The sequence below is a fragment of the Apium graveolens genome, chromosome 3, assembly GCF_009905375.1.
Source record: "Apium graveolens cultivar Ventura chromosome 3, ASM990537v1, whole genome shotgun sequence".
In the NCBI taxonomy this organism is placed as follows: domain Eukaryota; kingdom Viridiplantae; phylum Streptophyta; class Magnoliopsida; order Apiales; family Apiaceae; genus Apium; species Apium graveolens.
Window position 1 is genome coordinate 8,872,119 of NC_133649.1, and position 144,179 is coordinate 9,016,297.

At 34.6% G+C, this 144,179-nt stretch overlaps 8 protein-coding genes and 1 long non-coding RNA gene across 9 annotated transcripts in view; 7 read left to right on the top strand and 2 right to left on the bottom strand.

Moving 5' to 3' along the window:
• Window positions 1–10,915, top strand: part of LOC141713829 (uncharacterized) — a 14,688-nt gene extending 3,773 nt beyond the window's left edge. Inside the window, 13 exon segments of the mRNA XM_074517399.1 lie at window positions 2,931–3,154; window positions 3,522–3,588; window positions 3,813–3,871; window positions 3,972–4,047; window positions 4,165–4,239; window positions 4,338–4,425; window positions 4,535–4,787; window positions 4,895–5,010; window positions 5,160–5,412; window positions 5,680–5,782; window positions 6,215–6,323; window positions 6,541–6,736; window positions 10,528–10,915. Of these exon segments, the coding sequence (XP_074373500.1) occupies window positions 2,931–3,154; window positions 3,522–3,588; window positions 3,813–3,871; window positions 3,972–4,047; window positions 4,165–4,239; window positions 4,338–4,425; window positions 4,535–4,787; window positions 4,895–5,010; window positions 5,160–5,412; window positions 5,680–5,782; window positions 6,215–6,323; window positions 6,541–6,736; window positions 10,528–10,770 (1,862 nt within the window). The 3' untranslated portion in view covers window positions 10,771–10,915.
• A 22,948-nt stretch (window positions 10,916–33,863) lies between these two features.
• On the top strand, window positions 33,864–35,489 carry LOC141713830 (beta-glucosidase 18-like). Its single transcript, XM_074517400.1, has 4 exons — window positions 33,864–34,162; window positions 34,430–34,532; window positions 34,965–35,073; window positions 35,291–35,489. Exons 1-4 carry the CDS (start codon window positions 33,887–33,889, stop codon window positions 35,487–35,489), a joined length of 687 nt encoding a protein of 228 aa, XP_074373501.1. The 5' UTR covers window positions 33,864–33,886.
• Window positions 35,490–40,593: 5,104 nt separating this feature from the next.
• LOC141713831 (putative inactive beta-glucosidase 14) lies at window positions 40,594–41,131 on the top strand. The gene is made up of 2 exons (XM_074517401.1): window positions 40,594–40,715; window positions 40,933–41,131. Exons 1-2 carry the CDS (start codon window positions 40,594–40,596, stop codon window positions 41,129–41,131), a joined length of 321 nt encoding a protein of 106 aa, XP_074373502.1.
• A 19,256-nt stretch (window positions 41,132–60,387) lies between these two features.
• LOC141713832 (putative inactive beta-glucosidase 14) lies at window positions 60,388–61,492 on the top strand. The gene is made up of 4 exons (XM_074517402.1): window positions 60,388–60,515; window positions 60,665–60,761; window positions 61,185–61,287; window positions 61,392–61,492. The coding sequence occupies exons 1-4, from the start codon at window positions 60,388–60,390 to the stop codon at window positions 61,490–61,492; spliced, it is 429 nt and encodes a 142-aa protein (XP_074373503.1).
• A 3,457-nt stretch (window positions 61,493–64,949) lies between these two features.
• LOC141710570 (uncharacterized) lies at window positions 64,950–66,024 on the bottom strand. The gene is made up of 2 exons (XR_012570963.1): window positions 65,486–66,024; window positions 64,950–65,331 (listed from the first exon to the last, which is right to left on the bottom strand). It is a non-coding gene; the product is annotated as an uncharacterized LOC141710570 (long non-coding RNA).
• Window positions 66,025–66,825: 801 nt separating this feature from the next.
• Window positions 66,826–67,775, bottom strand: LOC141713833 (putative 2' cyclic ADP-D-ribose synthase BdTIR). The gene is made up of 2 exons (XM_074517403.1): window positions 67,267–67,775; window positions 66,826–66,946 (listed from the first exon to the last, which is right to left on the bottom strand). Exons 1-2 carry the CDS (start codon window positions 67,773–67,775, stop codon window positions 66,826–66,828), a joined length of 630 nt encoding a protein of 209 aa, XP_074373504.1.
• Window positions 67,776–69,530: 1,755 nt separating this feature from the next.
• LOC141711606 (protochlorophyllide reductase, chloroplastic) lies at window positions 69,531–76,276 on the top strand. Its single transcript, XM_074514182.1, has 6 exons — window positions 69,531–69,701; window positions 69,822–69,914; window positions 70,036–70,264; window positions 75,077–75,382; window positions 75,507–75,865; window positions 75,949–76,276. Exons 1-6 carry the CDS (start codon window positions 69,648–69,650, stop codon window positions 76,102–76,104), a joined length of 1,197 nt encoding a protein of 398 aa, XP_074370283.1. The 5' UTR covers window positions 69,531–69,647; the 3' UTR covers window positions 76,105–76,276.
• A 1,006-nt stretch (window positions 76,277–77,282) lies between these two features.
• LOC141710571 (uncharacterized) lies at window positions 77,283–78,672 on the top strand. The gene has a single exon (XM_074513135.1). It carries the CDS (start codon window positions 77,436–77,438, stop codon window positions 78,417–78,419), a length of 984 nt encoding a protein of 327 aa, XP_074369236.1. The 5' UTR covers window positions 77,283–77,435; the 3' UTR covers window positions 78,420–78,672.
• Window positions 78,673–91,483: 12,811 nt separating this feature from the next.
• LOC141713834 (uncharacterized) lies at window positions 91,484–94,363 on the top strand. The gene is made up of 6 exons (XM_074517404.1): window positions 91,484–91,616; window positions 91,784–92,242; window positions 92,362–92,614; window positions 92,715–93,195; window positions 93,418–93,745; window positions 93,858–94,363. Exons 1-6 carry the CDS (start codon window positions 91,484–91,486, stop codon window positions 94,361–94,363), a joined length of 2,160 nt encoding a protein of 719 aa, XP_074373505.1.
• Window positions 94,364–144,179: the final 49,816 nt, after the last annotated feature.

Genomic DNA, 144,179 nt, shown 5'->3' on the forward strand with positions numbered 1-144,179 from the left:
GATTAAACAAGATATATGTAAAACTTTAGACAAGTTGTTGTGTTGCAAGGAGCATCAAGAGAAATTTAGACAAGTTATAAAGTAAAACAGAGCTGGATATTAATGGATACTGCCCTCAGCCACTGCTCTGCTGCAACATGAGTAAGTCTCACTAACTCATTTTCTCACAGTATATATGACAAGTACAACCTAAAAACCAGCCAAATTTAGATATTACTCCCCTAAGTCCCTTTCAATTGTTTACATTTCTGACGAAGTGTCCGACACGCATTTTAAGGTGCGTAAAAAGTATAGTTATGTAACTTATTTTTACAATTTTCTTTTTCTGAATAAAAGTTGAAGGTTTTAATTTTTAGTCAGAAAAATAAAATTATAAAAAAAATTTACAAAACTATATTTTATATGCACTTTAAAATTCGTATCAAACACCCTCTAAAAAATGTAAACAATTGAAAGGGACGGAGGGATTACTAAAAAGCAAGATTTTGAACACATAACAAAGATGGGGCCTGAGGTAGTAGTATATGGGAGTTTCTGAAAACTTCATGTGCATCGTGCTTATCATGTTGAATTTAATAGTGATAGTTGGTATATTTTGACTAGTATTATATTCATAAAATTTGATTCACAACAAATTTATAAAATTATGTAGTATATGATATGTGATATTTTAATTGAATTGATGATTTGAATACGGAAACAGAGACACATTTCAATCAATGCATATTAAGTATTTATTATGTAAAAAAGTTTATATTTAGTTTTATGAATCTAGCATTATTTGTATATTTAGATCTTATTATATCTATAGATTGGTTTTTAAAATTTGTTTAAGTTCCATTTTGTTATTATTGTAGTTTACAAAAGAAATTGCATTAAAGAAACACGTGGGAGTATAATAATAGTAACAATAATTTTGGCATCTTAAACACCTACTTTTGGTTCTCTCAACTTGATCCAATGACTGAGATGGGTAGCTTCACCCAGTACCATGTGGAGAAGATCTGTGGCATATTTGCAAGATAAAAGAGTACTGCAATATGTATCAACAAATCATAATTTTTTGGGAATTTGTGATGCGCTTGTTGTTTATTCAAGTTGATTGTACTTTAATTTATTTCGGATGCTGAATCGGGACTTGACCCGATTTTCGAAAAATGCTCAAGATTTGACCAGATTATTACATATAATATCAGAATTGATTCTCAAAAGTTTGATGCGTCAAGTTGCCGGAGACGGGGACACAAAAATTGGTGGTACTATCCTACAATGACAAGAGGTCATGAGATGGGACACGAAACCAGTCAATATTTTTCCATAATGGTCAGAGAGAAACAATCCGGATCTATGGATTGTCTGTTCGGGCCTGACAAGGACGCTGGAGTTTAAGTGGGGCCCGGTGACGTCGGGAGTTTAAGTGGTGAAGTTTGTAACATCCAATCCCACGTCGAGAAGATTCGAGACTTCTGTTCAGTTTATAACACAAGGATGTGCACAACAAATCATGATCTTTTGGGGGTTTGTGGTGGTTTTATTGTTTACTTAAGTTGATTGCACCTGAGACAATAGGTTTCGGCTTATTTCAGACTCGAAATTGAGACTTAACTCGATTTGGTTGCACCTGAGACAGTAGGATTCAGATTATTTCAGACTCGGAATCGGGACTTAACTCTATTTTTAAAAAAAGTTCGGGATTTGATCGGGATTATCACAACCATTAGCTTTAAGATCATGTTTATTGGAGTTTGATTCCACTCAATAAAAAATTGTTAAAACTAAATAACTTTTATAGATATATGAACTTACTAACAAAATAGTTTCTCTCACGTTGTACAAAGTTGTCCCTGCATTGTTTTTTTTGTTGTCCCTTTATTGTTTAAAGGGTTTGTCTAGTATGTGTTTAAGGACATATGTTAAATCATAAAATTTATAATTTTGATATATTTTAATTGATATAGTTGTTGATAATGGAAAAAAAGCCCCAAATGTCACTATTTGGGGTCAAATAACCCTCAATGTCACTTTCTAAATAATTAGTTCCAAATGTCACTCCAAAACGGAGTTTCGGTTGAAGTTTATATTTTTAATGAAAAACGCAATTTCGTATTCTGTTTGATTTTTTTTTCAAAAATTAAATTGAAAACGCAACTTCAATTCGTGTTTATGGGGGCAAAACGCAATCTCAGGATGAGTTTTTCATATTAACTCATTTTGGATATGCGTTTTGGTTTTTATTTTTTTTCGCATCCTGAGAAAAACTCGGTTAGAAACTGCATTTTTACGTAAAAATCGATTTGAAACGCCGTTTTTATATCCATAAACTCAAGACGAGACTGCGCTTTTGACCGAAACAATTTCTGAAATTGCGTTTTCATCATAAACACAGTTTGAAACCGCGTTTTTACACAAAACACGAAACGAAATTGCGTTTCCTTTTATTTTAAAAAAAAATTGTTATAGAAAAACTCAGCACGAGACTACGTTTTTCGTTTATTTTGAAAAACTTCATCTGAAACGCTGTTTTGAATTAATATTTGGGGCCAACAATTCAAAAAGTGACATGATCATTTGACTCAAAAAAATGACATTGAGGATCATTTGACTCAAAAAAGTGACATTTGGGGAATGCATAGATGTCCCCGTTATAAAAAATTACAAAACAATTAAAGTAAACTAAATTTATAAAAATTTATGATTAGCATATGCCCATGACCACGTCACATAAAAATAGTTGTTTTAAAAAAGGCTAGTGCTCGGTGCCAAATTTATTTTTCAAAATCATTTAACATGACAAATGACCAATTTTAATTGGTCCCTGCTTTGCACACGGAAGGGGGCTAGTCTCAAATACTTGTTTTCAAGAACAAGACACTCTCTCTCAAGTCTCAGCTGTAATTTGATTGAAAAAAGAGTCCAGAGGAAACAGTGAGCCAGAAGACTTTTACCAAACTTAATCCTAAAAGAATCCAAAAAGATTTTTACCAAACATAACCTGACAAACATGAAAGTAAAGAGTCTCCATCTTCTTCTTATTATTATCTTGCATGCCCATCTTTGCTTAAGCTTCAATGGAGTTGTTGAAGAAGAGGAAGGAATTAAACGATCAGATTTTCCACCTGGTTTTCTTTTTGGAACTGCCACTTCCTCTTATCAGGCTAGCCTTCTTCTTTGACTTTCTCTCCTTTTTTAGTTTTTTAAATATGGCGTTCTATGAATAACACATTTTATGATTAGAATAGTAAACTGTAGAAACAGTATATGAGAAATGTGCATTCCTATGTATTTTTAAACAATTGTTCTCACGTTAAAATATGTTCTCAGCCGAATCACTCCATATATACGGAGTCAGAACCAAGAAAAAATGTTAGTTTTCGAAAGTCAATCAGAGCTTAATCTACAGTTTTTTTTAACTTCAAAACAAGGTTTGGCAAAATAAAACTACTGATTCAGCTGGGCCTGTAGCCTAGGCTAGCCCTCTCTTGTTCCGCCAACAATAAGTTGTATCGTATTTTAATCTGCAGATTGAAGGAGGATATCTTGCAGATGGAAAAGGTCTCAGTAACTGGGATGCTTTCACCCATACAGCTGGTATGCTAACTCTTTTTTTAGAGAAATTCAATATTCAATATCAGACGACTTTGCGAGTCAATTAAACAATTAAGCTATTGTAACTTATATTTCTAGTTTATAAGGAAGAAAAGAAGTTTAAATTTGAAATGGAGTAAGTACTCTCACTGAAGTGATATTAATTGTTTAAAAACCGTAGAAAAATTGTTTTGTGTTTACTTTATGATTTTTTAACTTTGCACCAGGTAACATATTAAATGGAGAAAATGGAGATATATGTGATGATCATTACCATCGGTTTCTGGTACTAGTTATTAACTTTACACTTTATCCTGGCGAAGAAAAGAAATTGCAGTTTGCGAAGAATCTTTAACAAAATTCTATGACTCATGTAATGATTGTAGGAAGACATCCAAATTTTGGATTATCTTGGGGTAAATGCATACAGATTCTCAATATCTTGGTCCAGAGTTCTACCTAGTACGTGTTCTAGAATCTCTTAGTTAATCTGCTTGCCTTATTGCATTTAAATTGTATCAATGGTGCTCATATAAGATCACATAAAATAGATATTTTTTTTAAATATATCGCCTTCAGAGGGAAGATTTGGAGAAGTCAATTTAGCTGGAATCAAGTTCTACAACAAAATTATTGATAACCTATTACTGAAAGGTAAATTCAAGATCCTCATCAACAACTTTCACAATTGTGAGTAATTATGTTAGGGATAGTAATTCTTTGAATGCTTGATTTTAACATATATGATGTAGAGATCGAGCCATTTGTAACGCTTAGTCATCATGATCATCCTCAAGAACTTCAAGATCAGTATGGTGCCTGGCTGAGTCCTCAAATACAGTAAGCTGAATCTGCACAGTACATGGAATAATTTCATTTATAAAGGAAAGAGAATCCTACAAAACTTGAAATTCTAATTAATAATAAAAGTATATATGCTATGTTGCAGAGAGGATTTTGCTCATTTTGCAGAAATTTGTTTCAAAAGTTTTGGTGATCGGGTAAAATATTGGATGACAATCAATGAACCGGACTTATTCATAGTACAGGCCTACATATTAGGCGTTTATCCACCACGTCATTGTTCACCTCCTTTTGGTAACTGCTCTGTTGGAAATTCAGATGTGGAGCCTCTTATTGCGATGCACAACATGGTACTCTGCCATTCCAAGGCTGCCAAACTATACCATGATCATTTTCAGGTGTTCTTAGAATCTAAATCTACAGTGTTGTGGGATTGTATATATATAATTGCCAAAGACAAAGCTGTGTAATTCTTTTATGAAAAATTCAAATTATGTTGTTGCAGGCCGAACAAGGTGGTTCTATAGGGATTGTTGTTAGCGGAACGAATTATGAACCAATGACAGACACAAAGATCGATAATGATGCTGCAAATAGGGCCTTAGCATTCTCTGTTGGTTGGTAAGTCTCTGATTTGAAATTAAATTATTAGAAAGCTTAATATAAATCTGCTTTTAAATGAGGACACGTTTATGATCTGTTGACTAGACATAAATACCTAAAAACACATTAATTTTTGCTCCTGACATGGGTAATCTTTATTCAATCAGGGTTCTGGATCCCTTAGTATTTGGTGACTATCCTGCAGAAATGCGTAGATATCTTGGGAGTGAACTGCCTCAATTTTCCAAAGAGGAGATTGATTATGTAAAAGGCAGTGTTGACTTCATTGGTCTTAACCACTACACAACTCATTACTCTGTGGATTGCATCTATTCTAATTGCACAGAAGGGGCTGACCACGCGATTAAAGGATATCAACAACAGAAAAATGAACAAGATGGCATCCGAATAGGAGAACCGGTATGTGTGGGTGACTCGTAGACAGAAAAACTGAGTAGTGCATTCAAAATTTTATATGAATACACATATTGTAATTTAAGTGCAGTCAGTGATTTCATTAGGAGTTCAAGATTTAAGTCAAATGACCTCAGTCTTACAATGCTGGCTACACCCATGTGTGTGTTACATGCATACTTGTTTCCGTCAACGCTATGTCTGTTTACTTTTTGTTGTAGTCTATAGGTCTCTTTTGTTTGCTTAACATTTTTTCTTTTGGTGCTTTAAAAGACTGGAATTGATGGAATTAGTGTGGTACCAAGAGGCATGGAGGAGATTGTCGACTATGTTAAGGAAAGATATAATAACATACCTATGTTTATAACTGAAAACGGTGAGTTTTTTTCATGCTTTCTGTACTCTCATCACTTACGACTTGTGTTCCTGTTGTTTTGACAAATGGATTTTACAGAACTGGACTTTCTGAAACACAAATTTTTCTACACACACTGACAGACTAGTTGCACCTAATTTTCATGTAAATTTTATACTGAATTGCAAATTTAATAGAATAGCTCTGTTAGAATCAGATGGAGCATATTAATTCCTAATTATCGTCCCTTTTGTTGTTTGAACTGCTTCATGAATGCCTTAGTTCCTACAGAAATTAAATGTCGAGGGACATTTATGCGGGACTCCCTAAAGGATATCATGCAGGCCAATTATCCAAGATTATAAACTGAAGATTGTTTCTTACTATTTTGTGGCATGTCACGAAAATATATGATGCAGATGATGGACTGAATTCTGTAAATGACTACTGCAGGTTATTCTGCACCACATGGGGAAGATGTTACAGTAAAAGACATTCTAAATGACACAAAGCGGATTGAATTTCACAAAGCATACCTTGCTTCTTTGGCACGAGCGATTAGGTGATTACATTACTTTAGATTGTATTCCAACTTCCTCTGTTTGAATCATAGTCCTTGTATTCGCCTCTAAAGAAAACATCTTTACCTGTTCTTTAAACAAAAGACTCCAGCTATTCTACACAATAGCAAGATCTAATGCAAATCAGTAGGTATGAAACTACTATAGGGAAATTTTCTGTTCAACAACATTTTAATTTAATTTCTTGATTTTGTTCAGGAATGGCGCTGATGTGCGTGGATATTTTGCATGGACATTGTTGGATGATTTTGAATGGGTATTTGGATATGATGTGAGATTCGGATTGTACTATGTGGATCTGCACACACTTGATCGTGTCCCCAAGCTTTCTGCCATGTGGTATAACAGTTTCTTGACTAAAAATGATAGCTTCAGTAGGAAAGAAGAAGCATATTGAGATTTATTGCAAGATAAATACACTATAGCTCATGAATCATTGAGAAAGAAAGCAGAATTATAATCATCTTGTAGCATGGCTACGAAATTACTGTTTTACATGAGTACATGCAAGTAGAGGTATATATTGTCTACTTGTACCAGAAATCGCAGTAATTCTGTTGTTTACTAAAAAGAATGTATTTCATTTGCAGAGATGTAAAACCTTGGCGTTTTATACAATTCATTGATGTCTTATTTTCCTCTACTACCGGCCGTCAAGAACAAAAAGAGAAATTTATGTTACGAGTTAATGTTGCAGTAATATGATGTATATACATTTGATATTCCTAGAACTCTATTGGAGTTACTCTTAGAACTCATAATTATAAAAATCTTGAGTTTGAACTTCTAATATTAAAAAAAATTCCAAATATTTATTTGAAATTGAAACAAAAAGTTGAACACGACCGCAAAAGAGAGACTGTCTTGCCATTTTCGGAGATCGGGGGATCTCAAGCACCCTATAGTCCCTCTAGTTCCGATACTATTTATGGAACAGACCAGTGGTTGGGGCTGTGTACAACTTCCATAATGCCCATATATTGTTAAGCAGACTTAACTCTATGTTAGTATAATTTTTTCGCTTTGGATCGAGTCTGTAAGAATTTATTTTCGAGCACATCTAAAAAATCATGTACTAATAAAGTTATTTTAATGATTGTATACTAGCACTCTACCCCTCCCTCGTGCGACAATAAATTCTTACAGACTCGATCCAAAGCGAAAAAATTATACTAACATAGAGTTAAGTCTGCTTAACAATATATGGGCATTATGGAAGTTGTACACAGCCCCAACCACTGGTCTGTTCCATAAATAGTATCGGAACTAGAGGGACTATAGGGTGCTTGAGATCCCCCGATCTCCGAAAATGGCAAGACAGTCTCTCTTTTACGGTCGTGTTCAACTTTTTGTTTCAATTTCAAATAAATATTTGGAATTTTTTTTAATATTAGAAGTTCAAACTCAAGATTTTTATAATTATGAGTTCTAAGAGAAACTCCAATAGAGTTCTAGGAATATCAAATGTATATACATCATATTACTGCAACATTGCTGAAATCAAATAAAGAAGGTACAACAATTCATGCCAGGCTAGTTAAGTCAGTCGTGTGCTGCTACTTTACAAAATAAATATGAATCAATAAAAAGAAAAAACAAATTGAATTGCACACATATATTGTTACAAAGTGATTTCAACTTATCCTAAATCCATATTTTCCAACTAGAAGTGATTTGCTTAAATCAAGCTCACAATCTTTCTTCATCCTCAGCTTCCATCAACCTCTCCAGTACGATATCCGCATCATCTTTAACCCATTGAGAATGTTGATCGCCATATTCTATTGAGCTCAAAAAAATGGAATCAAATTCTTTTCAAGAAAATGATTTATTGCATCCGGCACAACCCGCCCACCAGCCTGCGATTTTTGGTAGCCTGTGCAAATTGGTGAATAGACAAAAATAAAATTTATATATGTAAATGACAGTAGCAATTTCATACAATATAGCTGAATACTTCTGCATAAATAATATATATACAAGATGAGTCTTGATTTAACTAATATCTTTTTTAATTTATGAAATATGATGAAGCACACTTAAATGACTTCAATTTCATCTCCAGCTCTATCATTGGTGATGCGATAGTCGGAACATTTTCTTCATTGTTTACTTCATAAAATTGAAAGATTTCAATTTTTGGCCAATTTTTCTGAAAATAGGTCATATCGACTTAATTGATAGAAATTTGTTTTTTAATTTCATGTACCCGAAAATATAAAGGTAAGATGGTGTAGTAGTTCATTTTTTTGACAAATTATATTAAAAAGGAAAATCGTTGAGCAAAATTTCGGTGTCAAGATCTAAAATCAGATTCTCAAAAAAGATCAATAATAGTTTATGAACAAAAGAAAAATTAAGAGATCGAGAAAATCAGGACTAGGAAAGTAGAGTTTGAGGGGGGGAAATAAAGCATGATAAACACAAGGGCTTCACCAGGACATGACGACTAAGTTTTCAATCTTAGTTCCACAACGCGAACTTTCTAATCCAAGATTGGTTATTTTAACTAGAAATTTAAGAGAGTACACAAATGAGAATAGAGAAACTAAAGTAAGAGAGTAAATTTATATAGATATGAAGGATAGCAACATATTTGTGATTGCAACGCTTGACTTTCATAGTTACAAATATTTTCATCAAAGGAACATTTTAGACACTAAATTGTTATTGAAAAGTACAAAATGCTAACGCATGGATACTTCTTGAATGTTCTTCTTTTTTTCCTTTTTTAGGTAATTCCCGAAGGTTCTTGATTCTTCTTATAGTTGATAATAATGAACACATTTGTGGAAAAAATAAAAAAAAATTCACCCTCTGACGACGTCGTTAGCTGATAAAAAAATCTCACAAATATGTGTTATTAAAAAATTTTCCCCTTATCATCGCGTTAGTATGCCGACTACTCTATTATCTAATTAATTCTACTTTTTATCGATCATGTTACATTACAATATAGATTTTTAAATGAGATTTTTTAAAATTTAAGCTGACAGAGACCGAATATAGTAATCAAACTTAAAGTCAGGTTTGAGTTCCTATTTAATTTACTTAATCTATTTGGTGATAGGCAGGGGGAGGGGGGATTCTAATTTCTATACAACAACACAAATACAGCTTTCTTTGCGCCGCGTAAGGTGGGCTACCGCCGTTTCGGCCTTAATGCGAAAAAAATGGAGGTGTCATTGACTATTTTATTTGTGTATAGTCTTTCCAAATTATAAGTCGTATCGGAATTTAGTAGGAGTTATAAGGCCTTTTGGCGAAGCCAAGTCAATTTCGTTCAACTCTATGTATTCCTCTATCCGTAGAGTACATTGAATGTAAACTCCCAACTAGAGTTGGAATTCAAAATTTCAAACAAAATGTAGCAATTATAGCTTTAAAAACTTGTGAAACTTAAATTATTTTATTAATGAAGAAAGTGAAATAAAATAGCATACATGAGTTTCTAGGAACTTCAGATGTATATACATCATATACTGCAGTATTGCTGGAATCAAATAAAAAAGGTATAACAATTTATTGTCAGGCTAGTTAAGTTAATCTTATGCTGCTACTTTACAAAATGAATATGAATCAATTATAAAAAAAACAAATTGAACTGCACACATATATTATAACAAAGTGATTTCAAACAGTTAACTAATTCAAACAACAACTTTTCCTAAATCTATGTTTTCTGATCAGAAGGGATTTGCTTAAACTGAGCTTGCAACCTTTCTTCATTCTCAGCCTCCATCAATCTCTCCACTATGATATCTGCAACATCTTTAACCCACTAAGAATGTAAATCAGCATGTTCCATTGAGCTCAAGAAATATGCAATCAAATTCTTTTCAAGAAAATGATTTATTGCATCTGGCACGACGGGGTGATCAGCCTGCAAAATAAGATTTTTGGTTGTCAGTGCAAATTGGTGAAAAGGCATAAATAAAATTTATATATGTAAATAATAGTTGCAGTTTCACACAACACAGCTGAATACTTTTGCATAAATAATATATATACAAGATAAGTCTTGATTTAGTCAATACCCTTTTTTTTCACTCTAATTTCATCTTGAGCTCCATCATTGGGGATGTGATAATTGGAGCATCTTCTTCATTGTTTACTTTATAAAATTGAAATATTTTGATTAAACCGTTTTGACCAATTTTTCTGAAAACAAACCATATCGACTTAATTGATGAAAATTTGTTTCTTAATTTCTTGTACCGGAAAAATATAAAGGGAAGATGGTGTAGTAGTGTCATTTTTTTGACAAATTATGTTAAAAAGGAAAATTGTTGGGCAAAAGTTCGGTATCAAGATCTAAAATTAGATTCTGAAAAAAGATCAATAACAGTTTACGAACAAAAGAAAAATTAAGAGATCGAGAAAATCAGGACTAGGAAAGTAGAGTTTGAGGGGAAAAGTAAAGCGTGATAGACATAAGGGCCTCACGAAGACGACCAAGTTTCCAATCTTAGTTTCACAACCTGAACTTTGTAATCCAAGATTGGTTATTTTAACTAAAAATTTAAGAGTACACAAAAGAGACTAGAGATACTAAAGTAAGAGTGTAAATTTGTGTAGAACTCGAGGATGGCAACAAATTTGTTATTGCAACGCTTATATAGCCACAATTTTTCACGAAGGAACATTCTACAGACTAAATAATTATTTTGACAAGTACAAAATGCTAACGTATGGATAACTCTCGAAGGTTCTTAATTCTTCGTATAGAAGATAATGATGAAGATACTTGTGAAAAATATAAAATAAAATTCCCTCACCTTCTAACGACGTCGTTAGATGATAAAAAAAATCCCACAATTATATGTTATTAAAGTTTTTCCCTTATTTTCACAGTAGTATGTCGACTACTCTATTGTCTAATTAATTCTACATTCTATCAGTACGAATTACATAACAATATAAATTATTGAATGAGATTTTTAAAATTTTCAGGTGTTCTTAGAATCTAAATCTACAGTGTTGTGGGATTGTATATTATAATTGCTAAAGACAAAGTTGTGTATTTCTTTTATGAGAAATTCAAATTATGTTGTTGCAGGCCGAACAAGGTGGTTCTATAGGGATTGTTCTTAGCGGAACGAATTATGAACCAATGACAGATACAAAGATTGAAAATGATGCTGCAAATAGGGCATTACCATTCTATGTTGGTTGGTAAGTCTCTGATTTGAAATTAAATTATTAGAAAGCTTAATATAAATCTGCTTTCAAATTAGGACACGTTTATGATCTGTTCACTAGACATAAATACCTAAAAACACATTAATTTCTTCTTTCCTGCATTCTCAATCTTAACCTCATTGATTGGCTACTTGGAAGTTTGATCCATCATGAGCTTCTTCTCAGTTTTAGAATTTGGAGTTGTTTCCATGTATTTTTTTCTCATTATCCTCATCAGCAAGTTCTTGCTTTATCACTAACTCTTCTTCACCGAAATTGACTTCACATGCCTTGAACGAAGGTGAATCAACCTTTCTCAGCATAGCTGGGACATTGTCATTCATAGTTGCTTTTCCTTTGTCACCTTCAATTTTCCTGTTATTGTTCAATACATCATAGTCCAAGCCAATAGTTATGTTAGCACATGGTTTGTTCTTCTCATGGTACTGACCAACTAGATGAGATGCATTTCTAAATGATTTCAGTTTTACCTCATTCTTCTCTAGCTTCTCCCTCAACACAGCTTCTATCTCTGCAACACACTTTAGCTTGTTCTTTAGATATTCATTTTCTTACTTGACAGTTTCAAGCTTAACAAGCTACAGTTCCATATTTTATTTCTCAGTCTCAAACTTCTCATTTACTTTTGACAGCCTACTCACTTCCTCATTTGTGTACTGCGATTCTGTAAATGACTACTGCAGGTTATTCTGCACCACATGGGGAAGATGTTACAGTAAAAGACATTCTAAATGACACAAAGCGGATTGAATTTCACAAAGCATACCTTGCTTCTCTGGCATGAACAATTAGGTGATTACATTACTTTAGGTTGTATTCCAACTTCCTCAGTTTGAATCACGGTCCTTGTTTTCGCCTCTAAAGAAAACATCTTTACTTGTTCTTTAAACAAAAGACTCCAGCTATTCTACACAATAGCAAGATCTAATGAAAATCAGTAGGTATGACACTACTATAGAGAAAATTTCTGTTCAACAACATTTTAATTTAATTTCTTGATTTTGTTCAGGAATGGCGCTGATGTGCATGGATATTTTGCATGGACATTGTTGGATGATTTTGAATGGGTATTTGAATATGATGTGAGATTCGAATTGTACTATGTGGATCCGCACACACTTGATCGTATCCCCAAGCTTTCTGTCATGTGGTATAACAGTTTCTTGACTAAGAATGATAGCTTCAGTAGGAAAGAAGAAGCATATTGAGATATATTGCAAGATAGATACACTACAGCTCGTGAATCATCGGGAAAGAAAGCAAAATTATAATCATCTTGTAGCATGGCTACGAAATTACTGTTTTACATGGTTAATGCAAGTAGAGGTATATATTGTCTACTTTGTACCAGAAATCACAGTAATTCTGTTGTTTACTAAAAAGAATGTATTTCATTTGCAGAGATGTAAAACCTTGGCATTTTATACAATTCATTGATGTCTTATTTTCCTCTACTACTGGCTGTCAAGAACAAAAAGAGAAATTTATGTTAGGAGTTAGTGTCGCACGAGGGAGGGGTAGAGTGCTAGTATACAATTATTAAAATAACTTTATTAGTATATGATTTTTTAGATGTGCTCGAAAATAAATTCTTACGAACTCGATCCAGAGCGAAAAAAATTATACTAACATAGAGTTAAGTCTGCTTAGAAAGCAATATGGGCGCATTATGAAAGTTGTACACAGCCCCGACCACTGGTCTGTTCCACAAATAGTGTCGGAACTAGATGGGCTATAGGGTGCTTGAGATCCCCCAATCTCCGAAAATTGCAAGACAGACTCTCTTTTGCGGTCGTGTTCAACTTTTTGTTTCAATTTTAAATAAATATTTGGATTTTTTTTTAATATTAGAAGTTCGAACTCAAGATTTTTGTAATTATGATTTCTAAGAGCAACTCCAATAGAGTTATAGGAATATCAAATGTATATACACCATATTAATGCAACATTACTGAAATCAAATAAAGAAGGTACAACAATTCATGCCAGGCTAGTTAAGTCAGTCGTATGCTGCTACTTTACAAAATGAATATGAATCAATAAAAAGAAAAAACAAATTGAATTGCACACATATATTGTTACAAAGTGATTTCAACTTATCCTAAATCCATATTTTTTCACTAGAAGTGATTTTCTTAAATCAAGCTCACAATCCTTCTTCATCCTCAGCCTCCATCGACCTGTCCACTACGATATCCACATCATCTTTAACCCATTGAGAATGTTGATCACCATATTCTATTGAGCTCAAGAAAAATGGAATCAAATTCTTTTCAAGAAAATGATTTATTGCATCCGGCACAACCCGCTCACCAGCCTGCAAAATAAGATTTTTGGTAGCCAGTGCGAATTGGTGAATAGACAAGAATAAAATTTATATATGTAAATGACAGTTGCAATTTCATACAACGTAGCTGAATACTTCTGCATAAATAATATATATATACAAGATGAGTCTTGATTTAATTAATATCTTTTTTAATTTATGAATAATGATGAAGCATGCTTAGATGACTTCAATGCGATAGTTGGAACATCTTCTTCATTGTTTACTTCATAAAATTGAAAAAAAATTCAATTTTTGGCCAATTTTTCTGAAAATAGGCCATATCGACTTAATTGATAGAAATTTGTTTTTTAATTTCATGTACTCGAAAATATAAAGGTAAGATGGTGTAGTAGTTCATTTTTTTGACAAATTATATTAAAAAGGAAAATCGTGGGGCAAAATTTCGGTATCAAGATCTAAAATCAAATTCTCAAAAAAGAACAATAATAATTTATGAACAAAAGAAAAATTAAGAGATCGAGAAAATCAGGACTAGGAAAGTAGAGTTTGAGGGGGAAAAATAAAGCGTGATAAACACAATGGCTTCACTAGGATATGACGACTAAGTTTTCAATCTTAGTTCCACAACGTGAACTTTGTAATCCAAGAGCGGTTATTTTAACTAGAAATTTAAGAGAGTACACAAATGAGAATAGAGAAACTAAAGTAAGAGAGTAAATTTCTATAGATATGAAGGATAGCAACATATTTGTGATTGCAACGCTGGACTTTCATAGTTACAAATATTTTCATCAAAGGAACATTTTAGACACTAAATTGTTATTTTGAAAAGTATAAAATGCTAACGCATGGATACTTCTCGAATGTTCTTGTTTTTTTTTCCTTTTTTAGGTGATTCCCGAAGGTTCTTGATTCTTCTTATAGTTGATAATAATGAACATATTTGTGGAAAAAATAAAATTTCTTCACCCTCTAACGACGTCGTTAGCTGATAAAAAAATCTCACAAATATGTGTTATTAAAATTTTTCCCCTTAGCCTCACGTTAGTATGCCGTCTACTCTATTATCTAATTAATTTTACTTTTATCGGTCATGTTACATTATAATATAGATTTTTAAATGAGATTTTTTAAAATTTAAGCTGACAGAGACCGAATATAGGCAGGGGGGATTCTAATTTCTATACAACAACACAAATACAGCTTTCTCTGTGCCGTGTAAGGTGGGCTACCGCCCTTTTGGCCTCAATGGGAAAAAAATGAAGGTGTCATTGACTATATTAGTTGTGTTTAGTCTTTCCCAATTAGAAGTCGTATAGGAATTTAGTAGAAGTTATGAGGCCTTTTGGCGAAGCCAAGTCAATTTCGTTCAACTCTATGTATTCCTCTATCCGTAGAGTACATTGAATGTAAACCCCCAACTAGAGATGGAATTCAAGATTTCAAACAAAATGTAGCAACTACAACTTTAAAAACTGGTGAAACTTGAATTATTTTATTAATGAAGAAAGTGAAATAAAATAGCATACATGAGTTTCTAGGAACTTCAGATGTTTATACATCATATGCTGCAGTATTGCTGGAATCAAATAAAAAAGGTATAACAATTTATTGTCAGGCTAGTTAAGTTAATCTTATGCTGCTACTTTACAAGATGAATATGAATCAATTACAAGAAAAAACAAATTGAACTGCACACATATATTGTAACAAAGTGATTTCAAAAAGTAAACTAATTCAGACAACAACTTTTCCTAAATCTATATTTTCTGATCAGAAGGGATTTGCTTAAACCGAGCTTGCAATCTTTCTTCATTCTCAGCCTCCATCAATCTCTCCACTATGATATCTGCAGCATCTTTAACCCACTGAGAATGTAAATCAACATGTCCCATTGAGCTCAAGAAATATACAATCAAATTCTTTTCAAGAAAATGATTTAATGCATCTGGCACAACGGGGTGATCAGCCTGCAAAATAAGATGTTGTCAGTGCAAATTGGTGAAAAGGCATAAATAAAATTTATATACGTAAATGACAGTTGCAGTTTCACACAATATAGCTGAATACTTTTGCATAAATAATATATATACAAGATAAGTCTTGATTTAGTCAATACCCTTTTAATTTCACTTTAAATCATCTTGAGCTCCATCATTGGGGATGTGATAATTGGAGCATCTTCTTCATTGTTTACTTTATAAAATTGAAATATTTTGATCAATCCGTTTTGACCAATTTTTCTGAAAATAAACCATATCGACTTAATTGATGAAAATTTGTTTCTTAATTTCTTGTACCAGAAAAACATAAAGGGAAGATGGTGTAGTAGTGTCATTTTTTTTGAGAAATTATGTTAAAAAGGAAAATTGTTGGGCAAAATTTCGGTATCAAGATCTAAAATTAGATTCTGAAAAAAGATCAATAACAGTTTACGAGCAAAAGAAAAATTAAGAGATCGAGAAAATCACGAGTAGGAAAGTAGAGTTTGAGGGGGAAAATAAAGTGTGATAGACATAACGACCTCACGAAGACGACGACCAAGTTTCCAATCTTAGTTTCACAACCTGAACTTTATAATCCCAGATTGGTTATTTTAACTAAAAATTTAAGAGTACACAAAAGAGACTAGAGATACTAAAGTAAGAGTGTAAATTTGTGTTGAACTCAAGGATGGCAACAGATTTGTGATTGCAACGCTTATATAGCCACAATTTTTCACGAAGGAACATTCTAGAGACTAAATAATTATTTTGACAAGTACAAAATGCTAACGTATGGATAACTCTCGTAGGTTCTTAATTCTTCGTATAGAAGATAATGATGAAGATACTTGTGAAAAATATAAAATAAAATTCCCTCACCTTCTAACGACGTCGTTAGATGATAAAAAAGATCCCACAAATATATGTTCTTAAAATTTTTCCCTCATTTTCACAGTAGTATGTCGGCTACTCTATTGTATAATTAATTCTACATTCTATCAGTACGGATTACATAACAATATAAATTATTGAATGAGATTTTTAAAAATTTTAGAATCTAAATTTATAGTGTTGTGGGATTGTATATTATAATTGCTAAAGATAAAGCTGTGTATTTATTTTATGAGAAATTCAAATTATGTTTGTTAACTTTAGAGATATAATACGAACGTAAAACATTATTACAATCAACACAGAATTTATAGAATATGTCCGAACTTATATAGAAAAATAATATAAGCTAAATACCGAAAATACCCTAATATATATAATATAATAATAAATATAAATATATATATATATTCTAAGATCCCCCCCTGAAATTCACGATGCTGCAGTAATGAGTATTGAGAGTTTGTGAGACAAGAAACGAAATCGCGAAATAGAGTGAACTTTTGTAAAAATATCAGCACTCTGCAGCGAAGAAGGAACAAAAGGCAATGAGATAGTGACTTGCCGCATATGATGACGACTAAGATGACAATCAATCTCAATATCTTTAGTGCGCTCATGAAATACTGAATTACGTGCAATATGAATTGCACTCTAATTATCACAATATAATGGGGTGGAACTAGGAAGGCTAACACCCAAATCTGCAAGTAAGCGACGTAACCAAACAATTTCATAAGTGCCACGGCATGATAATCAGCTTCTGAAGACGATCTCGAAATAACATCTTGTTTCTTACTCTTCCATGAAATAAGAGAATCACCAAGAAGAATACAAAACCCAGTTATGGATTTACAATCCTGGGGATCACCATCCCAATCAGCATCACTATAAGCACACAACTCTAAAGATGAGTTAGAAGGAAACAAAAGACTCCGAAACTGAGTCCTACGAAGATACCTGAGAATGCGAAGAACTGCAGCCCAATGTACGGTAGTTGGAAAAGTGACAAATTAACTAACTATATGAACATGATGTACAATATCCGGACGAGTAACAGTGAGATAAATAAGACTACCAATAATCGTGCGATATAAAGTAGGATCTGCTAAGGGGAGACCATCAGATGGAGAATATCTAGCATTCATCTCTAAAGGAGTTTCCACGGTCTTGTTATCAGGTAAGACATGCACGGTCAAGCAAATCAGCAATGTACTAAGATTGACACAAAAGACACCCCTTTGGTGAGCTAGCAACTTCAATTCCTAAAAAGTAACGAAGCAAACCCAAATCTTTCATAGCAAAAAAACGAGCCAACTCAGTTTCAATGACTCAATACCATCACAATCATCACCAGTAATAATCATATCATCGACATATAAAGACAATAAGATACGACCAACACTCGTAGATCGTACAAAAAGAACAGAATCTTGATTACTAGGACGAAAACCAAGAGAATAAAGCACCGTAGAAAACTTCTCAAACCAACAACGAGATGATTGACGAAGACCATAAATAGATTTACGAAGTCTGCAGACATAACCTGGTTGATGCGGAAGTCCTGGAGGAGGTGTCATGTAAACTTCCTCGTGGAGATCACCATACAAGAATGCATTCTTAATATCCATCTGAAATATTTTCCAGTTTCGAACAGAAGACACCGCAATCAAAGTACAAACAGTTGTCATCTTTGCAACAGGCGCAAATGTTTCTTTATAGTCCAAGCCATACTCTTGAGAGTAACCTTTAGCAACAAGTCGAGCCTTATAACGCTCAACGGATCCATCAGCTTTTGTCTTAATTTTATATACCCAACGACAACCAATTATATGTTTTCCTGGAGGCAATGGGACTAAATCCCATGTATGAGTTTGATGTAAAGCAGTAAGTTTCTCGGCCATAGCATTCTGCCATAGAGGATCATGAACAACCTCTCTATATGATGCAGGCTCAGAAAAATGGTGAACAGAAGTAATGAATGAAGAAAAATCAGGTAGTTGTGTCGACTTACGTATGCTAGTAGACTGGCAAACTGAAGGAGGAGTTGAACTTTCGGTAGACGATTGAGTGGGAGGAGAATCTTAAATCTCTGGTAACGATTGAATAGTTGTAGAAGCAGGTGAAGACGTCGGAGATGTTGGAGTCCGAGATGTAGATGTTGAAGTTGGTGGAGATGTGGGAGTTTGAGATGTAGATGCCTCCGGAACTGAAGTATTACAATTTGTGGTTGTAGCATCCTCAATATTTGTGTGAAAAAGATCAATTCGAATAAGCTCTTCTTGTGTCATATTATGCGAACTAGCAGGAACAGAGAAAAACGGAATATGCTCCAAAAAGTAAACATGCCGAAAAACATACAATTTTCCACTGACCAGGTCAAAACAACGATATCCTTTCTGGGTAACACCATAGCCCAAAAATATACATAAAGCTGATTTAGCAGACAATTTACTACGCTCAACCTGGGGTTTAAGAACAAAGCAGGTACAACCAAAGACATGCAAGGAAGCATAATCAGGCACTTCATCATATAATTTCTCAAAAGGTGACAAACCAGAATTTTGAGCAGTTGGAATTCGGTTAATCACATAAACAACAGTAAGAAGTGCTTCACACCAAAATACACTTGAAACATCAGCCGACAACAAAAATGAGTGAGTTGTTTCAACAAGATGATGATGTTTTCTCTCAGCAACACCGTTCTGTTGACGAGTGTCAGTACATGAGGTTTGACGTATAGTCCCATCAGAAGCAAGCAAGCGACAAAAAGCATTAGAGCTGTTTCACCTCCCAAATCACAACGAAAATATTTAATGACAGCTTTATGTTGAATTTTTATATGAGCTCTAAAATCATTAAAAATATCCAAAAAATCAGACCTACGCTTCATAAGATAAATCCACGTATAACCAGTGAAATCATCAATAAACGAAACATAATATCTAGATCCTCCTTTTGTGGGCATAGGAGCAGGTCCCCACACATCAGAATGCACAATATCAAACGGAGCAAGAGAATACGTAACACTCTTATGAAAAGGTAAAGCAAAGAATTTTGCTAATTTACAACCGCTGTAGTAAAAAATATCATGAGCTTTTAGTTGTCCCAAGGCTCCAGTTGAAACTAAAAATTGTAAACGAGATTGAGAAACATGACCTAAACGAGCATGCCATATGTAGAAGTCAGAAGACAAATCACTCAAACGAAAGGATGATAAATCAACACTAGGAGTTCCCACAGCAAATACATTGAGTTCATCCAAAACATAAAGTCCTCCCTGCTTACGACCTTTCCCGATTACTTTTTGAGATCTCAGATCCATAACACAACAAATTGTAGAAGAAAAAGAAACCAAGTAACCAGATTCACATAATTGACTAACCGAAACAAGATTTAATTTGAGATCCGGAATATAATAAACATCAAAGAGAGATACCGTTGGGGTAACTACAGAACCAACACCTCATAACGACATAGGAGTGCCATCAACAGTCATGATGGATAAAGATGAATCATCAGAAAACGAAACGAAAGACGGCCAATGAGGAGACATGTGGTGTGTTAGGTATGAATACAACACAGAGGGGGGGGGGGTGAATGTGTTTTGACTTAAGTGTTTGATTTTGATCGACTTTGGCTTTAGCAGTTGGTTGTTAACAATGATTTAGTAGAGTAGATGTTAAACATAAATAACTGTGCAAATATGTAAAACAAAGATCTTCAAAACTTACTTAATTTTATATTAAAAATCAAGCAGCGTTTTGCTACAAAATCTCTAAGTTCTTGTTTTAGAACTTAGCTTCTTTCTTGAGAGAGAACTTATAATTTTCTATCTTGATTGTTCTTCTTAACTAGAGGACCAGTATTAACTTTATAACTCAGTTAACTTCTGGTTTACACAGTGGATAATAAACATGCGATTAGCTTGTCTAAACTGTCACTTGTCATTTCTATTTATAGAAAAACAAATCTTCCATTTCTGGCTTAGCATATCTTTAGCATCCCGTGATTACTTTAATCTCCTCTGTCAGTTAATCTTTGCCATTGATCTTGCACATCTCTCAAGCTGCTTTTTGTAGACTTGTCAATCCAGCTATGTGAATTGTTTGTTGATTTACAACCTTGGATATTGAACTGCTCTGCAATTGTGTACTTAGAGAAATTTCTTCACTTCGAGATCTCCAATTAAGCTGTAGAGAACTCGACATCTCGATAGGCATGTTGGCTTGTCGATATCTCTGAAACTTCATTGTTGACTTGACTTATCGACAACTCTGAGTTCTCTAGTGAATTTTGGTTTATCGATAACTCAGAGTTCTCTAATGGACTTTCGCTTATCGATAACTCAGAGTTCTCTAATGAATGTACACTTGTCGATATCTCTGAGTTCTCGAATGGGTATTTGACTTATCGATATCTCTAATAGCATTTCCTGAGTTCTCAATAGACAATTTCGGAGTTCTCGATAGGTCTTTCTGAGTTCTCGAATGACTTCTCTATAACACTAATTATGTGACTTGTAGAGATCTTGACTTAGAATGTTTTACACCAAACAAATTTATTCAACTCCAAGCTTCTTCATAATTCTTCTGAGGCATGATCTTCTTGATCTTCTTCCAGATAGAATTCTTAGGCTTGACACTGTTTAGAGAAAAATGTTCCAGTCTGCTCCATTTACATTTTCCAGACATTAAGTGTTACAAGTATGAATTACAGATTAAGGTTACAATACAACTAATCTTAGGGTTGTCAGTATGACTTAGTCTTGTTATGATACATGCATGTCTTGCACAACAATCTCCCCCAATTTGTGAGAAGATTGCTTATCACAAATTCATGCCTGTTAACAAGACTAACCCCAAGTTAAAGAATAAAAATAAAATGATACCAAAGTTGATACAACACTTGTGCATTGAACATTTGACAGCTTACAATGATTAAGTAAAGACTGAGCTTTTTTTATTCTTTCTCAAATATGTTCTTAATCTGCACAAGTATTTCTAATTCTTCTAGGATGGGGGTGTCAGTTAGAGCCTTTTTTAGTTTCAGCAAATCTGGCTTAGGATAACTAGCTAACATCCCTATCCTGTATCTTGACAAATAGCCAACTTTTACATTCAGAAATCTTCCATCCTTTGATATTCTGCTCTTGACTGCTGCCTTCAACTCTTCTGATCTTCTGATATACTCAGATCATAAATGTGATATACTCAGATCATAAATGTTGATGATATTATTAGCTCCATTAATCTTTGACATCATCTATTATATATCAACAATCTCCCCCAACTTGTTTATTATGAAATTATGCACAAGTTCTGATTGATGATGTCAAAACTTTATCCAAATGCAGAAACCAAAACCTATCTTCCCATCAGGTCTTCTTTTGTTGAGTTGCATTTAGATTTATTCAACATCCATTAGCTGTTTTGGCATTTGGATATATTCTCCCCCTTTTTGACATTATCTCCAGGAAGAAAGATCCAGCTAAATGCACATTGTTCAAGCTGCTGTCATTGTCCATTTGGACCACTGTCTGCAGCTTCAAACTTCATTGAGATTCATGGTGATAAGTTTTAAAAAAATAGAAGTTTCACTTAGATCTGCAGACAAAGTCTGTTAGTGATAAAAGTCCTAAGCTCTCTGTTCTTTTGAATAAGTAGTCTCAGAAAATCTCACTGCACTAGTCTCATGACTTTTGAGAGTCAGAGTTCCCTCACAAGGATTACTAAATCCATACATTCATCTACCTCTCCTTTTGCCAGGAAGGATCCTGCCTCTCTTATTCTGTGTTTTTCACTCAGTCTTTTCTCTTATCCTCACATGAAAGGCTCAAATGTTGTTTGACCTACAGAAATAAGAGGTGGTTGAGAAGAGGTAATCTGTGATCATATGATTAGAGGAAGACCATTTAGGGCTAATCATACTCATTTCACCAGAAAAATGAGTGCATTAGCATCTATAACTGGGGTCACAGTTTGACTCACAGATTGCTCTGTGGTTGTGACAGTGTGTTGTCCTCCACTTGTAGTGGGAACCTCCATTGGAATTGGAGAGGATTTGACTGGGTTACTGTCATGTACACCAGCCTCAAACCTTTGTGCACCTTGCAGAGCACTGTCATATAAATGTGATAAGATTGCCCTTCTTATGACATTGTCATAGGCAATTGTTCTTCTAGCTTTGACTGCTAAGACAGCCTCTGCTAGAGTTATGAGGGGAGTTGTTCCTTTTTGAGGAACCTCAAATTGAATTGGAGAGGATTTAGATAGCTCCCCCTCAGGAGTACTATCCTCAAACCTTTCAGTCTGTGAAGACTGTTTGTGCACATGAATGTGCAAGAGAAACATTCATGAAATATTCAGTAAACTGATAAACTTTCATGTTTGGTGGATTCTTTTCTCAAACAACTGAATCAATCTGAAGGTCATCAAGAAATTTCTGTCCTTTTATAAAACAAGAGGCTTTTGAGAGTCACTTGAGTGGGATTGTGTTTGAGTTTGTGTTTGTGTTGCTGTGCTTAGGTAAACCACAGTTTGGTTTTGAGGTGATTTGGATGCAGTTTTAGCACTAATACATGTGAATTGATTATTTGAATTCCCTGTTGATGTCTTGTATTAGACCTGAAATGCATTGAACAATTGTATCTCTTTGGAGTTTCATTAGACAAATACATTGTAAGATATTTTAGTTGCAAGCATTATTGCAGAGAAGACAAAATTTAATATAGATATAAGCATATAATAATTATTACACAAACAAGAGATTTCAAAACAAGAATCAGAACTTTCATTAAAAAAAACATAGTACATTAAGACATAGATTTAACAAGTAAATCCTAATCCTAACTACTCTAATTCAGACTCCTTCTTCTCGGCCTCCAACCTCCTTGCCCTGTGCTGGTAAGCTCTGGACATGGAGTGTGCAAGAGAGATGATCCTCTCCTGCAACTCCAAAGCAGCAAGGCGTTGCTGCTCAGCCACCCTGGCTCGTCTCTTCCGCTCGAAAGAGGCTTCCATCTCAAAGAAGAGAATGTCGATTTGATCATCCCACGAGAGTTCGTAAAAGACCTCAAGTGGAATATCAAAGGGGCTGTAAACAACCTCCTTGAGGCGGACACGAAGTCCGAAAGGATCAAAATACACTAGATCATCATCCAAATGATGGACCGGTTGATAAGCTCCATTAATAAGTCTGTAGAAGACTGGGGCATCCATTTGAATAAGAGAGAGAGATGAATAGAAGGTGAGTTTAAAATTTGATGTTTGTTGAGAGTAGGAGAGTGATGAGTGATAAAGAGTGAAGCGTTTTAATTTATAGAGGGAGTAAAGATAGAAACCAAGAGACTCTTGAGTTGCCCGGATAATAGGAGTAATAATCACATAAGCCTACTAGACAGCTAGAAATGACTAGTGACTATTCCCCATGCAAGTACTCAAGAATTTTAGTTTATTTTAAAGAGTAACTATTCCCCATGCAAATAAGCACGTACTCCCTACACAAAAAGTAACTCTCCCTATCAGCAAGCAATCAGATAAAATTATCACTATCAGCATACTCAAAACAACACAAATAATGTACTAGTCTACTAACATTGGACTAACATATTTCCACGTAAGCAAGAAATCATATAAGCATGTAAATGTGTCAATAAGTCAGAGAAATTTTAGAGACAAAGTATGTCAAAAGTATTTTTATGAACAGAATTTATGAATTAAATTTGTTCAGTTTTTCATACTTTTTGCTTCTTTTGATCTGTTATTTATTAAGTTCACATACTGAAGATATGACGTAATAAATATTCAGTTTACTTAGAATTTTGAGAAATTCCAAGTTAAGATTAATGGGGAAGTCTGGGTATTTATAGAAAAAGTCAAATACTTATCGAGAAGTCAAATAAACGTTTGATATTAAACTTATCGAGAAGTAATTTTGAATTTGAAAAAGGTACATTCGATAAGTCATTTTATTAATTCTTTTCGAGAACTAAGAGATGATTTATCGAGCACTCTGATAAATGCCCAGTTTGTCCAAAAAGGACTGAGATAATCCTAATTTATTTAAATTGAATCAAATTGAAATCAAAATAAATTTTCCAAAAGTATTTGACTAAAATAATTCATTGAATTAAATTATTTTAGTTCTGAGTTATTTATAAGTCTCAAAATATCCTTGTCGAGAACTCTGTGAATTAACACTATTAGAGAACTCTACATGGTCTTATCAATAAGTCATAATAGAGCTTATCGAGAAGTCATTCGAGAAGTCTGTAAATAGACTTGTCGAGGACTCACTCGAGGACTCTAAAATGACTTGTCGATAAGGCATTTTGACTTATCGAGAACTCAGTTCTCTATACCTTTGAGTACTGTAATTCTGCCCTGTGTTAATTTTACACATTTAAGATGTAAATTAACAACTGAGCAGTTTACTTAGAATTTTGAAATATTCTAAGTTAATTTTTGAATTTTTAAGATAAATAAATATACAGAGATTCTGAAATATTTATAATTCATATTTCAGTTAATTTCCAATTAAATCAAACTAGGTTGATTTATTAGAAATTAATCTGCTGCAACACATTAGCTGAGTTCTTTGCCTTAAGATGAAGAATTGACATTCCAATTTCACTCACAAGTCTAGTGAAGGTTGCTTCATCAAAAGGTTTAGTAAAAATGTCAGCTAATTGTTTTTCTGTTGGAACAAAAATGAGCTCAATGGTACCATTTGTAGCATGTTCCCTGATAAAATGGTACCTAACATCAATGTGCTTTGTTCTAGAATGATTAACTGGATTAGCTACTATAGATATGGCACTAGTATTGTCACACATAATGGGAATTTTATGTAACACTAGACCATAGTCCATTAGCTGATTTGTAATACAAAGCACCTGAGCACAACAACTTCCAGCAGCTATATATTCAGCTTCAACTGTGGAAGTTGACACAAATTGTTGTTTCTTACTATACCAGGATACAAGTCTTTAACCAAGAAATTGACAGCTTCCACTAGTACTTTTCCTATCAACCCTGCATCCAGCAAAGTCTGCATCTGTGTATCTAACAGCTTCAAAACCAGTTCCCTTAGGATACCATAATCCCAAGTTTGGAGTTCCTTTTAAGTATTTGAAAATCCTTTTTACAGCCATCAAATGTGATTCCTTTGGATTGGCTTGAAATCTGGCACATAGACAAGTAGCAAACATGATGTCTGGTCTACTAGCAGTCAAATAAAGCAATGATCCAATCATCCCTCTGTAGCTTGAAATATCCACACTCTTGCCTTTCTTGTCTTCATCCAACTTGGTTGCAGTAGACATAGGTGTAGATGCAGGTGAGCTATCCACCATACCAAATTTTTTTAATAAGTCATTCACATATTTGGTTTGGATGATGAAAATACCATCACTTCTTTGACTAACTTGAAGGCCAAGGAAGTAACTCAATTCTCCCATCATGCTCATTTCATACTCACTCTGCATTAGCCTAGAGAATCTTTGACACAACTTTTCATTTGTAGATCCAAAGATAATATCATCCACATAGATTTGAACTAGGATCATATCTTCACCATGCTTCTTGTAGAAGAGAGTCTTATCAATAGTACCTCTGGTAAAACCATGTTTGAGTAGAAATTCTGACAGTGTGTCATACCAGGCTCTAGGTGTCTATTTCAATCCATATAGAGCCTTGAGTAATTTGTAAACAAAGTTAGGAAATTTTGGATCTTCAAAGCCAGGTGGCTGTTGCACATAAACTTCTTCTTCTAGTTCACCATTAAGAAAAGCACTCTTGACATCCATTCGATACACCTTGAAATTTGAGTGTGCAGCAAATGCCAGAAAAATTCTTATTGCTTCTAGTCTTGCAATAGGAGCAAAAGTCTCATCATAGTCAATTCCCTCTTCTTGTGAGTAGTCTTTAGCAACCAGCCTTGCTTTGTTTCTAGTAACAATTCCATTTTCATCCATTTTGTTCTTGTACACCCACTTAGTTCCAATTATGCTTCTATTCTTTGGTGCAGGAACTAATTTCTAGACTTTGTTTCTCTCAAACTGATTCAGCTCCTCCTGCATAGCACATATCCAATCAGGATCCAATAGGGCTTCTTCAGTTTTCTTGGGCTCTACTTGAGATAGAAAACATGCATGTATGCATTCATTAGCAGTTGCACTCCTAGTTCTCACACCAGCTGAGGGATCACCAATAATAGCTTCTACTGTATGACTCCTATCCCACTTTCTAGTGTGTGTCTGTTGACTAGTGCCTTCATCATTTTCTTCAGTATTACCATGACTGTCATTTCCATTCTCTTCTTCCCCCCCTGAGTTTGTGCCATTAAATTCAGGTGTCTGAAGAGAGCTTTTATTCCCATGATTTTGTTCAGAGATCTCTTCATTTGTCACTTGTTGTGCCACAACTTCATCTTCCTCATCAGAATCACTATCAATGGTTAGATTTTCAAATGCAAGGGTTTCAACATCATTTACATCAAGGCATTCCAAGCCTGGACACTTGTCATCATCAAAAGTCACATTTGTGCTTTCCATAATTTTCTTTTGATCAATAACATAAATTTTGTAGGCTGTTCTTTCCAATGAATATCCCAGAAAAATTGTTTCAAAAACTTTAGAGTCAAATTTTCCTACATATTCAGAGTTGTCTTTTAGAATATAACGCTTGCTTCCAAACACATGTAGATGCTTCACTGTAGGCTTCCTATAAGACATGATTGAGTAGGGTGATTTGCCATGAGCTTTGTTGATGAGATATCTGTTTTGAGTGTAGCATGCAGTATTAACAGCCTCTTCCCAAAAACTAGTTGGAAATTGAGCATCTTGTAGCAAAGTTCTAGCAGCTTCAACCAATGTTCTATTTTTTCTCTCAACTACTCCATTTTGTTGAGGTGTTCTAGCTGCTGAAAATTCTTGAACAATGCCTTTGCTTTTACAGAATTCACTTAATGTTGAGTTTCTGAATTCTGTTCCATTATCACTTCTCAATCTTTTCACACTAACTTTTCCTTCAGCTTGCTTCTCAATTTTCTTGATGTGCTCAATTATAATGTTTGGAGTTTCATCTTTAGAGTACATGAACTCAACCCAAGTGTATCTTGAAAAATCATCAACCATGACAAGGGCATATTTGTTCCTTGAAATGGACAAGACATTTACTAGCCCAAACAAGTCCATGTGAATAAGTTACAGGGGTGCACTTATGGAATTCACAGTTTTTGACTTGTGACTAGATATTTTCATCTTTCCTTTCTGACAAGCTTCACAAGCTTCCAGTTGAGTAAATTCCAGACTGGGCATGTCTCTCACAAGCTCCTTCTTGACTAAGGTGTTGATTGCTTTGAAATTCAAGTGAGATAGCTTCTTATGCCATAATTTGCTTTGCTCTTCTGATGCCTTGGTGTAGAAACAACACACTCCATCCTTATTTATTGAGTCTAAGTGTGCAACAAACAAGCTTCCCTTTCTTACTCCTTTAAGAGCAATTTCACCAGTCTTTTTGCTAATAAAAGCACAATCTTCTTTGTTGAAAACAACTTGAAAACCTCTGTCTGCAAATTGACTAACACTTAGGAGATTTACTTCTAATCCAGCAACTAGTGCTACATCTTCAATGACAACATTTTCAGAAACAATCTTGCCATATCCCATTGTGAATCCTTTGTTGTTGTCTCCAAAGGTCACCAAAGGGCCAACCATCTCCTCAAATTGTGATAGCAGGGCCTTATCACCTATCATATGCCTGGAACATCCACTATCAATGATCCACATGACCTTCTTTCCTTTGCCCTGCACACAATGAGGATTAATTGTGTTTAGTTACCCAAGCTGTGTTGGGCACCTTCTTCTTGTTGACTGATTTTGCAGAGGTAGAATGAGAATTTTCAGATAAAATGGGATCCATAGACTGTTGAGCATTTTCCCTTTTAGATATAGAACCAACTTTTGATTCTATGAGATTAATTCTCAATTTGTGGCAACTCTTCATCACTTTCATGTTGCAGGGAATGCAATCAAACTTGTCACAGAATGAATAGGGATCATTAGCCTTAGCTTCATTGTACTTGCATACTCCTTCAGGTGGATTGCTAACAATCTTTTTACAAAGATGAGTTAGGTGATTCATTGATTCACAATTCTCACACCTCTTTCTAGGAGCATTTGCAATATAAGCAAAATTATTGCTTTTTTTTATCCCAATCTTTCCATTTCTATTCTTCTTTTTCTTTTTGACCTGTTCAGCTTTAATCTCCTTCATAGACTCCTTAGTTTCTTGATTGGCTTTTGGTGTTTCAACAGAGATGGAAGACTGAGTTGTCTCATCATTTTTCTTTTCCTTGTCCTCATCAGCTATCTCCTGTTTGATGATCAACTCTTCTTCACTGAAGTTCACTTCACATGCTTTGAACAAAGGTGATTCAACTTTCTTCAGAATAATTGAAACATCCTCAGTTTCAGTTGATTTTCCTTTGTCACTGATAGACTTCTTTTTGTTGTTCAAACCCTCATAATCAAGACCAATGGCGATGTTTGTACATGGCTTATTCTTTTCATGATATTGGCCAATCAAATCAGAGGCATTTTTGAAGGATTTCAACTTCACTTCAATCTTCTCCAGCTTTTCTCTCAATACTGCTTCAATTTCACTTGCACACTTTAATTTGTTCTTTAAGTATGAATTTTCTTGCTTAGCAGTATCAAGCTCAACCAGCAATAATTCAGTCTCTTGTTTTTCACTCTCAAGTTTTTCATTGATCTTTTTCAATCTGCTAACTTCCTCATTTGCAGCAACCATGCTTGTATGAATGTGGAACATTTCTGTGCTCATCTTTTCAACAGTTTCCTTATATTGACTCACATTTAAATCAATTGTGGTAAGAGTTGGTACCTGTGATTTAGATGATGAAGAGTCTCCTTGCTCCAAGGCCATGAGTGCATAGTTTCCAACTTCTTTATCTTCATCATTATCTGAATCATCCCAGCTTTTACCCTCAGCAATATAAGCTTTCCCTTGTTGCTTCTTTAGAATAGCATCATACTTTGCTTCCAATTTAAGATAGGCTTTGTCTTTCTTTGCCTTATTGGGTTTCCTACATTCTGTAGCAAAATGGCCCAGCTCATCACAATTAAAGCACCTTATGTTTGATCTATCAACAGATCCAGTTCTGTAGCCATTTTTGCTATCAGGAGTGTACTTCCCTTTTCCTTTCCAGCTGCTGTCTTTGTTGAAGGACTGTCTTTTGCTCTTGAAAAATCTTGGTTTCTTCACTCTAATGTTAGAGAATTTTCTAGCCAAGTAAGCCATTGATTTATCTAGCTCATCAAGCTCATCAAGAGTGTATTACTCATCTTCTTCATCCAATTCCAGTATGACTTGCTCTTTAGTGTCATTGGCTCTTTTCTCACTTGTAGAAACTTCTGGAGTTTGAGATCTTTGCTCATCATTGGAGGTCTGGCCATCATTCACAATTAGTGCACTTGAGCCGTCCAGTACATATCCTTGACCAGCCCTTAATGATTTCTTTTGAATCATTTCAAGTTCATAAGTTTTCAGAATCCCATAAAGCACTTCCAGTGTGATTCTACTCAAATCCCTTCCTTCTCTGATTGCAGAGATCTTTTGTTCCAAATGGTCAGGGAGAGTAAGCAAGAACTTCAAATTCACTTCTTCAACATCATAAAATTTATCATGAAGCTGCAAGTCATTTATCAGCTTATTAAACCTTTCAAACACATCAGTAATACCCTCCTTTGGTTTAGCCATAAAACCCTCATACTGAGAAATCAATATCCTTCTTTGATTTGACCTAACCTCCTCAGTTCCTTCACAAAATATTTCAATCTTTTCCCAGATCTGTTTAGCAGTGTCACAGTTGAAAATGTTATTATACATTACATTGTCAAGTGACTCAATTAGTATCAGTTGCAAAGCACTGTCTAGGGAAACTTTCTCTCTTTCAGGTTCAGTATACTCAGAGGGATCCTTGGGAGCATAATGAGTTGGAATAACCATATCTCCATCTGTGGTTTCCTCAACTCTAACCACAGGAGTGAAGGGCCCATTCTTGAGGATACCAATGTAAAGGTGATTGTCCATTCTTATAAATAACAACATTTTCTTTTTCCATAAAGTGTAGTTGGCCTTATCAAAGGGAAGAATCTTGATACTACTGATTTTCCGTGTATTCATTTTTCCAAGATCTAATCTGTTTACTTTCAGATTTTGCTCTGATACCACTTGTTAGGTATGAATACAACATAGAGGGGGGGGGGGTGAATGTGTTTTGACTTAAATGTTTGATTTTGATCGACTTTGGCTTTAGCAGTTGATTGTTAACAATGATTTAGTAGAGTAGATGTTAAACATAAATAACTGTGCAAATATGTAAAATAAAGATCTTCAAAACTCACTTAATTTTATATTAAAAATCAAGCAGTGTTTTGCTACAAAATCTCTAAGTTCTTGTTTTAGAACTTAACTTCTTTCTTGAGAGAGAACTTACAATTTTCTATCTTGATTGTTCTTCTTAACTAGAGGACCAGTGTTAACTTTATAACTCAGTTAACTTCTGGTTTACACAGTGGATAATAAACATGCTATTAGCTTTTCTAAACTGTCACTTGTCATTTCTATTTATAGAAAAGCAAATCTTCCATTTCTGGCTTAGCATATCTTTAGCATCCCGTGATTACTTTAATCTCCTCTGTCAGTTAATCTTTGCCATTGATCTTGCACATCTCTCAAGCTGCTTTTTATAGACTTGTCAATCCAGCTATGTGAATTGTTTGTTGATTTGCAACCTTGGATATTGAACTGTTCTGCAATTCTGTACTTAGAGAAATTTCTTCACTTCGAGATCTCCAATTAAGCTGTAGAGAACTCGACATCTCGATAGGCATGTTGGCTTATCGATAACTCTGAAACTTCATTGTTGACTTGACTTATCGACACCTCTGAGTTCTCTAGTGAATTTTGATTTATCGATAACTCAGAGTTCTTTAATGGACTTTGGCTTATCGATAACTCAGAGTTCTCTAATGAATGTACACTTGTCGATATCTCTGAGTTCTCGAATGGGTATCTGACTTATCGATATCTCTAATAGCATTTCCTGAGTTCTCGATAGACAATTCCTGAGTTCTCAATAGGTCTTTCTGAGTTCTCGAATGACTTCTCTATAACACTAATTATGTGACTTGTAGAGATCTTGACTTAGAATGTTTTACACCAAACATATTTATTCAACTCCAAGCTTCTTCATAATTCTTCTGAGGCATGATCTTCTTGATCTTCTTCCAGATAGAATTCTTAGGCTTGACACTGTTTAGAGAAAAATGCTCCAGTCTGCTCTATTTACATTTTACAGACATTAAGTGTTACAAGTATGGATTACAGATTAAGGTTACAATGCAACTAATCTTAGGGTTATCGGTATAACTTAGTCTTGTTATGATACAGACATGTCTTGCACAACAATCTCCCCCAATTTGTGAGAAGATTGCTTATCACAAATTCATGCCTGTTAACAAGACTAACCCCAAGTTAAAGAATGAAAATAAAATGATACAAAAGTTGATACAACACTTGTGCATTGAACATTTGATAGCTTACAATGATTAAGTAAAGACTGAGCTTTTTGATTCTTTCTCAAATATGTTCTTAATCTGCACAAGTATTTCTAATTCTTCTAGGATGAGGGTGTCAGTTAGAGCCTCTATTAGTTTCAGCAAATCTGGCTTAGGATAACTAGCTAGCTAACATCCATATCCTGTATCTTGACAAAGAGCCAACTTTTACATTCAGAAATCTTCCATCCTTTGATATTCTGCTCTTGACTGCTGCCTTCAACTCTTCTGATCTTCTGATATACTCAGATCATAAATGTGATATACTCAGATCATAGATGTTGATGATATTATTAGCTCCAGTAATCTTTGACATCATCTATTATATATCAACATGTGGGATGCACCTGAATCCAGAATCCATAGAGAAGAATATAAACTTGAAGTACCAGTTTACAAAAGACCTGTTGATGATGAGACATACATGTCGAGATATTGTTGAAACTAAATTCAAACCAAATCAGAAATAAAGTCGAATACAAATTCAACACCAAATTTAAACTTTATCCAAATTCAATAAAGAAACCAAAACTGAAATCAAATTCAAACTCAAATAACCAATTCACTAAATTTAAACTGTATCCAAATTCAATCAAGAAACCAAACCCGAAATCAAATCCAAACTCAAATAACCAATTCCAATCCAAAATCGAATCCGAAAGTAGATCGAAACCAATTTCAATTCCGATTGCAAATCAAAAACTAATATCAAATCTCAAGCAGATAAATCAACTAATACAATTGCAACATCCCAATAATCGAGTACTACAAAATCCAATCAATCAAATAACCCAAATTACAAGATCAACAACGATGAAAAGAATGAATTAAAAGTAAACAATAACCTATTATAACCATAAAAATAATCGATTTCTGGAGCTCCAAATACGATCTGCACCGTTCAAAATTTAGATACCGATGCAAAGAAGACGTAGTTAAAATTTCAGGATGATCCAACGGCTGAAACTCCGGGAATCGTAAAAACAAATTGGCTGATCTGTGCAGAAATTTTTCTGCAAATTATCAAGAAATTTTTGTTGTTGTAACGTAACTCTATCTATTTAATGATTCAACTAAACTTCCACGATCACTCGAAACCAAGCTCTGATACCATGTTACCTTTAGAGATATAATACGAACGTGAAACATTATTAGAATCAACACAGAATTTATAAAACATGTCCGAACTTATATAGAAAAATAATATAAGCTAAATACCGAAAATAGCCTAATATATATAATATAATATTAAATATATATATATATATATTCTAACAATATTGTTGCATGCCGAACAAGGTGGTTCTTTAGGGATTGTTGTTAGCGGAACGAATTATGAACCAATAACATATACAAAGATCGATAATGATTCTGCAAGCAGGGCCTTAGCATTCACTATTGGTTGGAAAGTCTCTGATTTGAATTAAATTATTAGAAAGCTTATTATAAATCTGCTTTCAAATTAGGACACGTTTTTTATCTGTTGACTAGACATGAATACCTAAAAACACAATAATTTTTGCTCCTGACATGGGTAATCTTTATCCAATCAGGGTTCTGGATCCCTTAGTATTTGGTGACTATCCTGCAGAAATGCGTAGATATCTTGGGAGTGAACTGCCTCAATTTTCCAAAGAGGAGATTGATTATGTAAAAGGCAGTGTTGACTTCATTGGTCTTAACCACTACACAACTCATTACTCTGTGGATTGCATCTATTCCAATTGCACGGAAGGGGCTGACCATGCAATTAAAGGATATCAACAACAGAAAAATGAACAAGATGGCATCCGAATAGGAGAACCGGTATGTGTGGGTGACTCGTAGACAGAAAATCTGAGTAGTGCATTCAAAATTTTATATGAATACACATATTGTAATTTAAGTGCAGTCAGTGATTTCATTAGGAGTTCAAGATTTAAGTCAAATGACCTCAGTCTTACAATGCTGGCTACACCCATGTGTGTGTTACATGCATACTTGTTTCCGTCAACGCTATGTCTGTTTACTTTTTGTTGTAGTCTATAGGTCTCTTTTGTTTGCTTAACATTTTTTCTTTTGGTGCTTTAAAAGACTGGAATTGATGAAATTAGTGTGGTACCAAGAGGCATGGAGGAGATTGTCGACTATGTTAAGGAAATATATAATAACATACCTATGTTTATAACTGAAAACGGTGATTTTTTTTCATGCTTTCTGTACTCTCATCACTTACGACTTGTGTTCCTGTTGTTTTGACAAATGGATTTTACAGAACTGGACTTTCTGAAACACAAATTTTTCTACACACACTGACAGACTAGTTGCACCTAATTTTCATGTAAATTTTATACTGAATTGCAAATTTAATAGAATAGCTCTGTTAGAATCAGATGGAGCATATTAATTCCTAATTATCGTCCCTTTTATTGTTTGAACTGCTTCATGAATGCCTTAGTTCCTACAAAAATTAAATGTTGAGGGACATTTATGCGGGACTCCGTAAAGGTTATCATGCAGGCCAATTATCCAAGATTATAAACTGAAGATTGTTTCTTACTATTTTGTGGCATGTCACGAAATTATATGATGCAGATGATGGACTGAAATCTGTAAATGACTACTGCAGGTTATTCTGCACCACATGGGGAAGATGTTACACTAAAAGACATTCTAAATGACACAAAGCAGATTGAATTTCACAAAGCATACCTTGCTTCTTTGGTACGAGCAATTAGGTGATTACATTACTTTAGATTGTATTCCAACTTCCTCAGTTTGAATCATAGTCCTTGTATTCGCCTCTAAAGAAAACATCTTTACTTGTTCTTTAAACAAAAGACTCCAGCTATTCTACACAATAGCAAGATCTAATGCACTTCAGTAGGTATGAAACTACTATAGGGAAATTTTCTGTTCAACAACATTTTAATTTAATTTCTTGATTTTGTTCAGGAACGGCGCTGATGTGCGTGGATATTTTGTGTGGACATTGTTGGATGATTTTGAATGGGTATTTGGATATGATGTGAGATTCAGATTGTACTATGTGGATCCGCACACACTTGATCGTATCCCCAAGCTTTCTGCCATGTGGTATAACAGTTTTTTGACTGAAAATGATAGCTTCAGTAGGAAAGAAGAAGCATATTGAGATTTATTGCAAGATAAATACATTACAACTCGTGAATCATTGGGAAAGAAAGCAGAATTATAATCATCTTGTAGCATGGCTACGAAATTACTGTTTTACATGAGTACATGCAAGTAGAGGTATATATTGTCTACTTTGTACCAGAAATCGCAGTAATTCTGTTGTTTACTAAAAAGAATGTATTTCATTTGCAGAGATGTAAAACCTTGGCATTTTATACAATTCATTGACGTCTTATTTTCCTTTACTACTGGCTGTCAAGAACAAAAAGAGAAATTTATGTTACGAGTTAGTGTCGCACGAGGGAGGGGTAGAGTGCTAGTATACAATCATTAAAATAACTTTATTAGTATATGATTTTTTGGATGTGCTCGAAAATAAATTCTTACAGACACGATCCAGAGCGAAAAAAATTATACTAACGTAGAGTTAAGTCTGCTTAGCAAGCAATATGGGCATTATGGAAGTTGTACACAGCCCCAGCCAGTTCCACAAATAGTGTCGGAACTAGATGGGCTATAGGGTGCTTGAGATCCCCCAATCTCCGAAAATGGCAAGACAGTCTCTCTTTTGCGGTCGTGTTCAACTTTTTTTTTTCAATTTCAAATAAATATTTGATTTTTTCTTAATATTAGAAGTTCGAACTCAAGATTTTTGTAATTATGAGTTCTAAGATCAACTCCAATAGAGTTTTAGGAATATCAAATGTATATACATCATATTACTGCAACATTGCTGAAATCAAATAAAGAAGGTACAACAATTCATGCCAGGCTAGTTAAGTCAGTCGTATGCTGCTACTTTACAAAATGAATATGAATCAATAAAAAGAAAAAACAAATTGAATTGCACACATATATTGTTACAAAGTGATTTCAACTTATCCTAAATCCATATTTTCTAACTAGAAGTGATTTGTTTAAATCAAGCTCACAATCCTTCTTCATCCTCAGCTTCCATCAACCTCTCCACTACGATATCCGCATCATCTTTAACCCATTGAGAATGTTGATCGCCATATTCTATTGAGCTCAAGAAAAATGGAATTAAATTCTTTTCAAGAAAATGATTTATTGCATCAGGCACAACCCGCCCACCAGCCTGCGATTTTTGGTAGTCAGTGCAAATTGGTGAATAGACAAAAATAAAATTTATATATGTAAATAAAAGTTGCAATTTCATACAACATGGTTGAATACTTCTGCATAAATAATATATATACAAGATGAGTCTTGATTTAATTAATATCTTTTTTAATTTATGAAATATGATGAAGCACGCTTAGATGACTTCAATTTCATCTCCTCTATCATTGGGGATGCAATAGTCGGAACATTTTCTTCATTGTTTACTTCGTAAAATTGAAAGATTTCAATTTTTGGCCAATTTTTCTGAAAATAGGCCATATTGACTTAATTGATAGAAATTTGTTTTTTAATTTCATGTACCCAAAAATATAAAGGTAAGATGGTGTAGTAGTTCATTTTTTTTGACAAATTATATTAAAAAGGAAAATCGTTGAGCAAAATTTCGGTGTCAAGATCTAAAATCAGATTCTCAAAAAAGATCAATAATAGTTTATGAACAAAAGAAAAATTAAGAGATCGAGAAAATCAGGACTAGGAAAGTAGAGTTTGAGGGTGGAAAATAAAGCGTGATAAACACAAGGGCTTCACTAGGACATGACGACTAAGTTTTCAATCTTAGTTCCACAACGTGAACTTTGTAATCCAAGATTGGTTATTTTAACTAGAAATTTAAGAGAGTACACAAATGATAATAGAGAAACTAAAGTAAGAGAGTAAATTTATATAGATATGAAGGATAACAACATATTTGTGATTGCAACGCTTGACTTTCATAGTTACAAATATTTTCATCAAAGGAACATTTTAGACACTAAATTGTTATTTTGAAAAGTACAAAATACTAACGCATGGATACTTCTCGAATGTTCTTTTTTTTTCCTTTTTTAGGTAATTCCCGAAGGTTCTTGATTCTTCTTATAGTTGATAATGATGAACATATTTGTGGAAAAAATAAAAAAATTTCACCCTCTGACGACGTCGTTAGCTGATAAAAAAATCTCACAAATATGTATTATTAAAATTTTTTCCCCTTATCCTCACGTTAGTATGCCGTCTACTCTATTATCTAATTAATTCTACTTTTATCGGTCATGTTACATTACAATATAGATTTTTAAATGAGATTTTTAAAAATTTAAGTTGACAGAGACCAAATATAGTAATCAAACTTAAAGTCAGGTCTGAGTTCCTATTTAATTTACTTAATCTATTTGGTGATAGGCAGGGGGAGGGCGGATTCTAATTTCTATACAACAACACAAATACAGCTTTCTCTGCGCCGCGTAAGGTGGGCTACCGCCCTTTCAGCCTCAATGGAAAAAAATGGAGGTGTCATTGACTATTTTACTTGTGTTTAGTCTTTCCCAATTAGAAGTCGTATAGGAATTTAGTAGAAGTTATGAGGCCTTTTGGCGAAGCAAAGTCAATTTCGTTCAACTCTATGTATTCCTCTATCCGTAGAGTACATTGAATGTAAACTCCCAACTAGAGATGGAATTCAAAATTTCAAACAAAATGTAGCAATTACAGCTTTAAAAACTTGTGAAACTTGAATTATTTTATTAATGAAGAAAGTGAAATAAAATAACATACATGAGTTTCTAGGAACTTCAGATGTATATACATCATATACTGCAATATTGCTGGAATCAAATAAAAAAGGTATAACAATTTAATGTCAAGCTAAGTTAATCTTATGCAGCTACTTTACAAAATGAATATGAATCAATTACAAAAAAACAAATTGAACTGCACACATATATTGTAACAAAGTGATTTCAAACAGTTAACTAATTCATACAACAACTTTTCCTAAATCTATGTTTTCTGATCAGAAGGGATTTGCTTAAACCGAGCTTGCAATCTTTCTTCATTCTCAGCCTCCATCAATCTCTCCACTATGATATCTGCAGCATCTTTAACCCACTGAGAATGTAAATCAGCATGTTCCATTAAGCTCAAGAAATATGCAATCAAATTCTTTTCAAGAAAATGATTTATTGCATCTGGCACGACGGGGTGATCAGCCTGCAAAATAAGATTTTTGGTTGTCAGTGCAAATTGGTGAAAAGGCATAAATAAAATTTATATATGTAAATGACAGTTGCAGTTTCACACAACATAGCTGAATACTTTTGCATAAATAATATATATACAAGATAAGTCTTGATTTAGTCAATACCCTTTTAATTTCACTCTATTTTATCTTGAGCTCCATCATTGGGGATGTGATAATTGGAGCATCTTCTTCATTGTTTACTTTATAAAATTGAAATATTTTGATCAATCCGTTTTGATCAATTTTTCTGAAAACAAACCATATCGGCTTAATTGATGAAAATTTGTTTCTTAATTTCTTGTACCGGAAAAACATAAAGGGAAGATGGTGTAGTAGTGTCATTTTTTTTGAAAATTATGTTAAAAAGGAAAATTGTTGGGCAAAATTTCGGTATCAAGATCTAAAATTAGATTCTGAAAAAAGATCAATAACAGTTTACGAACAAAAGAAAAATTAAGAGATCGAGAAAATCAGGACTAGGAAAGTAGAGTTTGAGGGGGAAAGTAAGCGTGATAGACATAAGGGCCTCACGAAGACGACCAAGTTTCCAATCTTAGTTTCACAACCTGAACTTTGTAATCCAAGATTAGTTATTTTAACTAAAAATTTAAGAGTACACAAAAGAGACTAGAGATACTAAAGTAAGAGTGTAAATTTATGTAGAACTCGAGGATGGCAACAGATTTGTTATTGCAACGCTTATATAGCCACAATTTTTCACGAAGGAACATTCTAGAGACTAAATAATTATTTTGACTAGTACAAAATGCTAACGTATGGATAACTCTCGAAGGTTCTTAATTCTTCGTATAGAAGATAATGATGAAGATATTTGTGAAAAATATAAAATAAAATTCCCTCACCTTCTAACGACGTCGTTAGATGATAAAAAAGATCCCACAAATATATGTTACTAAAGTTTTTCCCTTATTTTCACAGTAGTATGTCGGCTATTCTATTGTCTAATTAATTCTACATTCTACCAGTACGGATTACATAACAATATAAATTATTGAATGAGATTTTTAAAATTTTCAGGTGTTCTTAGAATCTAAATCTATAGTGTTGTGGGATTGTATATTATAATTGCTAAAGATAAAGCTGTGTATTTCTTTTATGAGAAATTCAAATTATGTTGTTGCAGGTCGAACAAGGTGGTTCTATATGGATTGTTGTTATCGGAACGAATTATGAACCAATGACAGATACAAAGATCGATAATGATGCTGCAAATAGGGCCTTACCATTCTTTGTTGGTTGGTAAGTCTCTGATTTGAAATTAAATTATTAGAATGCTTAATATAAATTTGCTTTCAAATTAGGACACGTTTATGATCTGTTGACTAGACATAAATACCTAAAAACACATTAATTTCTTCTTTCCTGCATTCTCAGTCTTAACCTCCTTGATTGACTACTTGGAAGTTTGATCCATCATGAGCTTCTTCTCAGTTTTAGAATTTGGAGTTGTTTCTATCTATTTCTTCTCATTATCCTCATCAGCAAGTTCTTGCTTTATCACTAACTCTTCTTCACTGAAATTGACTTCACATGCCTTGAACGAAGGTGAATCAACCTTTCTCAGCATAGCTGGGATATTGTCATTTATAGTTGCTTTTCCTTTGTCACCTTCAATTTTCCTGTTATTGTTCAATACATCATAGTCCAATCCAATAGTTATGTTAGCACATGGATTGTTCTTCTCATGATACTGACCAACTAGATGAGATGCATTTCTAAATAATTTCACTTTCACCTCATTCTTCTCTAGCTTCTCCCTCAACACAACTTTTATCTCTGCAACACACTTTAGCTTGTTCTTTAGATATTCATTTTCTTGCTTGACAGTTTCAAGCTCAACAAGCTGCAATTCCATATTTTGTTTCTCAATCTCAAACTTCTCATTTACTTTTGACAGCCTACTCACTTCCTCATTTGTGTACTAGAGATTCTGTAAATGACTACTGTAGGTTATTCTGCCCCACGTGGGGAAGATGTTACAGTAAAAGACATTCTAAATGACACAAAGCGGATTGAATTTCATAAAGCATACCTTGCTTCTCTGGCACGCGCAATTAGGTGATTACATTACTTTAGATTGTATTCCAACTTCCTCAGTTTGAATCACGGTCCTTGTTTTTGCCTATAAAGAAAACATCTTTACTTGTTCTTTAAACAAAAGACTCCAGCTATTCTACACAATAGCAAGATCTAATGCAAATCAGTAGGTATGAAACTACTATAGGGAAAATTTATGTTCAACAACATTTTAATTTAATTTATTGCTTTTGTTCAGGAATGGCGCTGATGTGCGTGGATATTTTGCATGGACATTGTTGGATGATTTTGAATGGGTATTTGGATATGATGTGAGATTCGGATTTTACTATGTGGATCCGCACACACTTGATCGTATCCCCAAGCTTTCTGTCATGTGGTATAACAGTTTCTTGACTAAAAATGATAGCTTCAGTAGGAAAGAAGAAGCATATTGAGATTTATTGCAAGATAAATACACAACAGCTCGTTAATCATTGGGAAAGAAAGCAGAATTATAATCATCTTGTAGCATGGCTACGATATTACTGTTTTACATGGGTAATGCAAGTAGAGGTATATATTGTCTACTTTGTACCAGAAATCACAGTAATTATGTTGTTTACTAAAAAGAATGTATTTCATTTGCAGAGATGTAAAATCTTGGCATTTTATACAATTCATTGATGTCTTATTTTCCTCTACTACTGGCTGTCAAGAACAAAAAGAGAAATTTACGTTAAGAGTTAGTGTCGCACGAGGGAGGGGTAGAGTGCTAGTATACAATTATTAAAATAACTTTATTAGTATATATTTTTTAGATGTGCTCGAAAATAAATTCTTACGAACTCGATCTAGAGCGAAAAAAATTATACTAACATAGAGTTAAGTCTGCTTAGCAAGCAATATGGGCGCATTATGGAAGTTGTACACAGCCCCAGCCACTGGTCTGTTCCACAAATAGTGTCGGAACTAGATGGGCTTTAGGGTGTTTGAGATCCCCCAATCTCCGAAAATGGCAAGACAATCTCTCCTTTCCGGCCGTGTTCAACTTTTTGTTTCAATTTCAAATAAATATTTGGAAATTTTTTAATATTAGAAGTTCGAACTCAAGATTTTTGTAATTATGAGTTCTAAGAGCAACTCCAATAGAGTTCTAGGAATATCAAATGTATATACACCATATTACTGCAACATTGCTGAAATCAAATAAAGAAGGTACAACAATTCATGCCAGGCTAGTTAAGTCAGTCGCATGCTGCTACTTTACAAAATGATTATGAATCAATAAAAAGAAAAATCAAATTGAATTGCACTCATATATTGTTACAAAGCGATTTCGACTTATCCTAAATCCATATTTTCTAACTAGAAGTGATTTTCTTAAATCAAGCTCACAATCCTTCTTCATCCTCAACCTCCATCAACCTCTCCACTACGATATCTGCATCATTTTTAACCCATTGAGAATGTTGATCGCCATATTCTATTGAGCTCAAGAAAAATGGAATCAAATTCTTTTCAAGAAAATGATTTATTACATCCGGCACAACCCGCTCACCAGCCTGCAAAATAAGATTTTTGGTAGCCAGTGCAAATTGGTGAATAGACAAGAATAAAATTTATATATGTAAATGACAGTTACAATTTCATACAACATAGCTGAATACTTCTGCATAAATAATATATATACAAGATGAGTCTTGATTTAATTAATATCTTTTTTAATTTATGAAATATGATGAAGCACGCTTAGATGAGTTCAATGCGATAGTTGGAACATCTTATTCATTGTTTACTTCATAAAATTGAAAGATTTCAATTTTTGGCCAATTTTTCTGAAAATAGGCCATATCGACTTAATTGATATGTTATGGATTAAAAACCAGGGTATATGATTGTTGTATTTACTACTAAGGAACGTGAGCTTCAAGGCTCGATTTGACTGCTCTTGTGTTTCGTGACTCAATCTGCCTTAACAAGATGCCTACGTACCTTGCTGATTGCCAAGGATCAAGCCAAAAAACGTAGTTCTGATTTGTGGGGTGAGGCCCCTTATATAGATGTTGGGAGTCCTTGAATTGGACTTGAGTTAGGAGACTTGGTGGTCAAGTCTCTGAATTAGAATGGAATTTGGAGTTCTAGGAAGTAGGAAGCTGATTCCTTATCCCATGAGGTTCCTTGGAGGCCAATCTACAAAGATTTATATCCCCACTAGGACTTATCTTAATAGCTGTTTTTCTCCCTTATTAATTAATTATGAAATTAATTAACATTCAGGGTTTTGGGCCTTCTTTGTTCCATCAGGCCTGATCTGGTCCATCATGCCTGATCAATGTGTTAACCTTTTTGGTCTGAATATCATACATCTTCTTATTGGGCCTTGTAGCCCAAATCATGTATAATTAATACAATATTAACTACGTAATCAGGATTTATTTTCTTCCCTATCATTTGCCCCCCAACTTTTGGGAAACAGTAACTAGGTTTCGCAGAAGTTATGTTCATTTGTTCCCTTACAGGGTATTGTTTTTGCGTAAAGTGTGGAGCGACCTACACATTTACAACAATTTACTTTTTATCCTTATTATTTAGGAATTATCTTAATTTCCAGGAATTTTCCCTGAATTCTAGGATTTTTTCCTTGATTTTCTGGATTTTCCCCTTAATTCTGGGATTTATCCTTAATTTCCAGGAATTTTTCCCTTAATTCTGGGATGTTTCCTTAATTTCCAGGAATTTTTCCCTTTATTCTGGGATTTTCCTTAATTTCCTGGATTTATTCCTAATTTTCTGAAAAATATTTATATTTTCAGAAAATATTTTTAAGGAATTTCCTCTTTTTCAGAATTTTTCTTCCTTTTTTTTTCTTTTTTTTTCTTCTTTTTCCTTCTTTTTCCTTCTTTTTTTCTTCCCCTTTTTTTTTGATACCTGGTTCGACCAAGAATCCTGTTGGACCAGGATCCTGGTCGAATTAGGCTCTACTGTGCCCTGGTCGACAGGATTTTGAGGAGGAGAGGTTCGAGCAGGAATCCTGGTCGAATTTCGTCCAGGATTTTCGTATACATTTTTTTTGGCGCACGAAATTTTTCGTCAGGATTTTGGGTCAGAATTCCTTGTCTTGACCGAATTAACCATCCTTTTAAGCCCTGATCGAAGCTATTTCGACCTCAAGAGTTTCGATCAGGATTTCTATACAATTTTTGGTCGAATAGGTTTAAATCCTGGTCGAAATAACCCTTTTCTTCAGCCCTGGTTGACAGAATTTCGACCTCAACTCATTCGATTAGGAATGTAGTGTAAGTCCTGATCGAATTGGGTCAGGATATCAACCTTTTATTCGTATTTTCCTGGGCCTTTATCTTGGGCCACCCCCTTTATTGGGCCTATTTTCTTGGTATTTATTTCTGGGTCAATCCCTTTTTTGGGCTTGTTTTCAGCAGCCCTCTTTTTTCTGGGCTTCAATAAACAATATTTTGGGCCCATTTTTCTGGGTTTATCTGGGTTTTGCATTTGGGCCCTAATTCTTTAATTAACCGGGCCCTTTTCTGGGCTTAAACTTGGGCCAGACTATATCCTGGCTTGACTTTATTAAACACTTGGCTTTTTCTGAACTGGGCTTTTTGTACCCTTATGCCCAATAGTTCTTGGGCTGGGCCTCCACTTTCTAAGCCAAATTTCCAGAACCTTATGAAATTTTGAGGTTTTTATGGAATTTTTTCAAATGTCTCTGGATTATTCCAGAACATTCTCAAATATGTACTAAAATTCTTCCAATACTTTGTAGAGTATTCCAGAATCTTCCTGACTTTGGGCCCAAGTGGGCTTTTCAAGGCCCAAATTCCCTTTTCTCTTCCTATATAAGGGTGGGAGGAGTGTGTTTTCATTCACACTCACCACTCTCCACTTCACAGTTCTCTTCTAAAACACTCTAACCTTCTCCTCTCTCAACTCTCCTCCCTTAGGAGCTTTTCCGACAACTTCTTTAGCCTTTTCCGGCCTCCTTTTTCATTCAAGGTTTTCAGGTCCTTCCAAGCTTCATCAACGGCTGATAAGAATTCCGAGAGAGCGGCCAAAATAGCCTCGGCTTCAAAACGAGGTAAGGATATCGAGATCCGCTCTTCCTACATGTCTCTGATCGATATGATTAATACTGGGGGGATGAATATCCCTCCACTGCACATCTTGATTCTTTTAATCATTGCAACACTTGGCACAACATAGATTATGATAAGTTAAATGCACGTTATAACGTTCTTTCTCCTCTTAGATTAGTTCCAGTTTCTGGTGGTGACCGTACTTGACGCTGGAAACCCGACACTCTTTTTATTTATACAGATGCCCTCGATGCTGGGCTTAGGTTCCCTTTTCATCCCTTCATTCCTCATCTTCTAGCTGATTTACAAATCAACCCATGTCAGCTTCCTCCAAATGCTTGGAGGAACATTTTATGTTTTATGGTTTGCTGCCTTAGGGAAGGTTTTTCCCTATCCGTGGCTGTTTTTAGGAAAGTTTTTCAATGTTACAACAGTTCTTCTGGTAATTATGGTTGGGTCTATGTTAAACAAAGGCCCAAGTGTAAGCATATCTTTAACAGCGCCTCCATTCCCGATAATAACCAAAATTGGAGGAATAATTTTGTCAGGTTAAGGTGGGAGAATGGCGATTGGGGCACACTCTTCAGATCTTCCTTCGGGAAGGTTAGTGATGGTAGCCTCAAATTCATTCACTTAACCCCCGAGGAAACTATCATTTATAATGAGCTTACTCGGGATGACGGTACTACTACCAGCTGGACTCTTTTAGAGGAATTCTCCCTCATCCATGTGGGGCTATACTCTATTTCTCAACAGAGTATTTTTCTTCCCTTCTCAATTTTATTCCATTTCATGCATTATTGACACCACTTATTTTGTTTTTTATCTTGTTTTGCAGCTGCTAAGGAGATCAACGAGGATAATGTGCCTCCCGTTGAGGAGACTTCCAGGATGAAGAAGGCTCGGCTTGCAGGCCTGGACACTCGAGGAAAGGCCACGGAGCCTATCTTCTTACGGAAACATAAGGAGCCCATGGGGGAGGCTTCAGCTGAGGGAGCCGAAGCCCCTAGTGCTCCTATTACTGTTGCTGCTCCTGCCCCTGCTGCTACGGGCGCCTTTCAGCCCCTCTGGGGATTCCGCCGAGGGTATACCGTGGTTGGATCTACGAAGCATGCTTGGGATTGGTCCTACCATGGCGTGTCTCCCAAAGATTTTACTGATGTGGTTACCACCCCTGACCTGGAGAGGATAAAGCTCATGGGAGCTCAGTCTCTGGCCTCGGTATGACCTTTTCTTGAATTTATTTTTCTTACTTGTAGCATTCACTTGCCTTACACCTTTGTTTATTGTTTCGTTTCAGTCTAACGCCAATTTTCAAGGCGCTGTGAGGCAAGTCGAATCATGGAAGAGGGCTTCTGACAAAGCCGACAATGCCCTCAGGAGGCAACAGAAGAAGTATGCTGCTCTAGAGAAGAAGTTCAAGCGTAAGGAGGAAGAGCTCGGAGAGTCTAACGCCGAGCTGGTGGTGCTTCGGGCCGAGAAAGATAAGGCGATTGATAACTATCTGGACTCGGAGGAGTTCACTCAGTCCATGAGGGTAAGGGACGACTCAGTCTTTCCTGGGTTTTTTAGGACTGGTTGGGACACAACCCTTGGGACCGTGAACGAGGCTTGTCCTGATATTAACCCGGCGGACTATGTCTGCCTAGATGACGAGGCTTTGCTACAGAGGTTTCGTACCCGAGTAGTTGTCTCGGATCGTATCCCTCAGGACCCGCTTCTTCCTCCTCCCGAGTAGTCTTCCAGGCCTACTGAAGATGACAGCTCTTCCTCTTCCGATACGACAGAGACTTCGAGCGAGAGTGGAGGAGATGATGATATGGATGCCGAGGGCACTTCTGCTCCTTAGAGCTTTTCTATCCCTGCGCGGCTTATTTATTTTATCTTATTTTCAAAACTTTGTTTATCAAACTTTGTAATATTTATTTGATCCATTTCTATTTATCTGACTTTATGCTTTTATGCACTTAGTTTACTTGCCTTGCCATAGAGATTCAAACATATTTCGAAAATTTTCTGAACTTCATAAATTATTGGGATTCATCCCTTACATAAGTCTTAATAAACCTCAAAATAAAGCTAAAACATGTAAATCCTAAGCAAGCAAAGCTTCAAGGTGCTTTTTAACCTACTTGTCACCTTGACAAGTGAGAATCATGTTCAATTGCTTCACACATAGTAAACCTTCAGGTTTTGGGCATGCCAAGTTCTCGAGATTTCAAAACCATCCATAGTCTCCAGCTTGTAGGTTCCTCTTCCTTGAACGCTCTTGACCTTGTATGGCCCTTCCCAATTTGGGGCAAGCTTCCCTTTCTGCCCTACGCCAGAGGCTTCCACCTTCCTCAAGACCAAGTCACCCTGTTTGAAGAACCTTTCTTTATCCCTTAGGTTGTAGAAGAACGAAGCCTTTTTCTGATATTCCACTATCTTCGCATGTGCCTCATCTCGCACTTCGTCAATTAGATCCAGGGCTAATCTTTGCCCTTCCTCATTCTCCTCAGCATTGAAAGCTTGAATCCTGGGAGAGGAGTGTTATATCTCTACGAGAACAACTGCTTCTGCCCCATATGCTAACATGAAGGGAGTTGCTCCAGTCGTGACTCTACAGGTAGTCCTGTAAGCCCATAGTATTGGGATTATCTCATCCACCCAATTATTCCTCGACTTCTCGATCCTCTTCTTTAATCCATCCAGGATTATTCGATTTGCCACTTTCGCTTGCCCATTGGCTTGTGGATGAGCCACAGAGGTGAATCGTAATTCAATTTCATTCTCCCCATAATACTTCTTGAATTCTTCATTGTTGAATTGTGTCCCATTGTCAGTGACTAGGATGCGGGGAATTCCAAACCGGCACATGATATTTTCCCACAGGAATTGTGCAACCTGCTTAGTTGTGATTTTGGCCAAGGGTTTGGCTTCAATCCACTTAGTAAAATAATCAATGGCTACAATCAGGAACTTCCTTTTAACCGTGGCCATGGGGAAAGGCCCAAGTATATCCATTCCCCACATAACAAAGGGGATAGGTGAATTGATGGAGGTCAGCATCTCAGGGGGTTGTTTGACGACAGGTGCATGCTTCTGACAGCGGTCACACTTCTTCACATATTCTTTGGCATCGGCCATCATTTCTGGCCAATAGAAGCCTAAACGGGTTACCTTATGAGCTAATCCTCTGCCCCCAAGTGTTGCCCACAAATACCTTCATGTACTTCTTCAAGAGCCAAATGTGCCTCATCGGGCCTGAGACACCTTAAGTAAGGAACCATAAAAGATCTTTTATACAAAATCCCATCTGTCAAAGATATCTTAGCGCTCGAACAGCCAACTTCCGTGCTTCAGTAGCGTTGTTTGGCAACCATCCGATTTGAATATGAGTCTTAATGGGATCTATCCATGAAGTCCCCAGTCCTACAAGAGCTATAAGCTTAACATCAATGCTCCGTGTCTTCAGAATGCGGAAGTATACACTTCCTGAGCTTTCCTCTATCTCGGATGAAGCAAACTTCGATAATGCATCTGCCTTAGCATTTTCCTCCCTTGGAATGTGCTCAATATGGCATTCATCGAATTGGGTCATCACAACCCTTACTAGGCGGACGTATTTAGCCATCGTATCATCCCTTGCCTCAAACTCCCCCCTTCACCTGGGATATAACCAACTTCGAGTCTCCACAGACCTTCAAGTTCTTGACTATAAGTGTCCCTGCTAAGTCGAGGCCAGCTATCAGAGCTTCATATTTTGCCTCATTGTTTGTGGTTGGGAAGTCTAACTTCATGGCATACTCAATCAAGAACCCATCAGGGCTTTGTAAAACCAAACCTGCTCCACTTGAATTTATTTTTGATGCTCCATCAAAATAGAGAACCCAATATTCTTTCTCTTTATCATCCTTTTCTTTGTCCCCTTATCAACTTCCTTGTCTTGAGGTATGGTATCTTCCTGCCCCCGACTTCTTGGTTGGGTATGGTACATTCCACCACGAAGTCAGCCAATGCCTGGGTTTTTATTGCCATTCGTGGCTTATACTTGATGTCGAATTTTCCCAGCTCTATTGCCCATTTGATCAACCTCCCACTAGCCTTGGGACTATGAATGATATTTCTCAGGGGCTGATTTGTTAGCACCTCAATTTGATGAGCCTAAAAGTAAGGACGTAACTTTCTTGAAGCAATCACCAAGGCTAAAGCAAACTTCTCAATAGTTGAATAATTCAACTCAGCTCCATGCAGAATTTTGCTGACATAATATACGGGTTTCCGGATTTTCAGTTCCTCCTTAACCAACACAGCGCTCCAGGCACTCTCTGAAACGGCCAAGTACAAGAATAAGACTTCATTCAAAGCTGGCTTGGCCAACAACGGGGCCTGGGCCATATATTTCTTTAATTCCTCGAATGTCTTCTGGCTTTCCTCACTCCATACAAAATCCTTAACCTTCTTTAAGGACTTGAAGAACGACAAACACTTGTCCCCGGACTTGGAGACGAATCGTCCCAACACAACAATCCTTCCGGTGAGTTTTTGAACATCTTTGATAGTTTTTGGTGGCTCCATGTCCAGGATTGCCTTTATTTTATCGGGGTTGGCCTCGATCCCTCTCTTGGAGACCATCAATCCCAAAAAAAATTCAGATCCTACTCCGAAAGCACACTTCGTAGGATTTAACATCATCTTGTGGTACCTCAGGACCTCGAAAGCTTCCCTCAAATGGGTTATATGATCAGTCTTTACTAGACTCTTGGCTAACATGTCATCAACATAGACTTCCATAGTCTTTCCAATAAGATCCTCAAAAATTTTATTTACCAACTTTTGATAAGTGGCTCCTGCATTCTTGAGACCAAATGCCATTACAAGATAACAATAAACACCGAAGTCAGTGATGAATGATACCTTTGGAATGTCGTCCTTGTGCATCTTGATCTGATTGTATCCACTAAATCTATCCATGAAGCTCAGCATCTCATGCCCAACAGTGGCATCTATCAAAGTATCAATTCTTGGCAACGGAAAACAGTCCTTAGGGCATGCATCATTCAGATCAGTGAAGTCTATACACATCCTCCATTTTTCATTTGCTTTCTTCACTATTACGGGGTTTGCTAACCATTCCGGAAATTGTATCTCCTCAATGAAACCAGCCTCTAAGAGCTTCTCGACCTCCTGTTTTATAGCTTCCTGCCTTTTTGGAGCAAAACTTCTTTTCTTTTATTTCACTGTCTTCCGATTTGGATCCACATTCAGTTTATGAGTGATTAGTTCCGGGTCTATGCCTGGCATATCAGCTGCTGACCATGCAAATACATCATTATTTTCTTGCAAAAATTTCACCAACTTCCTTCTAAGGGGCTCCTCTAGTGTGGCCCCAACGAAAGTCACCTTCTCAGGATCCTCGGGAGCTAAAGGAATTGAAACCAAGTCTTCCGCATGCTTCCCTCTTTTCTCATAATTTTCTCGGATATCCAGATCTTCAATAGGCAGAACTTGCCCCCCAATTCCATCTGCCCTCAAAGAGGCTACATAACAACTTCTAGCCATTTTTTGATCTCCTCTCTCTTCTCCAATCCCATTCCGGGTGGGAAACTTCATAACTGAATGGTAGGAAGAAGGGACTGCCTCGAAGGCATGTATCCCTGTTCTCCCCATGATAGCATTATAAGTTGAACTAGCCTTTACCACCACAAAGTCCAACATCTGTGTTGCTTGCCTTGGTTCCTGACCTATGGTGGTTGGCAACTTGATTATCCCTTCAACGGGGCACTCTACTCCCGCAAATCCATATATCGGCATATCGGTCGGGGTTAGTTGAGAATCATTATTACCCATCCTTAAAAAGGTGTCATGGAGCAAGATATCCACCGAAGCACCATTATCCACTATGACTCTCTTGACCGGGCTATTGCCTATTATCGGTGTTATGGCCAGTGGGCCGTCATGAGAAAATTTCACACCCTCTAGGTCAGAATCATCAAAAGCCAATGTTACTTCTGTCCTGGCCCTCTTCGGGGCTTCTCCAACAATATGCATAACCTCTCTAGTATATGCTTTCCTGGAGTTCCTGGATAATCCAGCAGCAGTTGGTCCTCCAAAGATTGTGTTTATCACAGGCCCTCGAGGTCGCGACCCTCCAAAAATTGCATTTATAACCGGTCCTCTAGGCTGGGGATTCTGCCCCTGATCGTCTTGGTCCCTCCTACGATCTTCAAAGTTCTTCCTTCCATTGTTATTCCTATCCCCTCCTTCTCCAGTGTATTTGTTTAATCTTCCTTTTCGAATGAGGAACTCAATTTCATCTTTCAGTTGTCTACACTCATCGGTGTCATGACCAACATCTTTGTGAAATCTGCAATACTTGCTCTTATCTAGCTTGGAAGGATCAGCCTTCAAGGGCTTAGGCCAACGAATATCTCGATCTTTCTCGATTTCCATCAAGATCTGGCTTCTAGGAGCATTCAACTTAGCGTATTTAGTGAACTTTTGCCCATGCCCTCCTTTCTTGGGAGTTGAATCAGGGTTTTGCTCGGTTCTAGGATACTTGTCCTTAGCGATATATTCCAGGTCAGTTTTCCGCTTCTTGCCTCCAGTGGGCTCATTACTCACTACGGTCCTCCTCATGCTCTCTTCCACCTTGATGTACTTCCCGGCCCTATCTTGGAGCTGCACCATGCTTTCAGGGGGGCGCTTGGACAAGGACATCTTGAAGAACTCATCCCTAGTTCCTTGTTGCAGTGCTAGCATGGCTACCTTGTCATCAAGGTTCGGGACTTTTAAAGCCTCCTTTGTGAAACGATTCAGGTAGTCTCTCAAGGATTCCTTTATTCCCTGCACAATGCTCATGAGGGATGCTGAACTTTTCTCATGCACTCTCCCACTGATGAACTGCTTAATAAAAGCCTGACTTAATTCTCTGAACGACCCAATAGAGTTTGGGGGCAAACGACTATACCACCTTTGAGCCATACCCGACAGGGTTTGAGGAAAGGCCCGACACTTAATAACATCATTCACGGGCTGCAACAACAGTGCATTAGAGAATGTCCTAACATGATTAGCGGGATCTCTCGTGCCATCATAAGCTTTGATAGTTGGCATCTTGAACTTCCTTGAGATATGGGCATTTATTATTTCTTCAGTGAAGGGTGGAGTAGGATCATCAGGATCTCCAAGGGGGAGAAGATTGCTTGGATCAGCCCTTGGGACAACAACCCTTCTCTGTATTGGACCATCCAGGTCTATGATAGGGGGAGGATTTCTCCCCTTAGGAGGTAGTGGGGGTCTGGTGGTCTGGTGCGCCTCCAAGTCGCGCTCAGCCTTTGAATCTCAGCCTCGCGAGCCCTGATCCTTTCCTGCACTTCTTGGGGATTCATCCCTTGGGTGCTCCTAGGACGTTGGCTACCATCAGCCATTGGCCCTTTGCCAGCACGTCTCCTTCTTGGGGCTACTTCATCATCCGAAGATTCAGAGCCTCTCTCAGTGTAAGGACCAGAAAATTCCTGATCCTCGGGGATAGGAGCCAAACCTCGTATGTAGGGGGCGATCGCCCTCGTGCTTCACTCCGTCCAGCATGTCCACTTCCTCCAACATCCGGGTAAAGGGGCATCCCATAGGGGGGGTTAGTAGTCACAACAGTTGAATACTCGTACCCAATGGGTTGAGAATTCACAGGTGCATATAATTGTTGAACTTGGGGATTCGTACCTTGAATAGTCGGGGGAATCGTCCCTTGTGGCTGAGGTTCAGTTACCCCTATCCGGGCTTCTCCTTGGGTGGCTGCATAAGTTGAATGAGGAGGTAACTCCATGGTTGACGAAATCACTTGGGTTGTCCCCGATGGTGTTCCTTCCTCAAGAGCTCTAATTGTTCTCCGTGTTCTCGCCATGGTTGTTGTTGTGCTGTCCCATAGACGGTGCCAAATGTTATGGATTAAAAACCAGGGTATATGATTGCTGTATTTACTACTAAGGAATGTGAGTTTCAAAGCTCGATTTGACTGCTCTTGTGTTTCGTGACTCAATCTGCCTTAACAAGATGCCTACGTACCTTGCTGATTGCCAAGGATCAAGCCAAAAAACGTAGTTCTGATTTGTGGGGTGAGGCTCCTTATATAGATGTTGGGAGTCCTTGAATTGGACTTGGGTTAGGAGACTTGGTGGTCAAGTCTCTGAATTAGAATGGACTTTGGAGCCCTAAGAAGTAGGAAGCTGATTCCTTATCCCATGAGGTTCCTTGGAGGCCAATCTACAAAGATTTATATCCCCACTAGGACTTATCTTAATAGCTATTTTTCTCCCTTATTAATTAATTATGAAATTAATTAACATTCAGGGTTTTAGGCCTTCTTTGTTCCATCAGGCCTGATCTGGTCCATCAGGCCTGATCAATGTGTTAACCTTTTTGGTCTGAATATCATACATCTTCTTATTGGGCCTTGTAGCCCAAATCATGTGTAATTAATGCAATATTAACTACGTAATCAAAATTTATTTTCTTCCCTATCATGATAGAAATTTGTTTTTTTAATTTCATGTACCCGAAAATATAAAGGTAAGATGGTGTAGTAGTTCATTTTTTTGACAAATTATATTAAAAAGGAAAATCGTTGAGCAAAATTTCGGTATCAAGATCTAAAATCAGATTCTCAAAAAAGATCAATAATAGTTTATGAACAAAAGAAAAATTAAGATATCGAGAAAATCAGGACTAGGAAAGTAGAGTTTGAGGGGGGAAAATAAAGCGTGATAAACACAATGGCTTCACTAGGACATGACGACTAAGTTTTCAATCTTAGTTCCACAACGTGAACTTTGTAATCCAAGATTGGTTATTTTAACTAGAAATTTAAGAGAGTACACAAATGAGAATAGAGAAACTAAAGTAAGAGAGTAAATTTCTATAGATACGAAGGATAGCAACATATTTGTGATTGCAATGCTGGACTTTCATAGTTACAAATATTTTCATCAAAGGAACATTTTAGACACTAAATTGTTATTTTGAAAAGTACAAAATGCTAACGCATGGATACTTCTCAAATGTTCTTTTTTTCCCTTTTTAGGTGATTCCCGAAGGTTCTTGATTCTTCTTATAGTTGATAATAATGAACATATTTGTGGAAAAAATAAAATTTCTTCACCCTCTAACGACGTCGTCAGATGATAAAAAAATCTCACAAATATGTGTTATTAAAAAATTTTCCCTTTATCCTCACGTTAGTATGCCGTCTACTCTATTATCTAATTAATTCTACTTTTATCGGGTATGCTACATTATAATATAGATTTTTAAATGAGATTTTTTAAAATTTAAGCTGACAGAGACCGGATATAGTAATCAAACTTAAAGTCAGGCCTAAGTTCCTGTTTAATTTACTTAATCTCTTTGGTGATTGGCAGGGGGAGGGGGGATTCTAATTTCTACACAACAACACAAATACAGCTTTCTCTGCGCCGCGTAAGGTGGGCTACCGCCCTTTCGGCCTCAATGGAAAAAAATGGAGGTGTCATTGACTATTTTACTTGTGTTTAGTCTTTCCCAATTTAGAAGTCGTATAGGAATTTAGTTGAAGTTATGAGGCCTTTTGGCGAAGCCAAGTCAATTTCGTTCAACTCTATGTATTCCTCTATCCGTAGAGTACATTGAATGTAAACTCCCAACTAGAGATGGAATTCAAAATTTCAAACAAAATGTAGCAATTACAGCTTTAAAAACTTGTGAAACTTGAATTATTTTATTAATGAAGAAAGTGAAATAAAATAGCATACATGAGTTTCTAGGAACTTCAGATGTATATACATCATATACTGCAATATTGCTGGAATCAAATAAAAAAGGTATAACAATATATTGTCAAGCTAAGTTAATCTTATGCAGCTACTTTACAAAATGAATATGAATCAATTACAAAAAAACAAATTGAACTGCACACATATATTGTAACAAAGTGATTTCAAACAGTTAACTAATTCAGACAACTTTTCCTAAATCTATGTTTTCTGATCAGAAGGGATTTGCTTAAACCGAGCTTGCAATCTTTCTTCATTCTCAGCCTCCATCAATCTCTCCACTATGATATCTGCAGCATCTTTAACCCACTGAGAATGTAAATCAGCATGTTCCATTGAGCTCAAGAAATATGCAATCAAATTCTTTTCAAGAAAATGATTTATTGCATCTGGCACGACGGGGTGATCAGCCTGCAAAATAAGATTTTTGGTTGTCAATGCAAATTGGTGAAAAGGCATAAATAAAATTTATATATGTAAATGACAGTTGCAGTTTCACACAACATAGCTGAATACTTTTGCATAAATAATATATATACAAGATAAGTCTTGATTTAGTCAATACCCTTTTAATTTCACTCTATTTTCATCTTGAGCTCCATCATTGGGGATGTGATAATTGGAGCATCTTCTTCATTGTTTACTTTATAAAATTGAAATATTTTGATCAATCCGTTTTGACCAATTTTTCTGAAAACAAACCATATCGACTTAATTGATGCAAATTTTTTCTTAATTTATTGTACCGGAAAAACATAAAGGGAAGATGGTGTAGTAGTGTCGTTTTTTTTGACAAATTATGTTAAAAAGTAAAATTGTTGGGCAAAATTTCGATATCAAGATCTAAAATTAGATTCTGAAAAAAGATCAACAATAGTTTACGAACAAAAGAAAAATTAAGAGATCGAGAAAATCAGGAGTAGGAAAGTAGAGTTTGAGGGGGAAAATAAAGCGTGATAGACATAACGGCCTCACGAAGACGACGACCAAGTTTCCAATCTTAGTTTCACAACCTGAACTTTGTAATCCAAGATTGGTTATTTTAACTAAAAATTTAAGAGTACACAAAAGAGACTAGAGATACTAAAGTAAAAGTGTAAATTTGTGTAGAACTCGAGGATGGCAACAGATTTGTGATTGCAACTTTTATATAGCCACAATTTTTCATGAAGGAACATTCTAGAGACTAAATAATTATTTTGACAAGTACAAAATGCTAACGTATGGATAACTCTCGAAGGTTCTTAATTCTTCGTATAGAAGATAATGATGAAGATATTTGTGAAAAATATAAAATAAAATTCCCTCACCTTCTAACGACGTCGTTAGATGATAAAAAAGATCCCACAAATATATGTTATTAAAGTTTTTCCCTTATTTTCACAGTAGTATGTCGGCTACTCTATTGTCTAATTAATTTTACATTCTATCAGTACGGATTATATAACAATATAAATTATTGAATGAGATTTTTAAAATTTTTAGAATCTAAATCTATAGTGTTGTGGGATTGTATATTATAATTGCTAAAGACAAAGCTGTGTATTTCTTTTATGAGAAATTCAAATTATATTTGTTAACTTTAGAGATATAATACGAACGTAAAACATTATTACAATCAACATAGAATTTATAAAACATGTCCGAATTTATATAGAAAAATAATATAAGCTAAATACCGAAAATACCCTAATATATATAATATAATAATAAATATATATATATATATATATTCAAACCTCCCCCCTCAAATTCACGATGCTGCAGCAATGAGCATTTAGAGTTTGTGAGACAAGAAACGAAATCGCGAAATAGAGTGAGCTTTTGCAAAAATATCAGCAATCTGCAGCGAAGAAGGAATAAAAGGCAATGAGATAATGCCTTACAGCAAATGATGACGACTAAGATGACAATCAATCTCAATATGTTTAGTGCGCTCATGAAATACCGAATTACGTGCAATATGAATTACACTCTTATTATCATAATATAATGGGGTGGAACTAGGAAGGCTAACACCCAAATTTGCAAGTAAGCGACGTAACCAAACAATCTCGCAAGTGCCATGGCACGATACTCAGCTTCTGAAGACGATCTCGAAACAACATCTTGTTTCTTACCCTTCCATGAAATAAGAGAATCACCAAGAAAAATACAAAACCCAGTTGTGGATTTACGATCCTGGGGATCACGAGCCCAATCAACATCACTATAAGCACGCAACTCTAAAGATGAGTTAGAAGGAAACAAAAGACTCTGAAACTGAGTCCTACGAAGATACCTGAGAATGCGTAGAACTGCAGCCCAATGTACGGTAGTTGGAAAAGTGACAAATCGACTAACTATATGAACAACATGTGCAATATCTGGACGAGTAACAGTGAGATAAACAAGACTACCAACAATTGTACGATATAAAGTAGGTTCTGTTAAGGGAAGACCATCAGATGGAGAATATCTAGCATTCATCTCTAAAGGAGTTTCCACGGTCTTGTTATCAGGTAAGACGTGCACGATCAAGCAAATCAACAATGTACTTAGATTGACACAAAAGATACCCCTTTGGTGAGCTAGCAACTTCAATTCCCAAAAAGTAACGGAGCAAACCAAAATCTTTCATAGCAAAATAACGAGCCAACTCACGTTTCAATGACTCAATACCATCACAATCATCACCAGTAATAATCATATCATCGACATATAAAAATAATAAGATACGACCAACACTCGTAGATCGTACAAAAAGAGCAGAATCTTGATTACTAGGACGAAAACCAAGTGAATAAAGCACCGTAGAAAAATTCTTAAACCAACAACGAGATGATTGACGAAGACCATAAATAGATTTACGAAGTCTACAGACATAACCTGGTTGATGCGAAAGTCCTGGAGGAGGTGTCATGTAAACTTCCTCGTGGAGATCACTATACAAGAATGCATTCTTAACATCCATCTGAAATATTTTCCACTTTCTAACAGAAGACACCGCAATCAAAGTACGAACAGTTGTCATCTTTGCAACAGGCGCAAATGTTTCTTCATAGTCCAAGCCATACTCTTGAGAGTAACCTTTAGCAACAAGTCGAGCCTTATAACGCTCAACGGATCCATCAGTTTTTGTCTTAATTTTATATACCCAACGACAACCAATTGTATGTTTTCCCGGAGGCAATGGGACTAAATCCCATGTATGAGTTTGATGTAAAGCAGTAAGTTCCTCGACCATAACATTTTGCCATAGAGGATCATGAACAGCCTCTCTATATGATGCAGGCTCAAACAAATGGTGAACAGAAGTAACGAATGAAGCAAAATATGGGGAATAAGATGAATAAGCAAAATCAGGTAGTTGGGTCGACTTACGTATGCAAGTAGACTGGCGAACTGGCGGAGGAGTTGAACTTTCGGTAGACGATTGAGTGGGAGGAGAATCTAAAATCTCTGGTGATGATTGACTGGTTGTAGAAGCAGGTGAAGACGTCGGAGATGTTGGAGTCCGAGATGTAGATGTAGAAGTTGGTAGAGATGTGGGAGTTTGAGATGTAGATGCCTCCGGAACTGAAGTATTAGAATTTGTGGTTGAAGCATCCTCAATATTTGTGTCAAAAGGATCAATTCGAATAAGCTCTTCTTGTGTCATATGATGCGAACTAGCAGGAACAGAGAAAAATGGAATATGCTCCAAAAAGTAAACATGCCGAGAAACATACAATTTTCCACTGACCGGGTCAAAACAACGATATCCTTTCTGGGTAACACCATAGCCCAAAAATACACATAAATCAGATTTAGCAGACAATTTACTACGCTCAAACTGGGGTTTAAGAACAAAGCAGGTATAACCAAAGACACGCAAGGAAGCATAATCAGGCACTTCATCATATAATTTCTCAAAAGGTGACAAACCAGAATTTTGAGCAGTTGGAATTCGGTTAATCACATAAATAGCAGTAAGAAGTGCTTCACCCCAAAATACACTTGAAACATCAGCCGACAACAAAAATGAGCGAGTTGTTTCAACAAGATGACGATGTTTTCTCTCAGCAACACCGTTCTGTTGAGGAGTGTCAGTACATGAGGTTTGACGTATAGTCCCATTAGAAGCAAGCAAGCGACAAAAAACATTAGAGCTGTTTCACCTCCCAAATCACAACAAAAACATTTAATGACAGCTTTATGTTGAGTTTTTATATGAGCTCTAAAATCTTTAAAAATATCCAAAAAATCAGACCTACACTTCATAAGATAAATCCACGTATAACCAGTAAAATCATCAATAAACGAAACATAATATCTAGATCCTCCTTTTGTGGGCATAGGAGCAGGTCCCCACACATCAGAATGCATAATATCAAACGGAGAAAGAGAATACATAACACTCTTATGAAAAGGTAAAGCAGCGAATTTCGCTAATTTACAACCGCTACAGTCAGAAATATCATGAGCTTTTAGTTGTCCCAAGGCTCCGGTTGAAACTAAAAATTGTAAACGAGATTGAGAAACATGACCTAAACGAGCATGCCATATGTAGAAGTCAGAAGACAAATCACTCAAACGAAAGGATGATAAATTAACACTAGGAGTTCCCACAACAAATACATTGAGTTCATCCAAAATATAAAGTCCTCCCTGCTTACGACCTTTCCCGATTACTTATTGAGATCTCGGATCCATAACACAAAAAGTTGTAGAAGAAAAAGAAACCAAGTAACCCGATTCACATAATTGACTAACCGAAACAAGATTTAATTTGAGATCCGGAATATAATAAACATCAAAGAGAGATACGGTTGGGGTAACTATAGAACCAACACCTCGTAACGATATAGGAGTGCCATCAGCAGTCATGATGGATAAAGATGAATCATCAGAAAACGAAACGAAAGACGGCCAATGAGGAGACATGTGGTGGGATGTACCTGAATTTAGAATCCATAGAGAAGAATATAAACTTGAAGTACCAGTTGACAAAAGACATGTTGATGATGAGACATACATGTCGAGATATTGATGAAACTAAATTCAAACCAAATCGGAAATAAAGTCGAATCCAAATTCAACACCAAATTTAAACTGTATCCAAATTCAATCAAGAAACCAAAAATGAAATCAAATCCAAACTCAAATAACCAATTCACCAAATTTAAACTGTATCCAAATTCAATCAAGAAACCAAACCCGAAATCAAATAACCAATTCCAATCTAAAATCGAATCTGAAAGTAGATCGAAACTAATTTCAATTCCGATTGCAAATCCAAAACTAATATCAAATCTCAAGAAAATAAATCAATTAATACAATTGTATTATTCCAATAATCGAGTACTACAAAATCCAATCAATCAAATAACCCAAATTACAAGATCAACAACGATGAAAAGAATGAATTAAAAGTAAACAGTAACCTATTGTAACCATAAAAAAATCGATTTCTGGAGCTCTAAATACGATCTTCACCGTTCAAAATTTAGATACCTATGCAAAGAAGACGTAGTTAAAATTTTAGGATGATCCAACGGTTGAAACTCCGGGAATCGTAAAAACAAGTTGGCTGATCTGTGCAGAAATTTTTCTGCGAATTTTCAAGAAACTTTTGTTGTTGTAACGTAACTCTATCTATTTAATGATTCAACTAAACTTCCACGATCACTTGAAACCAAGCTCTGATACCATATTAACTTTAGAGATATAATACGAACGTAAAACATTATTAGAATCAACACAGAATTTATAAAATATGTCCGAACTTATATAGAAAAACAATATAAGCTAAATACCGAAAATACCCTAATATATATAATATTATATATATATATATATATTCTAACAATGTTGTTGCATGCCGAACAAGGTGGTTCTTTAGGGATTGTTGTTAGCGGAACGAATCATGAACCAATGGCAGATACAAAGATCGATAATGATTCTGCAAGTAGGGCCTTAGCATTCACTATTGGTTGGTAAGTCTCTGATTTGAAAATAAATTATTATAAAGCTTATTATAAATCTGCTTTCAAATTAGGACACGTTTTTTATCTGTTGACTAGACATGAATACCTAAAAACACAATAATTTTTGCTCCTGGCATGGGTAATCTTTATCCAATTAGGGTTCTGGATCCCTTAGTATTTGGTGACTATCCTGCAGAAATCCACAGATATCTTGGGAGTGAACTGCCTCAATTTTCCAAAGAGGAGATTGATTATGTAAAAGGCAGTGTTGACTTCATTGCTCTTAACCACTACACAACTCATTATTCTGAGGATTGCATCTATTCCAATTGCACAGAAGGGGCTGACCATGCAATTAAAGGATATCAACAACAGAAAAATGAACGAGATGGAATCTGAATAGGAGAACCGGTATGTGTGGGCGACACGTAGACAGAAAAACTGAGTAGTGCATTCAAAATTTTATATGAATACACATATTGTAATTTAAGTGTAGTCAGTGATTTCATTAGGAGTTCAAGATTTAAGTCAAATGACCTCAGTCTTACAATGCTGGCTACACCCATGTGTGTGTTACATGCATACTTGTTTCTGTCAACGCTTTGTCTGTTTACTTTTTGTTGTAGTCTATAGGTCTCTTTTGTTTGCTTAATATTTTTTCTTTTGGTGCTTTAAAAGACTGGAATGGATGGAATTAGTGTGGTACCAAGAGGCATGGAGGAGATTGTCGACTATGTTAAGGAAAGATATAATAACATACCTATGTTTATAACTGAAAATGGTGAGTTTTTTTCATGCTTTCTGTACTCTCATCACTTACGACTTGTGTTCATGTTGTTTTGACAAATGGATCTTATAACTGAATTTTGTAAATGACTACTGCAGATTATTCTGCACCACATGGGGAAGATGTTACAGTAAAAGACATTCTAAATGACACAAAGCGGATTGAATTTCACAAAGCATACCTTGCTTTTTTGGCATGAGCAATTAGGTGATTACATTACTTTAGATTGTATTCCAACTTCCTCAGTTTGAATCACGGTCCTTGTTTTCGCCTCTAAAGAAAATATCTTAACTTGTTCTTCAAACAAAAGACTCCAGCTATATATACTACACAATAGCAAGATCTAAAGCAAATCAATAGGTATGAAAATACTATAGGGGAAATTTCTGTTCAACAACATTTTAATTTGATATCTTAATTTGGTTCAGGAACGACGCTGATGTCCGTGGATATTTTGCATGGACATTTTTGGATGATTTTGAATGGGTATTTGGATATGATGTGAGATTCGGATTGTACTATGTGGATCCGCACACACTTGATCGTATCCCCAAGCTTTCTGCCATGTGGTATAACAGTTTCTTGACTAAAAATGATAGCTTCAGTAGGAAAGAAGAAGCATATTGAGATTTATTGCAAGATAAATACACTATAGCTCGTGAATCATTGGGAAAGAAAGCAGAATTATAATCATCTTGTAGCATGGCTACGAAATTACTGTTTTATATGAGTTCATGTAAGTAGAGGTATATATTGTCTACTTTGTACCAGAAATCGCAGTACTCCTGTTGTTTACTAAAAAGAATGTATTTCATTTGCAGAGATGTAAAACCTGGGCGTTTTATACAATTCATTGATGTTTTATTTTCCTCTGCTACTGGCTGTCAAGAACAAAAAGAGAAATTTATGTTAGGAGTTAGTGTCGCACGAGGGAGGAGTAGAGTGCTAGTATACAATCATTAAAATAACTTTATTAGTATATGATTTTTTAGATGTGCTCGAAAATAAATTCTTACGGACGCGATGTAGAGTGAAAAAAATTATACTAACATGAGGTTAAGTATGCTTAGCAAGCTAACAATATAGACATTATGGAAGTTGTACACAGCCCCAGCCTCCACGAACAGTGTTGGAACTAGATGGGTTATAGGGTGCTTGAGATCCCCCAATCTCCGAAAAATGGCGGGACGGTCTCTCTTTTGCGGCCGTGTTCAACTTTTTGTTTCAATTTCAAATAAATATTTGGAATTGTTTTTAAAATTAGAAGTCCGGACTCAAGATTTTTATAATTATGAGTTCTAAGAGCAACTACAATAGAGTTCTAGCATGTTTTTCAAAAATATTATTATAAAAATGAATCATAGTGTTTTAGGATATTTTATTGTAATTCAACTCCAACAATATTCCTTATAAGTGTATCCTCATAATATTTTATTATTATATTTAAACTCTAGTTATGCATTTGAAATGTAGAAAGAGAGAGAAATGAATTTTTTATTATTAAAAGCAAGATAAGGAATCACTAGTGGTTTATTATAAATAAGGTATGAATGAAGGATACTAACTTTTTTAAGGAATCACTAATATGTTGTTGTGGCTTTATTTTATACAAAATTTCTTAAATTTTTAGTTCGGATTCCAAATAAATAACATGTTGGAGTTGCACTAAGCTGACAAAGACTCAATACCATGACGTCTGGTAGTGGGAGGGGAATTTTAATTTCTATACAACAACATAAATACATTTTCAAACAAAATGTAGCAATTACAAGTTGTAAAAAATTGTGAAACTTAAAGTATTTTATTAATGAAGAAAGTGAAATAAAATAGCATACATGAGTTTTTGGGAATTTCATATGTATATATATCATATATTGCAACATTGCTGAAATCAAATAAAGAAGGTACAACAATTCATGCCAGGCTAGTTAAGTCAATCGTATGCTGCTACTTTACAAAATAAATATGAATCAATAAAAAAAAACAAATTAAATTGCACACATATATTGTTACAAACTGATTTCAACTTATCCTAAATCCATGTTTTCTAACCAGAAGTGATTTGTTTAAATCGATCTCGCAATCCTTCTTCATCCTCAGCCTCCATCAACCTCTCCACCACGATATCCGCTTCATCTTTAACCCACTGAGAATGTAGATCGCCATATTCCATGGAGTTCAAGAAAAATTTCAAGAAAATGATTTATTGCATCTGGCACAACCCGTTCATCAGCCTGCAAAATAAGTTTTTTGGTAGCCAGTGCAAATTGGTGAATAGACATAAATAAAATTTATATATGTAAATGACAATTGCAATTTCACACAACATAATTGAATATTTCTGCATAAATAATATATATACAAGATGAGTCTTGATTTAATTAATATCTTTTTAATTTATGAAATATGATGAAGCTCGCTGAGATGACTTCAATTTCATCTCCAGCTCCATCATTGGGGATGCGATAGTTGGAACATCTTTTTCATTGTTTACTTCATAAAATTGAAAGATTTCAATTTTTGGCCAATTTTTCTGAAAATAGGCCATATCGACTTATTTGATGGAAATTTGTTTTTTAATTTCATGTACCCGAAAAATATAAAGGTAAGATGGTGTAGTAGTTCATTTTTTTTTGACAAATTATATTAAAAAGGAAAATTGTTGGGTAAAATTTCGTATCAAGATCTAAAATCAGATTCTCAAAAAAGATCAATAATAATTTATGAACAAAAGAAAAATTAAGAGATTGAGAAAATCAGGACTAGGAAAGTAGAGTTTGAGTGGGGGAAATAAAGCGTGATAGACACAAGGGGCTCACTAAGATATGACGACTAAGTTTTCAATCTTAATTCCACAATGTGAACTTTGTAATCCAAGATTGGCTATTTTAACTAGAAATTTAAGAGAGTACACAAAAGAGACTAGAGAAACTAAAGTAAGAGAGTAAATTTCTATAGATATCAAAGATAACAACATATTTGTGGTTGCAACGCTTAACTTACATAGTTACAAATATTTTCATCAAAGGAACATTCTAGAGACTAAATTGTTTTCTGACAAGTACAAAATGTTAACGCATGTATACTTCTCGAATGTTCCTTTTTTCCTTATTTAGGTAATTCGCGAAGGTTCTTGATTCTTCTTATAGTTGATAATAATGAAAATATTTGTGAAAAAATAAAATTTTTTCACCCTCTAACGACGTCGCTAGCTGATAAAAAAATCTCACAAATATGTGTTATTAAATTTTTTCCCCCTTATCCTCACGGCAGTATGTCGTCTACTCTGTTATCTAATTACTTCTACTTTTATCAGTCATGTTACATTACAATATAGATTTTTTAATGAGATTTTTTTTAAAAAAAATTTAAGCTGAGAGCGACCAAATATTGTAATCAAACATAAAGTCAAAGTTAGGTCTGAACTCCTGTTTAATTTACTTAATCTCTTTTGGTGATTGGCCGGGGAGGGGGATTCTAATTTTTATACAACAACACAAATAAATTTTCAAACAAAATATAGCAATTACAACTTTAAAAAATTTTGAAATTTGAATTATTTTATTAATGAAGAAAGTGAAATAAAATAGCATACATGAGTTTTCAGGAACTTCAGATGTACATACATCATATACTGCAGTATTGCTGGAATCAAATAAAAAAGGTATAACAATTTATTGTCGGGCAATTGTTAAGTTACTCTTATGCTGCTACTTTACAAAATGAATATGAATCAATTACAAGAAAAAATAAATTGAACTGCACACATATATTGTAACAAAGTGATTTCAAACAGTTAACTAATTTAGACAGTAACTTTTCCTAAATCTAGATTTTCTGATCAGAAGGGATTTGCTTAAACCGAGCTCGTAATCTTTCTTCATCCTCAGCCTCCATCAAATTCCCCGCTATGATATCTGCAACATCTTTAACCCACTGAGAATGTAAATCAGCATGTTCCATTGAGCTCAAGAAATATGCAATCAAATTCTTTTTAAGAAAATGATTTATTGCATCTGGCACGACGGGGTGATCAGCCTGCAAAATAAGATTTTTGGTTGTCAGTGCAAATTGGTGAAAAGGCATAAATAAAATTTTTATATGTAAATGACAGTTGCAGTTTCACACAACACAGTTGAATACTTTTGCATAAATAATATATATACAAGATAAGTCTTGATTTAGTTAATACCCTTTTAATTTCACTTTAATTTCATCTTGAGCTCCATCATTGGGGATGTGATAATTGGAGCATTTTCTTCATTATTTACTTTATAAAATTGAAATATTCCGATCAATCCGTTTTGACCAATTTTTCGGAAAACAACCCATATCAACTTAATTGATGAAAATTTGTTTTTTAATTTCTTGTACCGGAAAAACATAAAGGGAAGATGGTGTAGTAGTGTCGTTTTTTTTTGGCAAATTATGTTAAAAAAGGAAAATTGTTGGCCAAAATTTCGGTATCAAGATCTAAAATTAGATTATGAAAAAAGATCAATAAGAATTTATGAACAAAAGAAAAATTAAGAGATCGAGAAAATCAGGACTAGGAAAGTAGAGTTTGAGGGGGGAAATAAAGCGTGATAGACATGAGAGCCTCACGAAGACGACGACCAAGTTTTCAATCTTAGTTCCACAACCTAAACTTTGTAATCCAAGATTGGTTATTTTAACTAAAAATTTAAGAGTACACAAAAGAGATTAGAGATACTAAAGTAAGAGTATAAATTTCTGTAGAACTCGAGGATGGCAATGGATTTGTGATTGCAACGCTTATATAGCCACAATTTTTCACGAAGGAACATTCTAGAGACTAATAATTATTTTGACAAGTACAAAATGCTAACATATGGATAACTCTCGAATGTTCTTAATTCTTCGTATAGAAGATAATGATGAAGATACTTGTGAAAAAAATAAAATAAAATTCCCTCACCTTATAACGACGTCGTTAGATGATAAAAAAGATCCCATAAATATTTGTTATTAAAAATTTTTCCTTATTTTCAAAGTAGTATGTCCGCTATTCTTTGTCTAATTAATTCTACATTCTATCAGTACAGGTTACATAACAATATTAATTATTGAATGAGATTTTTAAAATTTAAGCTGCGAGAGACTCGAAATTAATCAGATATAAAGTCATGTCTGAGTTTGGTTAATGTGAGAGGAGGGGAGGATTGTAATTTCCATACATCACAAATTTATTTTCAAACAAAATGTAGCAGTTACAACTGGAAAATAGCACAATTCGCATTGCTTTATTAATGAAGTTAGATAGCATACATGAGTTTCTGGGAACTTTCACATATATATATCATATACCGCAGCATTGCTGAAAAGTGAAAACAAATAAACAAATAAAGAAGGATCAACAATTTTTATGTCAGGCTAGTTAGTCGATCATATGCTGCTAGTCTGCTACTTTACAAATTGAATATGAATTAACAAAAAGAAATAACAAATTGAACTGCACACAGATATGGAAACAATGTGATTTCAAACAGTTAGTTTGTTTCAAGCAGCAACTTATGTTTTCTGACCAGAAGGGATTTGTTTAAACCGATCTTGCAATCCTTCTTCATCCTCAGCCTCCATCAACCTCTCCACTACAATGTCCGCAGCATCTTTAACCACATCAGACCAGTTTCTATGAATAATTGCCAAAAAAAACACACATGTTAGGCTTTGAATGAAATACGTGTGTGTGTGTCGAGGAACATTTTGTATAAATTTTAAAATGTAATTCAGTTACTTGTCTTCGCGCAACACACACATTGACACATACATGCACAAAGATTCTAAAAACTAAAGAAAGCTAGTACATGCATCATGCATGAAACAAGCTTGTTTATTGAACTGATACTATGTGCATTCGTGTGGTTTGATCGTATATGGTGCTATATTGAACATGTCATAGCTTTCAATTTAGAATGTATCAAGGGAACACAAAATTGATACTGATCTTACCCTTTTAAAGAATCAAATGTGATTCCTACAGTGTACTTAGCCTCCTCAAGCGAAGAATTGAACCTCTGCATCTCGGTCTGTGAACAACTTCCAGTGTCTACAACACGAAGTTCTGATGGCTTAACATCGCAAAAAATTGGAATAATTTTCTTTCTAGACTCCATCAGTAAGGCAAGTTCATGCAGACAGAAATACGAGTTGCAATAAGTTGGCGAAAACACCAACACACCAACTTTACAACTCATAATCCCACCATTTATCTTCTCAAACAGCTTATCACCTGGCTTCATATTCTTGTTATCCAAGAAAGCACGAATCCCTAGCCAACGCAGATGATCGTACAACAACGATGAGATAGATCTCTTCGTGTCAACGCTTCTATGGTTAATAAACACATCACAAGATTCTTTTTGAGGCCATGTAGTTGCAACCTTTTGTGTCACTTGAGTTCTCAGTTTTTGGCTAAGAAACTGGCGTTGTAACATCTTCATGGCTTGTGATCGATGCATGCTTCGAGTTTTTTTTGAATTATTTTTTAAAAATATTACGCTTCGCTCAATCAACGTTTTCGATGATCAAAAAGTATATAGTATGTTGAAAATTGAAAAAAATGAAGGAATGTTTGATGGTTTATTTGGATGGTGATGCTGCAGGCTCTGGTATTTATACACATTGCATTAAAAGCACTTACTAAGACTACTACATATTGAAATTTCTCTAATTCAGAGTCTTCTGGAGAATGTTGATTTGAATTCACCATTGCTGCAAAATGCCAAAATATTACGTTCTGCGTTGATTTTCAAGGGACAGAGAAGAATTCAAGATTTAGTTTTAACTTAAAGGAAACAAATGGAACAATCAAAGTAAAAAAAGCTGATGCATGTGAGCTGTGACTTGATCGTCTCTATTAAAAACGTGTGACTTGATGGAACTAAATCAGACATAATTATTGTATTATGGAAGAATTTTAGAAGCAAATGTTGGTATTAAAATTTATATTGTTGTTAAATAACAGACAAGTTTGTAAAACCTTCCGGGACGTTAGCTGACTGTTTCAACCTTCTCTTGTATGTGGCGCATGTTAATTTATCTCGTGTGCTCAAATATTTATTTATTTTTCTGAACCAAATTCTGGGATGAAAATTGAATAGTATTACATAGTATTACATTTTGACTATATGTGTACTTGGGTAGCAATTAACATTCCTTAAAAAACTAGTATTTAAATTTTGGGGAAAAAGCCCATATACAAAATTGAGCATGATAGAGCAAGTTGAATAACATATGGTAGCTCTAACGGCCGACATCCCTTCGGACACGGCTGATCCCGAAAATAGTCTTAATAAGAGTGTCACGCCACATTATGTGACGACGTTGATATTTTGTTAAAATATTATTTTTAATATTTTTTTTTGTCGCATCATTTTTTATACTATTTTTTCAGAAAACACTTGAATAGTTGGTTTCAAGTTTATGTAATTAAATTGTTTTAAAAACTGTTAAATGTTAAATACACACATGCATTGCCAAATAAAAGTTTTGTTATATAAAAAACCGAAGCAAACAGCAAAAATGGAGTCTTGGGCTTTGGCGTGGTCATTCGATCCTTGTTCATCGAAATTTGTTACTCCTTCCGTCCTTTCTGATTATTTATATTTTTTAAAAAGTGTGACGTATTTTAAGATATATATAAATTATAATTATGTGAAAAAAATTAAATAAAATTTAAATATTTATCTTTTATTTAAAAAAAATTATAAAAATAAATTACATCTTAAAACGCTGTCAAATACTATTACAAAAACGTTAACAATTAAAAAGGAGCCGGAGAGTAACATGGTGGTACATTGTGTACACTCGTATGCATGAACAATGTTCACGGTAAAGCTATAACTAAAACCGAAACTCATGTGACCAAACTGCAGTATACTAGTAGCAGTACATTTATATCGTATCCGCATGATCCATGTAGCTAGTGTGCCCTTAATATTCCAATGGCATTTCAAAGCCCATACCTACAGGCATGGTCTATTTGGATATATGTGCCCACAACAAGGCCCACTTCTTGATAATAAAGGTTTTGTAAATACACCATTCCTATCATTTAGGAAATCCAAACTATGAAATTTGATTGGCTAGCTAGGATTTATATGTCACATTTGTAGCAATATACTTATCATATCCAGTCTCTGCAACCATTTTATCTTTTATCTAGCAGCAGACAATTATACAAACAGTTCCAAATGACCCAGCATTCAACCAGGCCACCACTTTTCATATATAAATACAATTGCACAAACATCACTTAAAATATCCAAGTCCTCCAAGTTCTTTATCTTTGCTGTAAAAAGAAGTGAAATTTCTTTGAAACCTATCCCAGAATGGCTCTTCAGGCAGCTTCTTTCCTTCCTTCTTCTTTCTCCATCAACAAAGAGGTATGTCCACACACATAGTCACATACAGTAGAATCTCGATAAATAAAAATACGATAAATGAATAACCTCGTTAAATGAATAATTTTTTACTAACATTCATTTACTTGTGTAAATGTGCAGGGCAAGGCCAATGTTTCTTTGAAGGACACTAGTCTTTTTGGAGTTTCATTCACTGACAGTCTCAAAACTGACTTCAGCTCCTTGAGGACCAAGGTAATCAACTCAACCAGAACCATCAAAATATCGAAATTGTTTGTTCTATTAAAATTACAAGAAGGTTTAAGAATTTTGATCAGGGTGATAAAGTTATGGACTAACATGGTTTTTTCTGCAGAGAGGTTGTAGTCAAATATCACAGGCTGGAGCTATAAGATCTCAAGCAGTTGTTACGACTCCTTCGATTAACCGGGCAGCAGGTGAAGGAAAGAAAACCTTAAGGAAGGGAAGTGTGATCATTACTGGAGCCTCTTCAGGGTTGGGTTTGGCCACAGCCAAGGCACTAGCAGAAACAGGCAAATGGCATGTGATTATGGCCTGCAGGGATTTTCTCAAGGCAGAAAGAGCAGCCAATGTAGGAATTTAAGTGTATAACAATGTTGGAGATTAAAGAGAAGAAACTTGTTCTCAATAATCCACACAACTTACTCACACAAAAGAAATATAATAAACTCACAAAAGTATTTCACTCAAATGATTTGATAAACTTTTTGATGATAACAAAGCTTGGAAGATTGTCCTATTTATAGGACTACATGGAACCTCCTAGAAAGTTTCTAGTACATGCACCTTAATAAATTTAGTAACTCTCTAGGAACATGAAAAGCAAAGAGACATGAACTCAAAAGACAAGAGCTCAAAGGACTTGAACTCAAAAGACTAAAGTAGATATTTCAAGAACATTCTAGATAATTAATATTATAAAATAAGTTTAGCTTATATTATTTTAACAGCCCCCCTTAAGCTAAACTTTGCACATGCCAAGTTTCTTCTTCAACTTCTTGAAAATGTCGGGCCTCAAAGGTTTAGTGAAAATATCACCAATTTGGTCTTGTGTCTTGCAATGTTCGACCACGACTTCTCCTTTCTTCACCAAGTCTCGAATAAAATGATATTTGATTCTAATATGCTTGCTCTTCCCATGAAACACCGGATTTTCCGTGAGTGCTATAGCGGACTTGTTATCACAATATATGATCGGACTTTCTTTTGTGGCATGCTTGAGGTCCTCTAACACCCATGTTATCCATAAAGCTTGACAACTAGCTAATGATAAAGAAATATATTCCGCCTCCGCCGTCGAGAGAGCCACAACTTGTTGCTTCTTTGACATCCATGTGATGGCACTAGAGCCAGTGAAGAAAACATTTCCCGAAGTGCTTTTACTATCATCAATACTTCCGGCCCAATCACTATCGCAATATCCAATCACCTTGGTATCATTTCCCTTTTGATAATAAATTCCATCTCCAAGTGTTCCACGAACATACCTCAAGATTCTTTTTCCGGCCTCCCAATGTGTCTTCTTTGGTTGCTCCATGAATCTACTAATCAAACTAACACCATATGTTATATCCGGTCGAGTGGCGGTCAAGTACATCAAACTTCCAACAAGACTTCTATATAATGTAGGATCAACAAACTTAGAATCATCATTCATGCTCAATTTCAAGCCAACTTCAACGGGAGTACTACTTGGTTTTGCATCTTCCATTCTAAACTTCTTCATCAAATCTCTTGCATACTTTTCTTGAGAGATAAAAATGCCATTCTCATCTTGCTTTACTTCAATACCAAGAAAGTAATGAAGTAGTCCCAAATCAGTCATCTCAAATTCTTGCATCATATTATTCTTGAATTCTTCAATATCATCATTATTATTTCCCGTAAAAATCAAATCATCCACGTACAAGCCAATGATGAGAATTTTACCTTTGTTCTCCTTGATGTAAAGTGTATGCTCAAATGGACACCTCTTGAATCCCATCTTCACAAAATATTCATCTATGCGACTATACCATGCACGAGGGGCTTGCTTTAGGCCATACAAAGCCTTCTTCAACCGATAGACTTTATTTTCTTCATTCTTCTTTACATAGCCCGGTGGTTGATCAATAAACACCTCTTCTTGTAATTCTCCATTTAAAAAAGCGGATTTGACGTCCATTTGGTGAACTTTCCACTTATTTTGAGCGGCCAAAGAAAGGATCAAACGGATGGTTTCAAGGCGTGCCACGGGAGCAAATACTTCTTTATAATCAACCCCATATTTTTGCTTGTAGCCTTTTACAACCAATCGTGCCTTGTGCTTTTCAACTTCACCTTGTGCATTTAATTTTGTCTTATAAACCCACTTGACTCCAATGGGCTTCTTTTCCTTAGGAGCTTCAACTAACTCCCATGTTTGATTTCTTTCAATTGCTTCAATTTCTTGATCCATAGCTTGCCTCCATTTATTTTCCTTAGCGGCATCATCAAAAGCAACCGGATCCGCATTTGCATATAAGGCAAAATCAACAAATTCATCTTCCAAAATTCTTCTGGTTGTTCCATAAAGGTCCGCCATTGATCTTGTCTTTCTAGGTGGTGATTCGTAACTTGAAGATGATGACGAGCTTGGAGGAGAATTGGATGGTGGAGTAGGTGGAGTGGAGCCTTCTTCTTCAATTGGTTCAAATGCATCATCATCAAGAAAGATTCTTGAACTTTCTTTCTCATTCTTCCATTCCCATGAAGCCTCCTCATTGAAAATTACATCACGGCTAATTATGACCTTCTTTGTAATTGGATTATATAATTTGTATGCCTTGGAAGCTTCACTATAACCAACAAAGATGCATTTTTCGGATTTATCATCAAGTTTGCCTCTCTTTTCATCGGGCACATGAGAGTAACAAATGCTTCCAAAAATTCTAAAGTGAGAGACACATGGCTTCTTACGACTCCAAGCTTCTTGTGGAGTCTTCTCTTGTACACTTTTAGTAGGTGCACGATTGAGAACATAGCATGCACATGCCACCGCTTCGGCCCAAAACATCTTAGGCAATCCTTTTGTTTTCAACATACTTCGAACAAGCTCCATGATTATTCGGTTCTTTCTCTCGGCCACCCCATTTTGTTGAGGGGTTGAGCGAACCGTTAGTTGATGACGAATGCCATGCTTCTTCAAAAAACTTCCAAATTCTTGGGACATATATTCACCACCACGATCGGATCGTAGTGTCTTTAAAGAATAACCACTTTCTTTCTCCACATATGCTTTAAAAACTTTAAATGTTTCAAATACTTGAGATTTTTCTTTGAGAAAATAAATCCACATCTTGCGACTATAATCATCAATAAAAGTGAGAAAATAGCGGCTACCTCCAATAGAGTTTATGCGCATAGGTCCACATAAATCCGAATGTACCAATTCCAATGGTTTTTTAGCTCGCCATGCCTTCTCTTTTGGAAATGGATCTCGATGATGCTTGCCAAAAATACAATCTTCACATACTTGATCTTGCCTTTGAATATTTGGAATGCCTCTCACCATATGACCTTTACATATCTTTGATAGAGTGCTAAAACTCAAGTGATTATATCGAAGATGCCAAAGCCAAGACTTGTCATTCACAATATTAGCAAAACATGGAAGAGACTCACTTTGAATTTTCAATGGAAACATTTTAGTTGATGTCATCTTGACTCTTGCAACAAGAACACCATTTTTATCTTTGATTACACAAAAATCATCTTTAAAATTCACATGATGTCCCTTTCTTGTAAGTTGCCCAACACTTAAAAGATTATGTTTAAGATCGGGTACATAGTAAACATTAGAGATGTAGTTTGTACCTTGCTTTGTTCGGATTGGAATATCCCCACAACCTTTGACAATGAGCCTTTTGTTGTCACCCGTCTTGACTTCTCGTTGGACACTTTCATCAAAATTCACAAAGCAATTTTTATTTCCGGTCATGTGGTTACTACAACCACTATCGATATACCAAACATCTTCAAGAGATTCTTCTTGAACATTACTAACAAGAAGCATACTTTCATCTTTCTCCTCAACATTTTCATGTAGAAAATTTGATTCATCTTTTTCATCATTAATCCTTTTATAACAATCTTTTTTCATATGCCCATTTTTATGACAATAATGGCATTGAAAATTAAAAGAATTACCTCTTCCTCTTCCATTGTAACTTCCACGAGCTCTTCCTCTTCCTCTTTGATATGTGCTAGAAGTTTCACTTGGCACCTTTCCTCTTCCTTGTCCTCGACCACGAAATGATCCTCTTCCACCTCTTCCTCTAAAACCACCACGATTAGTGTCTTGAACTTGAAAAGCTTGCTCGGAAGGAGATGAGTCAAATTGTTTGATGCGGAGTTCGTGAGATTGTAGTGAGCCCAACAATTCTTCAAGAGAGAAAGTATTCATATCCTTTGATTCTTCAATAGCCACAACAACATGCTCAAATTTTCGAGTCATGCTACGAAGAATTTTTTCCAAGACTCTTCTATCCGTAATATCTTCACCATTTACACGAAGTTGATTAACAATCGAAATTGTTCGATTATAATATTCCTCCACCGTTTCACTTTCCTTCATTTTTAGTGAATCAAATTCACCTCTTAGAGCTTGAAGCCTTACCATTTTGACTTTTTCTTCACCCTTGTATGCCTTGTTGAGGATGTCCCATGCCTCCTTTGATGTTGACGCCGTTGAAATCCTCTCAAAAATTACTTCATCCACCGCTTGATAAATAAAGTAGAGAGCCTTTTTGTCTTTCTTTCGATTCTCCTTCAAAGTGTTTAATTGTTGTGTTGAGAGATTTGTTTGATTCTCCGGTTCTTCATATCCATTCTCCACAATTTCCCAAAGATCTTGAGAGCCATATAAAACCTTCATTTGGATGCTCCATTGGTTGTAATTCTTTCCCGTCAAACGAGGAAGTTGAGGTTGCAACATGTTGTTGTTGGAAGCCATCTCTTAACCTTGCTCTGATACCACTTTGTAGGAATTTAAGTGTATAACAATGTTGGAGATTAAAGAGAAGAAACTTGTTCTCAATAATCCACACAACTTACTCACACAAAAGAAATATAATAAACTCACAAAAGTATTTCACTCAAATGATTTGATAAACTTTTTGATGATAACAAAGCTTGGAAGATTGTCCTATTTATAGGACTACATGGAACCTCCTAGAAAGTTTCTAGTACATGCACCTTAATAAATTTAGTAACTCTCTAGGAACATGAAAAGCAAAGAGACATGAACTCAAAAGACAAGAGCTCAAAGGACTTGAACTCAAAAGACTAAAGTAGATATTTCAAGAACATTCTAGATAATTAATATTATAAAATAAGTTTAGCTTATATTATTTTAACAGCCAAATCAGCTGGCATGCCCAAGGAGAATTACACGATAATGCATTTGGACCTTGCCTCGCTTGATAGTGTTAGGCAGTTTGTCGAAACCTTCAGGCGATCAGAGAGGCCACTTGATGTGCTTGTTTGCAATGCAGCAGTGTATTTCCCGACTGCCAAGGAACCTACATACACAGCTGATGGATTTGAACTCAGTGTTGGAACTAATCATTTGGGCCATTTCTTGCTTTCAAGAATGCTGCTTGATGACTTGAACAAGTCTGATTACCCATCAAGGAGACTCATCATTGTTGGTTCAATCACAGGTACCAATACATAACTGATGTCAAAAAATTACAGGACTTTTGAACTGTTTCATACTTTAATCACTGATCTATGTTATCATCAGTAATGATTTATCTTTGTTCTTGAAAAAATTTTGTAACATAGGCAACACAAACACATTGGCCGGAAATGTACCTCCAAAGGCCAACCTAGGAGACTTGAGGGGTCTTTCAGGAGGTCTGAATGGGATGAACAGCTCTGCCATGATAGATGGTGCAGCATTTGATGGCGCAAAAGCTTACAAGGACAGCAAGGTCTGCAACATGCTCACAATGCAAGAATTCCACCGCCGTTACCACGAGGATACTGGCATCACATTTGCTTCCTTGTATCCAGGCTGCATTGCCACAACTGGTTTGTTCAGGGAGCACATTCCATTGTTCAGGACCCTTTTCCCACCATTCCAGAAGTACATCACCAAGGGCTATGTGTCTGAAGCAGAATCCGGAAAGCGATTGGCACAGGTAAAATTCAGAATCTAATATGCCAAATTTAAATTTATTAAACAAGTATATCAAAATTAACCCAGGTTTGTTTCGCTATATAGGTTGTAAGTGAACCAAGCTTGACCAAATCAGGTGTCTACTGGAGCTGGAACCACGACTCTGCCTCATTCGAAAACCAGTTGTCTGAAGAAGCTAGTGATGTCGAGAAGGCCCGTAAAGTATGGGAAGTGAGTGAGAAGCTTGTTGGTTTGGCCTAAATAGGATCCTTGAGATTCTTTTCCCGTTGAGTGAGGTGAGAAACAAAGGCCTTCTATGAGTGCAAAGTTTGGTTCAGATACTGAATTGTAGGAATAAATTTTCTCTTGTAAAACTATGTGTACTTCTGAATTAGTTGATAGTAATAAACACTCACTCAGTTCTGACACAGCATTCACTGGTTGTTCACTTGCTTTCAAATGCTACAAACTGACATGAAAACTTCAAACATGAAGAGGCATTTGAATCAATCTTATTGGCAATCCAACCAATCAGTAATTCAACAAAAAGGACAAATTGCACCAATCAGAATGCTAATAAGAATCAAAACATGGAGACAAGAAAAGGGTTTAAACTACATTAAAATGGTTGCTTAGCAAGTTTTAAAAGACAAAAGCTTTAAAACTACATCACAATGCATCCATCTTTTTAGTTATACTTTTGGGTGAAGAAAAATCATCATTGAGTTCACTGTCAACTCAACAATTGTAAGAGTCAAAACACGGAGATAAAAAAACATGTTCGACAAAACATGTGCCCTTGTGGCTCATTTGGATTTTATTTTTATTTTTTATATAAAAAAAACATGTTGACGAAGATAATCGAAGGTAAAGACTAGACATTCTTGCCACTATATATGGATTCACTCACTCAATTAATTCGATTAGATAAAAATTTAAATTCTACAAATAGAGAGAAATTACCAAAAAAAATACAACTTCTACTATTTTTGTTGTTATTTTATTAATTTTAAAATATTTACAAAAATACGGTATATAACTAAAAGCAATCATATATTAGAATTTTTTTAAATTCTCCCGAAAAATGCTGAATTTTATTTTTTGATTGCATTGGAGGTCTGGTTGCATCGAGGTAAAAAATTATATTTTGAAAAATCGATGAAAATAAAAATAAAAAAAGGTATTTCTGCGAAAATAACTTAAAATTTTTGTATGTAAAAAAAACCCTAAAAATTGTAAGACTGCACATAAATATAGTAATTAAAATAATACTTACTTTTTTGCATGCCAAGCATTATCATTTTTTTTCATAATTTATAACTATTTTTATCAAAATAAGTTTAAACAATAATATAAGTTATTTAAGAAAAAAAATTAAAAGTCTTTTCCTAATTGAAATATGTAAGACACGTGGAACTTGCTAAGCTTGCCTCTAAATCTTTACCAATCTAGACTTCTATTTATTACAAATCCTTGTAGGATTCAAAACTGAATATGTACCATCCATCATGCCTCTATATATATAACGGCATCCTTCTGTTTTTTTCCTTGTACAACAGCTTGTTTTTCGCTTTTTACAATTTGTAAGAAAGATGAAGAAAGGCAAAGTGAGAGATTTGACACATAAAGACTTGGAGGGCAGCGAACACATGTTGTGTTACATGTCCACATTTGATAAATTGGTTGAAGCTAGTAGGGTTGCTTCTGAGTTATACGATCAACATAAACAGAACAATCTTTCGATTTTCGATACTCATTGCTCTGTTGATAAATCTTTGGGAAAGAGTCTTGTAGGTGATCATCAAGAAACTAACAAAGAGCCATTCTTTAGTTCAAGAACTTGTCGTATTTCAGGACAAGAGTTGCTCAAGGGGGCACGTAAGAAGTGTAGAGGAGAGACTTCTTCGTGGTCTCGATGTTACGAATATGGTAATGTGAGGAGATCATTGAGTGATCATGATGATCATGGTGTGACAGAGAAGGTTCTTGGAAAGAAAAGAAAGTGCTGTGATTCGAAAGACGATGATTTTGTGCATCTTGATGTGAAAGAGAAGGTTCTTGGAAATAAAAGAAAGTCGTATGATTTGAAAGACGGAAATTTTAAGAAGCCTAGGATTGATAATGAGTTGAGATACAAAGGTGTGGGAACTGCACCATTGCCTGTAGAGGTTGCTAATGAAATTCAAAGGCTAGGGGGTAATGATGTTCGATTGCTAATACAAAAGACTCTTACTGCTACTGATTTGGCACAAGACAAGAATCGATTTAATATCCCAGCCAAACGAGTCAGACAAGAAGCCAAGGGTTTTCTTACAGAAGACGAAGAAAAGTTTTTGAACCAACGCTATGGAGACAATAGTATAGTGGGAATGCAGGTTCCGTTGCTCGAGCCAAGCCTTAACAGGTCAGAGATTAAACTCAAGAAGTGGCCTATGAGTAACTCGTTCTGGTACGTTTTGTGTACTTCTTGGTTTCAGATGCAAAGAAATAATCATCTTCAAGTTGGCAAGGACTTGCAAGTATGGTCGTTTCGAGTTAATGGAGTTCTCAATTTGGCAATGGTGAAAGTCCCTTAGGAATGCAGCATTAGTTTCAAGTCCTGATCAGATGTTACTGAAGATTAACTTACTTGGTTTTGTTTCTTATTTAGTCTTATTTTGGATTACAACTACTTGTTTAATTAGTTTTAGGGGGTGTTTGTCTAATCTTATTTATGAAAAACAAGATTAGACAAACATTTTCTTAACATCTATCCTTGTTCAATGTTTTACCAATTCTGTCAATCTATCTGTTGTTCATTGAGTCTTATTGTGGATTAGTAGTACTTATTTTGGATTAGTAGCACTTGTTTAAGTAGTTTTAGTCAATTAAGATTAGTAGAACATGTTTAAGTAGTTTGCTAATGAGTTTTATGAAAATAAGATTAGGCAAATATCTGCTTGATAGTTGATGCTTATGGACAGATTTTGCTAGTTAAATAAAAATGATGAACTTGGTTTCAATTTTGTATACTTAACTTCATTACAGAAATCAAGTATGTGATTAGTAGTAGTATTATTTGCAACATATATTCTGGTTTTACTAATTCTGTCAATCTGTATATTGTTCACTTTCCTCTGAATGTTCTTTGTTCTTAACAACTTGAACTGTATTGCATTGGTAGAAGATAGTCCTGCAATTGGGCTTTGTGCATACTGATGTAAAAGTTAAATAGCCCATGTATGACTGGATATGAATTAATCGGGCTTAACACATACTATATGGACTTGTGGACAGCTACATGTAAAAAAATTATAAGCTATAGTTTTTTTTTTCTTTTCTCAAATACGCAATAGTCTTATGTGTTCAAAATAATTTTCGAAACCTATATCTAAGACAATAGAATCAATTGTGTCCATGCTATAGCTTCTTTATGCAAGAAAAAAAAGTTGCCAAAAGTCCATGGTGTTAATTTAAAATTTTAAAAACCATCTATTATCTATTATATATATACTATATTATAATAATAGACAAAATATTATAAATTTGATAATCGTTTGATAGTTGATACGATCGATACTTGTTGAGATTACTTAATTACATTTACTTAATACTTATTTATCTATACTATATATATATATATACTATAATAACCGGAATAGCCTATAATTTGTAGTTTGGTTGACCTTCATTTTGGTTGTACCTCTCCATCATGACCGTTGGATCTTTTTCACCAAATAATCAGAGCCGTTAGATTCAAATACTAAAAAATACACTACACAAGTTCTCAGGTTCGAATCCCATCAACAACAAACATTTATATTATAATTTATAAAGATACATATAAGTTCTCAGGTTCAAATCTTACCAACAACAAATATTTACATTATTATTTATGAATAAGATCTCATCAGTCATATATACTGTTTATACTTTTTGAACTTAATTTGAAATTATACACAATCAAATTATAATTATATAATCATTATTTAATATTTAATTATTTATATAAAATATTAATAAAAATAAAAATATATAAATATTAACCAAGACCCGCGCATCGCACGGGCCGTAAGCTAGTATTACATAAAATTACAGTATTGTGTTAATCGATCACATATTTTTTTACTCGATTTTAATTGATGGGAAGGCACACCTAAAAAATAGACCAATTAGATTACAAATCTATTATTTTCATAAATATCCTTTTTCTATTATAAATTTGACTCAAATTAGATATGTAGTTAACCAATAAAAAAAAGTAAATTATTTTAGAAAAATAAAATAACTCCTAAATTTTCGACAAATCCCATTATATTAAAAAAAATCTTATTTACCATTCTCATCCAATTATATTAACCATAGTTAATTAATAATTTTAATTAAAATATATTAGTTAATTAATTTAATATATTCATATATCTTGTTTTAAAAATTATTGGGTTACGTTAGTTTTTTTATTCATCTTTATCTTGAGTTCTCAAAATCATAATTTGACGAATTTACAACCCATACGAAAGTCGCGAAATTATATTTAATCTTTAACTTAGCAATAATATTTGAGATAACCAAATCATTGAGTTAATCAATCACATATTTTTTATTCAATTGTAACCAATTGGAGGCCGCACCCAAGAAATAGACCAATTAGAATACAAATCTACTTTTTTCATGCATATTGTTCCTCTATTCTAAATTCAGTCTAAGAGTAAGTCCAAGAGTACCCAAATTTTTTGTCCTAAACTAAATTTTGAAGCATTTTGAATAATTTAGTGCTCCAACAATGTCATAATAGTGCCTTAAAACAATAAGACATTGATGTTGTGGCTTATTTATAAGAGCAAATTCAACAGTGTCTTAATAGGTTCCTTATAAATATTATAAAATATTAACTCTTAGTGATTTAAGACATGATTTTGAATTTGAACTTCAATAATGATCCTTATTTTCATTCATTATTATTATAATAATAATAAATTTGAATGAGATATGAAAGGAAGAGAGAGAAAAGAACTAAAAAGAAGAAAGAGAAATCAACTTTTTATTACTAAAAATAAAATAAGGGATGACGTGTGGTTCTTTAAAAATAAGGCACGAGAGAGGTGTTTAAGTGACATAAGTAACCAGTAAGACACTGTTGGAGTGCAATTTTATGTCATATTTCTTAGATTTGAACTTAAGAACAGAGCATGTTTAAGGGAGCTGTTGGACTTGCTCTAAGTCACCACTTTGCATGCCCTATATTATTTTTATCAATAAAATATTTATTCCCTCTTTTTTTGAAAATCACTTACTTCTCACCTTTTTCATTTCCCTCCAATTATTATTTAAATATTTGTTATTTTAATAATAAGGCACGAAAATCAGGTTGTGGGTTTAATGTGCAAAAATCTTGTCTTAAATCACTAAAATAAGCCATCTGCTGGGACACTCTCGGACTTACTCTAACTAGGTATGTAGTCAACCATTCAGAAAATTTTGAATTATTTTAGAATAATAAAAGAGAACTCCTAAATTTTAGAACAATCACATTTTAAAATTTTCTTTACTTACCATTCTCATCCAATTATACAAAATATTGTTAGTTAATAATTCTAATTAAAATGTAGTAGTTACTTAATTTAACATATTCATATATTTTATTAAAAATAACTATATGCAATTTGTACAATGAAGATACGGGTCATTTTAAAATTTATTTACAAAAGTATATTTCTTAAGTTTTGTTTTGAAAAATATGATTGGCAACTTTGCGCCTCAAAATGTAACTCTATTTTGTTATTCTGAATGTTGATTTTGGTATTATTCAGTTGTATTTACTTCTTTTTTTCAAGTTAATTTCGATTGCATATGTTACAAACCAAATCAATTTCAATTATATCTAAGCAATCAGAATCAACAAAATAAATTTATATTTCTTGATGACATTATGTCGAAATCGAAATGTCAATAGCCATAAAAACTGATGCATTAAATCAATCAAAATGCAACTTCGTGATTCATCTATCAACCCAGAAAGTAGAAAGAACAACGTACTAAACTCATTACAATCAACTAATTGCAACTTTAGAAGTAACCAAAATAAAATAATTTCAAATTTCTTAAAACCTTTGATGTGTTAAGTTCCATAACTTCTTTATTATATATATATATAGGAGAGTTAAATCAAATATAATCAAAGGAAACAACGATGATCGTGTAGTAAAAAAGATTGAGGGAGGAGTGATGATGATACAGAATCATATATGATTAAGGATGATGGATGACGATGATGAAGAGTGATAAAGACGCGATAAAGGATGTAAAGGAGAGAAGAAACAGAGGATCATATTGTTTGAAAAGAGGATGGATAAATTGTATCGAAAGTAAAAAAGGAGACACCTTATTTTTGAAATAAATTGGTAAATGTATTTTCTATAAATTCTCTAATTTTAATTATATTTATATATTTTAATACAAGTTTAAGAATTATGAGATAGAGAACTTATGAAAAGTTTCCTAATTTAATATTAATTAAATTCTATTTTACTTCTTCTACTAATTTAATTCTATATAATTCTTTTTTAAATTAATTCAAATTCAAATTAATTAATATTCAAGTCAACTTCATCAATTAATTTAATTTTATTTCATATTAAACTATATATCATTATAATTGATATTATAGTCAACTTCTTTTTGCTTCTGGTTGCTTTGGAAATATTACCTGACTATCATCATTCAGTTGCATTTCCTCTCATCAGTTCCAAAATTTTTTCTTTAGATCTCCAAACTTTTCCATATTTGACTTGTACTTTATGACTGTCCTTCATGTCTCTCATGATATCCGCAACTGTGTACTTTGTTTTAATATTTGAAAACTTGCTTTTAATTATATCCGCTATGAATGATGAGCTTGCTTGTCACTGGTCTTTAAACCTAATTCCCAAATCACATATATGGATATCATGTAACTTTCGAATGATAAAACAACTTATTTTTCCATTCCTTGATGCTCGTAATATCCAGTTACAACTTTTGTCACCACAAGAAACGAAATACTCTTTTTTACAAGACTTCTGCACAAAATATTGAAAGTTGTTGTCAATTGCATAGTGGGCCAAAACAATCTTCAATGTCTCTTTATCAATATATATTTGATCAAATGCTATGTGCTTATGATTTTTGTTGCTGATGACCACCTCCTTGTTCAACTGGTTTTGTTCAACGCAGTTATCCGCAACTTCACCAACTACAATAATCTGCCCAACAATCAGCTCTTCAAACTCAACATAGTCCGCAACCACATCTGAAACACTACCAACAGACTGCTCATTAATGATATTTGAAGCAACATCTTCTAATTGTGTACACTCAAATAAACACTCATGACTGCATAAGATCGATACTCAACTGAATTTTATATGGATTTATTCAACTACTCTTTACCAGCTGCGACTTTTGCTACCTTATTTACAACCTTTATTAATTTTTATATGTATTTGTTCCTGATCATATGCTTTTGTCAGTGATTGTATATTCAATTCAAGCACAACTCTCAAAAATCAACATATACTACAATCATGAATATATGCATACAGAAAATACACAAATAAGCATAAATACACACTGCTCTTCTGTAACAAAACTTATCATCTCAATTTGTTATCTCTATATCAATTTCAATTCTTCATATATACATACATTAAACACATAAATTCGCTTACAAATCTCAGTCGTTGCTGCTTGTCGTTGTCCGTTGCCGCTTGGCTGTCCAATTCAATTCAAAATCAATGTCAAACTGCCCTTGCGGGGCCAATTAAGCGCATAATAGCGAGCATTGAGAGAGAAGCTGTTGAGAGAGAAGCAGAGAATACGCAAACCATAAACTATACGCTTGTAATATGTGAAAAGATTGGCCGTATATTTAAAAGCCCAATAGTTGAGTTGGGTAGTTATAAAATTAACCCAAAAATAAAAAGAAAATTTGAAACATTGTTGAAAACAAAAACTAAAAAAATAGCTTAAAATTTTCATATGTTTCAAAAAAACCTAAAAATTGTAATACTGAACATAAATATGATAATTAAATTAATACTTATTTTTTTGTATGCCAAGCATTATCATCAAAATAAGTTTAAACAAGAAAAGAAGTTATTTTAACAAATATATATATATAGATTGATAATCCTTTTCGAATTGAAATATGTAACACACGTGGAACTGGCTGGAAAGCTTTCCTCTAAATCTTGACTAATGTTGACCAATCTCGACTTTGATTTATTACATATCTGTAGGATTCAAAACTGAAAGTACCCTCCAAACCTCTATATATAACGGCATCCTTCTAATTTTATATTTATTTTGTTGTATGCCAAGATTTTCATTTTTCATAATTTTTAATTATTTTAATTAAATACGCCATTTTTGTTAAATTGGCATCACTAAAATCGGAAAAACAAGAAAAAAAAATTAAAATATATTAAAAGTTTTATTCGAATTGAAATATGTAAGACACGTGGAACTGGCTGCGAAGCTTGCCTCTAAATCTTGACCAATTTCAACTTCGATTTATTACAAATCCGTGTAGGATTCAAAATTGAATGTACCCTCTGAATGTACCCTCCCGGCCTCTATATATAACGGCTTTCATCTAATTTTATATTTATTTTTTTATATGCCAAAATTTTCATTTTTCATAATTTTTAATTATTTTAAATAAATACGCCATTTTTGTTAAATTGGCATCACTAAAATCGGAAAACAAGAAAAAAAATTAAAATATATTAAAAGTTTTATTCGAATTAAAATATGTAAGACACGTGGAACTGGCTGCGAAGCTTGCCTCTAAATCTTGACCAATTTCGACTTCGATTTATTACAAATCCGTGTAGGATTCAAAATTGAATGTACCCTCTGAATGTACCCTCCTGGCCTCTATATATAACGGCTTCCATCTAATTTTATATTTATTTTTTTATATGCCAAGATTTTCATTTTTCATAATTTTTAATTATTTTAATTAAATACGCCATTTTTGTTAAATTGGCATCACTAAAATCGGAAAAACAAGAAAAAAAATTAAAATATATTGAAAGTCTTTTTCGAATTGAAATATGTAAGACACGTGTAATTAGCTGCGAATCTTGCCTCTAAATCTTGACCAATTTCGACTTTAATCTATTACAAATCCGTGTAGGATTCAAAACTGAATGTACTATCTTACCGGGCCTCTATATATATAACGGCATCCTTCTGTTTTTTTCCTATACAACAGCTTGTTTTTCGCTTTTTGCATACATTAACTTCTATTACAAATACAATTTGTAAGAAACATGAAGATGACAGAGAAAGACTTGGAGGACAGCGAACACATGTTGTGTTACATGTCCGAATTTGATAAATTGGTTGAAGCTAGTAGGGTTGCTTCTGAGTTATACGATCAACATAAAGAAACTAACAAAAGGCCGTTCTTTATTTCAAGAACTTGTCGTATTTCAGGAGATGAGTTGCTCAAGGGGGCACGTGAGAAGTGTAGAGGAGAGACTTCTTCGTGGTCTCGATATTACGAGTATGGTAATGTGAGGAGATCATTGGGTGATCATGATGATCTTGGTGTGACAGAGAAGGTTCTTGGAAAGAAAAGAAAGTGCTGTGATTCGAAAGACGATGATTTTGTGTATCTTGATGTGAAAGAGAAGGTTCTTGGAAATAAAAGAAAGTCGTATGATTTGAAAGACGGAAATTTTAAGAAGCCAAGGATTGATAATGAGTTGAGATACAAAGGTGTGGGAACTGCACCATTGCCTGTAGAGGTTGCTAATGAAATTCAAAGACTAGGGGGTAATGATGTCAGATTGCTAATACAAAAGACTCTTACTGCTACTGATTTGGCACAAGATAAGAATCGATTTAATATCCCAGCCAAACGAGTCAGGCAAGAAGCCAAGGGTTTTCTTACAGAAGACGAAGAAAAGTTTTTGAACCAACGCTATGGAGACAATAGTATAGTGGGAATGCAGGTTCCGTTGCTCGAGCCAAGCCTTAACAGGTCAGAGATTAAACTCAAGAAGTGGCCTATGAGTAACTCGTTCTGGTACGTTTTGTGTACTTCCTGGTTTCAGATGCAAAGAAATAATCATCTTCAAGTTGGCAAGGACTTGCAAGTATGGTCGTTTCGAGTTAATGGAGTTCTCAATTTGGCAATGGTGAAAGTCCCTTAGGAATGCAGCATTAGTTTCAAGTCCTGATCAGATGTTACTGAAGATTAACTTACTTGGTTTTGTTTCTTATTTAGTCTTATTTTGGATTACAACTACTTGTTTAATTAGTTTTAGGGGGTGTTTGTCTAATCTTATTTATGAAAAACAAGACTAGACAAACACTTTCTTAACATCTATCCTTGTTTAATGTTTTACCAATTCTGGCAATCTATTTGTTGTTCTATCAGTCTTATTGTGGATTAGTAGTACTTATTTTGGATTAGTAGCACTCGTTTAAGTAGTTTGATTTTGCTAGTTAAATAAAAATGATGAACTTGGTTTCAATTTTGTATACTTAACTTAATTGTTAGTAACCCGCTCATTCTTCCCGCTTCATTCACCGGAAGTAAGCGCTATATGACTCAGTATTTTAAAGACTCATTAGCAATATGTCGAACTTTAGGACATCCTTCATTGTTCCTTACTATGACCACTAATACAAAATGGCCCGAAATTCAGCGCATATTAAAACATATGCCTGGTGTTGATGTCGCTGATGCACCTGATGTTGTAACCAGAGTCTTTAAAATGAAGGTTGATCAACTTATGGATATGATTAAAAAGAAAAATTGTTTTGGAAGATGTATAAGAGGTATCATTTTAGCTAAAAAATTTTATACTCATTTTATTATTCATAAATTGTTCTATAAAAATGCACTTTTAGTATATATTTTGCCTGGTACTAACCATTTTTCTACAATATTTCCATAGTGATGCATGTAATTGAATTCCAGAAGTGTGGATTGCCTCACACTCATATATTAATTTGGTTGCACCCCGACGATAGACCTAAAACAACTGAGCAAATTGATAAAATTGTATCAACTGAAATTCCCGATCTAGAAATTGATCCAGTTGGATATAATGCCTTGAGCAATTATATGATCCACGGACCATGTGGTCCTGATTATACTAAATCTCTATGCATGGTCAAAGGCAACTGCATAAAGCATTTTCCTAAGCGGTATTTTCATTAACATCCTTAAATTATAAATACTTTACTTTGTTAATAACTCCAGTTTTATTACCAGATTTTTTACAATTTTAAAAATGTTTTATTACAGGTATAATTCCCATACATTTTTTGATAAGTGTGGATTCCCCATATATAAAAGAAGGATGACTGGAATTACCATTAACAAGAAGGGGGTCAATCTTGATAATCGCTTTATTGTCCCATTCAATCACGATCTTTTGGTGCATTTTCAATGTCACGTGAATCTGGAGATTTGTAATAATTCAAGATCATTAAAGTACCTTTTCAAATATTGTCTAAAGGGTCATGACACGGCAACAATGTGTTTGAGGAAAACACGTACAGGTACTTCTGCAACAATCCCAAAAAAAGCACCAGTTCATTTGAAGGGTTGGTTTCGTATGTAAAGTTTTGAGGATAATAGCTCATGATTTTTGACCTAATTTTTTCATAAAATTCTTCATGAAGATTTGATGTGTATCATGTTCGTCATAAAAGTTTACAGAATATGTTGTTCATATGTTAAAACCAGGTTCATGATTTATCGAATATATCTGGATGGATTCTCGAGGAACAAGTACATCAGGTATTCATCTCCTTTGTCAGTTTACTTATAATAACATCGTTTTGCAGATATTTGATTTGATCATGCTTTTCTTATAGGTTCAAAACGACGTGTTCGTGGACGCAATGTTGAAAATTTGTTTTAAAATCCATCAGAAACAGAGAATCAAGGTAGTGTACACTTTAATTCCATTTCTGATTCGTTTATTGAAAGTGATAATAATGTTCATGTATTAATTCAGTTGTCAAACGTCGTACGCTGGGAAGAATGTGGACAAGAATCTCACAAATTCAGCAAACATATATGATACACGTAAGCTTTCTCTAAAGAATTTCAGATTGGTTGATGTGTATATACGTTTGACAGACGATGTTATGTAACATACCATGTATCTTCTCCGACCGAACATATGAGTAATGATAATGTACATTATTATACATATATTTGATGTGCTTATGTTAATAAAACAGGTCATTCTGTAAGAACTCCGTTATCAATTATTGATCAAAGCGTGACACCAGAACAGGGTATTGGTCTCATTGTTTATCCGCATGATTGTTTTTATACATGGATTGATAAATGTGTCCTGAAGTTTCTATTAACATTCAGGAATAAGACAGCTTTCGAAAGGTGTGTTTCATAGCGGAGTTGCTGCAAATCTGGAAAGCAATAGAATGACATCAGATTACATCAATGGTATCATTCTTCATCCATTCTGATTGTTATTATACAGATTTTGTAATGATGACTTCAGTTTGCATATATGTGCCGTGTTGCTGTTAATAATAAAATAGGTCATTCAGTAACAACTCCGCAATCAATGATTTATCAAAGCGTGACACTAGAACAAGGTATTTGTATCATTGTTTATCCGTCTGATTCTTTTAATACGTGCATTTATAATTGTGACTTGAATTTTCTATTAAATCAGGAATTAGACAGTTTTCGAAAGGTGTTTTGCATAGCGGACTTGCAGCAAATCTGGAGAGCAATAGAATGACATCAGAGTACAATAATGGTATCATTTTTTATCCATTCTGATTGGTATCCAACATTTTTTTCAATTTTGTCTTGGATCATTTATTATATCTATTGTGTTGTTGTTAATATTTTAAGCCTAATATATTGTTAAGATCATCAATATGTAAAATACGGATTGATTTTACCCATTACTACTGATTAATAACTTCATGCAGGTACTGTTTCATCTCAGTTTACACGTTTAAAGCAGCAGCCGCAAAGTATTCTAAAGAGTCCTCTTTCAATATCTGATGAAAATATATCTCCTAATATTTCAGCAACCTCAAAACCAGGTTAATTTTAAAATAGTTTGATCAACATCTTATTCCAGCCTATTAGGAGATGTTGGTCATGTTTCATGTTTCCATTCATTTTCCATCTTCTATGTAGTGCGAAAAGTAAGAATTCGTTCAAAAAATTTGAACAAACAAGATCTCGGTGTTTTTCGTAACACCTTAGCAGATGGAGAAAGCAATAGAATGACACCAAAGCACAATTATGTTATCATTCTTACTCCATTCCGAGATGTATCATACATTTTTATAATTGTGCCATCAATTTTCCCATATTTGTTGTGTTTCAGTTAATAATATAGGCCATCCAATGACAACTCCTCTATCAAGATTTGATGAACGTGTGCCGCCTAATATATCGTTAAGATCGTCGAGAGGTAAAATTTAGTTGGATTTATTTCACGATTACTATTTTAAACACATATTAGGCCATAATTTATAGCGTAGACATGCTTCAGGTAGTATTTCATCTCCGAATTCACGGTTAACACAGCAGACGCAAAGTATTCTGCAAACTTCTCTTGCAGAAAATCTTGAAAACCACATAATTTGTTCAGAAGAACCTAATGGTATAATTCTTGATATATCTCATTTTTATGATACATCTGTAATTAAATTGCTTTTGAAATTGTGGATTTTGTGGGAATATTTGCAGCAATGAACAATAGATCTATGATTCAGCCTGTTGCAGTAAAAAAATCACAATCGTGTCTGCCGAGTCCTCTATCAAGATTTGATCAAAATATATCTCCTAATATTTCATCAAATTCAAAATCAGGTTAATTTTCATTACTTTCATGAACTTCTTATTTCAGTTTGGTGAATGAGTGTTTATCAGCGCAGATGCTAAAATATGTTTCCCGTCTTCTATGTCGTGCATAAAGTTAGGATTCGTCCAAAGAATTTCAACAAAGAAAATCTCGGTGTATTTCGTAGCACCTTACCAGATTTGAGAAAAAATATCCGGAAAATGTACTTCATCGCCTAATATTCAGTTTTCTTCTGCAACTAATCAACAGTCATCAGGTAATTTTTTAAACAATAAAATGCAATTCCGGATGTATCAGTTGATTACAAAATTATGTCAAATTCTAAAAATTTCAGTATTCTGTAAAATATTTTTTTCAGGGATGTATTCCTCTTCTCAGACTGGTGAACAAAGTACAAATCAATTTCTACCCATAATATCTCCAAACGTTCCTGTCAAAGGTATAAAATTTTGCGGTTTATTCCTTAATTACAAAACTTTGAAGGATTATTTAAACAATATGTCATGTTTAATACTCTGCATCTACTAATGTATATTATGCAGAACATAATAGTAAAAATGCAGAAATTCAGAATATTAACAGCACTGGAGACAGTTCTCTCATATTCTCAATTCCTGAATCCTGTGTGACAACCGTTCACAAACAAAAAGGTGTCAAAAAGAAAATTGTTGCTGACAGTGAAGAAGAATAGAATCCTTCAAAAAAGTTTTGTGGAAAACTATCACCAGGTCCTTCCTCGTTCAATACAGCAAATATAAATAGTACATTTGAAAAAGGTGAAAGTTTTAGGCAAAAAAATTTAATGAATGAGTTCAACGATATTGATGACAATGTTACAATCGACAGTGATACAACATGTGGAGGTATTAATTATTTGTTTTCGAATAATGTGTTTAATTCTGCAGGACATTAATAATTATTTTACTGTCTGAAACATCACCTACTTTTGCTCAATGATGATTTTTAAAAATTTCCATTTATTTCGACAGACATGGCAAGTGATATTGAGGATATTGATGAAGAATATTTAAGCAATAATCAATCTATGTGGGACAGATACTTGGATCTTGGAGCCCCTGATAAAATCTGTTCGAAGTGTGATGCTGTCATGTGGACTCACGAAAGAAACAATAAGAGTTCTCCTAATAAGCCACCAACATTTAATCTTTGTTGTAAAAATAGTCAAGTCGTACTGGATAAGGAGAAACAGCCTCCTGAACCTCTGGCTAATCTCCTTACCGGGGGTGTTCATTTTAAGCATTTCAAAAAAAAACATAAGATTTTACAATTGCATATTTGCCATGAGTTCTATTGGAGGAAAGATTGACCATTCAATAAACAGAGGTGGTGCGTCATATTGCTTCAAGGTCCAAGGTGTTAATTACCACAATATAGGAAGTCTGGTCCCAACTGACGATAACACTCCAAAGTTTTGTCAGCTTTATATCTATGACACAGAGGACGAAATCAACAACAGGATGAATGCAGTTAGTGGTTGCAGGGATGTCGTTAATGAAGAAATTGTACAATCTTTGTTGCATATGTTGGATGAGCATAACAGGTTGGTTAAAGGTTTTCGTATGGCTCGCGAAAGGGTTAGGCAAAATGCAGTAGATGAGTTTAAATTGGTTCTGATTTCATCGAGTTCAGCAAGTGGCCGACCAAATCACATTGCTCCATCAAATGAGGTAGTAGGATTGATTGTTACTTCTCCTTATGCAAAAGGTTGTCGAGATACTGTCATTGATTCTAGAGTTGACGGATTACAGAGGATTTTTTAGACCGATCCACGTTTCATGCAACTTCAATATCCATTACTAATCCCTCACGGAGATATTGGATACTACCGTGAGATCCCATTAAATAGACTTGCGAAGCATTCTAAGAGAGCCGTAGAAGTTACCGAATCTGAAGATCCTGACGAAAAAGGTGCTAGAAAGTATATTACAATGAGAGATTTTATAATTATAAACTAATGATACGTCTTTCAGAAGGTACAAATTTGCTATTTGACAAAAGTATAATTTCTCATTCAGCTGTTGAACTTTGTGATAATTAGTTTATATTCGATGAATTTATACCTTCTACTGTAACAGGTTTGACACCACATCTTGGAGGTCGTTTATGGCAGCAATATGTTGTGGATGCTTTCACCGCAATTGAGCAGTACAGATTGGATTGGATTAGAGACCATCAAACTACTATAAGATCTGATCTCTACCATAATATCAGAGATGCAATGCAAAAGGAAGATAGAAATCCATCCAATATTGGTAAAGCAATCATTTTTCCCGCTTCATTCACCGGAAGTAAGCGCTATATGACTCAGTATTTTAAAGACTCATTAGCAATATGTCGAACTTTAGGACATCCTTCATTGTTCCTTACTATGACCACTAATACAAAATGGCCCGAAATTCAGCGCATATTAAAACATATGCCTGGTATTGATGTTGCTGATGCACCTGATGTTGTAACCAGAGTCTTTAAAATGAAGGTTGATCAACTTATGGATATGATTAAAAAGAAAAATTATTTTGGAAGATGTATAAGAGGTATCATTTTAGCTAAATTTTTTTATACTCATTTTATTATTCATATATTGTTCTATAAAAATGCACTTTTAGTATATATTTTGCCTGGTACTAACCATTTTTCTACAATATTTCCATAGTGATGCATGTAATTGAATTCCAGAAGTGTGGATTGCCTCACGCTCATATATTAATTTGGTTGCACCCCGACGATAGACCTAAAACAACTGAGCAAATTGATAAAATTGTATCAACTGAAATTCCCGATCTAGAAATTGATCCAGTTGGATATAATGCCTTGAGCAATTATATGATCCACGAACCATGTGGTCCTGATTATACTAAATCTCCATGCATGGTCAAAGGCAACTGCATAAAGCATTTTCCTAAGCGGTATTTTCATTAACATCCTTAAATTATAAATACTTTACTTTGTTAATAACTCCAGTTTTATTACCAGATTTTTTACAATTTTAAAAATGTTTTATTACAGGTATAATTCCCATACATTTTTTGATGAGTGTGGATTCCCCATATATAAAAGAAGGATGACTGGAATTACCATTAACAAGAAGGGGGTCAATCTTGATAATCGCTTTGTTGTCCCATTCAATCGCGATCTTTTGGTGCATTTTCAATGTCACATGAATCTGGAGATTTGTAATAATTCAAGATCATTAAAGTACCTTTTCAAATACTGTCTAAAGGGTCATGACACGGCAACAATGTGTTTGAGGAAAACACGTACAGGTACTTCTGCAACAATCCCAAAAAAAGCACCAAAAGATCCGATTGATGAGGTAAAACATTATTTGGATGGGAGATATCTTTGCACGTCAGAAGCATCTTGGAGGATATTTGCTTTTGACATTCATTCCCGTTGGCCATCGGTAGAGAGGTTACCGAGACATTTACCAGGCGAGAAGCATGTTTCGTTTAAGGCTGGAGATGTCTTGGAGGATGTTTGCGATAAGGCAATATAAAAAAAAACCAAGTTAGAAGCATGGTTTGATGCAAATCAGACTTTCCCAAATGCGAGGAATTATAGTTATTCTGAATTTCCAAATAAATTTACTTGGCATCCTCAACCTGGTATCTGAAAAGAAAGGAAAAGAGGAGATATTATTGGGAGACTCTCTGAAGTGCATTCATCAAGTGGTGAACTATTATATCTCCGTATGTTGTTACTTTGGAAGAAATGTTCCATTTCTTTTGAAGATCTTAAAACTGTTAATGGACACATCCACGAAACATTCAAGAAAGCTTACGCGGCCCTTGGTCTTCTACAAAATGATAACCAATGGCATGAAGCAATTGCCGAGAACTCCCATACATCATTGCCTCCACAGTTACGTGCAATATTTGTCAATATTTTGGCATATAGTCCTATTTCAGATCCACTTAGACTTTGGGAAGCTAATTGGCAATGTATGTCAGACGATATTCTCATCTTTAGGAGACATATGCTTAATGATCCTCATCTATACCTATCAGACGAAGATTTGAAGAATTATGCACTTGTAGGTTTATATCTCATTATCATACCACCTGAATAATTAACATAATTCTGTTTTACATATTATATGTAGTATACTTTTAAACTAACATAACACTTCATATATATTTTTACCCGTAGAAATTGAAAAATTGTGTAATGACATTGGGAAGAGTTTGAAGGACTACGCGACAATGCCATTTCCAAGTGGAGTTTATTTTAGCAATGCTGTTAACAGACTACTCCAAGAAGAAACTTCATATGATAAAGAAGAACTGAAAATTTTGCATGAAAAGAATCATGGAATGCTCAACCCTGAACAGAAGAACGTTTACGATTCTATCATACAAAATGTTTATAATAAGGTATGTGGTGTCTTCTTTGTCTATGGAAGTGGAGGATGCGGCAAGACATTTCTGTGGCAGATATTATGTTGTCGCCTTCGTTCAGAAGGAAAGATTGTGCTTCCTGTTGCCTCATGTGGAATAGCAGCCGTATTGTTGCTTGGTGGTAGAACTGCATATTCAAGATTCCATATTCCTTTGAAACTTGATCAGGACAGTATAGCCGGAATCAGACATGGAACCGATATTGCAGAATTAATCCATCAAACTGATTTGATCATTTGGAATGAAGCGCCAATATAACATCGTCATGCCTTTGAATCCATTGACCGTTCTTTGAGCGATATAATGTCTGCTATTGACAAAAGGAGACCAAAGAAGCCATTTGGTGGTATCACAGTAGTTTTTGGCGGAGATTATAGGCAGATTTTACCCGTGATTCCAAAGGCATCCTGAAATAGTAGGTTCCACCCTCAATAAATCAAAGATTTGGGAATTTTGCCAAGTTTTTTTACTTAGCAAAATATGCGGCTTCATGCAGGAAATACAGAAATGGAGAATAAGGTTATAGCGGAATTCAGTAAATGGCAGCTTTTAGTTGGTGATGGTAAAGTTGAGAACTTTAGTCTTGATGCAGACACTAGTGAAATGCTAATAAAGATTCCAGATCAATATGTTGTTCATACCACGCAAAATCCTATAGAAAGTCTTTTTGAAATAACTTACCCGAATTTTCTAAATAAACATGTCTTCACATTCTTATCTCAGATCAAGAGCTATCCTAACACCAATTAATGTTGTGGTGGACGACATCAATAACAGCATTCTTGAGAAAATTCCTGGATGTCTACACACATATCTTAGTCAGGATTCAATTAACGATGTTGGTGATGAAGATAATGATTTTAGATCAGCATTTCCAGTAGAGTACCTGAACTCATTAAATATGCCTTGCATTCCTAAGCACGAGTTAAACATCAAGGTTGGCGTCGTTGTCATGCTTATGAGAAATTTAAACCAAATAATGGGATTGTGTAACGGCACACGAATGATTGTGACATCCTGCAAGAAGAATAGCATTAAGTGTGAAATATTATGCGGATCCCATGTTGGGTCAAAACATTTGATCCCGAGGATAGAGATGATTCCAACAGATACCAGCTGGCCTTTTGAGTTTAAAAGAATTCAGTTCCCACTCCAGATTTGTTATGCAATGACAATTAATATGAGCCAGGGCCAATCACTTAACACGGTTGGTCTATACCTTCCCAGAGCAGTGTTTTCTCATGGCCATATCTACATTGCCATCTTAAGAGTTACAAGACCAGAAGGTCTCCACATTCTCATCAACAGTGATGATGGTACCACCACAAATATTACATCAAATGTAGTTTATGAAGAAGTATTTTACAACCTACTGAGCATAAATGATGAGAATGTATCATAGTAGTTATTTGTATTGCGCATTTACAATCCTGACTAAGTTATTCATCATTTTATTATAATTGGTAGTACGAGAAATTTTTTTGTTATTAAATTAGAATTACATCAGGTCATATTGGTTATTCATTCTCATATGCGAAGTAAAAGGCAGATTCTGGAATAGTTTTTTTATGCATATCAAATTCTCAATATAATTAGATGTGATATGTTTTATATTGATAAGGAGACATTATGATAATCAGAGAAGATTATGAGATAACAATAATATGTATCAGATAACTAACTCATATTTAAATATTTCTTTAATATCACATTTATATTACTAATTGATCTTTTATTTTAACACAATCTTTTTTTTCATGCTAATATTAGTGTAAGCTGTTAAGGATCATCATACAACTCTAATAGATATCTATTGATTGAGATTTTCATGGACTAATTATCAGCCTATCACCTTAACTATAAAGATAGTGTATATCTTTAATAAAAATACAGTTGATTGTCTTAAACGCTCCACACATTCGGATTGTTTTTGCTATATATCCAACTCACAAACTAATTTCAGAGTTCATATGGCAGAACATCCAAGTATAATTACAATTCATTACCTATTTGTTGATATGAACATTTAACATACTCCTTTTTTGATAACATCTATTAAATTTTTCATTACTCAGATATGCAGGACCATCATCATTTATCCAATCTGGATGGTAATCATACTGCTTGGACTTTGAAGGTCTGTGTGACAAGAATGTGGGTATCAACTAATAGACAAGGTGTTTTAGTCAGGCACAATCTTATTCTATTGGACTGTGAGGTTTGATTGAATAACTATATGACTTATACCACATCTATGATTGTGTTTTCCAGCCTCTATCCTAAGATTTTCTTTTTTGCAGAATAATCACATACTTGCAATTGTTCCACCAGCTCTTTGGAATTTGTTTTATTTTATCATTCATCCTGGTAGATTATTACGTATCAGAAATATTCAGGTTCTTCCAGCTGCTGGATTTCTGAGGCCTGTACGTTATGCAAATTACATCATGTTTCTTCCCATCACCATGGTGGTGTTGGAACCTGAGGAAATTTTGAGTATACCGCGCCATAAATTTGATTTGGTTCCTGTGACGCTCCTATATAATTCTCTTCATTGTTCTGCTCTCGATGAGCTTCCTATTTATTCCACTGGTATTGCGTATAAAATTTTAGAACAAATCGCTTACAATTTGTTATTTTTAACTTTAAGTTTATTGTTGTAGATGTTATTGGAATTGTTGAACTCCTGCAACCAGTACAATCTATTATGACAAGATTTGGTGAAAAGGAAGTGTTACGCTTCAGAATTTCAGATGGCATGTAAGACTCTTCAATAAAAATTTTGACAATTATAAAAATACTACGCCATCCTCCAATTTTCATATTTTACGTATTAACACTATTGAACATCCATAAGTGTTTGACATTTTATTATATTCGTTTTAGGAGGGCCATCCAAGTGTGTTTTAGCGGTTCTTTGCCAACAAATTTTGAATCATTGTACCAAGTTACTGAAATTGAACCCAAAATTGTGATTCTGACATCTATTAGCGTCTTTATGTATCGAGGTTTATGTCTTATTTTTTATATTAAAAACCTTTAAAATTGTAAGCCTTCTCATAAGTTATAGAATTTCTTCTAGCTCTTAAATAATATATATTTTTCGATCTTAAAAACAGGAAGAGCGCAGATCAGCAATATTCCGTCAACAAAGCTTTTTATCAATCTTGATTATCCTGATGTCTTATAATTGAGGCAGAGGTAACTAAATATAAATTATATATTTTTGATTTTTACATCATTTTTTTCTTATAAACGCTTATAATTTTTACATACTTTGCAATATAGGTTGATGGACATTTGACAAATCCAGATTTGATGCTGCAGAACCATTCCCGTCAACGAAGCTTGAAGACACTTTATTTTTACTGCATTTCTATTAAATTGATGAGACATGTCTTTTTTCAATTGTTGGAATACTGATAAACTTCCTGATTCAACCGCATTGTCGTATTTGTTTTTATTAAACTTATATACCACGCTATGGATTATTTTATAATTTCTGTGTAAATCGTAATTCTCTCAGTATTTGTCTTTATTAGATGTTGGAACAATTTTGATCACATTATCTCAACTCAACAGTTTAAATAAATACATTAATTTAATATGTATATTCTAAAGTTTTGAAAAAAGATGTTATATATAATTCCATTTCGAAAGAATCAAACAGATTATGTTATAAATATTCAAATCATTTTCATATCTTATGCATATTTTTAAATGAATTAGAGAAACAGACAGAGTTATGAACAAAAATATACAAGTTAATAAAAAAAATGGAATCAATAACACTTTGATTGTGATGATTGGATTAATTTAATTGATTAACCTTAATTAATTAATTAACTCAAAATTTAAAATATAATATTCCGTTACATCTAAATTGTACTTATATATTCAAGAATTATATTGAATAGATAGGAAGATAATTGATGATTAATGATATAATCATTCAGGATTATATTGTTGTCGGTCTTTATCGTACATATTTTTTAAAAAAGTATCAATTAGTATCAACTTACTAGATTGAATAAGATAATTGATGAATAATTAGAGAATCAATCAGGACCATATTGTTGGCAGTCTTTATCATACAGTTAAAATAGAGTATCAATTATCATCAATTTACCAGTTTGAATAGTAATCATAACCTATCAAGTTGCATATATCATTTGCAAATGCATTTAAATTTCATGCCCTGAGATAAACATCAAACATACTCTGATACTAAAAATAAAACTGTAGGTTTCCTCTCAATTTTTTCTCTCTAAAAACATCATTGATTGGTATGAATTGATATAATATGTTATCATTATTTCTTCATCGTGCATGCTGTCATTTTTTGTTAATATTTTGAAGTTTTTAATTCCTCAATTGTTAATGCTTGACACTTTGTTTAATTGACTTGAACAAAAGTTTCAATGGAGTCTGCAGTATTCAATCTTATTGAAGACCTTGATCAATCGACTACCAATTGGAAGATTAAGGCTAGAGTAACTAGGATGTGGACCAGCGTTAGCTCTGAGAATAGATCAGTTAAAGGATATAATGTCATTCTGCTTGATGATGATGTAAGTCTTATGTTGTAAAATTTTATTATGGTATTACGTAAAATCCTACCTTCTTTTGTACCAAATGTAACATCCTCTTTTGTTTTAGAATAATCACGTCCATGCATTTGCTTATCCCAATATTTGGAATGGATTCAAAACTCCGGTCATTGAATGAGGCTTTTATGTTTTTGACCAATTTTCTGTGAAAGACGCTGTCGGTAATCTGAAGCCTGTACAAGCTGATATCTACATCAGATTTTCACAATATACTACGGTCACCGGTGTTGAAGACGATGGCATGATTCCTGCCTACAAATTCGAATTTCTGGATTTAAGTGATCTTTTTGCTGAGGCCAGCAAATATCAGCCACAACAACAGCCTGAATTTGCTATAGGTGACCTTAATATAATACTCTTTTGGTTCAAATTATTAGTTTTTTAAAATTCGTACCTTTATTTCACTACATTTTATCTTTCACTAAATTAAATATATTGCTCTGTTTAATTTAGATGTAATTGGAGTTATTGAGGATTTTGAACCTCTAACGAAACTTGACAAAAAATTTGGCATGCGAGACATTGTCAAATTCAGGATTTGTGATTCTAGGTTTGTCGAATGTATTAATATTTATCCTGTAATTATAATTATTTTCTGAGTTCGTCTCTAATGTGGAAGTTGTATATCCTGAAATATATGTTCATTTTTCAATATAGTAATCGGCATAAAGTAAGTGTTTGGGGAGATCTTGCTGTGTTGGCCAATAACATTTATACTAAGGAACTCTAGTCTCCAGTAATTGCAATAATAACGAGCACAAAAGTTACAACTTTTATGAGTAAGTTCTCTTTAACTACTTAGTATAAATGATCTTGACATTATACAACAATTTCCGGAACTATATTGCTTTGATTTAGATATTGTGCAGATTGGTACTTTGCCATCTTCAAAATTATACCTCAACCTAGATGATGAATCTGTGACTGATATGAGGATGAGGTAATACGATTAAGAATTATATTAATACATAATTACAACACGTTTGCATGTTTCATAACAGTTGATAGGAGGCTGAGTTAATAAACATCAATGTTTACCTTTGTAGGTTGAAGGAGGAGGGATATTTGTCAAAGAGAGAAAAATATCTTAAGGCGGCAAAATCTGAATTTGTTCAAACCTTTATGGAATGAATGACATTAAAGGATCTCAATGAAAAGCTGACATATGATAACTTGAAGGTTTTATAACCTTTATAAAATTTGCACGACACAACTATATTGAATATGATTTATTTTTAAATCTGAACCTTTTTTACTTCAAACAGAAAAAGATATACACCACGTTCTCAGTTGTTAAGGTGGATGAGGATGTAGCATGGTGGTTTTACAGTTGTAACAAATGTCAACAAGAGGTTGAGCGACTTGACAGGAGATTTCGATATAATAATTGCCCTCGCATAATTCCGGTTGTCCCTAAAAGGTAGAACAAATTAGATTTATATTAAAAATTTATTATGCTTTAGTCTGTATTAAAGTCAACTTTCAATAGTTATCACAAAATTCCTTATAAATTCAGGTTTCGTATCATGGTCCTTGCCGAAGATGATACATTTTCATGTAATGTTATGTTCATGGACCGAGCTGCTAGAAGGATTGTTGGCACAAGTGCAGCAAAAGCGTATAATAATTTTGAGAAGGTATAAATTCATTACAATAAAGCAGATCCAATGTAATATTCTAAATTATTCATTAAAGTGTTTAATAATTATTACATTGTCTCCAGCTCCTGAAGAAGTCCTTCCTCAGGTACTTAAAGATTTGGTTGGAAAGGAAGTCATTGTCATTATTCAGTTGAACAAAGCAAATGTAACTGAGGATAGTACCATATTTCATGCAAATGACATATTTGACACGACTACGCAGAGTCCAAGTCCATCTGAATCTGCACATATATCAGAATCTTTCTCCATCAACTTTTCCGTTAATGTAAGTTTGGTTTTTATATGTTATAATACTCGAACCATTATAATTTTATAACTTTTAGTCTTCCAACAAATCTTTATAAAGCGTAATTGTTTTTGTGTTAGTCTCTTGATCTTGATGCCATTGATCATACTTCAGGCTCTGCAAAATCAGTTACCAAAAAAATTAAAAAGGGTAAGATACATTTATGCATTGTATTTTGTTTTTTTACATTAAATCACTTACATTCCGTTCATTAATTATCCTCATAAGTTGTAAGATAAGTTGTTTTTCTACGTTAAATTTAAAGGATTACATATTGGTTTTGGTTCTTGACGTAAGTCTGAGTTACATTACAATTTGATATAAATTGATTGGTATAAATTATTAATAAGTATCTATATTCTATTAATTTTTTCTGTTATTTTGTTCATATTATAAGAATTTTTAATTTGATAAAATTAGCAGGAGAAGTAATACAGCAGTTTAGCACTCAATTATTTTGCTTGATGTTATGTACGAAAGCTGGATTGGATTGGTGTTTAGCATTTTTGAATTTCGTTTTAAATAATCATCATTTTCAAGTTGTACATCTTTTATCTGGCATGGATGCAGCATTTGTGTTGGCAATACAATTTCCTCAATTTTTAATTATTAAATTTTCTTATCACATTGAACTCTAAACTTGGTTTGCTGATGTTGAAAGTTTGTTTTTCCTATTTGAATCAATGAAGAATGCGTTTTGGTTGTTTTTGTCGTTTATTTCGTATTATTGTCAAACTGCGTTATTGATATTTAATACAATTCTAATGGGGACACCAAAGTTTAGTAAGCAGTTTTTAGTTATAAATGTTTCAAGTTAGTATTATAGTATAAGTATAACTGTTTTAAGTTAGTTTTTTTCAAGTCACAAATTGGTAGCCATTCCCCAATAGTCACATCTTACCATTGTATTTTGTATTTATAGAAGTGTGTCATTATATTTGAGATTAGTTAGTCTGTCAACCTTTGATTGAACCCAAAGAAACACGTAAATCATGGAACATGTTAAACGTGTATGGCAATTCCCTGCTCAAGGTTGGATAAAGATAAATGTTCACAGTGAGTTTATTCAGAATGCTCCTGAAGGTCAGAATAGAAATGGCATTGGCGTTGTTGTGAGAGATTCAAATGGCCTTCTTATTCGATGAACATATGACACCATTCCAGGCCTAACTAATCTTAATAGTGCCTTATGGGCTGTTTTGATAGGAATGCGTAGAGCATTTCAAGACCAGTACGAACGTGTTATCATTGAGACTGATAATATCCAGGCTTACCGTGAATTCAAGTATTACAGAGAGAATGGAATAACACCACATACTAGAAGTACATTCACATGTATCCTTTCACATCTTAATGATCCTAACATTCGTTATGAAATTAATTTGGTACATCCGCAGAGGAACTTTGTTGCAAGACGCCTGGCATCAATTGGTAGACAAAATCTGCACGATTTGCAGACATTGGATCGGCCTGTTGACAACATTCAAGAATTTCTTAATATGGATTTAGGTCTTGGCCCTCCACAAGCACGATTTCATGATGTTGAGATTAATGACCCTGGACCTGTTCTAGATGGACAGGTTGTGAATTTCTAAGCATGTTCAATAGTTTGTGATTGTTCCTGTTAAGTATGTATATGTGAATATGTAACAAATTTGTACACTTTGGTTATATATATATGAATGCAAATATTTATTGTAATTGTGAAAAATGTTTTTTGTAAAAGATAATGATTTGATGTTACATGCATTGTCCATCACTAAATTTGACCCACATCTATAAAGTTGTATCTTTCTTACTGACACGTTTATCAATTCGAGTCATGATTATGTTGATTTCCACAAGGCAAATATATGTTGGAAATTGTTTTTATTACTACAAGTCATAATGATGTAGTATTCCTTTCCAATAATCCAAGCAACCCCCATTATTTCTTTACGTTTTTCTAATTTTACATATTTTTAAACAATTACAAAGTAGAGTAGGAAATGAAAAGGTTTTATTCACATTCAATTCAGTTAACTCCAGTATTTGGAATATAGAAAGCATCTTATTTTTTCACAAACTTGCTCAGCTCCAAGTGTGCTATCAATTACATATATAATAGTTGTAGCACGTTTCCTTATTTCTAGACCTTATCACAGTCAGTTAAAATTCTAATTGTGCTTTATTGCCCAAAATACTCTCTTCAGTTCATCATGCCAAACTTTAACATTTTCACCGTCAATACTGACATTATGTCTATATTGTTTGGCTTCTTAATACACGGTCTTGATAGCTTTCAAATGTTCGGAAAGTTTCTGATGGCCTACTATACCAAATCTAGCTGAATACAAGTTAAGGAGATGTTGCAGAAGCTCAACTGGGATGCTCTATACCGGTACCATAATCATTATCTAGAAGTTCGGCGTGACCAATTCCATGGTTTCATTCTTTTTGCCATTTCTCTGGAAGTTGAGCAAGCTATGTTTTATAACTCAGTTCGAATGCTTTTCATGCGCAACAATGTGGATCATAATCTTGAAACTCTCTCTTTTCTCTCCATTAATCATTTCCCATCTTATTTTAGTTATGTGTTTTTTAGAGCAGTTTACAGACCATATGAAAGAGATCAGGCTGTTGAAGAAATGTCTCATATTCTTACAATTCTTGATCTTAAATCGAAGTTATTAGACATTGTTCATTTGCTTGAAGATATATACTGGAACATATCGGACGTAGATAATCTACTTCCTGTTTCTAAATTTTGTCCAAATGCAATAAATAAAGACCCGATCAACAGGATTGAAGGGAATCCTTTTGGTGAAGAGCTTTGGTATTCACTTTGTGAGTTGACTGTTAAGGAGAATTACAGTGAAGAAGGTGATTTCTATCATGCACGCTTAACCATGTCACATATCTGGAATTCAAGTTGTGGTCATTGCAAAGTGCAGCTACTTTTGTTCAAGATTTTGCTGGGTGATGTTTGTGATTGATGTGTTGCACTTTTATTTAATTTTAGTACAAAATTAAAACCTTTGGTAGTTGAACTTATGTTATTTCTAGCCTTGATAATGAATGCTCTATTGTTGTTCTTTCCTTTTGTTTAAAGTTACATGACAATGATCTGTAATATATATGTTTTGAACATGGAATTTACATTATTGTGGTATATATTCCAAGATAAGGAGTATGGCATAATCTTTTGTTACAAAAAAATAAGAATATGATAAATACAGCAATTATATAAGTAACTATTTTGTGATGTCATTTCCACAATTAAAATATTGATCAGACTACATAATTTGTCCATTTTTTTAGAGAACTTGGGATTATGCCATACTAACATAACCTTAAAGTTGTTTGACATAATTAGTTGGAAATCTTCATTAACTAAGAGTATCCCTGATTTGCAGCTAATGAAGTACCAACACAATACCAAACCCATATTAGTGTCTAACAAATCAAGTGTAACTGAACAGATTTAAAATATACAAATCAGGTATTTTTATGCCATGAATTTATGTTATAATTAGGTAAGTACTTTAATTAAAGTATGGAAGAAATCAGTACATATGCCCAATGGCGTGTGTACCCAATAGTTATCACATAATATTTAAATCCAGTAATAGCCAATCTTACAAATCCCATTATGTACGCATTGCGTCTACGAATTAAATCCATGCCACAACAATTGGCTAAAGTATGAACATTACATGTCTTGAAACCGAGAGCATAAGTTACAAACATTATAAAGGTAGCATAAATGCAAGCATAGTAATGAGATGTATTAGACCAATTCATCTCCATTGCATTATCCCTGAAGTGTTTCCTGGTCATTCTCTGCATCAAGAGAAAGATCATTTCAAGATTTAGATGTGTGTGAAAGAATGTAGTCAAACAATCATGATTTAATCAAGTAAAAAGAAGTTATGTAAGGTAAGCAATTATTGTCAATTAATATGACCATATTGTATTACAATTTTGTTATTAGTAGAATTCTCACCAGCCTCTGGGGTCTGATCTTCAAACAACTTCTGCACTCCATCTTTGTCAAAAATGAAAGCATCAAACCGACCAGCTTCCCAGTTTGTGAACAATATAAAATCTCCCATGTTGAGGCTAAGTTTTGCTGGAATTTTATAGAGACCAAAGAACCGCTTCTCATAATCACAAAAATAACCTGTAAACATTGTGTCCAAAGGAAAACAGTAGAGAACAACTTCTGGGATATGCTTGCCATATCGTGCCACAAAAGGATGTGGAATATCCTGCAATAGGAATTAGATCATATTAATCCTATGTTTTTATATTTTGTAAAAAAAACACATGTGCATAACATATTACAAGTTAATGAAAAAATAACTTACAACTATGCCATCATAGATTGTTTTCTCAGTAGCTTTAACTAGAATTTTAACTCCAGCTCCAGCAATATTGGCTGATCATGTGTATAAACAGTATAATAACGATCATGAATTAAGATCGGCTTTCCAATGTGTAACCAAATATTGAAGAGCAGAAGACAGTATTACCTCTCTTTGCCGCATAGAAATTTGGATCTTCAGGCTTGACATAGTTTATCTCACATCCAGTCTTATCAAATATGTGACCCCAGTAATTTCCTGAAGATTCAAAACAGAGAAGAAGCTTACAAGAACTTCCTTTTGGGTAAACTTGGATGAGTTCCCCAAGTACAATTAGGCTGCCACTCTTATTATCATAAGTGAAATCTAGCTTCTCGCCATTTGGTAGCATTATGTGTCTAGTAACAGCAAGTTTGCTACCATATTGATTAACAATAGTGGCTGGTAATTTCTGCAACCGTAAATAAAGAGCCTTTCAATAATTCAATTAACAAGCACTATCACATATTCACACAAAATATAAAGTTATTTACCAATTCAAGCATAGTTGGATCAAACGGAACTATGAATGATGGAATCTTCACAGGGTCAGAGGTAGTATGCTGCGTTTGAATAATAAAAATAGTTATTATTAGCAACTACATAAATAGTATAATATTCCAATTAGTAAAACATGTTGAGTTCAACAAAAATCAGTTCAATGAATGGCTAAGTCCAGGCAGTCATGGGGGATACGATTAGAAATCAAAAAACCAGACTCAACATTGTTTAATGACTGTCCCGACACATAACAGATTTAGACAAAAATCACAACAAACCCTTCCAGACAAAACGGATTGTGACTATCAACCAGATACTTAAAACATTTATGTTATTTCTAGAGAACTAACAATGAGATTTACAGAAGGGGGGTTGAATGTAAATCTCAAAACTTTTTCAAGTTTTGAGCAGTTTATAAAGACTGTGTGTTCAAGATGAACAAGTGTGTGAATTGCTTTAAGCTGATACAGACAGATATATATTCAAACACAAATGTAAAGAACACAATAAACCTTTAAAAACTTTTCTGGTGGATTTGTTGTTCCACCAGAGATGGTATTTCAGAAATTCTGTGATCTAAGAATTTGATCACAGCTGCATCCTAGTACAAACTAGATAATTTTTCTCTCAATATTTTTCTAAACAGCTCTGGAAAAATTCTCATCTAATTACTAGCTACTACTTGGTTTATATATTACCAAGTTTACAAGTGAAGACAAGGATATATAAAATAATAAAGTAAGATCTCCACTTGTTTCTTCTCCAGTTCACTCCAGTACTTTGTTGACTTAATGTCTTTTTATACTAGAGTAGAACGGCTGCTTTTTCTGATGTTCCTGAAATTAGGCTGCCACATTTCAGTTATCTCTGTTCACCCACGTGCCTCTGTTTGTAGGTACAACTACCACTTATCAACGGTTAATCAACAGAACATCCGTTGAAGCTTTCATCCGTTGATGCACTCATCCGTTGAAGGATGTTATCCGTTGAAGCTTTAGAGACATCCGTTGAAGCTTAGCTTCTCATCCGTTGAAGGTCTTTAAGTCATCCGTTGATACCACTTCATTTATACAAAATTACAAGGCATGAAATATTTACAATTGGCCTTCCTATCTGCATATCTTCTAGTAGTCAACATGACTCATAGTTTCTCTCAACTTCTAAGAATTACATCTTAAATACAGAGACTGAAATATGCTATAACACTAGACTTATTTCTAAGTAAAGCTACACCATCAACGGATAGCCAAAGTGGTCTTATCCGTTGAGGCTACAGACACTGAATTTCTACTTAAGTGTTTTGTTAAGCATATCATCAAACTAATGCACATATATTCCTAACAATCTCCCCCTATTTATGTCTATAAGAATTGTAGGCATAAATTCAGGGTTAACTTGATGATAACAAAACACTTAACAGATATATGAATTGAAACTAAGTAGAAATTTGAAAATGCTGCAAAAATGTATGTACTAGGAGGAAATTGAAGATTTACAGTATTTCCAAGGATACTCCTTTAGCCTGAGCAAATCATCTTTTTCTTCTTTGTTCCCTGGTTTTCTTTCCTAGCCCTTTGTCATTTTCCTCAATTTGGAGTTGGAGTTGTCTGAAGAATTCAGCTTCATCTTCAACACTGATATCCAACTTAGATTGCATTTCCTTGAGAGTTTCATTGCTGGCAATCTTGAGTTGGTCTTCAAGTCTGAAAAATCTTCTGACTCCTTTATCATCTCTAAATTCCATCAACCAATGAGGTGATTTGTGAATTATAATTCCCCTTTCTTGAATGAGTAAAGTCCTGGGTAAAGCATTGGGCTCCCTCCAAGTTTTCCTTATATTGGCAATCTTGTTGAGAATTTCAGTCTTGGCAGTTCTGGTAAAGCCAGAATCCTTTTGTATAGCTGAAAAGACTCTAATCAAGGTAGAGTAGCCTTCATTCAGAATCCTGTGGAGAGGCCATGTTCTTTCCCCAGCTCCTTTGTATCTGAACACTAATCTCTCTGGTAGCTGTCTGTAAGCAGCTATTCCTCTTACATCCTCCAGCTCATCCAGATAGAGTTCAATGTCTGAAATTTCTTTTATGTCACAGATGTGAACATAATCATCTTTAGAAATGGATGGCTTAGGCTTAGGCTTTTGTTTTTGAGTGAATTTCTTAGAGGTTATGGGAGGTGTAGATTTGGGTTTTCTTTTCTGTTTCTTTGGTAGTGGAAGAGTCGTTAGAAAGGTAGGCAATTTGATGGTGTCCCAATCAATAGGTTCCTCTTTTGGAATGATTGGTTCACCATGGATGTTTATAGTGGGATTAGCAACAAGAGGTTCAGGTATGGAAGGTAGTGGTTTAGATATAGATTTGGTTACTTCAGTATTATCTTCACTCCTTCTATGTGCCTTGGCCTTTCTTCTGTTTCCCTTCTGCCATTCCTCTCTTTCTTCCATACTCTCACCAAATATACTCCCAAAAACCTCATCTAGGTTTGCAATCTTGTCTTCACCCCTGACTTCAATTCCTTTCTCTTCTTCAACTTGACTTGACTTTAGCTGTTGTTCAAGCTTTGCTTGTGCTCTTTTGTCAGCCTTTAGTTGCTTGACTTCTTCCTTCTTGGCTATTGAGAATTTGGGATGTCCTTGCATCACACATATGCTCTTTCCCTCTCTAGAGATAATAGCCCTATTTCTCCTTACAGCCTCATCCATGGTCTCTTTGAGATAAGCAATACTCCTACCTAAAAGCTTGTTCTCATCAGCTTTTGGAGGAGGAAAGTCCACTTCTTTTAAAGGATTCTTTGTAGAGTCCTTATTGGATCTTTTATTGGGCTTGAGAATTATAGCTTGTAGTTCTTTGGAAGAAGCTTCTCCATCCTTATGTCTCCCTACTGGCTTGAGCTCCATGTTGATTGGTTCAATCTTTGTGCTATATTTCACAGATGTTGATTTATCTTGTGTAGAGCCAAACAACAGTTGCAACCTTTCATCAATTCTCCTCCTTTGCTCTTTCACTTGAATTTCAGCTGCTGCTAGCTGAATCAAATCAATTCCATCAGGCTTTCCTTTGATTTGAATGATTGGAGAAGTAGTGATGGCAGGAACTAGCACTTTAGATATTTTGATTTTTGTAGATGGCTCTCCTTCCCCTTCCCTTTTACTCTCCCCCTTTTTGTTATCATCAAGGAGAGGGGTCAAGCCTTGTGCTTTTGCCAGCTGCATTAGGAGACTGGTTTGAGATTGTTGGTTGTGAAGAATGGTGGCCACAGAATCTTCAATAACTTGAACTCTGTCTTCCAACTTGGCCAGCCTTTTCTCAGTAACTGATTCCTTTTTCAATCTCAAAACCAAGTCCTGCAATGTACCATAGGGCATGACTGAATCCAATTTTTCAGAACTGTAGGATTTCAAGTCAGCAATATCCTTCCTGAGATCATCCATACTCAGATTCTGCTTTACTTGCTGCAACTTCATGAGATGCAGTGAGTCCAGGTGAGCTTGAAGGATAGCCTTGATACTTGCATGTGAAGTGTTCTGAATGGCCTGTTGAATAGTGTTGATTTGTTTGACTAAGGAGACATTGAATTCCCCTGATCTATACTCCTTTGTCAAAGCTCATTCAGGTAGATTTGGAATTGAACTAGGGCCTTCATCTCCCCCTAAGTTCATGCTTCCATCAAAAGAAACAGAGTCATCATCATCAGAATTTACTCCAAATTCCTCAGATGGCTCACCAGCTGTAGAAGGCATCTTGTTAATAGCAGCTTTATCCCTTTGAAGAGATTCTGTTGTGTGTACTAGATGTAGTGTCTTTTCTGCCTCCTCATTGCCCTGAGCAGCCAACATTTGATAGGCTGACACGGGATGAGTAAAAGTGTCAGCATCCAAGGAAATGTTATCAATTACAGCTTTGTAATGTTGCTGAAATTGTCTTTCCTTTTCAGCATCATCCACAATCATTGACTCACTAGCAATGGCTGGTTCCACCCTTATATCTACTGTACCTGCCTTTCTCTCTTTTTCTCTATTTTCTTGCATCAGGGGCTCCCCCTGGCTCACACAACTCACTCCCTCACCTTCACCTACTAAGGTGGTACTCCTCTCACTTACTTTTGCCATGCTGGAAGAAATAGCATGCATTTTTGAGCTCTCAATCTCTCCTTTTGCCTGGGAGCAACCCAGCCTCTCACTCAAATTTTCACTCCCTTCCCTCAATCCTAAGAGTGATTGCACAGTATTCATGTCTTCTACACTTGGAATTGATTCAGTTATGTGTGGAGAGACTATCAACGGATGTGGAATATCCGTTGAAGGTGAAACTGATGTTATCAACGGATAACTGCTGTTAAGCTTATCCGTTGAAGAGCAACCACTTGTCAACGGATGAGTGATATCCGTTGAAGAAGGAAAAGAAGTTGAAATTGAAAGTGATATAACTGTTGAATCTGTGTAGATTGATTTGAGATGTGGTGACACAGATCCTTCAATTATATCTGAAAGAATTTGCGGGTGATCCAACAAATCATCTAAGAGATGATGATCACCTGTATTTGAGTGGGGCTCCTCCCTGAGTTGTAAAGAGGGAGAATCAGGAATTGATGGGAATAACATATCCACATCCAGAGATGGTGATGAAGTATTTGGTGATTGATGTGTGATTATTGTGAGAGAATGGGGCTGTGACTCCACATTTATTGGAGCCACATCAAACTGAGTTTGAGAAGGCATAGATACAGATGGATGTATCTGTGCAGTGTGTGCACCCTGTATAGAAGATTGGGTTCTAGCCTTCTTTCTTCTAATAAAAGCTTTTGTTGGTGAGTGTTTGGCTTCAGTGTCCCTCCCTCGTTTGTTCTGTGTTCCTGGTTGGGAACTATTTTCAATAGTAACATCCTTTTGGGAGGATGCAACTAGGGATGTGCTAGATACCTTTTCAACCACCACAGCTTTTGAGAAACTGTGGCTTGGCTAGCTTGGGAAGCACTTAACTCTCCTTCCTTATCCTGGGGGTTTCTTTGATGTTCACCCCTCCCCTCACCACTCACACCCTGTTCACTCCCCTCAGGGTTAATGGTTGGTGTTACAACTGTTGTCTTTTGAGAAACAACAGAGGTGGTTTTCTTTGTCTTTGATTTTGAAAGTTTAGTTTTGGTGACCTTGGTAGAAATCTGTTGGGGCATTGTCACAGATTTCATGGCCACACTAGAAGATAAAGAAATAGAGGGGTTGGAAGAAGTAGGAGTTGTAGAAGCAATTACCTCACCTACCTGAGGTGCATTCATGATTGGTAAATATACCAATGGCACACTGCTGTTGAGATCCATTCTCAATAAATCTGCAAGAACTCTTTTCTCTTGTGCCCAGCACTTGAGTTTATTATTCTCATTGATTATGACCAAACCTTCAGCAACATGGTTAGCCAATAACATAAAGAATCTAGCATAATAGATGTTATTAGGTCTATTAGCTTTGTTACCTAATCTAGTACCCAATTCTAGCATCACATAGTTGCTAAGGTTAAAATACCTATCAGAAACAAGCATATAGAGCATATTAACAAGAGATGAAGTTATGGCATCAAAATTACTATTTTTCCCAGAGAAAACCTTTATAAAGGCATCCCCAAGAAAACTCCATTCTTTCCTAAGGCCTTTTCTTCTAATACTCCCTAAACTAGCAGAGTTAAGAGAATAACCTATGGAATCTAACATGCTGGATACATCATTATCAGTGTGTGGTGTCATGGCATTGTTCTCAGGTAATTTAAAACATGCTTGTAAATCATCACAGTTAATACAGTGATTTTTACCTTTGAGAGTGAAGGAGATAGTCATATCTATGGAGTTGAACTCAGCAGTTGTCCAAATCTCCTCAACTACTTCACAGTAAATCGTTGGGGCTTCCAGCATTGCATAGCTAAGTTTACAGTTTTTGATGAAGTCCATCATTTTGTGATAGTCTGAATGGGCTTCATTCTTTTCTACCAAAGCTATGAAATTGTTCTTCTCATAGATGAACCCAGATTGAGACATAATTTTCACGACTGGTGCTATTGTTGTGAGTAGAAATTGCAGAGAATAACTTGAAGGTTTTGCAGAGAGAAAATGGTAAATGCTTGAAATTTTAAGAAAGCGTAAAGTAAAAATGAAAAATCAGAAGGGCTTATATGCTTTCAAAAAAAAAAATTAGTAAAAGATTAATCAATAAGTATATGTTAGTGAATTTCAGCCGTTTAAGAATAAACTGTAAGTATTCTAACAACTACCTTTAAAACCAATACATACAGATGTATGTATGAGTATCAACGGTTAAGAAAATAGAATCAACGGCTGTGAAACACCTGAATCGACTGATGTGACATTTCAACGGATAAGGCAAATTGTCATCCGTTGAAAGGTACTTCAGTTTTATCCGTTGACGGATAAAAATTCCAGAAATGTATTTGTCTTTCAACGGATAATGAATATCCGTTGATGGAGCAATTTTGACTTTCAACGGATAGGAAACATCCGTTGATGGTATAAACTTTGTTAAAAGTCAAATTTGTTCTAGCAACTAATATATTTCAGGCTTCAATTCAAATTGCAATAAGGACATGAATTTTAAGAGTAATTAAGCATACCTAGCTCACTTACTAATCTTGTGAATGTTGATTCATCAAGTGGCTTGGTAAATATGTCTGCAATTTGTTGTTCACTTGGAACAAAATGTAGTTCCAATGTACCATTCATGACATGCTCCCTAATGAAGTGGTACTTGATATCAATGTGCTTGGTTCTTGAGTGCTGTACAGGATTCTCTGTTATGGCTATGGCACTTGTGTTGTCACAAAAGATAGGAATTCTATCAACATGAAGTCCATAGTCAAGGAGTTGATTTCTCATCCATAACACTTGAGAGCAGCAACTTCCAGCAGCAATGTATTCAGCCTCAGCTGTAGAAGTAGAGACTGAATTTTGCTTTTTGCTAAACCATGATACAAGCTTGTTTCCCAGGAATTGGCAGGAGCCTGTTGTACTTTTCCTGTCTATTTTGCAACCTGCATAGTCTGCATCTGAATAACCAATTAGATCAAAGCCAGATTCTCTAGGATACCAAATACCTAAATTTGTTGTACCCTTGAGATATCTGAAAATCCTTTTGATAGCTATTAAGTGAGACTCCCTAGGATCAGCTTGAAATCTAGCACACAGACATGTAGCAAACATTATATCTGGTCTGCTAGCAGTTAAATATAAAAGTGAACCAACCATGCCTCTATAACTTGTAATGTCCACAGACCTTTCAGTCTTATTTAATTCAAGTTTGGTGGCACTGGCCATGGGATTTTTTGCAGATGAACATTCCATTAAGTCAAACTTCTTTAAAAGATCATGAATATATTTAGTTTGACTAATGAAAATTCCATTACTAACTTGTTTAATTTGTAAACCAAGAAAATAGGTTAGTTCTCCCATAAGGCTCATTTCATAATTACTTTGCATTAGCTTAGCAAACTTTTTACAAAGTTTATCATCTTTAGAACCAAATATTATGTCGTCTACATAAATTTGAACAAGTATACTAGAGCCATTAACATTCCTAAAGAAGAGAGTTTTATCAACAGTACCTCTAGTGAAGTGATTCTCCAAAAGAAATTTTGATAAGGTTTCATACCAGGCTCTAGGTGCTTGCTTCAGTCCATAGAGTGCTTTCAACAGATAATATACATAGTCTGGAAAATTTGGATCTTCAAATCCTGGAGGTTGACTTACATAGACTTCTTCCTCTAATTTCCCATTTAGAAATGCACTCTTGACATCCATTTGATAGACTTTGAAATTGGCATGAGCTGCATAGGCTAGAAAAATTCTGATGGCTTCAAGTCTTGCAACAGGAGCATATGTCTCATCAAAATCTATTCCCTCTTGCTGAGAATAGCCTTTAGCAACCAATCTGGCTTTATTCCTTATGATAATGCCATTTTCATCCATCTTGTTTCTGAATACCCATTTTGTGTCAATAGGACTCTTGTTCTTTGGTTTGGGTACCAGCTTCCAAACTTGGTTTCTCTCAAATTGGTTTAGCTCTTCCTGCATAGCTAATATCCAATCTGGATCCAATAAGGCTTCTTCCACTTTCTTAGGTTCCTCCTGAGATAGAAAACTACTATACAGACATTCATCTTGAGTAGCTCTTCTTGTTTGCACTTTAGATGATGCATCACCAATGATCAGTTCAAAGGGATGATTCTTGGTCCATTTCCTTTGAAGTGGAAGATGTGCTCTAGATGAGGTGGCCTCAGTATTGTCATGATGTGAGACAGAGTGTTGACTAGTTGAAACTCCCCCTGAGTTGTTGGTCCTTTGCAGGGAACTTGGAGTTCTATCAACTGATGATGTAAATCGATTATCCGTTGATAAACTATGATCAACGGATGCTTCATTTAGTACTTCAACGGATGATACACCATGTCTTTCAACGGATACTGCATTGCCTCTATCAACGGATGCAGAATTCTGACTTTCAACGGATGCAGTATTTTGTGCATTATCCAAGGGCATGTTTTGAATCCCTTTTGAAGTGTTATCTCCATCAGTCTCTTCTTCACTATCATCACAATATATCTCAATGTTGTCAAATTTGAGTCTCTCATATTGTCCCTCATCTGTTAGTCCATCAATCTTTTTATCATCAAACACAACATGCAGAGATTCCATAACAATGTTGGTTCTTAGATTGTAGACCCTATAAGATTTTCCAGCTGAATAACCAACAAATATCCCTTCATCAGCCTTTGCATCAAACTTCCCTTTATGGTCAGATTGATTCCTTAGTATAAAGCATTTACATCCAAAAACATGAAGAAAGTTTAGAGTTGGTTTTCTTCTCTTGAACAACTGATAAGGAGTCATGCCTTTAGCTTGATTGATCAAAGAGATATTTTGAGTGAAACAGGCACAATTAACAGCTTCAGCCCAGAAATATGTTGGTAACTTTGATTCTTCAAGCATTGTTCTGGCAGCCTCAATTAAAGATCTGTTCTTTCTTTCAACTACCCCATTTTGCTGAGGTGTTCTTGGAGCTGAGAACTCATGCATGATTCCATTTTCTTCACAGAACAGCCTCATTGATAAATTCTTGAACTCAGTTCCATTGTCACTCCTGATATTCCTAACCTTCAGGTCAGGATGATTATTGACTTGCCTGATGTGATTGATAATGATTTCACTTGCTTCATTCTTTGATCCAAGAAAATAGACCCATGAAAACTTTGAGAAATCATCTACAATCACTAAGCAATATCTTTTTCTTGCAATTGACAATACATTGACTGGTCCAAACAAATCCATATGTAGCAGCTGTAATGGTTCATCAATTGTTGTTTCAAGCTTCTTTTTGAATGATGCTTTCCTTTGTTTGCCTTTCTGACAAGCATCACACAAACCATCCCTTGAGAATTCAACAAGAGGAATTCCTCTTACTAGGTCCTTTTTGACTAGATCATTCATTGGCTTGAAATTCAAATGGGATAGCTTCTTGTGCCATAGCCAACTCTCAACTGAACTTGCTTTGCTGAAGAGACAAGTAATAGATTCTGCATTTGCAGAGTTGAAGTCAGCTAAGTACACATTTCCTTTTCTAACTCCAGTTAGAACCACTTTGTTGTCTTTCTTACTAGTGACAACACAGGCTTCAGAATTGAAGGAAACTGTATTCCCTTTATCACATAGTTGACTGATGCTCGGTAAGTTATGTTTGAGACCATCAACTAATGCAACTTCATCAATGATGACATTCCTTGTTGAAATCAAGCCATATCCCATAGTAAACCCTTTGCTGTCATCTCCAAAGGTTATGCTAGGGCCAGCTCTTTCCTTAAACTCTGTGAGCAGGGAGAAATCTCCTGTCATGTGTCTTGAACAGCCACTGTCCAAGTACCATAGATTTCTTCTATTTCCCTGCACACCATAAAATCAATCAATTTGATTTTGGTACCCAAGTTTCCTTGGGTCCATTCTTGTTAGCCTTTCTCCTAGACTTCATTCCTCCTGCATCTCTAGACTTAGGTAACTTTGAGTCAACCTTGGTCTTGGATGTAGTTGGTTGAGGTGTAGGGTTAGTCACAGAATCATTTAGCACATTTGGAATATGATAAGGCATGGATTGTGCATACATGTTATTCCACATAGGCATATTGTATGGCATTTGAGGCATACTAAATGCAGCAAGATAAGGATTGTTAAAATATGGCATGTTTGCAAAATGTGCATAAGGATTCTGTTGAGACATAGTAGGCATAGCATGTAGAGATGATGCAGACATGTTAGGCATGGAAGAGGGTATAGTTATGGGGGTTTTCTTAATAGATTTGCAATTAGCAGATAGATGATTAACACTACTACAATGCACACAGCTTTTTCTAGGAGCATACCTATCAGGTGTGTAATTGTTATGTTTGTTAACACCTACCTTCCCATTTCTGTTAGATTTTCTTTTAGTTTCCTTTTTATCCTCAACCATCTTGAGCCTATTATTTAACTGTTCTAAGGTCATGTGCCCTATATTCACCTTACTGACATCTTTGGATGTGCTTGCTTCTTCTTTAACAAAGTTCTTGGAAGTTGAACCAAACTTTTTGTTGAGTTTCTTTAGATTTTCACTATTAGAAACATCTGCCTGTTTTAATTGAGGAACCTTCAACGGATGCTCATTTTCTTCCTTCAACGGATAACCTTCAGCATCCGTTGATTCCACATCCGTTGACAGCCCATCAATTAATTCCAGTTTCTTTTTGTTTTTATCCCAGGCAGTTTCACAGAATGATTTAATTCCTTGGACCTTGGCAATTTGAGCACTAACATCCCTAGATGTTTTCCAGGCTTTAATCACCTCTTGCTCTCTCTTTAATTGATTAGAAAGTATTTCTACTTTCTTAATAGATTCAGCTAGTTCATTCTCAACAGATATACAATGCAGCTTGGTTTTCTCTAGGTCAATCAACTTATCTTCTAACATAGCATTTCTATTACTTAAAAACAGATTGTTCTCTTTAATCCTACTATTTTCTTTAGCAAGAGATTTAAGAGACACACGCAAATGATACAATTCAGTAGACATGTCATTAAAAGCATCATTGCACTCTTCTTTAGTAAGTTGTGTTACATCAGTAGTGATTACCTGAGTTGTTACCTGATTGCTTGATGAACTAACTTCATTTTCCTCAGAATCAGCCATGAGAGCTAAGTTGACATACTCCACATCTTCATTCTCTTCCTCTCCATCAGCTGCCCAATCTTTTTCTTGAGTAATGAAAGCCCTTTCCTTTTGCTTGAGCAGATCAAAATATTTCTTCTTGTAATCTACTTGGTCAAATTTCTTCTTTTCAGAAGTTGGCTTTCTGCACTCACTTGCAAAGTGTCCACTTATACCACAATTGAAACACTTGAACTTTGATTTGTCCACCATGTTCTTATGAGGTTTAGTGGCTCTAGTGTTTTTCTTAAACTTCATCTTTGCAAATCTCCTGGACAGAAATGCAAGATGCTCATCAACACTATCAGAGTCATCTTGACTGGAGTTGTCTTCATTCTCAGCAACTTGCTCTTTTCCTTTGCTTGATTCCTGATATCTTGTACCATCCTTGGAGTTTGATGTAGATCTCACAGTTTCTTGTCTGCATTCCCTCTCATTTTCAGCTACCAATGCAACTGAACTTCCTTTCTTTCTCCCCTTCTCCAATACCTCATCCTGTTCCAACTCTAGTTCATAAGTCTTCAAGATTCCATATAATCTTTCAAGAGTGAAGTCCTTATAATCCTGAGAGTTTCTTAAGGAGACAGTCATGGGTTTCCATTCCTTTGGCAAGGATCTTAAGAATTTAAGATTTGAATCCTTCACCTGGTACACTCTACCATACAGCTTCAATCCATTCAACAGCTTTTGGAATCTGTTAAATGTGTCATTTAAAGATTCATTTTCTTCAAAATGAAAATACTCATACTGTTGAATGAGAAGCTGCATCTTGTTCTCTTTTACTTGTTCTGTACCTTTACACAGCAGCTGAACTGTGTCCCAAACCTCTTTGGCAGTTGAGCAATTTATCACATTATCAAACATATCCTTGTCAAGACCATTAAACAAAATGTTCATAGCCTTCTTATCCTTGTGGACTTCTTCTGTGTCTTCCATTGTCCATTCTGCTCTAGGTTTTGGAATGGATTGACCAACATCAATTGTGGCCGTAGCAACTGTGGCTACTTTGTGGGGAATGTGAGGACCATTCTCAATACAGTTTACATAACCTTCATCTTGGGAGAGTAGATGAAGGTGCATTTTCACCTTCCAGTGGTGATAACTGTCTCTGTCAAGAACTGGGATTTTTACTCCAATATCCTTCTTACTCATCTTTGTTAGATTCCAAGATCTTTAAACTCTTTGTTTGTCAAGAGCCTGCTCTGATACCAATTGTTATTTCTAGAGAACTAACAATGAGATTTACAGAAGGGGGGTTGAATGTAAATCTCAAAACTTTTTCAAGTTTTGAGCAGTTTATAAAGACTGTGTGTTCAAGATGAACAAGTGTGTGAATTGCTTTAAGCTGATACAGACAGATATATATTCAAACACAAATGTAAAGAACACAATAAACCTTTAAAAACTTTTCTGGTGGATTTGTTGTTCCACCAGAGATGGTATTTCAGAAATTCTGTGATCTAAGAATTTGATCACAGCTGCATCCTAGTATAAACTAGATAATTTTTCTCTCAAGATTTTTCTAAACAGCTCTGGAAAAATTCTCATCTAATTACTAGCTACTACTTGGTTTATATATTACCAAGTTTACAAGTGAAGACAAGGATATATAAAATAATAAAGTAAGATCTCCACTTGTTTCTTCTCCAGTTCACTCCAGTACTTTGTTGACTTAATGTCTCTTTATACTAGAGTAGAACGGCTGCTTTTTCTGATGTTCCTGAAATTAGGCTGCCACATTTCAGTTATCTCTGTTCACCCACGTGCCTCTGTTTGTAGGTACAACTACCACTTATCAACGGTTAATCAACAGAACATCCGTTGAAGCTTTCATCCGTTGATGCACTCATCCGTTGAAGGATGTTATCCGTTGAAGCTTTAGAGACATCCGTTGAAGCTTAGCTTCTCATCCGTTGAAGGTCTTTAAGTCATCCGTTGATACCACTTCATTTATACAAAATTACAAGGCATGAAATATTTACAATTGGCCTTCCTATCTGCATATCTTCTAGTAGTCAACATGACTCATAGTTTCTCTCAACTTCTAAGAATTACATCTTAAATACAGAGACTGAAATATGCTACAACACTAGACTTATTTCTAAGTAAAGCTACACCATCAACGGATAGCCAAAGTGGTCTTATCCGTTGAGGCTACAGACACTGAATTTCTACTTAAGTGTTTTTTTAAGCATATCATCAAACTAATACACATATATTCCTAACAATTTACAAGGTTTTTCGCACCATGTAAGTCAATATACAGATGGCAATACTTTTTCATTGCAACATAAAGGATTGGAAATCAATATACCTATGTGCAATATGCTAATGACTGTCCCAACACATAACCAACTATCCCAAGATCACAACATACACTTCGACCCAGAACGGTTTGATTGTATAAACCACATACTTAAACACTTTACAATGATTTTGCAATATATAAGTCAACATATAATATGACAGTACTGTATACAAAATACCCAATATGAATCAATACACAATCTTTTCATCAGATTACAATGACAAATCTATTTAATGTTAATAACTAATTTCATAGCACCATGAATGTAGACTATTCAGAATACTTATATGTAAACAGAGATGAGCAAGATTGATCAAATCAAATTCAATTAACACAAAACGGAGATTTATCTACATTCATCACATTACTAATTGAATGACAGAGTATACATACCTCCATAAGTTGAGTAGAATGATGAAAATCAAAAGTCCCCTGACGATTGTTTGTGCCGAGTTTGGAGTTTTGTTCGGTGTTAGTATTGATGAGAATGGTCTTTTGCATGCAAGGGTTTATTTTGATCAAGTGAACAAAAGTCAATCAACACGGTTCTCTATGTTTAATTACAATAACTGCTTATTTAATGGAAAAGATGTAATAAAATTTACATGTTAGGTACATAATTATGAATATTAAGTAAGATTACATATTTTAAGTATGCATTCAAATTATGTATTTAAAAAAATGTTTAAATTTTACAAACTTACAATTGAGAAGAATATTAAGTTATTATTTTTCCAATATTAAAATTTAAGTTAGAAAACATTATGCCGCAGTTTTAACAGAATTGTACTATAGAATAATTTTGAATAATTTTCAAGAAGTTTATTTGTCTGAATATGCCCTGAATACGGATTATAAAATTACTATTTATATTATTAAAATACACAGCACTAATAAATTTTGATTTTAATAGATTATGTGTCATTTTTTATACATGTTCTCTCATATCTTCATGTATGAGCATTCAATAGTTTGAAAAAAGTATTTGGTATGTTTTGTAAATCTTTGGAGGTGTATTATATATGTTATTGTAATTAGATGTTTTGTAATTGTAATTTGAATTAAAATAATAATAGGCTTATAGACTTATTATATTTATGTCTAAAGTTATGACGAAAAAAGTAATTCGAACAATCGTTATCAAATGTCTATTAAATATTAAACATCTCAACTACAGAATATAATAAAAAAATATTTATTATTGATTGTATTGTATTAATTTTTTAACCCTATGGTAAAGGCTTAAAATTAATACAAAAACATTTGTTTTTGAAACATTAAGACTTATTCGAGCTAATTTATTTTAAAATATTTTCTTATGAACGTTTAGTTTTGTATTTTACGCCATAATATCATCAGATGGGAAAATTTCTAATAATTGTTGTATTTAATAGATTATGTATTATTTTGAAATCTATGTTTAGTCATCTTCCCATGAAAAATTTACAATAGATATTCCATTTGTTGTTCCAATTTTTTTTCACATTCATACAATTTGGAAGAGAATTCAATATAACATAAACTATTGCAATATCATATTTGATGAGAATAAATGTTTGCATTGATCAAGATAATATCATAACACTTATTCCAACCTGATCGAGATAATTAATTTCAAATTATATTCTTTTCAGGTTTTAAAATTGCTTATGTAGGAAATGATTATTGTAAGTACAAATCGTTTAAATAGATTAACAAATAGTTTTTCATAATTAATGTACCAATTCAGTTTAGGTGTGGGGAAATGATAACACCCATGAAATAATTAATGTGCAAACTTACATTTAAGAAGAATATTTGTTATTTTTTTCAAATAAAAAAAATTAATTTGTAAAATATTATGCCAAAGTTTGAACAGAATAATACTACAAATTATTTTTCCTATATTTCAAATAGTTTATTTGTCCGAATATGTCATTCGCTGGATTATAAATTTTACTATTTATCTAAGATAATTAATTTCTAAATAGTCTTACATGAGGTTTTATATTAGTCAATTCACGCTAATATATCATCAAAATACACAAAACTAATAACGATTGATTTTAATAGATTGTGTGTCATGTTTTTATACATGTTCTCTCATATCTCCGTGTAAAATTTGTAATAGTTTTCAAAATACATTTGGTATCTGATAAGATTTTTTGGACCTGTATTAAATATCTTTTTGCAATAAGATGCTTTGTAATTGTAGTTGGAATAAAAATAATAGTAGACTTATAGACAAAATAGATTTTTCAGAAAATTTTTGACGAACAAAGTAATTCGAACAATTGTTATCAAATGTTGGGTAAATATTAAATATCTCAAATACAGATAAGAATAAATGTCTTTATTATTTATTATAGTTGTTATGGATAAAAAACTAATATATATATAATTGTTGTATTTAGTACTAAGGAACGTGAGCTTCAAGGCTCGATTTGACTGCTCTTGTGTTTCGTGACTCAATCTGCCTTAACAAGATGCCTACGTACCTTGCTGATTGCCAAGGATCAAGTCAAAAAACGTAGTTCTGATTTGTGGGGTGAGGCCCCTTATATAGATGTGGGAGTCCTTGAATTGGACTTGGTATAGGAGACTTGGTGGACAAGCCTCTGAATTAGGATAGACTTAGGAGTCCTAGGAAGTAGGAAGCTGATTCCTTATCCTTTTAGGTCCCCTTGAGGCTAATCTATAAGGATTTATATCCTTATCGGGACTCTTCTCAATAGCTGATTTTTCCCTTATTAATTAATTACGAAATTAATTAATAATCAGGGCTTTTGGGCCTTTTTTATTCCACCAGGCCTGATCTGGTCCATCAGGCTTAACCTTTCTGGTCTGAATATCATACATCTTATTATTGGGCCTAGCAGCCCATTAATTATAAAATCAGGACTTATTTATCCATATCATTTGCCCCCCAACTTTTGGGAAACACTGATTAGGTTTCGCAGAAGTTAAATCTATTCGTTCCCTTATAGGGTTTCGTTTTGCGTAAAGTGTGGAGCGACCTACACATTTACAATGAATCTTCCTTTTATTCAGAAATTATCTTAATTTCCAGGAATTTTTCCCTAATTTTCTGGGATTTTCCCTAATTTTCTGGGATTTTTCCCTAATTTTCTGGGATTTATCCTTAATTTCTGGATTTTTCCCTTAATTTCTGGAATTTATCCTTTATTTCTGAAAATATTAACACTTTTCAGAAAATATTTAAGGAATCTTTCTTATTTTTCTGGATTTTTCCCTAATTTCTGGGATTTATCCTTTAATTTTCTGGATTTATTCCTTATTTCTGAAAATATTAACATTTTTCAGAAAATATTTAAGGAATTTCCTTATTTTTCTTTTTTTTCTTTTTTTTATATAAAAATTTCGACCAGGAATCCCATTCGACCAGGATCCTGGTCGAATTATCCTTCATTCAGCCCTGGTCGACGGTATTTCGAGGAGGATGGGTTCGAGCAAGAATCCTGGTCGAATTTCGGCCAGGATTTTTTCCTATATATATATATATATATTTTTATTTTTTTTTTAGATTTTCGAGTAGGAAATTTTAATTTCGGTCAGGAATTTCGGTCAGGAGCCCTAGTTTTGACCGAATTAACTTCCCTTAGTTGCCTAGGTCGACAGAAATTCGGGAAGGATCCACTCGATCAGGATCTTCTCTTGATTTCTAGTCGAATGAGTCTTAATTCAGGTCGAATTAAGCTTATTTTTCAGCCCTGATCGACAAGATTTCGACCTCAGGAGCTTCGATCAGGATTCCTTCGTGTTTCCTGGTCGAATTGGTCTTGAATTAATTTCTTGCATATATTTCTGTAATTTGGATTTGGGCCCTTAAACCTGGGCTGTATTCTTTTGGGCCATCCCCTTTTTTGGTTTATAACTTGGGCCCATTTCAACTGGGTTTTGTATTTTTAACTAATTGGGCCCTTTTCTGGGCTGGTTTTATTGGGCTGACCTTGGGGCCCACTATTTTTATTAATCCTGGGCCTGAAGACTTGGCTTTTCTTAAAATCATTTGGGCCTCAAATAGGGCTTTTTGTATTTGGGCCTTGGTACTGGGCCTTGGGTTTTTCAAGATTTTTCTAGAATTGGGCCTCATTTCTGAGCCCAAATTCCAAACTCTTCTAAGGTTATTCTGGATTCTTCCAGAATCTTCAAAAAAATTCAAGTTTATCTTAATTTTTCCAGGAATTTTCTGGATAATTCCAGAACCTTCTTATTTTTGGGCTCAAATGGGCTTTTTTGAGGCCCAAATCCCCTTCTTCTTGGCTATAAAAAGGTGGGATGAGAGTGTGTTTCCTCACACCTCTCATTTCACTTCTCCACTCATCCTACAAATTTCTCCCTCTTCTCTTCCTTTAGTTTTTTTGGCCACTCCTCCCTTCAAGACTTTCAGGTTTTCTAGGCTTTACTAATGGCTGACAAGAATTCCGAGAGAGCGGCGAAGATTGCCTCGGCTTCAAAATGAGGTAAGGATATCGAGATCCGTTCTTCGTACATGTCTTTAATCGATATGATTAACACTAGGGGGGATGAATATCCCTCTACTGCACATCTCGATTCTTTTAATCATTGTAACACTTGGCACAACATTGATTTCAATAAACTAAATGCTCGTTATAACGTCCTTCCTCCTTTTAGATTAGTTCCAGTCTCTGGTGGTGACCGTACTTGCCACTGGAGACCCGACACTCTCTTCATTTACACAGATGCCCTTAATGCTGGGCTTAGGTTTCCTTTCCATCCTTTTATTCCTCATCTTTTGGCTGATTTACAAATTAACCCGTGTCAGCTTCCTCCAAACGCCTGGAGGAATATTCTATGTTTTATGGTTTGTTGTCTTAGGGAGGGCTTTCCTCTTTCTGTAGCCGTTTTTAGGAAGGTCTTTCAGTGTTATAATAGTTCTTCCAATATCTGTGGCTGGGTCTATGTCAAGCAAAGGCCCAAAAGCAAACATATCTTTAACAGCGCCTCTATTCCTGATAATAATCAAAATTGGAGGAATAGTTTCGTTGGGTTACGTTGGGAGAATGGTGACTGGGGCACACTTTTTTGATCTTCCTTCGGGAAGGTCAGTGATGGTAGCCTCAAATCCATTCACTTAACTCCTGAAGAAACTATTATTTATAATGGGCTTACTCAGGATGATGGCACCACCACCAGCTGGACTCTCTTAGAGGAGTTTTCCCTGATTCATGTGGGACTATCCTCTGTTTCTCAACAGGGTATTTTTCTTCCCTTCTCAATTTTACTTCATTTTATGCATTATTAACATCACTTATTTTGTCCTTTGCTTTGTTTCAGCTGCTAAGGAGATTAACAAGGACAATGTTCCTTTGGTTGAGGAAACAGCTAGGATGAAGAAAGCTCAGCTCGCAGGCCTAGACACCCGGGGAAAGGCCACGGAGCCTATCTTTTTGAAGAAGCACAAAGAGCCTATAGGGGAGGCTTCAACTGAAGGAGCTGGAGGCCATGGTGCTCCTATCACTGCTGCTGCCACAGGCGCCTTTCAGCCTCTCTGGGGATTCCGCCGAGGGGACACCGTAGTTGGTTCCACGAAACATGCTTGGGATTGGTCCTACCATAGCGTGACTCCCAAGGACTTTACTGATGTGGTGGCCACCCCTGATCTTGAGAGGATTAAGCTCATGGGAGCTCAGTCTCTGGCTTCGGTATGCCTTCTCTTTTTTGACCTTATTTTTCGTTCTTGTAGCATTTTCTTGCCTTATACTTTGTTAATTGCTTTGTTCCAGTCTAACGCCTACTTTCAAGACGCTGTGAGGCAAGCCAAATCATGGAAGCGGGCTTCTGATAAGGCCGATAATGCCCTCAGGAGGCAACAGAAGAAGTATGCTACCCTGGAGAAGAAACTCAAGCGCAAGGAGGAAGAACTCGGAGAGTCTAACGCCGAGCTGGTGGTACTTCGGGCGGAGAAGGATAAAGCTATAGACAACTATCTGGACTCGGAGGAGTTTGCCCAATCCATGAGGATTAGGGATGATTCAGTCTTTCCCGGGTTTTTTAGGACTGGTTGGGACACGGCCCTTGGGACCGTGAACGAGGCTTGTCCTGATATTAACCCGGCGGACTACATCTGCCCTGATGACGAGGCTTTGCTACAGAGGTTTCGTACCCGAGTAGTTGTCTCGGACCATGTTCCTCAGGATCCACTCCTTCCTCCTCCCGAGTCTTCTTCCAGACCTGCTGAGGACGACAGCTCTTCCTCCTCCTCCGAGACAACAGAGACATCCAGCGAGAGTGGAGAGGATGATGATATGGATGCTGAGGGCACCTCAGCTTCTTAGAGCTTTTTCAGCCCTGCGTGGCTTGTTTTATTTTCGAGACCCTTTTTTTTTATCAAATTTCTTGTAATATTTATCTGATCTTATTTTATCACCTTTTATGCTTGCATCCATGCATTTGGTTTTTATTCGTTAGGCCACAAACATACTTTGAAGAATTCATGAATTTCATAAAATTGTCTGGGATTCGTCCCTTACACAAGTCTTAATAAACTTCGTAATAAAACTAAAACATATAAATCCTAAGCAAGCAAAGCTTCAAGGTGCTTTTCAACCTACTCGCCATCCTGACGAGTGAGAATCGTATCCGGCTGCCCTACACATAGTAAACCTTCAGGTTTTGTGCATGCCAAGTTCTCGGGACTTCAAAACCATCCATAGTCTCTAGCTTGTAGGTTCCTCTACCTTGAACACTCTTGACTCTGTACGGCCCTTCCCAATTCGGGGTAAGCTTCCCTTTTTGTCCTACACCAGATGCTTCTATCTTCCTCAAGACTAGATCGCCTTGTTTAAAAAACCTTTCTTTAACCCTTAGGTTATAGTAGAATGAAGCCTTTTTCTGATATTCTACTATCTTTGCATGTGCCCTATCTCGCACTTCATCGATCAGATCCAGGGCTAACCTTTGCCCTTCCTCATTTTCTTCTGCATTGAAAGCCTGAATCCTTGGAGAGGAATGTGATATCTCTACTGGAACTACTGCTTCTGCCCCATATGCCAATATGAAGGGAGTTGCTCCTGTCGTGACTCTACAGGTAGTCCTGTAGGCCCATAATATTGGAAGTATCTCATCTACCCAATTATTTCTTGACTTCTCGATCCTCTTCTTTAGTCCATCCAGGATTATCCGATTTGCTACCTCTGCTTGGCCATTGGCTTGCGGGTGAGCCACAGAGGTGAATCGTAACTCAATTTCATTTTCTTCACAATACTTCTTGAATTCCTCATTGTTGAATTGTGTTCCATTGTCAGTGACGAGGATACGGGGAATTCCATATCGGCACATAATGTTTTCCCACAAGAATTGTGCAACCTGCTTAGTAGTGATTTTGGCCAAGGGTTTGGCTTCGATCCACTTGGTGAAATAATCAATGGCTACAATCAGAAATTTCCTTTGTGCCGTGGCCATAGGAAAAGGCCCTAGAATATCCATCCCCCACATGGCAAAGGGAATAGGCGAGTTGATAGAGGTCAGCATCTCGGGGGGTTGTCTAACAACTGGTGCATGCTTTTGACAGCGATCACACTTCTTCACATATTCTTTGGCATCAGCCATCATTTCTGGCCAATAGAAGCCTAAACGGGTTATCTTATGAGCCAAGGCCCTGCCCCCCAAGTGCTGCCCACAAATACCTTCATGCACTTCCTCAAGAGCCAAGCGTGCCTCGTCGGGCCTGAGACACCTCAAGTAAGGAACCATGAAAGATCTCTTATACAGAATTCCATCTATCAAGGAGTACCTTAGTGCTCGAATAGTTAACTTCCGTGCCTCAGTTGTATCACTTGGCAACCAACCGGTCTGAATGTGAGCCTTGATGGGATCAATCCATGACGTCCCCAAGCCTATGGGAGCCACAAGCTTAACATCTATGCTCCGTGTCTTCAAAACACGGAAGTACACACTTCCTGAACTTTCTTCAATCTCAGACGAAGCGAACTTTGATAGTGCATCTGCTTTAGCATTTTCTTCCCTTGGAATGTGTTCAACATGGCATTCATTAAATTGGGTCATCACAGCCCTTACTAGGCGAACATACTTAGCCATCGTATCATCCCTTGCCTCAAATTCTCCCTTTACCTGGGATATGATCAGCTTCGAGTCTCCACGAACCTTTAAGTTTTTGACTCTAAGTGTCCCAGCTAGACCAAGGCCAGCAATCAGGGCTTCATACTCTGCTTCATTATTTGTGGTTGGGAAGTCTAGCTTCATAGCATACTCAATTAGGAATCCATCAGGGCTTTGCAAAACCAACCCTGCTCCACTGGAATTTGTTTTTGATGCTCCATCAAAATAGAGAACCCAATATTCTTTCTCCTTGTCCCCATTGTCGACTCCCTTGTCTTGAGGTATGGTATCTTCCTGCCCCCCGACTTCTTGGTTGGGTATGGTACATTCCACCACGAAGTCAGCTAGTGCCTGGGCTTTTATGGCCATACGTGGCTTATACTTGAGATCGAACTCTCCCAACTCTATTGCCCACTTAATCAGTCTCCCACTTGCCTTGGGACTGTGAATGATGTTTCTCAGCGGCTGATTTGTTAGCACTTCAATCTGGTGAGCTTGAAAATAAGGACGCAGCTTTCTTGAAGCCATTACCAAGGCTAAAGCGAATTTCTCAATAGTTGAATAATTCAACTCTGCACCATGCAAGATTTTGCTGACATAGTATACGGGTTTCTGGACTTTCAGTTCCTCCTTAACCAACACTGCGCTCAAGGCGCTTTCTGAAACAGCCAAGTACAAGAATAAAACTTCACTCAGAACTGGCTTGGCCAACAACGGGGCCTGGCCCATATACTTCTTTAACTCTTCAAATGCCTTCTGATTTTCCTCACTCCATACAAAGTCTTTAATGTTCTTTAATGACTTAAAGAATGACAAGCACTTGTCTCCTGACTTGGAGATGAATCGTCCTAGCGCCGCAACCCTTCCTGTGAGCTTCTGTACATCCTTGACAGTTTTTGGTGGTTCCATATCCAGGATTGCCTTTATTTTATCGGGGTTGGCCTCAATTCCCCTTTTTGAGACCATCAATCCCAAGAATTTTCCCGATCCTACTCCGAAAGCACACTTCGTTGGATTCAACATCATCTTGTGGTACCTTAGGACCTCAAAAGCTTCCCTCAAATGGGTTATATGATCATTCTTTACTAGACTCTTGACTAGCATATCATCAACATAGACTTCCATAGTCTTCCCAATAAGATCCTTAAAAATTTTATTCACCAACCTCTGATAGGTGGCTCCTGCATTCTTGAGACCAAACGCCATAACAAGATAACAATAAACACCAAAGTCAGTGATAAATGATACCTTTGGAATGTCATTCTTATGCATTTTGATCTGATTGTATCCGCTAAATCCATCTATGAAACTCAGCATCTCATGTCCAGCAGTGGCATCAATCAAAGTATCAATTCTAGGCAGCGGGAAACAGTCTTTGGGGCATGCATCATTCAGATCAGTGAAGTCTATACACATCCTCCACTTTCCATTAGCCTTCTTCACCATTACAGGGTTTGCTAACCACTCCGGAAATTGAATCTCCTCAATGAAACCAGCCTCTAAGAGCTTTTCTACTTCCTGTTTTATAGCCTCTTATCTTTTCGGGGCAAAATTTCTTTTCTTTTGTTTCACTGTCTTCCGGCTTGGATCCACGTTTAGCTTGTGAGTAATTAACTCCGGGTCTATGCCTGGCATATCAGCTGCTGACCATGCAAACACATCACTATTTTCTTGTAAAAATTTCACTAACTTCCCTCTAAGAGGCTCCTCTAATGTGGCTCCAATGAAAGTCATCCTCTCAGGATTCTCGGGGTCTAAAGGAACCGAAACCAATTCTTCTGCTGGCCTTCCTCTATTCTCATCATTTTCTCGAACATCCATATCTTCAATAGGAAGAACCTGCCCCCCGACTCCATCTGCCCTCAAAGAGGCCACATAACAGCTTCTAGCCATTTTTTGATCTCCTCTCTCTTCTCCAATCCCGTTTCGGGTGGGAAACTTCATGACTGAATGGTAGGAAGAGGGGACTGCCTTAAAGGCATGTATCCCTGTTCTCCCCATGATAGCATTATAAGTTGAACTAGCCTTTACCACCACGAAATCCAGCATCTGCGTTGCTTGCCTTGGTTTCGTACCTATGGTGGTTGGCAATTTGATTATCCCTTCCATAGGACATTCTACTCCAGCAAATCCATATATCGGCATGTCGGTTGGTGTCAACTGGGAGTCATTATACCCCATTCTTAGAAAGGTGTTGTGGAGCAAGATATCCACAGAAGTACCATTATCCACAAGGACCCTCTTAACCGGGCTATTTCCTATTATCGGTGTTATGACCAGCGGGTCGTCATGGGGAAACTTCACACCCTCTAGGTCGGAATCATCAAAAGCCAATGTTACTTCTGTCCTGGCCCTCTTCGGGGCTTCTCCAACAATATGCATAACCTCCCTAGTATATGCCTTTCTGGAATTTTTGGACAATCCAGCAGCAGTTGGACCTCCAAAGATCGTGTTTATCACTGGCCCTCGAGGGCGTCGCGGTCCTCCAAAAATTGCATTTATAACCGGCCCTCTAGGTTGGGGATTCCGCCCCTGATCGTCTTGGTCTCTCCTACGATCTTCAAAGTTCTTCCTTCCATTATTATTTATGTCCCCTCCATCTCCAGTATACTTGTTCAATCTTCCTTTTCGAATCAAAAACTCAATTTCATCTTTCAATTGCCTACACTCATCGGTGTCATGGCCAACATCTTTGTGAAACCTGCAATACTTGCCCTTATCTAGCTTGGCGGGATCAGCCTTCAAGGGCTTAGGCCAGCGAATATCTCTGTCTTTCTCAATCTCCATCAAAATCTGACTTCTGGGAGCATTCAGCTTAGCGTATTCAGTGAACTTTTGCCCAGGTCCTCCCTTCTTGGGGGTTGAATCAGGATTTTGTTCGGTTCTAGGATATTTGTCCTTAGCGATATACTCCAAATCAGTTTTTCGTTTCTTGCCTCCAGTGGGCTCATTACTTATTACGGTCTTCCTCATGCTTTCTTCAACCTTGATATACTTCCCTGCCCTCTCTTGGAGTTGCAACACGTTTTCTAGGGGACGTTTGGCCAAGGACATCTTGAAAAACTCATCCCTAGTTCCTTGTTGCAGTGCTATCATGGCTACCTTATCATCAAGGTCTGGGACTTTTAAAGCCTCCTTTGTAAAACGATTCAGGTAATCCCTCAAGGATTCCTTAGCTCCCTGCACAAGACTCATAAGAGATGCTGAACTTTTCTCATGGACTCTTCCACTGATGAATTGCTTAATAAAAGCCTGACTTAATTCTCTGAACGATCCAATAGAATTTGGGGGTAGGCGACTGTACCATCTTTGAGCCATACCCGACAGGGTTTGAGGGAAGGCCCGACATTTTATAGCATCATTCACGGGTTGCAGCAGCAGTGCATTAGAGAATGTCCTAACATGATTAGCGGGGTCTCCCGTGCCATCATAGGCTTTGATAGTGGGCATCTTGAATTTCCTTGAGATATGGGCATTCATTATCTCTTCTGTGAAGGGTGGAGTTGGATCGTCAGGATCTCCAAGGGGAAGGAGATTGCTTGGATCAGTACTTGGGACAGCAGCCCTTCTTCTTACCGGACCATCCAGGTCTATGATAGGAGGAGAATTTCTCCCCCTAGGAGGTATGTGGGGTCTGGTGGCCTGGTGAGCCTCCAAATCACGCCTCAGCCTTTGGATTTCAGCCTCATGAGCCCTGATCCTTTCCTGCACTACTTGGGGATTCGCCCCTGGGGTGCTTTGGGGGCGTTGCCTTCCATCGGCCATTGGCTCTTTTCCAGGACGCCTCCTTCTCGGGGCCACTTCATCATCCGAAGATTCGGAGTCTCTCTCAGTGTATGGACCAGAAAATTCCCGATCCTCAGGGATAGGACCCAAACCTCGTATATAGGGGGGCGACCGCCCTCGTGCTTCGCTTCGCCCAGCATATCCGCTTCCTCCAACCTCAGGGTGAAGGGGCATCCCATAAGGGGGGTTAGTAGTACCAATAGTTGAATATTCATACCCGACGGGTCGAGAATTCACAGGTATATGTATTTGTTGAACTTGAGGATTCGTACCTTGAATCGGGGGAGTTGTCCCTTGTAGCTGGGGTTGAGTTGCCCCTGTCTGGGCTTCCTCCTGAGTAGATGCATAAGTTGAATGGGGAGGAACCTCCACGGTTGATGAAATCACCTGGGTTGTCTCTGATGGTGTTCCTTCCTCTATAGCTCCAATTGTTCTCCGTGTTCTCGCCATGGTTGTTGTTGTAATTCCCACAGACGGTGCCAAATGTTATGGATAAAAAACTAATATATATATATATATATATATATATATATAATTGCTGTATTTAGTACTAAGGAACGTGAGCTTCAAGGCTCGATTTGACTGCTCTTGTGTTTCGTGACTCAATCTGCCTTAACAAGATGCCTACGTACCTTGCTGATTGCCAAGGATCAAGTCAAAAAACGTAGTTCTGATTTGTGGGGTGAGGCCCCTTATATAGATGTGGGAGTCCTTGAATTGGACTTGGTATAGGAGACTTGGTGGACAAGCCTCTGAATTAGGATAGACTTAGGAGTCCTAGGAAGTAGGAAGCTGATTCCTTATCCTTTTAGGTCCCCTTGAGGCTAATCTATAAGGATTTATATCCTTATCGGGACTCTTCTCAATAGCTGATTTTTCCCTTATTAATTAATTACGAAATTAATTAATAATCAGGGCTTTTGAGCCTTTTTTATTCCACCAGGCCTGATCTGGTCCATCAGGCTTAACCTTTCTGGTCTGAATATCATACATCTTATTATTGGGCCTAGCAGCCCATTAATTATAAAATCATGACTTATTTATCCCTATCAATAGTGTATTATTTTTTAACCGCATGATACGGTCTTAAAAAAATATATGGCATTTTCAAACATTATGACTTATTTCTACTAATTTTTTTAATACTTAGTTCTTATGAACTTTTATATTTCTATTTTACGCCATAATATCATCACAATTAAAATTAATAATAACCATAGTTCGTCATAATTAACGTACGAATTGAGTTTTTATGTACGAAAATGATAATTCCCATGAAATAATTTACGTGAATATTGTATAAGACAATTTAACCTAAATTTAAGGTCATGTTGATACCACGTTAACTTACTAAAATTATTTACAGAATATTGCATTTGTAATGGAGAAGTAAAATCCTAACAAACTCTTATCTAAAGATCACGCCAACTATGTTAACATCAATCATGTACCTAAATCCATGGCTGACGTACTAATCCTAATATATATATATATAGTTTTCATGTGTTATATGAATATCATAAAGTAATAACCCTTTAAGAAAAATTTGTTATTAGTCAACCTTTTGTGATTGCTGCCATGGAAGACAACCTTGCATTGGTTAATAGCACTAGGACTGATTGGAGGGTTCGTGTACGTATTACTAGGGTGTGGCATTCATTTTCTCGCACTCAACAATTCCGAGGTGTTAATCTAATTGTGTTTGATTCAGAGGTAATGTCTTGCGTTTTGTGTAGTAGTAGTATATGATTATTGTTTGTATAGAAGAGTTTCCAATGAGCTTTTGTTATGCAGGATTGTCATGTCTTTGCATTTGTAAATCGTGTGATTTGGCATGATGTTAGCAATATCATACTTGAAGGAAACATATACGATATTCACAATTTTGTAGTAATGGAGCCTGCAGGACTTATGAGGCCTGTATCTACTGATAAGATAATTGTTTTTTCACATGATACCATTGCCCATCCTATTCCGTTTGAAGTAAATACCATTCCAAGGCACAAGTTTGAGCTTAAAACCATTCCTGAGATTTCTGATCTTGCAATGTCACTCTCTCAACATGTGCCTCATGTACATGCTATAGGTATTTTTAAATATTATCGCATATTTCTTTTTAATTAAATTCATGATTGAAAAAAGCTAAATAGTAACTATTTTATAGATATTATTGGCATGCCTCGGAATATTGATCCAAGAAAGCAAGTTTATACACGATTTGGTGAGAAAAAATTTCTTCGATTTGAGTTATTTGATGGCAGGTAAGACCATCATTTCAGTAATAAATTTAGTGTCGATCAGTGTTGAACAATGTTTTTCTGATAGTCTCATTATCTTTCTTTCCATTTCAGCAACGTGGTTAAGATTTTTGCTTGGGATGAATTTACTATTGATGTAGCAAATGCACTTCAGGGATATGTTGGGTATCCTCCAATAGTTATCTTGACAACCATGAGGCCACTAATCCACAATGGTTCCATTTTCTGCTAATCTATATATCTATACTACAAAATATAATAGTTTTTCATGGTTTCAACTAAAGCTTATCGCTGAATTGCTTCTAACAGGTTCACTGCAGATAAGAAGTTCATCATGTTCACGGATTTATTTCAATATTAATCATCCTGCTATTGAAGTGTTGAGGCAAAGGTATCAACACTCTTTTAGAGATGTCAATTATTACTATATATGCGACATAAACATTAATTTGAGAGGTATAAACTCTAATAAACATTCTTTGCACTATTGTGTTTGCAGGATATTTGCTGGATTGGTCTAAATAAACGACTATTCGCGTGAAGTTTTACATATGGAATTGCAATGTTTTAATGTTTGCTATTTTGCATTATAAAAGCTTAATATGAATTTAAAGAGGATTGTTTTGAAACTTAAGTATTTAGCCAATCTTTCTTTTCTGAATATTGAATTGTATGGATGTTTTATTCAATCTGTTATATGTCACTGCCAACTTTAATGTTTTCTTATGACATGTTACAAATTTGTAAACCATCCATGTTGTTATGTAGCCATGATTTAAGTGGAAATCCATTAAAGCAATGATCTTACCATGAAACAATATGCAATCCAACAATGATATCATTTGATTATAGATAACAATAATGTTCACTTTGATCCAATAATGTTACAAACACTGTTTCCAGAATAACAACTTTATTACTAATTTATACTAAACCTGATTACAAAATAACTTACTAAAATTCTTCTAATAATTAAATGAAGTTTTATCATATATTGCGACTATAATCATCCATTAATATTCGAATTCTACCAATTGATTCAATCAACTTATCAACCTGAGCATTGAAATTAGCAAGATGTTCCTTCCACCCGTCGTCAAACTTTTGAAAGGCACTCATCATTTCTGCAGCAGTCAATTTCAAGGTTGTCTCATGCCCACACAGAGAAGAAGACGTATCACTTAGGAATTTTGGTTGATTTTTCATATATGATGTTGGTATTTCTTCATTGATTTGGGATGATTCTCCACGTTTTTTTCTTGATCCATTCTGCAAAATATCTTCTATGTTGCTGTAAAGGAGAGATGTATAATTAATAAAGACAATTACCAAGCATTGGTAAAACATTAAAAGATATAAACATGTACACAATACTTGATCTGTTCTTCCAGGCCAACCGAGCGAGCAAACAAATCTGATTGCCTACTTTCCATGGATGCATACAACTCCGAGAAGAAAACATTTGCGTCTTCCAAATCAGTGTTGAAATCTGTGCAAGTGACAGCCAATGTCTGCAACTCTTGCATTGCCACATTTTGCATCCCTGACCATCGTTTCCTCTTTGCACTAGATGAAGCCATTTCTGATCCGCCAATAATAATTTTTCCTCTGTGTTTATTTGTATGTTTGAGGTGAGTACAATAACCCTTATATTAGCACATAAAATGTAGCAGTTTCCATGTTATAGAATGTGCAGTTAAGTAACCGCAAGTTAGTTACCATAAAATGTGGTAAGTGCAGGTAACTTCCACCACATTTAGTAGCAAAAAAGTCATGTCCAAAATCTCCTATTACCTCTTCTAAAAAGTAATTGCCACATATGTGTAATTCTTTTGTTCTCAGGTATTACCTCTACAATGCTTAGATGGTAAACGTTGTTTATAAGCATCTTCATATGCACATATTGCAGGCAAACATTGTGACATTATGGCATGTAAATGTTGCAACAAAAGTAAAAGGATGTGAACATTGATCAGTTTGGTTGCTCATATTGAACAGTTTGGTTCCTCAACTGTGACCTTGTTCAGTTCGCTACATTGCTGCAAACATTGATCAACTTTGTTGCTCTAGATGCAAACTTAATTACCCAGTCATGCATCTGAGGTTCTAAGTATTATGGTAGAAAAAATAACTATGACTGCTTGCATTCTTTTGTAACCTTAATAGTTTATTGTTTAATTTAATTATGTAATAAATGAAATGAGATGTGTTGAAAATATTTGAATTTTGCATAATTCTTAGAATAAATTTTAAGTTATATGAGTTGTGGACGGAATGTTGTGTTAGCGGAGAAAAAAATAGTGATTACTAATTTTATAATTATAATATATTACATCATATTATAGAAAGTGATACAATGTTTTAACGCTATAGTTTCTCGAGAGTTATGAATAAACTCTCGATGAAACCCTAAATTTTTTAATGATAAAATTTTAACGCTATAGTTTCTCGAGAGTTATGAATAAATGTTTTATTTACTACATGAACTGAATAGAAATTTAATTTGAACGGTACGGAAGACAATAAAATTTAGATGCATAATCCAAATTTAAACCAATAAAATCCATAAGATTAATACATCATCTTTCAGACATAAAGTACTCGATCACGTTCATCTACTTTCCAATTTAATAGAGATTAAACGCACTATTCGATAACTATATCGAATATTAAGTCTTCTTGATGAAAAGTAAAAATCAAGGTATCGTCTTGGTCCAGCTCATTATCTGTTGTAAATTGGTTCCATCCAGCAGAGAATCGAGGCAATCCATTAGAACACACTACCTTAACATTCCATGTTAGAAGCCCCCTCCTCAAGGTTACATTTTCACCATTTGTCCATCTCCTACTATTTGGCTGTATAGCTGTTGGGATATACTGCAAAAAATATCATTTTTTAATTAATTAGCCACAACACAAGTGAACTTTATATTGTATTTGTGAACATATTGTAGGTGAATTGAAGGATGAGTGTAACAATACCGCTCCATGACATGTGTTGTTCACATTTGAAGTTGTCAGCGTTGCGGTGAACTGCATCGCCATTACTTGGACATTTTCCTCATCAATTACACCCTCTTCTATAACATCTTATGTTGCTCCTTCAATATCCATATCAAAAATTTCTTCTTCTTCCTGCATTCCTGCTTCAGGAATTTTTGCAGCATCATCAGCCTTTTCTTTAATATTCATGTCAATAATCTGTTCTATTTCCGCAATTCCACCTTCAAGCTCTTCATTAACATTTGCAGACAATTAAGAAAATGTATTAAGATGGATATTTTCATAAATAGCTTCTCCATTATTAGCGAATGAGTGCATTGCTTCAATAAGTCTTAACATTTTAACAAGAATATTATACGACTAATATTTGGTATCCTAATTACCAGCAAATTAAATGATATTCAGTACTTAAAATATTACCATTTCTTGATGAACATCTGACAGGTAATTTTTCAATTTTTGAACTATCAAAAATGACAGTGTCAAACTTCCCAGATCCTCTGTAGGTAAGCAACATAAAATCCTTCCTCTCGAACATTTTGTCATTTACTAGCTCCAGTAGATCAGAAATCTTCCCAGTAGATTTAGAGTACTGACAATTGTATATCATTCCATTCTTTAACATCAACTGTACTTTGACAGGTATTAATTGTCCAAAAGAGGTGTGAAACTTTTCTGGTATGGTTTGTCACAAGCATCATAAGTATCGCTAGGTTTAAAAGTTATTATAGCTACAAAAAAGAGATATTGATCATAGTGCGGGAAAATAATGATTAGGCAATTTAAAGTTTACTATTACTCCTGAGTCTACTACATCGGAAATACCAAATACCATGAACTTGCAATCAATTCCACTTATTGTATCTATAAATTAAATATCATTATCCAATTTTAGTCATAATGAATAATGAAATTTAAAATTCTCTCTCAAAACAAATAAGTAAAAACTTTGTATAAATGTGCATTTACCTCTAGAAGATAAATGCGACTGGTAAGCGAGTCTTGCAGAAGTATAATCTACTTCAATTGCATCAGGATTTAGTGCACAGACCACAAATTGTCCCAGGTCTTCATGCTTGAAAATCAGAATTGTAGCTGAATACCTGCTAACTTCTTTCAAGAACCATGTAAGCTTTACAAAATTGTGGTCTTCCTGTGAAAACTTGACATCAAATTGACGACCATTTGGTAACCGAAACCAAACTTTTTTTGGCATCACTCTTGCAAATGTTGTAGCCAACCTCTCTGGTAATTTCTGTATAAATCAGTTAAATTTTAAAAAACTCATTAGTAAACCATACTTGCAGCAATCTATAGATTATAGCAAAATTAATATGCTAAATTTGTACAATATTAAATAAAAAAACTTACCACTACATTTTGTACATAGTTACCGGATTTAAGAATCACAATAAACTCTGGAAGCTTGGATACAGAAATATCCACCTAATAATTACAAGAACAGAAGATAATAATTTTTAAATTTAAAAAACCATTTAACTTGATTCTATTAATATGAATTGATATGATTACATACCATCTTCTCCTTCTCCTTCTGCTTCAATTTCAAATTTGTTTTAGAAATATTTACATCCTTTATTAGTGGCAACCAACTACAAAATTTCTGCAATGGATTGATCTCATCTGCTTCTTCCATTAAAAGACTTTTTACTTTTTCTCCATCATTAAATTTATGTTCAATCTCCATATCTATAAAATATGTAATTAAGAAACATATGTCCAATAAGTATAAATTTAAAATCATAAAGATTTAAAGACATTGATAAGTGACATACCTTCACCTGAATCCAAATGAACCTGTAGAAACCAATCTTTTTCATTCATTTGTTTTCCTCTAATACGCCTTTTCAAATAATCAATCTCTAATCCATCTTCCTGAAATATCCTTGCTGAAATGATATCACTATCATCCATTATAAATAAAAGTGTATCTCTTTCGCGCAAATGAAATATCCTTAACACATATCCAAGGCAGTTAAAATATCCATTTGCCGAGTTGTATGAAACGAAAGGTTCATGCCCTTCAAGCGAGATTTTCATTATTTTCATGAGCTTTTCACTGTATTTGAACCGCACCAAACTTGGTACAACCTTGGAAAAAATAATAAACAATGCAATGTTTACAGATTACACTTAAAAACACAAGCACAAAACAAACACACAAACATATATACTCTATTATATATACAGCCTTTTCAATTAAATCACATAAAAAACTACTTACAAAACCTCCACATGCCAGAGTATCTTTAGAGACGATTTTCAGAAATGATTTTGGCGCAAACAAGTTTCCTGCCACAAAAAATAAAATAATTTATAAGTTTGTAATATTATAGAATATCAGTAATTGAATCAATTTAAATATAGAATTTAAATTAGTTAATTTATCACATTACCTCTATCAAGATCTTTCTCATAAACATCATGTTTATAGATGCAAACATTCACATTATTCACATTTTCTATATCATTATGCATCATGTACATCACTATAGAATCTTCAATTCCAAGTCATGTGTCTGATACAAAATTAGACCAGTCTTTCCCAAATATGCAATGGCCTCCAACCCTCTCCACCTCACATTTTCATTCCTTAGTGGTGAACCTCAGACTGACATAGTTTTCATGTTTGAAGTTTTTGTAGAAATTCTCCGTTCCTGACTTCATTGTTTGTCATATATGCAAAAATTTGTTCAGGTATCCAGTATATACACACTGGTACTAAAGTATGAATGCGACCTGATATGGAAATCAATTGCAAATTAATCTTACCAGATCAATCCCATCACCTTGCAAGTCTTCACTATTTACGCTAATACGGTAAGCTTCAGTTTTGTTCAGGAAACCATCATACAATAACATAGCAACAGATTTCTGAAACTGAATGTTTCCATAGACAACCATGAATTCTTCGTCTTTCCATTTCGGTTTATTTAACATCCACTCATTTGGTTCTATCGTCGGGTAGTTTATCTCAATTGCCGCTTCCTTATATATCTTGACATTAAAGACCCCATCTCCATGATAATCAAATAAAACAAGAGTATATATCGTAATTCCATAAAACTCCATAAAGCGAGCAAGACCAAATATTTTTCCGATTTCTGAATCATATCGAGCACGCCATTTATGTGTTTTACAATATATCTTCAAGCCAGTTGGAATTCTTCCGCCACAAACACTTTTAAAATCCTCTGTCACTCTCTGATCAAGTACCATTAAATCAAATACATTTAAAAATAAACATAAATTTGACACTATATAAATTAACGTTGTAAAATATACACTTACCAAGTGCCCAAAATCAGAGACTTCTACATTTGCTGCCAGAAAGCTACATATACTCTCTTCATTATCTGTACAGTTGGTATTATGTTAATGTACCTAAATAAATGTAGTATATACATTCTAGGTTAAATTTTTACCTAAATTGAATTTGACATTCTTCGCTCTAGAACTGGATCCTTTCTTCATCTGTAATTACATAGTAAATTTGTTCCAATCAATATAAAGTACGTTATTTTACTTAAATATTACATGCATGAGATACAAATCAAAGATTTTACAAGAACACTACATGTATAGGATACAAAACTTGAGAATTACATGAATTTGAGCAAGTAATGTTCTTAAATTCCATATAACATTAATCGATTAAGTTAAGGTGTGTATACTTTAAAACTCTATCAATCAAGCAATATAATCTCAAGTTCTAACACTGATTCATGGTTCCATTGCATATATATACTGTATGAAAGCAAGATAAACTATAGACAAAGAATCGATTCATAACTCCATTGTAGAGAAAGAGTTTGATTCTACCGAGAGTGTTGTCTCTTTGGTAAAAAAAAGTTACTTTTTTCTTGAAGAAGTTGAGAATCCCAAAGTCACGGTAGTTTTCTTATTTGGGCTTCTTTTAAGATAGGACTTTGATTTTATGTGGGCTTCTTTTAAGACAGGAGTTTAACATATCCCAAAGTCAACTTATTTGGCTTGTTTGGGTTTTTTAATTCTTTTGACATTTTCTCCTTTTTCATAATTTTTAAAAAAATGATTTTTACAAAATAGTGTTATATATTATGTTTTAATATAAGTGGGTTTTTGTATTATTTTGATTTTAAAATAAAATATTACAATAAATTGTATGTTATGTAATATTTACTGGATTTTTTTAAAAAGTATTTAATTAAAAAAATATTTACTCAGTTTTGTTGTACACATTATTAAAATATTGACTACTAAAAACGTAAAAGACAAATGTTAAAATATGAGTTAAAAGACTTTTAATTTGTTAAAATGTGAGAGAAAGAAAACTAAAATAAAATACTGAGATTTAATGTTAAACAATAATATCAGTTTTATATTTCAAAATAAACGGAACCTAAATAACTGTAATAAATAAATTAAATAAAACTAGAAGATAACCGTTTATGTTATAAAAATTACAAACTTCGATAAAAAAATTCAAAATTTAAAAAATTTGGAGCGCGCGTAACGCCGGCAAAAAGTTTTGGTACGATACTTGTTTTTGGTACATTCTAAATTTACATAATTACCCTATTCTATTAACTTTACATTGATGATAATACATTAATATTAGTTTATCAAAGTTATTAGTCAAATCTATTACTAATATATAAAAGACAAAATATTTAAAGTTTTGGTATAATACCTATTTTTTGGTATACGCTGAATTTACTGAATTATCCTTATTTTATTTAAAAAAATATTAGCCTTGGTAATCGAATTATAATAGAAAAAGAAATAAAAATTCTTTTCCAGTATAACACATTACATTTTTTATATCTTTCAATTAAAACAACTTATCTAAATATCACGGAAAAGTTTATTTAATAAATTAAAATAATATTATAACCACTAATAACTAATATATTACCTTCTTTAGCTACTTAATTATTTATTTTATTTAATTATTATTTTACTTAAAGACTTTGTTAAGCTGGTTGACTTTAAAAATCTATAAATTCTTAACTGCTTTACAAGAATAATTTAGCATCATCATCCTTATTAGTTGTGGCAAATATATTTTATACGGGTTTACAATAAAAAATATTTGTTTTATATAATTTTTACTATTAACATAGAGATAAATATACTTAAAGTAAGCATTATCTTACAATTCAATTAAATAAACAAATTAAAAAATTATTTGATTTTGAAGTCGAATTATTTATCTCTCTATATTATTATATTAAATACGAAACTTTACGGTCCTTTCTTCAATTACATAATTGCTCTTTCTTTAAAAAAAATATTTTACTCAATTACCCTTAATTAATATCTAACCAATTACCTTTATAAGTAAAATACGTTGCCTTTTTTATTTTAACTAATTAAAACAACTCTTTATCTATAAATATTTTAGACAATTCATTTTAATCTTTCTTTTTTTTTAACGCGTGAAATATATTGAGTCAAATTGGGACAAAACCCATACAATCTTGAGAGAACTAAATTTACAACCCAAAAATTAGTATATAATAGATGAAATATTAAAAATTTGGTTGGTACGGTCTTTCCTTCAATTACATAATTGTCCTTCCTTAAAAAATATCAATATTTTACTCAATTACCCTTACTTAATTAATATATAACTAATTATCTTTATAAGTAAAATATGTTGCCCTTTTTTCACCAACTTAAACAACTCATTCTTTACAAAAATCTATACCCTTTTAAGTAAAACATTTTGTTGTTTTTTTTCTCCAAATAAAACATTTTTTCTCTAAAAATAGTATGGACAATTCTTTTTAATATATACTGATTATCTATTTATCAAACTATATTATATTATAATAGACAAAATATTAAAATTTTGGTAGTCGGTAGGTACTCGCTAAAATTATATAATTGCACAACTTAATTAATTTATTATTTTAACATAATTATCTTATATAATATTACAAAAGAATAGACGGGAAAAAAGAGTTTTGTCGTGAATTAGATAAGATTCATGTTGACGACTCTGAAACTAATGTTGATAAACCAAATCAACAACTATATTTGAACTAAACATATTTTGTCTGGGAATAATTCTCCAACATTGATGTGAACTGCACCTATATTTTTTAGCGAGTTTATTAAATTATTTTTTTCTAAAACCTAATTATTATAAAATAGATATTACAATATAATAAAAGATACATTTTGATTTACTTATTCAGACATACTTACGGTTTTAACAAATATAATTAATAAAATATTAACATTAAAATAACAATTATTTAAAATAACCGTGTATCGCACGATTTTAGACTAAACATTAAAAGTTTGATAATCGGTCGGTACTTGCTGAAGTTACTTAATTGTCCTCATATAATTAATTTATTATTTTGACATAATTATCTTATATAATGTTATCGTTAAAAACTATGAAACCCCTAAAAAAAGTTATATATAACTGGACACATTAGGCGAGTATGAGACGGTATTTGGGTAGATATAGACGGTGTTCGGACTAAAATAAAATAATAAATAATACTGAGAGTGTCAAAACAATTATATTATTGAACCGAGATAAAAAAAATTAAACTAAAAAATAATTCGTTGGTCGATATAATTATATCGAGCCAAAAAGTAACATTTTACTTAATTTTTTAACAACTATAATTAATATAATCTTAAAATAAAAATAATAAAATAACAAATATTTAAAATAATCGTGCATTGCACGAGTTTTAGACTAGTTATATATAATAGACAAAATATTAAAAATTTGATAGTCGATCGATCGATACTTACTGAGATTACATAATTACCCTTACTTAATTATTATAGTTCTAATCGGTCGGTCGATCAATTCTAGAATATTCTAATTATAATTGATATTAAAGTCAATTTCCTCTACTTATTTAAATTCCATTTCATAGTGAACTATATATCATTTATAACCAATATTAAAGTCAACTTCTTCTTGCAATTAAATTCTAATTCATATTCTGTTCTTTATCATTCTAATTTATATTTCATGCTAAAATAAATTTAAGCATACGAAAATATAATTAACTGGATTTGATTAATATAATGTGCCCCGAGTTAAGAATAAATAATAAGTACTAATGGTACGGCTAAAAAATTATAATACTATAAAGTATCATGTATATGAGGATGACCTTCCCCGATATTATAATATTTGCACATATAGTTATATAATGGTAAATTTGTAATTTCAAGATAAGTTAATATTATTTACAAAACTATAATTAAATTTGTATGTGAGGAGTTTATAATCTCGGGGGAGTTAAATGAGGTCATCCTCGTGCCCATTTTTCTATATACTACATTATAATGGACGAAACCCTAAAAAATTGGCGGTTCCTTCCTTTATATTTCTCGGTAAACGGACCATGGGTACTTACTGAAATTACTTATTTACCCTTACTTAATCATTCTAATTGATCGGTTAGTTGGTGGGTCAATTATAATTTTAATTGATTTTAAAGTCAACTTCCTCTTCCAATTTAAATTCTATTTCATATCAAACTCTATATTATTATAATTGATATTAAAGTGAACTTCTTCTAGTAATTTAAATTCTATTTCATATCGAGTTTTATATTATTCTAATTGATATTTTTGGCCAAACTAAATTTAATCAAAGTAAATATAATTAGTTGGATTTGGTTAATATAATGTGCCTCACGTTAAGACAAAATAATAAATACTACTCAACCGGCTAAAAAAGTTTCTACTATTAAACTAGGATAAATAAATTAATATATATTATTCATCCCAGGAAAAAAATATTATACAATTGATCCAAACTAACCAAAATTAAAATTAAAATATAATTCGACCAACTAAAAAATAAAATCATATATATTAATTACCCGGGATAAAATAAAATTATCTTACTGATCCTGACTTAAAAAATTAAAACTAAACTAAAAATAATTAGTTAAATTTGGTCGGTATAATGAGTATCGAGCTAA

Bases quoted from the DNA above. Each gene is read 5' to 3' on its own strand.
- LOC141710571 (XM_074513135.1), top strand. From the start codon at position 77,436: ATGAAGAAAGGCAAAGTGAGAGATTTGACACATAAAGACTTGGAGGGC.
- LOC141713830 (XM_074517400.1), top strand. From the start codon at position 33,887: ATGGGTAATCTTTATCCAATCAGGGTTCTGGATCCCTTAGTATTTGGT. The intron at 34,163-34,429 runs GTATGTGTGGGT...GTGCTTTAAAAG, and splicing joins GCATCCGAATAGGAGAACCG to ACTGGAATTGATGAAATTAG. The intron at 34,533-34,964 runs GTGATTTTTTTT...TGACTACTGCAG, and splicing joins TATGTTTATAACTGAAAACG to GTTATTCTGCACCACATGGG.
- LOC141713831 (XM_074517401.1), top strand. From the start codon at position 40,594: ATGACTACTGTAGGTTATTCTGCCCCACGTGGGGAAGATGTTACAGTA. The intron at 40,716-40,932 runs GTGATTACATTA...GCTTTTGTTCAG, and splicing joins TCTCTGGCACGCGCAATTAG to GAATGGCGCTGATGTGCGTG.
- LOC141713832 (XM_074517402.1), top strand. From the start codon at position 60,388: ATGTTGTTGCATGCCGAACAAGGTGGTTCTTTAGGGATTGTTGTTAGC. The intron at 60,762-61,184 runs GTAAAAGGCAGT...GTGCTTTAAAAG, and splicing joins CCAAAGAGGAGATTGATTAT to ACTGGAATGGATGGAATTAG. The intron at 61,288-61,391 runs GTGAGTTTTTTT...TGACTACTGCAG, and splicing joins TATGTTTATAACTGAAAATG to ATTATTCTGCACCACATGGG.
- LOC141713834 (XM_074517404.1), top strand. From the start codon at position 91,484: ATGCAACTTCAATATCCATTACTAATCCCTCACGGAGATATTGGATAC. The intron at 92,243-92,361 runs GTATCATTTTAG...ATATTTCCATAG, and splicing joins TTTTGGAAGATGTATAAGAG to TGATGCATGTAATTGAATTC. The intron at 93,196-93,417 runs GCAATATAAAAA...TTACTTTGGAAG, and splicing joins TGGAGGATGTTTGCGATAAG to AAATGTTCCATTTCTTTTGA.
- LOC141713833 (XM_074517403.1), bottom strand. From the start codon at position 67,775: ATGCATCGATCACAAGCCATGAAGATGTTACAACGCCAGTTTCTTAGC. The intron at 66,947-67,266 runs GTAAGATCAGTA...AATTATTCATAG, and splicing joins ACATTTGATTCTTTAAAAGG to AAACTGGTCTGATGTGGTTA.
- LOC141711606 (XM_074514182.1), top strand. From the start codon at position 69,648: ATGGCTCTTCAGGCAGCTTCTTTCCTTCCTTCTTCTTTCTCCATCAAC. The intron at 69,702-69,821 runs GTATGTCCACAC...GTAAATGTGCAG, and splicing joins CTTTCTCCATCAACAAAGAG to GGCAAGGCCAATGTTTCTTT. The intron at 69,915-70,035 runs GTAATCAACTCA...TTTTTTCTGCAG, and splicing joins TCAGCTCCTTGAGGACCAAG to AGAGGTTGTAGTCAAATATC.